This window comes from Stigmatopora nigra, chromosome 18 (genome assembly GCF_051989575.1).
Source record: "Stigmatopora nigra isolate UIUO_SnigA chromosome 18, RoL_Snig_1.1, whole genome shotgun sequence".
Classification (NCBI taxonomy): Eukaryota; Metazoa; Chordata; class Actinopteri; order Syngnathiformes; family Syngnathidae; genus Stigmatopora; species Stigmatopora nigra.
The window spans coordinates 2,627,661-2,765,776 of NC_135525.1; the positions used below are offsets into that span (position 1 = coordinate 2,627,661).

At 39.6% G+C, this 138,116-nt stretch overlaps 4 protein-coding genes across 10 annotated transcripts in view; 1 reads left to right on the forward strand and 3 right to left on the reverse strand.

The window, feature by feature from the left end:
- Positions 1 to 8,735: 8,735 nt before the first annotated feature.
- On the reverse strand, positions 8,736 to 15,012 carry cyp26a1 (cytochrome P450, family 26, subfamily A, polypeptide 1). The gene is made up of 7 exons (XM_077738937.1): positions 14,522 to 15,012; positions 12,362 to 12,586; positions 10,264 to 10,545; positions 9,999 to 10,148; positions 9,784 to 9,918; positions 9,557 to 9,703; positions 8,736 to 9,462 (listed from the first exon to the last, which is right to left on the reverse strand). The coding sequence occupies exons 1-7, from the start codon at positions 14,708 to 14,710 to the stop codon at positions 9,124 to 9,126; spliced, it is 1,467 nt and encodes a 488-aa protein (XP_077595063.1). The 5' UTR covers positions 14,711 to 15,012; the 3' UTR covers positions 8,736 to 9,123.
- Positions 15,013 to 32,526: 17,514 nt separating this feature from the next.
- Positions 32,527 to 94,488, reverse strand: exoc6 (exocyst complex component 6). 7 transcript variants are annotated; one of them, XM_077738415.1, is made up of 24 exons: positions 94,367 to 94,488; positions 89,320 to 89,491; positions 86,047 to 86,094; positions 85,771 to 85,861; positions 84,414 to 84,459; positions 81,908 to 81,961; positions 80,809 to 80,959; positions 80,582 to 80,734; positions 77,752 to 77,820; positions 77,517 to 77,600; positions 74,380 to 74,426; positions 69,733 to 69,853; positions 68,153 to 68,224; positions 67,975 to 68,072; positions 65,994 to 66,099; positions 65,376 to 65,482; positions 65,156 to 65,267; positions 64,941 to 65,075; positions 62,915 to 63,094; positions 59,902 to 59,931; positions 54,656 to 54,797; positions 52,356 to 52,429; positions 41,904 to 42,016; positions 32,527 to 41,165 (listed from the first exon to the last, which is right to left on the reverse strand). In XM_077738415.1, the coding sequence occupies exons 1-24, from the start codon at positions 94,462 to 94,464 to the stop codon at positions 41,039 to 41,041; spliced, it is 2,430 nt and encodes an 809-aa protein (XP_077594541.1). In that variant the 5' UTR covers positions 94,465 to 94,488; the 3' UTR covers positions 32,527 to 41,038. The 7 variants fall into 7 exon arrangements, with proteins under 7 accessions (XP_077594541.1, XP_077594540.1, XP_077594543.1 ...); XM_077738414.1 differs by having other exon boundaries at positions 65,376 to 65,485; XM_077738417.1 differs by lacking the exon at positions 59,902 to 59,931.
- Positions 60,567 to 62,542, forward strand: LOC144211944 (uncharacterized). The gene is made up of 2 exons (XM_077739524.1): positions 60,567 to 60,678; positions 61,355 to 62,542. The coding sequence occupies exons 1-2, from the start codon at positions 60,567 to 60,569 to the stop codon at positions 61,555 to 61,557; spliced, it is 315 nt and encodes a 104-aa protein (XP_077595650.1). The 3' UTR covers positions 61,558 to 62,542.
- A 35,526-nt stretch (positions 94,489 to 130,014) lies between the features above and the next one.
- hhex (hematopoietically expressed homeobox) overlaps positions 130,015 to 138,116 on the reverse strand; it is a 16,472-nt gene continuing 8,370 nt past the window's right edge. Inside the window, exons 2-4 of the mRNA XM_077738897.1 lie at positions 133,027 to 133,205; positions 132,861 to 132,911; positions 130,015 to 132,780 (exon numbers count right to left, since the gene is read on the reverse strand). Coding sequence (XP_077595023.1) covers positions 132,502 to 132,780; positions 132,861 to 132,911; positions 133,027 to 133,205 — 509 coding nt within the window. The 3' untranslated portion in view covers positions 130,015 to 132,501. The remainder of the gene's footprint in view (positions 132,781 to 132,860; positions 132,912 to 133,026; positions 133,206 to 138,116) is intronic.

Here is a 138,116-nt window from a genome sequence, read left to right on the forward strand (position 1 = left end):
CCTCGCTGACTCTGAAAGCAGTAACAAAGAGGATTTCTCTAGTAAGGACAGACAGAACTATCATTGTTCCATCAAACTCTCAGTACAATGTGTTGTAAATGTGTAAACCCTGCGAGTTCAAACTTTGTCAACAACATTAGGAAAGTTTTAATTCCTTTTTTTCAAAGGTTGTCCTGAAGTGTTTCATTTTTATTGCAAAATCCTAAGAAATTAATAAGATTTTTTAGGCCCTCAAACACAGTAAATGTTGTATAATTGTTAGGGCTGGACGTGTGTGTGGGTGTTTATCCCATTTCAAGGCATTTCCAGACGGGTAGAGCAATGTTAGGTGCCATCAATCATCGTCACCTCCTTAAGCCAGTTGGAGCTATCTCTCAGTTTTAGTCTGTATCTCGCTGCATTATCTGACCATTGAATTTGGTGATCACTGTCCATATCATCTCGCCTTCGTCACCCGTCTTGTACCTCGGCCTTGTACCACAAAGCCAGCCACAAAGGCCTCCAAAACTCCATACCTGGCTACTATCTTATGGCTTATCCTGATAAACTATTTCCATCAACATGATAGCCTATTTTGGAGCCCTCAGCCTACGCCCATAAATGTAGATATTTCTGAGTAGTCAAATCTCTTTACTTACTCTATTTTTGTTCTATTAAATACCATGTTAATTCACTGCAATTATAACATTTCTGATTTATAAAGGACATCACCGAATTCTGAGTGTGTTTAGTATACACAATATTACCATAAATTACATGTATGTGCTATATTACTGAAAGTATTTGCTCCCCTTCTTTATATCAATTATGAACTTAACGGTCCTATCAGAGAGAAGGAAATATTCCTCTTTGATTGACTCGAAAAGAAAATTGTGTTGTAGTAATCAGTTTACCAAAGTTGCATAAATAAATGTAAAGCTTAGTGTATGTATCTATATATCTATATATATATATATATATATATATATATATATATATATATATATATATATATATATATATATATATATATATATATATATATATATATATATATATATATATATATATATATATATATATATATATATATATATATATATATATATATATATATATATATATATATATATATATATATATATATATATATATATATATATATATATATATATATATAGGCACAAAAATGTGGCAACAAGGCTGGTTTATCAGCATTTCAAGTGACGCTCGTCAACCGACTTCCTCTACTTCTTACAACTTACAATTGATGCTGCTTCTATATGCACCCCACTCCCGATTCAAAATTAGTGGTGAGTTACAAGCGCTTGCCTGGTCAGAAACAGCTCGCTAACACATTTTGGGAACGGCTATCTCCCACATCTATGCCAGTGGGTGCTTGAGAAGAACCACCAGCCTCAAAAACATTGAAGTCAGCACTATACCAAAGCTGTTTTGCTGGTAACTCTAGAAGTAACACTGTTTTATTGACATGATTGTTGGCAATGGCTCATTCGGCAACATGGTGGCGAGTGGTTAGTGTGACACACTTTAAATACCCCAAAATATGTGCAAAAAAGTGCAAGCGTTAGTTATTTTCATTTAATCAGTGCCTGGGTTCGTGCATTAGATGTTATCACTTACACAGTTGTGAGGGCCTGCTAGGAATGTTTGGCAGTCTCCCCTGTCAGCTGGAGTTCTAACCCCCACCTCTGGCAGAACTTATGCCATTTTATGGTGACTATGATGGACATTGTGTCTGATTTGACTATGTTCTACAATTCCATTGCTGAAGCGGTCACCTGAAGACTGTTTGGAAACATAACATATTGCATGTTTCTGCTTAATTGAACTGCCTCATGGTCAAAAAAGCGAAGAGCAATTTTTGCCAAGTTCCTTCTTGAATGCAAACCTTTTCTTTAATTTATCTACTTCTGTAATACCTAAAGTATTGGTTTTGCATTTCCAATCAAAATGTTCTCTTGTGAAATGTATTCCTACCCAAACAAACATTAATTAAATCATGGCGATACTGACCAAAAATAGATTTTTTTAACAGTACTTTTAAAAATACATATGGGAAAAAAAATGCTTAAAATATAAAATAATGCTCTCAGGTAGATTTGAATGATTAATATAAATAAAAGTACATTTACGGCACATATTTACACAAACAAATTAGCTACAAAGGGTTTCATCCATATAAAGTACTGGATCATAAAACCTCTCTGTGGCATACTAAATGTTTTCCAGCATTAAAAACCATTCAGATTTATCGTTCTATACTAAACTGTTAAAAAATAAATTGATACATTTTTTAAAATAAGTATGAGCCAGTTTTTATCGGGGCGGCCTGGTGGGTGAGTGGTTAGCGTGCTGGCCTTCCATTGGGGGAACTCAGTTTAAATCCAGGTTGAGCCACCTGTTTGGAGGTTGCTTGTTCTGTACGGGCTTGCGTGGGTTTTATTCAGGAATTCTAATTTCCTCCCACATTCCAAAGACATGCTTGGTAGGCTGATTTGACACTCTAAATTGCCCCTAGGTATGAGTGTGAGAGTGAATGGTCTTTCTCCTCGTTCCCTACAATTGGCTGCGTGTCCCCCGCTTCTGGCCTGAAGTCAGCTGAGATAAGCTCCAACAACTCTTACGATCCTAGTGAGGATAGAGCCGTTGTATGTTTTAGGAATGTGGGAGGAAAACCGGAATGCCCGGAGAAAACACACGTAGGACCGGGCAAAACATGCAAGCTCCACACAGGTGGACTGACCTGGATTTAAACTCAGGTCCCCCACTGGGAGGCCGACGCATAAACCACTCATCCGCCGGGCCGCTGTGTAAAATATCATATTAAATCAATCGAAGGCCCTTGAATCACAATACATTGGTTCCAGACTTTGTAGTGTTGGCAAAACTGGTATATTTAACCAAAGACTCAATATTATATTCTCATTACTTAATGTTTACCTGTGTTGAGACTGACAAAGCATCATTCCCATTGAAACAAAAAACCTTTTAAATGATTCCCGTTATTTTAAATATTTTATAAATCTCCATGTTCATCTACAATTACTGAAATTGTAATCAGACCAATTTGCTAAATTGTCCGCACACAAACAGCTAATTTCATTTTTGGTTTTTAACTAGAACTGTTAAAAAAAAGACTGTAAGAAATTGTGTTAGGATCCAAATAAACAAAAACGTTTTTCATAACATATTATTGATACTTATCCCAAACATAGAGTTATCCCAGTTTATTATTGCAAGACTTGGTAACTGGTGACCTGGTAAATTTAAACAGGATTTTAGGCAGTATACTCCATATTATTTCTTTAGTACATCCAATTGAATAATTTTAGAAATTAAACAAAAAACAAACAGTATACCTCCACCCACACCCGAAAGAAATAACCTGCACCATACCATGTTATTCAGAGATGAGTAGACTCAAAGGTATTCTCATGTCATAAATGCCTGAGATTAGATTTAATGTTTTAGAAGGGGACTTTAGATACATGCCTGAGCACATACATTATATTTTCTGTTCTTTAGACGAACATCTTTGAATAATAAAGTGTGACCAGGTTTGTATTTATCTGGGAACATTTTGTTTGTCTTTTATTTCATTTGCGTCTATTGTCCAACCACCCATAGTAACTTAGTTGTTCAGCAGAATTTTTTTTCACAATGATTTGTGTTGGACCATGTCCAGGCCTCTTGACCTATTTCAAAGAAAGATACTCCTAATGCTCTTTCACTTTAAGTTGTAAATTAAAGACAATAGTCACAAATTTTGACTAAACTGGTCATGCCCTGCAAATATTTGTGTTCACCGAGCAAAAGGGAACAATGGAAAGAAACTGGTGTTCTTAAGAAAGAAAATTAGAGGCAAAGTTCAGAAAAGTTCACTTGCATCGTTTAAGGCCCGAATCACTGATGATAGGATAGCAGGACATAAAGGTGTCAGGTGCAATTTACAGTCACAATTTTGGCATTAGGCTGAAACTCGTATCCAAATGACTTACAAAAGTACAAGAGTTCAACATTTGCGTATCCAATAATTGCAAGAAGGACCGTAATAAACATAGGCCATGGACAAGAGGACAATGCTAGGTAGTCATGGAGTGGAAGGAGGGGAGGTGTTAATTTAGAATGGCATCGTAAAGAAAAGAAAAACTTGAGAATAAGCCCAAAGCACATTATCCAGTGAGGATGCCTATGGTGGGCCTGGGTATGTGGCCAGCTAACAGAAACAAGGTTTACTTTTGAAAGGATATCAAACACAACCAAAACAAATATCTAATTCATTAAGCATCACAGTTTAGTTTTTGATGGCATTCTAAGTAAAATATTTATGCTCTGGTAAAATGCATTTTGTATTGGTACTGAAATACATGAATCTCAACTTGGACATGACTAGCAGCTATCACACTGCATTTGCTCATTTATTGTTGAGAGAAAAAAAAAAAAAACAATGGAGAGTTTTTATTCATTATTTAACTCAAATGTGAGTTAATTAGGCAGATGTTTGAGTAAAAAAGCATTGTGGAAAAACACATTTTTAAAATAATGTATATTAATACAGAATTTTTAAAAATACTAGAAAAAAACCCTGTCCTGCTTGATTTAACCCTTTCAGGCTTTCTTTGTGTGTTTTTGTCTTTTTTTCCTATTATTTTATAACATGGGGAAATATGTTTAACAGGCACATTAATTCATTAATTCAATTAAATCATAATTCTATAGTTATTATTACACTATGAGCTATTATATTACTATAGTAGGCCAAAAACACACAGCAGTCTCTATCGGTGCCAGATAAAAACAGGGAGCTGGTTCAAAGGCCCCACTTTTGATTCTAGCTGATAGCAGCGGTCTATGTGAACATTTATAGCTTTGAGGACGCCAAGTGATTGAGCATGCAGGCTTGATATTAGGAGGTGTGAGGGTTAATATGCACAACAGAAGATTTTGTGCGGTTAAAAAAGTGGAAATATGTACAAAAAAATTTAATTGAAAGATAAATTGTGTTGCATAATTTTTTGGTCATGCATGCTGCATGGTTCTCTTCTGTTAACTTAGTGCCACAAGCGACATTACCTATTGCGAACTTAAAATGTCCCCAGAGTTCCGACTAGATATAGTTAGCCTCACTTCAACACGGTTTGGGCTCTGTTACTACTCGTCTTGAGAGAGGTGAGATACTCCTACAATCAAGATTTGCCCACGGTGACAGGTGCTGAGTGGTTGTGGACATACTCATTGTCCTCCAGCTAGATGCCTGTACATTGGGGTTCACTCAGGTGGACAAGAGAGTAGCCCTCCTTCACTTCACCCGGTGGGAGGACATGTCCTGACTGTTGTTTGTACTTAAACACAAGACAGCAGTTCAAATTACCCGCCATCCAGTTTTTGGGGGGATTGTTGGAGAGAGTGTCTGTCATGGTCGCAATACCAGAACCGGTTGCTGGAGACTGCTACTAGTAGATGCTGTGGAGCAAAAGAAATCGTCCCGCGAGGCTTTTTTTTTTACCTGTAAGCCTCTGGAAGAAACTGATGGGTGGTCCCTGGTGGTCAATGAGGCAAAAACTGGAGCATGGGATGAGTGTTTTGAGGTCTTGGAGAACAACTTCCAAGGGGCTTTAAAGAAATCTTCGGGGGAATTTAGTCTCCAATCAGCGTAACATGTATGTTTTGTAGAATGTGGGAAACTGGAGTACCCAGAGGAAACCCATGCAGTCCCAGGAAGAACATGAAAACTACACAGGTGGACGCGGCCTGGATTTTAACCCAGAACCCCGGAGCTGTGAGGCCGACGCGACTCGCACGACCGGTTCGCCGACTTAGTTTGTGACCACTTATTCAATGTTGGTTACTACTTTTTTATTTATTACTTATATATTATTTATGTTTGTTTGTTGTTATTTATATATATTCTGACTACTTATGTTGATTATTTATTTATTCTTTATTACTCATTTAGAAATTATTTATTTATTGTTATTGTTTATTTATGTCTGTCTGTTTGTTGTTGTAATTTGTGCACTTTGTGGTAAAGCTTTAAATCTCATCATGTACTTATATACTTGTAGCATTAATTTCAATTCAATTAAATCACACCATGAATATAACCCACTCCGTTCGGCGGGAACCTGCCCAATCTGTCAACATTGCCACACCTATGCATGCACAAAATCATTCATGTGCTCTTCATATGATAAATAAAGATGGCAGTGCACTGTGAGAATACCACATGCGCAGATTTTGACATGTCATTGCTCCACGTCCGCCCAACTCAGCTGGTAGTCCTCCAGGTCCATGTTGCCACAGGTTATAGCACAGTAAGCTATTCAATGTGAATGTCAGTCGGGCCATTATTTATATGGATAATCTTGATATTTTCCTAGCTTTGAGACACTTGAAAAGTGGGTCTCATACCACAATTTGCTGAAACCAGTGCATTCATTACAATCTGGCGCCTACTTGAAATGATAAAAGTTGTGATAATATTAAGACATAAAAGCAATTAGTATGGAAGCTTATTGCATTCACCTTTAAAAAAAAAAAAAAGCTCTTGCCGTTTCTGGCCGCCAGCAGAAAAAAAATCAAAAAACGAGAAAACAGCACTTATCGAAATACTTGGAAGTCTCGCGCGGATTGTGTTTCTCAAATTCTAGACTAGAGGAGACTTGCACACGCATACACTTCCATTCATTGCAATCAAGATGGGGCTAAGTCACATCAATGAGTATGTGTACATGCGAGTCGTTCAGAAGGGGTCCTCTGCAGAGTCCCTCTTCCACGCAAGCCAGAACACAGACCAAGCTGCAGTAAAGCATTGTAGGGACTTAAGCTAAGCCAGCAGGGCTGCGGCACCCCCATGGAAAACCAGAGAGAGAAGGGGAACACCTCACAGGAGGCCCAAGGATCAACCGTTGGGAAGTTGACGGTGCATGGAATTGATTACAATTTATCGGCAGAGGAACCCCCCGGTCCGCCAAACTGATGGTGGGACAAGACATCCACAAGACTGTCAACCAGACCAACAAGACGAGGGGCTGCTCACACCACGAGGATCACCAGCAGCTGAGCAGACCTTGTGCCCCACTGGTGGTAGACAAGGTGCACATCGGAACCATCCCATGCCCTCCCTGCAGGCATGGGAAGCACTCCTTCCTGTGCACTGCATCAGCTCTAGCACAAGGGTGTGGGTGGCTCGGTACAGCACACACCGTAACAAGGTCAGAGAGGGACCACAACGGACCTCCCCAAAATGACCTTGATGACCAGGCGAGCCATCATGTGTGGGCACATTACAATAAAGAAAAGTTGCAACGATATCAGCTGTCCTAGTGCCTGCTTCAGGGCCCTCTGCCCACAAACATAACAAGCCCGATTTAAGCAGTAAGCCAGAGTGGCCTTCACAAATTGTGAAAAATCACTAGAAGACAGGGAGAGTCCACAGGAGAGCACCCTGAACTGTCAGCTGTGATCCTTGGAAGCAAAGTAGGAAAAAACCCTGTGTCGCAGACTGTGCGGGATTGGATAATCCGGAAGCCTAAAAAAACAACAACAACAGGGCTATGGATCAACAGGCTTGACTGCTATGATGGTCAGGCAAGAGAATGAGAATAAAAAAAATTCAGAGTCGTGGACATTCTTGGTTCAGTGATAGTAGACACCCTGGCCAAATGGACATCACAGGCCAGTGCTTGAACCAAGGCGTGCCCCTGTTGGGACAAGATGGAGACCACCTGGGGCACGAAACCAGAGCACTGAGCTGCTGGCGGCAGAAACAGCCAGCAGCCAACCTGGTGGATTGGAAATGTCCTTGCGACTGCTCAGGAAACAAGTGGGCTGGTGGATAAAAGGCAACACCCAACCATTGCAAAGACTTAGTCAAGGGTGAGGGGACGGCAAGCAAGCCACATCTGTTGACAGACTTCAGCCGTTTCAGCGCCGTCATCACCAGGGCAATAGCATGCAACCGCATCACAGACGCCCATTTTCAACACCACCCATAGGACAGAATCCCAAAAAAGGTGAGCTACGTAGTTACCGAGCCATTTGGCACACACACCAGGGCCAAACACCTAACAAGGTTGGCAGCGAGTCAATATAGACTGCAATACTGACTCCCCAAGGGACGCGACAAGGGACCCAATGGCAAACTCGCCACTAGGCATGTGGCCCACGCCGACAACCACTGGTGCCAAAAGGAGGGGCTCCCAGGCATACCAAGCGGAAAGTCCAATTACGGACCGGCCAACACGCTGAGCAACACCAACAGCATGGAATTTAGCAGGGGAACTGACTGATGAGCACTGTAACGAGGTTATGCACCCCAGCCCCGATGGTGCAGAAGCCAGACTTAACCCTTTGTCGTAGAACTAGAGCAGTCCAGAAGCTTCATACTGATCCTGATTATTTGATTCAGATGTGTTAGTGGGGGCAGACATGAAAAACAGACTGGATAGGGGCTCTCGAGGACTGAAGTTGGCCACACTTGGTGTATATGAATGCTATATATAGTGCGGTGTTTAAATCAAAAGTAAACTGGACAGTTTTGATTTTCTTATGGCACTGGTGTAATCAGTTGTTTCTGAGAAATGTAAGACAAGGTGCAGCATTGAGTATGGCCTGAAATTTGTGACACATTCTTAATGCATTCGTTGAGAACCTTGTAACAGCGCAAACGGCCGAAAAAAATGTTTTTGCCTTAAACAGTATGGCTATTTCATTAGGAATATCGCAGAAAGTATCCACAAAATGTTTTTATTAAATAAAAAACAATACAATATAGGTTCATTTAAATAAGTTGTTAAGATACAAAAGTTACATAAACTCTACATACAGTATATGTACACACGTCTAAAAATTCACCACTGAGCTGATAAAAGTATTTCGATATTTGAATAGTGCCTCTTGTTAATTTTGATCATTTTTAAAAAAAAAGATATATACAAATTTACCATTTCATATTATAAAATGCTTTCCAGTTATTTACAATATGTATAAAGGCATATGCAAAAAAAAAGTTCCTGATGAGGTTTCATGGAACACCTGAGTGTTTCAAATTAGGTTTTAGGTGAAAAGAATGCTTTGTGACTTTTCTAAACTTTAAACTACATTGTGTCAAAAAACATCTTAATTTTTAACATAGTGGGTAAACTTAGTCGGCAGATTGTCCACAGGATAAACAGTAGGCCCTGTTTTCATCAATGGTGGCCCATTTAACAGAGTACAGTGACACTTTGTGACCACTTCCACCAGAAATATCTTGAGTAGGACCTTGGCGAACTCCTTCCCGACACACATCCTTGACCCTCCGCCAAACGGAATGTACTGGAACCTTGAGGAGTCTGCCGAGGCTTTTGTAAAGAAGCGCTCTGGCTGGAAGTCCTCTTTGTTGGGAAAAATATCTGCCACATCGTGGGTGTCACAGATGCTGTAGATGACATTCCAGCCCTTGGGAATTTGATATCCCTAAAAAGGGAAGGACAAGCGCTGAGACTCAGATACTAACTCCACAGAGTTAGAGTAGTAGGCTTGAATCAACACACAGTGATTTTGAACTTACATTCAGTTCAAATGTTTTCAATGCCACCCTGAAGCCTCCTGGAACAGGAGGGTTAATCCTGAGGGTCTCTTTAATCACACAACCGGTATATTTTAACTTTTCCAAAGATTCAATGTTCAAACTTTGGAGTTGCATTCCTTGTTCCTCCTGAACACAAAGGGGATGGCAGCACTGTGAGAATTAGAATTAGACACGATAACAAATTACGAATGTGTTTGTAACATCACCTTATCCATCACTTCCTGTCTCAGTTTTTCCACCACTTCAGGGTTCAAGCCCATGAACATAATGAGAGAGGTAGCTGTGCTGGCTGTGGTTTCATGCCCTCCAAAAAGTAATTCTGTTGCAGACTCCTTTATAGCCTTAAAAAGAAATATGATATGGTTAATACGCTAATTCTTTAAATTCAAACAAACTGTCTCTCGTGCTGTGCCAGTGTTACCTGCATGCTAAATTTCTCTCCATTCTTACTACAGCTGTCTATGAGTTGCTGCAAAGCATCTCCATTTTTCGACTCTTTCTGTGAGTCCTGGATCTTCTTCTTGATGTTCTCTTCTATCTTAGAATGAATGAAGTTTCTAGCTTTAAGACCCTGCAAAACAATGGGACACAAGACAGAATAAGAGTTTGCGGAGAAGATCAAGCATGCAACAATGACATATCCCCCAGCTAGCTATATTCTGTATGATCAAAGAAGAACATTTTACCCTGTACAGTCCACTGAATGGAAAATCAATGGGCAGAGAAAAGAGATTCTTGATCATCTCCTCGAATGCCTCAACCAGCTGCTGCTCATCGGTCTTTATCTTGTCTGGCTCAAAGCCCAGAAGGATTCTCATAGCGATACGGAACATCAGACGCTTCATTTCAGGGTAGACCAGCACACATGAATCCCTCGATAACCAGTCTTCGACCGCAGCTCGAATCTCTTCCTGGATGACTGGGATGTAGAGCTCCAATGCCTCCCTGGAGAATGCCCGCATTATGGCCTACAGAAGATTCATAATTTTGAGTTAATTTTTGTTTCCATTAAACTCTTCATCAGTTGTTTTCAATGACTAAAAATAGTCAGTTGCCCTATTAACAATTTTTGCGTCATATTTGTCCTCTTTCAGAAACTCTATTAAAACAAAAAATATAGTTCTCTCATGCATTTTCAAACAATTTTGAGTTCCAGTGAGCTACTAGGGTAGCGCTAAAGAGCCACATGCAGCTCCATATTCTAGGGTTGCCGACCCTCGCCCTTCACCAGGGGTTTGAAACTCATTGTTTGTTACGGGCCACTTCGTAGTTTCAATTTCATTTGGCGGGCCGTTATGTCTGCCAACTAGGCTGCCAAAATTAATTCATTAACAAATTGACAGCTTCATTTTGATCTTGATAGATCATTTAAATAAAATAATAAATAAAATCTGCTCTTTGGGGCTCTTAATAGCAAATATTCTCTTTTAGTGGATTTTTTTTTACATGTATTTACATTTTTTTAATCAGAAGAGAGAGCTAATGTTAAATCAAAAGTATGTTTTAAACTTTTGTTTTTTCTTTAATAATGAAACAAGTAAATATTGCGTTTTTGAAAATCTGTTTATTAACAGTGAAAAATTAAAAAAAGAGAAAGCATTTTAGATATAATTAGATTTTTTTTTTAATATCAGGAGTAAAAGAACTGGATCAAAAGCCCTACTTAGTATTTAGTTTGTTACAGATCTAAAACAGACTTTAAAATATGTTTTTTGAACATAACCAAAGAGAAAAAAAATACTGTTTTAGGATTAAAAAATGTTAAATTATTGACTTGAAAAGGTGAAAATCTTCAGTTGAATTTGATCATGAAACAGAGTAAGCACTCATGAGTTATCTTCTCGGGTCGCACAAAATGATGTTGGCCCCCAGGCGCCATTTTGACACCTGTTCCCTACACCATCAGCTGGCTATAGATAGTTTTAATAAAATATAATATATTTTAGAAAAGTGAAAACTTAAAATAATTATAGCTCTGTTAAAATTACCTCAAGAATTGATTACTTTGTGTTTGTTTGTTTTGTTTTATGAATATTTTGTGAAAAGCTGCCATTTACACCATTAATTCATTAATTTTCCGTTTCGTGTATCCTAACAAGTGTTGTGGAGGCTCTAGAGCCTATTACAGCCAACTGTGGGTGTAGATGGGGAACACCCTGATTTGGTTGCCAACCAATTGCATGGCACGAGTAGACAAACCACTCACGCTCACCCTTATATCTAGGGACATTTGAGTGTTCAACAAGCCTAGAATGCCCGTTCTAGGTGAACCCACAATCTCAGAACAGTGAGAGAAACAAGCTAACCACCTGGTCTACTGCAGTACAGTGTTCCCTCGCTACTTTGCGGTTCAGCTACTGCGGACTCAGAGCTTCGCGGATTGTTTTTGGAAAAAAAAATACAAATATTACATTGAAACAACATATTTTAGTTTTTTTTGTCATAACATGAATTTCATTCTCTCTACCCGTATTCTATATGGTGTACTGTATACAGGGGGGTAATTTTTTTTTTTAAAAAAGAATTAAAAAATGTAAAAATATATATATTTTTTTTGTTTTTTGGAATTCAATTCAAATTAAGCATTTTTGAAGGGGAATCCCTACTTCGCGGAAATTCACTTATCGCGGGTGGTCCCGGTCCCCATTAACCGCGATAACCGAGGGAACACTGTATTTTGCAATTTTCCTTCATCAATTCATTTCCAATTTGGAAAATGCACATTTTTTCTTCTTTATCAAATGAATCAAACAAATTTAGATTTTTAATAAGATAAAACCATACCTTTTTCTTAGTTTTGTGCTGGATTCCGTGCACGTTAGACAGTGTGTACGAGCCTAGGATAGTGCGCACGGATGCTGGCCATTGGACGGCCACGAGCCGGTGTTCACCCAGGAGAATCTGCCTTACATTGTCGCCCCCGGTCACTCGCACGGTGGGATTCCCGAATAGATGAGTTCGGTAGATGTATCCGTACTTCTGTCGTTTCATGCGCAGAAACTTTCGTCTCTGGACATCACCATGGACAAAATTTTTTTTTTAAAAAAGTTAAATAATAGAAAATGCAATTCCTGAAAAAAATGTGTGTAGCTTTATTAGTACTGGTGGGTAAATATTTGAGGGCTATATCCTCTTATTTTTGGTCATAACTTCTTGATAATTTGTCGGTATTTCAAGCAATTCTTTTGTCAAAATTAATGACAGACAATGGTCATTTTTTATGGGGCGAAAGTTGAAGATTAAGTTGGATATACAGTCTACAGTTAAGCATTTTTGAAGGGGAATCCCTACATCACGGAAATTCACTTATCGCGGGTGGTCCCGGTCCACATTAACCGCGATAACCGAGGGAACACTGTATACACTTTTGGGGGGTATGCAATGAAAGCTTCTCCACATTGCACGAGTATTCCAGTTATTTTGTTTTTTATTCGAAAATTACATTTCTGGAAATTTCCATAGGGGATGTTTTGCTCTAAGGGTCACATCTTATTGACCCATACCAATGCCAATGTTATTAGTCAAAGGGGCAAATGAAAGATCATTCACAGGTTAAATGAATTGGATGTCCATCATCATCAAGCAATGAGTTAATTTTAGGTCACCTATTAATTTTAGAGTAGCTTCAAAACACTATTAATCCAGAGTATTTTGGGCTCACTTCGCTGCAAAACCATGTTTTCAGTGCCATTGACGAAGCTAGAGGTCAAATAAATCCATTTGGACTAGGAGACGGCGAATGAACATGGATTAGATTAACAGGCAGTCTTTTCAGTTCTAGTGAATTGGATGTGTAATGTTTCTCAATAGCGGACAATTAATGATTATTAAAATATAATATCCCTTGTTAACCTTTGAAAACTTGCAGGTACCTTTCTGTTGATTATGGGTTCATTTTCGGTACCTCCTGGGGTTATTTCCCTGTTCACTTTGGAACATTTTGTGTTGATTTAAGGGCATTTCTATGTGCTTTCCTGTAAATATTTGGGGCTTTTATTGTAGGTTACTTCCTGTTAATATTGGCTATTTTTCCAATTTGAAGTTTATGAGGCTTTTGGAAAAAACAGGGATGTTTTGTAAAATGTAGCCGGAATCATAGGAATCCAACAACAAAGCATTTTGAATTTGATTGTTCTTCAGTGAAAATGTATGCGATTGTGACAAATATTTGGATAATGTTGATTTGGATTTTTTAAATGCAAGGGAATATAAAAAATAAATAAAATTATAATAATAAAATATATACGTATAATACACATATATAAACACACCTACACACACTGTTGTTTTTACATAATATATTTATATGTAAAAAAAAATATATATATATACATTTTTTTTTACATATAATATATATTATGTAAAAACAACAATAACAATCGAGCGGCCTGGCGGATGAGTGGTTAGCACGTCAGCCTTACAGCTCTGGTGTCCTGGATGCAAATCCAGGTCAGTCCACCTGTGTGGAGTTTCCATGTTCTCCCTAGGCCAGTATGGGTTTCCTCCGGGTACTCCGGTATCCTCCCACATTCCAAAACCATGCATGGCAGGCTGATCAGACGCTCTAATTTGCCCTGTCTAATTTGGGTGAAAGTCTGCATGGTTGTCCGTCTCCTCGTGGCGATCGCCTGGTCACCGATTCAAGGTGTCCCCTGCCTCTAGCCCGGAGTCCGCTGGGATAGGCTCCGGCACCCCCCACGGCCCCAATGAGGATAAAGCAGTTCAGAAAACGAATAAATGAATAATAATCGCAAACCCGCGTGGGCAAAAATCTAAAGAAAGTCTGCGTTGCGTGTTTTTAAATTAGAATGGTGAGAACCGGTATAAGTTTGTCTGTGTAGCTTGGCATACATGCAAAAAAAATCCAGAGATAGCGAGCTTTTCACAGTGATATACAACACAATTAAACTACACCTCGTATAGACGTAATGTTCTATCGCTTACCTGCAAAATGAGCTGCAGCGTCTCTCCAAAGAAAGGCAAACCCATGGAACCGGGAGGCAAAGGGCTGGCGCAGCTCGGATCTCTGCCCAGGGTCATGTAAACTTCCCATAGCTTGACAGCCACTAAAAAGAGCAGAATTGGGAGCACGATGGTGCACAGCAAGGTAGCCAGCAGCGTGCTCAGAGCCATGTCCGCGGTGAGCTCAGCTGAACGTCGGTCTCTCAAGTGAGGCTCCCAACTGCTCCTTTGGCGTCTTTTATAGGCGAACCGGAAAGTTGGAGCTGCCTGTCACCTTCTCCTCCCGCAGATAAATTAGTTCACTCAAAGTTCATCTTTAATTGTGGGTGTCGTTGGGCGCCGCCCACTGCCTGTCCTGGCTGGCTGGCTTTGCTTGGCCATTTGTTCCGAGGGCCAGCTCACATCTTTTAATCCTTACCTCCTGTTGCACTCAGACAATCCTTGGCAGATTTCACTGAGAAAAGGTGATGAGTCTCTGCGAGACAAAAGAAGCGCGTCCCCAAGACGCCTTTGTTGGAAATAAGGCGCGTAGTTTACACCCTCATTAGTTTGGCTTTAAGCCCTGCTCGTAGGATCAGCGATCATGCCTGCGGGGAGAGTTGCATTCAAGAGCAAAGTACATTTTCAGCTGCTTCACAAAATTGAAAAGATGCAAGCTAAAGGTTAAAGAATGTCTTAATCCTTCGCCGTGGGTGTCATTCACAGCCAAGATCGTTTTTTTTTGTTTGGAAGGGGGGTATTTTACTTTTAATTATACTATCATTTAACTACTATTATCATCACAATCCGTATTGCGAGTATTGTGCAATATTTTTGCTCCAAGAGATTACTGACGTGGCATTTTCAAAAGCCAATTTTGATTTGTTTTTATTTTATTCTATTTTTTAAAATCAATCACCGGCCAATGTCTAAAACTAACTTTTTAAGCTGATATTTGAGACTGTTATCCTTTTTGTTAAAGCACGTTAATTATGAAAAATCAAATTAAACACTTTTTATGTAAATGCATTTATTTGAAGTAAAACTGCCTGTCTTTAATTAGGATAGAGCCCGACCGACCCAAACAACGCAGAAATGAACGGTTAGATTTATATCCTGCTTCGTACTTCCTTTTCCAACACTCGCCACTAGATGGTGCAAAAGTACAATTAACAAAGATCATCTCCGTGAACGGTTTTCCTATTACAATATCGAATACTGTCATCGACCGATCTTGAAGAAAATCTATATCGACCCGATATGTCAGCCAACAAAATACATGTTGATATTTATAAGAAACATCATCAACCAAACAGTGAATATAACAGTTATCCTATTATATTGTGTATATATTGGCTGATTACCAATCTTCAACCTATAATATGGACATTGCATTTTTATTAGGTCAACCCGATGTTGCAATTTTGTCAGCGGTTGTTGAAAAAAAAGACCAATTATTAATGAAAAGTTAATCTTCCGACAAGTTTTCATATACAACAATCTCTTTGGAAATTATAAAACATTATAAAAAATAATAAACATCCAATCCATTTGGATTGCTCATGCTAAACAACGTTGCTCGAGCATGCCAACTTTATTCATATTCTAAATCTCAGTTTACCATAAACAAAAAGTAAATAAGTAAACTCACAGACTAGATCGACCGTCGAGGAAAAATCTTGCAACTTTGACGTCTGTCATGAATTTGTCTTATTTCTATTTTTGTCATGACTCTTTTGAGATTTGTAATGAGTCTTGTTTTTGCGCTGGTGGTAAACAATAATTGTTTTGTCCCACTATCACGTCTTTTACAAATAATTTGAATGATTGAATCTTGTTAAAGAGTAATCAGAAATATTCAACAAGCATTCATTTTTTGAACCGCTTATCCTCACAAGGATCATGGGAGACATCCTGTATTGTTTGACTGGACGTTTGGTCGCCGGTCTTTTACTCCGTCTGGGCCAGCAGCTTTCCTGGTGGTCACAGACTGCATTACCAGTCTCACTTCTTGTTCCCGGAACTTAAGTGTATTGCTGCAGGGTGGTGGTGGTGGTGGGGGTGTTGAGACTGGGTCTGATTTGTCAGTCTCAAAGCGGGCAAAGAAACGGTTCAGTTCCTCCGCTAGTGAGGCATCTGTGTTAACAGACATATTAATGTTATTGTAGTTGGTAATATGTTGTATTCCCTGCCACATCTTCTTTGGGTTATTTTCGGTGAAGTGCTCCTCAATTTTCTTAGTATATGCTGCCGTGGGCTTTTTAATGCCTCTTTTCAGCTCTGCTCTGGCAGCTCTATATTTTATCCTGTCCCCTGATATGAAGTCAGTGTTGCGGCATTTGATGAGTGCCTGTGTCTCATTGGTCATCCAGGGTTTTGGTTACGAAAAACCTGTATCCGTTTATTTATAGTGACGTTGTCAATGCAGTTTTTGATGTAGGAAAGTACAGTCCTGGAGGTTGTCGTGTTCGAAAACTTCCCAGTTGGTGTGGGAAAAACAGTCCTGCAGCTGAGAAAGAGCGTCCTCGAGCCAAGTTCTTATTATCTTTATTTGTGGCCTCGATAGCCTCCGGAGTGGAGTGCATGCGGGGGTGAGAGATATGCAGAGGTGATCTGATCCAGCTAGGTGAAAATGAGAAGTGGCTTCATAAGCATGTTTGATGTCAGAATAGACATGGTCAAGAGTTTTCTCTTCTCTAGTATTACATTTTACGTATTGAATAAATTTAGGTAGAACAGTCTTTAAACACGCTTTGTTGAAGTCACCAGCGACAATAAAGACTCCATCGGGGTGGACAAGCTGTTGTTTGTTTACAGCCGTTAGCAGGAGGTTAAGTGCCGCGTTAACGTTTGCATTCGGAGGTATATAGATGGCCGTTACTATGACGACCGTTAGCTCTCTCAGTAAATAATAGGGCCTACATCGTATTGCCAATAGCTCTAAATCCGGGGAACAGTGAGTGTCAATGATCTTACTGTCACAACACCATTCATTGCGTATAAACATGGAAAGTCCTCCCCCTTTTTGCCTGTTAATTCTTTATAACGTTAGTACCGAAAAAGCATTCGGCTAGCTAGCGATACGGCAGCGTTGGGAATATGAGGGTGTAGCCACGTTTCCGTGATGAGAATAACAACTGGGACATAAAACTCCTTCCTGAGACAAATGACTGTTGGACATTCCCGTAGTGTTTATAACTGCGTAGAAATGTTGGATGATGATGGATATTCCAGAATCAGTAGGCACAGTATTTATTCAATGTATGAAAACTTTTGATATGTGAAATCAGAAGGAACATTCCTTCCCTATTTACCATAGAGCCTTTTTATGAGTAATATGTGACGATTTCATGATTTTTTCAAATAAACATTTATACTGAACAGTATGAGCTGGACCTCATTCCAATTGAGTAACACTGCAATTATTTAAACATGGCCTGCGGGCCAAGTGAGGCCCATGATGTAACTTATTCGCTGCCATTGAAACACCCTGAATCGGTGGCTAGCCCACATCCCTGAGATGTATATTCATAAACTTATTAGTACATACATCTTAGTGCTGAACAATATTTCATGTGAAACGAATGAAAGTGAAATATTTTTTGACACACTTCAGTAAAACACTATCTTTTGAAGATAATATTTTAAAAAAATATAAAATGTTATATAGTTATACCTCCACCTACGAATGCCTATGAGTATGACATTTTCAGGTTACGAAAGTTCTTTACCTGCAAATGAGTGCCTTTAAATACAAAAATGTAAAGGCATTTCCTTATATGTTATTTTATTTTGAAATTCTCATGGATGCATTGATTCTCACTTTAGAATCTTTCTTCACTCTACTGGGCTCTCATTGGCTGTCTCAAAACAACCACTATACATGTTTCAAGATTTTCTCTCATGTAGTTTTGACCTCCGTTCGTTGTCACGGAGTTCTGCTGATGTTTTTTGTTGAGTTTTTCCAAGTGTGGATAAAAAGCAGCTGCTGTTTGTATCATCATGCCTCCCAACTAAATTACCAGTGCGAATGAAAAGAAGTGGTCAGCGAGGAGGAGAATGACGACTTGGTCGAGGGGCCTAAAAACAAACTCTAGAGTTAATGGAACACTTGACATACAGTAGGAAAAAATGAGAAGGTACACGAGAAGGAAGCAGCGAGCATATCAATGGCAAAAATCAAAAAAACGCAGGAGAAATTTCATGAACTTTCTGTCTTCGTAGAAAAAAAAACTCCAGAGTGAAAAATCCAGAAAGTGTTCCCGAGTGGTGTGATCGCCCACTATGACGACGGTTGCCTGTTGCATTATAAAAACATTATTAAAAGTCGTCAAAGGCAATCGTCTTTGGATAGTTTTTTTTTTCAAAATGTCCGTCAACCAGCCTGGTAGACGGGCAAGTGAAATCCAACCATATAAGAACGAGTAGCGAGTAATGAAATGGGTGAAAAATTTAATTCCTTAGAAATCATAAAAAAATAATGTTTGTTGTTGATTAATGTTTTTAATGTTGTTGTTTGAATTCATGTGGATGTGTGCTATCTCTGTGTCTACCGTTAGCTTCCTCTTGCTCCCCTGCATTTTAACACAGACAGATATTTTACGCTTGTTATTCATTTTAAGAAATTAATAAATTATTTTCCTATAATTTTCTCTGGGCGGCCTGGTCGATGAGTGGTTAGTGGGAGACCTGAGTTCACATTCAGATCAGTCCACCTGTGGGAGTGTGAGCAGGACTGGTTGTTTGTCTCCTTGTGCACTGTGATTGGCTGGCCACCGATTCGTCGTGCCCCCTGTCTCTGGCCCGGACGGAGTCAGCTAGTATAGGCTCCAGCACCCCCCGTGACTCTAGTGAGGATAAAGCAGTTGATGAGATAATTTTCTCTCGTTTCCTCAGATCTTTCATACAAAATTGGGACACTTTGACCAATTTTAAAGGGTTTAGTTTAGTTGGTAGTTGTGAGAGGACCGTGGGATGAATTCGAGAATTTACATATAAAATACTGCTCTACTTACAAAAATACTGTTTTGCATACCTTACGCAACTCTTTGGGGTATTTGAAAGAGAAATTTGTTCCGAATATAACATTGAAATTAAGATTAAAATTACCTGGAAGGCTGTTTTGCTCCATTTCTGCTATTCTACTTTAACAGCAAATTTCCTAATATCCAAGAGGTCTTTAACCTGTTCTAACACTAAACACCATCATCTCTCTTCCTCTCACCCTGTCATAAAAAAATATTTCTGTGTTTGTGCACGGGTGTGTGTGAGAGGCGGGGTGTGGGTCAACCTTGGGTCAATGGATACAGACGGAGGGATTCACCAGTGCAAAGTTGCACACTCATGCGCGCAAGATTATTCCTCGGGCGACAACGCTACTTCGAAGTAAACAATGGCGCAGGCACTCTGGATTTGGAGACGTTTTTTGTCTGCACCTAGTCCAGGAGTTGAAAGAGCCTTATTGGATAAAAAAAAACAAATATGTCTAGTGGTGCAAAAAAATGAAACCTTTGTAATAAGGGCAACACATGCTGTATGTATCTATATTCGCCTATCAAAATAAAAACGTTGGCTACGAATTCATGATTCATGCATACAGCATTCATGATTAAATGTTGATTTGGATTGGATAACTTTATTCATGCCGTATTCGGGAAATTTCTTTGTCACAGTAGCAAGTGGGTGAGGATGCAGAAATAGGAATGGCATTTTAGACATAAAAAGATAGTTAATAATAAAGTTAATTAATAAATGCATGAATAAATATATAATTAAGTAAGTGTGTTGCAGAAATGGCGCACGGTCTAAAGAACACATTGAGATTAATCTATGAATTAAGGTTCTCAACAAATCATTTTGAATATATATTTCCTAAAATATTGGGAAATTATTTATAATTAAAATAAATGTAAAAGGTATATATTTCTGCATATCTCAAACTCAAAAGAGTAAACAACTACTACAAGTTCAAATATGGTGCTGCTGCTTAAAAAAATATTCCTGAATACTCTTCCCATGTGGTCTGTTGAGGAGTCCTCCGAAAGTCGATGACCATTTCCTTTGTCTTACTGGTGTTGATGTAGAGGTGGATCTCCCTACACCAGTCAACAAAGGCTGTGATGATTCCACTGTACTCCAAGTCTTTCCTGTCGGTCACTCGTCCAACAATAGCGGTGTCGTCAGAGAACTTCTGGAGGTGACAGGTGTCTGCATTATATTTGAAGTTCGATGTGTAGAGGGAGAAGAGGAGTGGGGAAAGCACTGTGCCTTGTGGGGCCCCGTGTTACATCAGACGTACAGTCCTGTAGTCTCCCATATTGTGGTCTGTCAGTGAGGAAGTCGATTATCCATGCGGCAAGGTGGTTCCTTACTCTAGCCTCTTACAGTTTCACTCTCAGTAGGACCGACTGAATGGTGTTGAACGTACTGGAGAGGTAAAAAAAAACATAATTCTCACCGTGCTCCCTGTGTTCCCAGGTGTGAAAGAGACCTGTGCATCAGGTAGGTGGTAGCATCTTCCACACCAATGCCTGGACGATAGGCGAACTGCAGAGGGTCCAGCTCTGCATTCATCAGGGGGCTAAGGTGATTGAGGCTGATCCTCTCCAATGTCTTGATCAGGTGAGAGGTTAATGCTACCGGCCTGAAGTGGTTTGGCTCCCTAGGGTTCGCAGTCTTTGGGACTGGGACCGCACAGGAGGTTTTCCACAAGGTGGGGACCTTCTGCAGACTGAGGCTGAGGTTGAAAATATGTAGAAACAATTTGCCAAGCTGACCCGCACGCTCTCTCTGTAGTCTGGAGCTGAGGCCGTCTGGACCGGTAGATTTCCTTGCCTAGATCTTCTTTAGCTGTTTTATCACTTGATCGACAGTGATGCAGAGACCGGTGGAGGGGGGAGGAAGAGAAGTACGTGACTGCTCTGTTGTACGATGCCACCTCAAGTTTAACTTCGTTCCAATATTAATGAATTAAGTTCGATTGCTTTCATGAAATTAACGAAATGCAATAAAGAAATCTGATTTTTGATGTCATTTATATTTTGATTATTCGACAAAAAAAAAATGGAACATGCTTAAGGCGGCTCTTCACCACCTGTGAATGGTAGTGGTGACGTTTATATAGATGCAATCCACTTTTAAAATGAATATTTGCGCTATTCTGATTTCTCCAAAAGCAATACAATCACACTTTTCAATTTTTTTTCAACTGTGTACTTCGCTGGAATTGTAGTATGCCTTACCTGGAAATGTCTTTCCACATGAATATTTTTGTTATTTGAGTCTTTTGGCGGGAAAACACACCTTATGGAGAAGCATTACCAATTTCGTCATACGCAGCTGGGTATGATGGCAATTAGCCTTTTGTCATCATAGGTAGCTGGGTATGATGACAATGAGGCTGTCGAGTCAATGATGTTATTATTATTATTTAACTACTTCTTGCTATAAAGTAAACATTCAGACAATCCTTCGTCATTAGTAATGAATGCAAATAATTTGCTCCAAAAAATGTTTAAACCTCTATCAAGTTATTTTCTTTTTTCTTCTTGAGATCAATTGCCCCTCATACAGGCCCCATTTTTTTTTACAACAGCGATCTGCCTAGCATCATCTTGACATCTTGAAATGGAATCGCCATTTCATCCACACAAACAAAAATGACAAAGTAATATCTTGAGATATGAGCTTATGCGTTCCGGGACTGAGCTCGTATGTCAATTTACTTGACACACTTCCTGGTTGAACTGCTCATGTGACTTCCTTTTTGAATTTGTCTACGCGCAGCCAACACCCTTTAAGAATGTGAAATCATCAGCAGATGATTTCAGAAATAGCACGTGGAATGATTTTTCTTAAGATTTTCCCTTCACAGTAAAACATTTGTACTCTGTATTAAAACTATGAATATGGAGGTGAAATGTGTTAATCAGGGGGTGTCTTATACAAGAGATATTGAAAAATGTAACGATTTCAAGGCAAATTTAAGGGTACAGATTATATGCGAAGGTGGCTAATATGCGAGAAAAATACGGTATATGAATTCACGATGCACACTTTAATCATGGGTGCAACTTTGTTGCGGTATAATCGAGGCAGAGGGGTTAATGTATTCCACCGCGGGTTTCAAGTTGGAACTTCCTACTTCTCCATGCCTCAGAACATTGTGTTAGTTTCATTCAGTTCAGTTTTAAAAATTATCGAACCAGCCACGACTTGCTTTGAAGGGTTCAGTAGGTGTCGTTTCCAGATTCTTGCTTTGCTTACAAGTCCATATAGATTCCACTGTCTTTTTCGCAGATTATCGACTAAATTGCGCTATTTCCTGCTGACTGTTTATTTTTTAACCATATTAAACCGAGCCTGTCCACCTCGTTATGAATGTCACTGCACAGCTTGGAAATGGTGGTTAGCCCTTCGTTGCACTGGTTTGCTTTGGACTCATTGTTTTTCCCCTTAATTTTGCACTGATTAATGAAAAAATGCAACCTGTTCAGCAGGTGATCATAGATATCTTTACGCGAGGGAGATGTGGCAAGAGAGACACAGCGATCCTGTTCTCATAAGCAGCCTCTCGCATACTCAGCCACTTGGCAGCCGCATCAAGAACCGTCTCATATGCTCGTATCTCAAATTTGTCTCGTATCTCAAAGCAAAAATGTGTTCAGAATTTTCTCGTATGTTGGGATATTCGTATGACAAGGTATTGCTGTAGTACTTCTACCTGAACCCCGCCATCCCATGTTGCCCTTGAAAGGCACCACACCAGATGGCCTTCCTGTTATTCCTCCTCTTTTCATTACTCATTAATACAGCCAAGTGCTAAATTTAATCTCACGAACACCAAAAAAAACAATTTGAGAAAATAAAAATTAAAAATTAAAAAACAAATCACACACATGGATGCACAATGGAAAGGGTGATGCATTGTTTAGCACTTTGTACACACATATTATTTCTGCTGCAGACCAGACTTCATATGAACATATTTAGCCTACGTTCCTACCACAGGTTGATCCTGTATTCTTTCACCAATAGGCGACAAGTATCTGATATTTCCAGTCCAGGTGGGGAACACCCTGAATCAGTGGCCAGCCCATTGCAGGGCACAAGGAGACAGACAACCATTCACGCTCACAATAGTATCGATGGGCAATTATAAGTGTGCTATTTGTCGTAAATAAGTGAAATTTGTAACCACTGTTGGAAAACAAACAAACATTGGCTCTGGTCGCGTAAAATCCTCAAAGATGCCACTAAATCGTGACATCTGAAATCTACCATGAAGACATGAGATACAGGTTACTATGTACATGATGTCATGGCAGCATTCCCGGCACATTCAATGACATATGTTTATACAATATCAATGGCTAAACGCAAAATTGCCACCAACAAACAAACCTCAAATAGGAAAATGTGCTCCGAGGTATGAAAATAGCTTTAATTGCTTTTTTGAATTATAAACTTCACGATTGAGTTGTTAATGATTCTTATTGATCTTATTATTGTTATCATTTGAACTGTCTCAATTTGAAGGGATCAGACGTCACAGCACTCTGAAATGAAATTTGATGTGGTGTTTGTTGAAAATAATTTTTGTCCCATTGTTCAAAAGTATGTACAGCATAAAGATGAAACTGATTATACAAGCCTTTTTCACATGGCCCTGCTGCCAAAATTGCTAAATCAGAGAAGCAACCGTAGAGGTGGCATGAATTTGCCTGTCCCTCTCTGACAGCAGTCACTGAAGTGGCAAATTCACAGGTTGACTCAACCACTAATCCTCTACTACCGCTAGTGGACCAGCCATGCATTAATGCACACACAGGCTGTAACAATCACACTAATCAACTGCAGTGTGAGCAGGCATGTTTGTAACTTGTATCAACAACCCCCTCCCACTCCCAGCTCCTGTGCTGCTGACCTGCTTGTGACCCTGACATTTCAGTGAACTCTCAACCAAGTTCATCCTCTTCCCTCTGAGAAACAAACTCCTCAAATGTGCGATACAGCTGTATGACCTGCTCACTATTCTCAAATTCTTTGCAGATACAAAAAAAAGAAAAAAAATGGAATTAAAATCATATTTTACAATGATTTTTACAAATCTTTTCACCCAAACACAGTATTCCCGAAAAATGGATGTATAAGTTGAATTGTATTGAGTTTACAGCCAAAGGGAGCATTAGATGAAATCTAATAGTAATCTGCAAATGAAACATGTAATTATAATCTATTGCAGAAATACATAAACAAATAATATATATATTTTTATTTTATTTTATTGAAGAACTGAAATATTAATGAGGTGGCTTAGGCAGTTAGTGCGCTGGCATCACAGTTCTTGGGCCGTGGGTTTGATCCCAGGTCGGTCCTCACTGTGTTATCCTCAGGCTGCGTGGATTTTCTCCAGGTACTCCGGTTTCCTCCCACATTCCAAAAACAGGCAGAGTAGGCCGGTTGAACACTCTAAATTTCCCCCAGGTATGAGTGTGACTCTGAATGGTTGTGCATCTCCTAATGCCCTGCGATTGACTGGCTACCGATTCAGGGTGTCCCCCGCCTGATATAACAAGTGGATAAAATTATCATGATACATCTCAAGAGTGATGTGCCGTCAGGGCCTTCAAGGCCTTCTCTGCTGGCCTAAGAAATATCTGAATCATATATTTTGTCCATCAATACTTATTAAAGAATTCCAAATTGTCTGTTAGCTTCCTTTTGTTGCCCTGCTTCCAAAAGTGTTTTCATATTGAAGCATTTAACCAATCACATTTGAGCCATTATTTGTTGCCAGGGTCAGAAATCTGCGTCAAGGCCTTCACAATCAGTTCTGCAGGCTCCGCTGCATTAAAAAAGTGTTGATAAGACGGTTGCTTTAACCAATCAGAATTCGATTTGGTGACACCAAGGCTTTCTTGCAATTTTTTATGTGTCGCAGCTGTAGGTGCATTAAAGGTTTTATCGCCATAAAATACTTATTGAGGGTTGGATTGATTCACACACAGCACTACCGAAGGCCTAAGTGTGAAATGAACAGCCCGCCACTGCATCTCAATGAGGCACTAAGCTAAGGTGATCACCAGAGCTGTTTGGTAGTCATGGCAGGTTGAATGGAACCATTGGAAGGGCTAACTTGTTTAAAAAACACATTTACAGTGAAAAGTTTAAGCTATCAAAACCACTTGTGACTTAATCCGCGGAAGGGCCTGTACCTTGTAAAGTAGCCTAAGCGTTTCCCCTCCCGTCACAAATTACTTGCAACCACGGTTTTACTCTTTAGAGACAGCGCATTACCGCCATCAGCTGTTGAACCTGTCACCGGTGATATTTTCTTTTCTTTTTGTGTAGTTGACTTATGACAGGAGCAAAATTACATGTTTGTGGGTTTGTACATAACAGGTGTGAGGGTTTGTTCAGCTGCCACTTACCGCCAACAATGTTGATCTTTCAGTTTTCATCTATAGAATTTGAAACCATAAATATCTGAAATGTAAACCTGGACAATCAGGAAGTAAAAATTACAACAACCAGCGTCAAAAGGGACACTATTGTTTTGTGATTAAAAACACGTACAGTATTGACTATATTTATATCTAACCCAATTGTTCTTAACCATGTTGGAGCTACTGAACACCCCCATTTTCATATCCCTATTCACTGAACCCTACTTTAGTGTAAAATAAAATGATTTTCTTTCAAAATCAACATATATAAATTCCTTGCAGCACTGATTGGCCAAGCAATGTCACATGATCATCTGCAGCCAGTGATGGTCAAGCGGGGCATCTTATCGTGAATAGACATGATGAGTCGATGTTGGGTTGACCTCTGTGGCACAGGCTCCACTGAACCCCTGAGACCGACTCACTGAAACCCTAGGGTTCAATCAAACCCAGGTTAAAAACCACTGATTTAGATATAAATTAGTCTTTTCATATGCCTATAACTAAAATATAATAAATACACTTCTTGATAATTGTACTTGTGTACCTGTATTTTTGTATAGGTGCGAACACATGGTATACCATGTGTTGGGAAACTAATCATCTTTGCGTTTTTTTATATCGGGGCCATGTCTGGTCTACATTATCCGCAAAATTTGAGGGATTACTGGAATCTATCTTATTTAGTTATGTAAAGGTAAATTTTTTAATTGTATTTTGCTAATAACTATAACTCCTGCTCCTGGCAACAACAGCAAATTAAAACGTTTTTCTGATTTATTCACACATCTGACTTACCATTAATAATTCAAATACACAATTTGTGCATGATGTACAAGATAGTTGCTTGAGGTGCATATCAGAGGTACATTCCCAAGTTGTGGAGGTCAAGGGGAGTGTCATGCTGCTAGTTCAACATGAGGTCGCTTGCTGTTTTTCTACTTACTAACATTCACAATGAGATGTTTAAAATAAAATAGATGAACTCACTCATTTTGACGACCGTTTTTTTGCAGACCAAATCTCACTTGTATAAAAACATATAAGTGTAACTGTCTGCCTATTGTACTAAAGTGAATGTGAAACTCTTTACTATCTTGTTAACGCGTTTGATCTCTCTACTATAATATTTTTTACTTAAAATGAATGCGGAAGTAAATTGGAGGGTCTTTTGAAAAACAAGCAGAATTTGAACATGGCCATGATCTGTGTATCCAACCACAATGTATTATATGATCTGAAATACCAGTTGTCTTTGCTGCAGTTAGTTGAGTAATTTCAAACTTGGCACAAATATGTATATTCTCCATAAGTAAATAAAGAGTTAGCTTTCTTGATGATCTTTATAGAACAGTCCCAATCAGTGGCAGTCGCACTCTTCTAGTAGTTCTTCACACATTAAAGACAACCAATCACACCTACACTAACACATTAAATGGATATGCTTCCAGTGCGGAATTCAAGCAAGTGAACCAAGACAACATCAGGGAACACTGTACAATTAGTGCACTCTGTGTACTTCATGAGGTTGAGGAAAATTTGGATTTAGTTCTCTTTTGGTCCAACCCCTGACCAGAGACTGACTGTAATATACAATTAGTAAAATATAAGAAAGTTAAACTGCCATAGTAGGAGCATGGTAAAACTCAGAAGAAAACAAACATGCTTTTTTGTGTGTGAGTGTTGGCACGGTGGCTGCTAGGCACTCATAATGAAGCCCTCCGAATGCTTTTCGCCTCATTACATTTGCGGCGACAGGGATCCTCACATTCAGACATTGACCCGGGCCAAAGTTCACTTGCGGTTTCCCTGGTGTGTGCGTGTGTGTGTGTGTGAAGTAGGACATTGTATGACATACTCAAACATATAGATGTCGGAAAACATTAAAAGCACTGTCAAAACAAGTGATGAGTAAGTTAGAAAAGGGTGTTCTGAATTTAAAACCATTGACCACTTTCATAGTTCAGAATGGAGAAAGTCTGTAATTAAAAGGAAACTTGAAAGTACTCTTAACATTTGATTCCTTAGGATTTTTGCAGTTTTCTGATTGTGTCAACATAGTGAGCCTTTATCTACTCTTATCTTTAAAGGTAGAGCACAAACTGATGACAGTCCTGTTCTACACGGTAAAAAGAATCACCCTGCATAAAAAAATTTGGCATCTGTTAATGGAAATAGAAGAAAAAAATCAAGGGGAAAAATCACCTGCAATATATTGCAGTGTCATCCCCAACACTGAATGCCCTTTGATATGACATGGATAGAGAATGTATTTCTTAATAATTTACACGAGATACTGTACATAATTTAATGATTGGTGAAGCTGTTCTTGTGACGTCACATCCTGCAGGTATAATCGGGTAAAAGGTCTCATATTGTGACTTAATAAAACAATATCCCAAACTATATACCAAGCTAACCACGTGACCACTGGGTTGCCACCCCGACGCTCAAAAAGACAAAATAACAACCCTTCACACCTCATTCTCTCATGCCTTGCCGTGCCATTAAAATGACCTCCAACATGTCTGTGTGTGGGCAACAATGCCTCTTAGATACATAATGAATGGGTTTGTCCGTGGCAAACTGCACTGTTCCGCACGTGTGAAGAGGCCTTTAATGTGGTAATGTGATGAATGCTGCTTGGTGCTCTTCCCAAAAATTTTATGGACATCATGGTGTCAGGAAAAAAAAAAGAAACCTATCGTCTTTTTGGTCTGTGGAGGCCTACAGGCTACTAATGGATGGCTTTGGAGAAATTGTTAGCTATTTTCCTGTTCAGAAGGGTGTTGTGCTCCACAATCAACACGTATATAGTTCAGGTCCTCTGACATGTTTTTTTTAAGACCACAATTCATGATTAAATTGTTTAGCTAACCCTTTCAATTTTTTTTTTATTGTTTAGTTGACCCTATTAAAAATTCTGCAGAAATGGATTGTCCGGTTTGAACCGCGACATTGCAAAGCGCGCATGAGAAATACATTGCAGGACATAATACGTTAAGTTCTTTTGGTGTTGCTGTGATCCACCAATACTTTGCGGCTTCAACATTTGCATCTTCAGTGCACCACGTTTTTTTTGTATCAAGTGTTTAAAAAAAGTTCCTAAAAATGTAAAAAGTCTCACTGAAACTCGCAAGTGGAAGACACTTCCGGGTCTTCCGGTTGCCACGAAGAAAATGGCGGAAGACAAGGGACTGTCACTCAACTCAGCACCGAGAACAAAAAATGGTGGGCAGCGGTCGGTGGATGTAATTTTTATCCGAAGCCTTTATGAGGTTGGATTATTTTTAGAAGTGCGAGCCCCAGGCGACCTTACGGTGAACGTAACTATTATATTCTATTTGGAAATAGAGCTTGCTGTGGAGTGGACCGCAGAGTCTCGGTGAAAGTTGATTTTTTTTTTTCAGAAATGTGAGCCCAGGGCGACCTTATGGCTGACGATGTCAATCTAAACTGAAAACACATCTCGCTCGATGGGAGCCTCGGGGTCGCGGGGCAAATGGTGGAGTTTCACAATATTGTTTCAAAGTTTTTTTAAAAATTGTCACTGTACATGGCATAGTGACATTGTGACTAGATGTGTTTCTGGTTGGCAATCTTGTTAATTGGCTCTCTTGTCTTAGAAAACTACTTTCCACCTGACTCAACAATCTCGTGACTTGAACTGACTTAGCTTGAGAAAAGTGCAATTTCACAAAAAACAAAGATCTCTTATGATGAGAGACACAATGCTGGGTGCCTGGTGGCCGGGTATGCACCCATGGGGCCCGGCCAGGCGCAGCTCGAAGAGACTACCGGGGGTCTCCTTCCCATGGACTCACCACCTTTTTTTGACCCCTTGGAAGGCGTGCTGGAGAGTGCTATTTCCGTTGACTCTCGTTCTCCTGGGTGAGGCCAATGCTTAAGTAAGTAATGACAGAGACCTGAAGGGAGTCCAATGTTCCCTCGGTTATCGCGGTTAATGGGGACCGGGACCACCCACGATAAGTGAATTTCCGCGAAGTAGGGATTCCCCTTCAAAAATGCTTAATTTGAATTTAATCCCCCCCCCCCTCCCCCCCCCCAAAAATATATTTTTTTAAATAAAAAAAAAAGTTTACCCCCTGTATACAGTACACCATATAGAATACGGGTAGAGTGAAATTCATGTTATAACAAAAATTGTAATTGTATCATTAGACTCGAGGCCACATGTCTTGAACACTCGGTTGAGGAGAGGGGTGAAGCTGTCAACTGATCACCACACTGTGGCGAGTTGGCTCCGATGGTGGGGGAAGCTGCTGGACAACTAGCTTTAAAAACCTAATGAATGCACCAACCATTGCCTGATCAAGGTGTCTCTTAGCCATGTCAGTTGTAGCTTGCTCTCTGCATCTCTTACTACACAGCTCAAGATATTTAGCTGCTTTTCTCTGTACCCGATTTATACGTTCCATTTCGGACACCTCATTTGCTTCCCCCAAACCTGACGATTTCCAACCAATCGTACCTCCATATTCTGCAGGGAGATTGTCATCATCACCATTATCTGGGGTAATAAAGACAATGAAGAACTCTCACTTCCCAATCTGTTGTCTCTGTTGGGATCCCCTGCCTCTGATTCCTAACAGTTTAATGAATCCTGCTGACAACATTCAGATCTCTCCTGCATGGCTCACTGAATACCATCAGGCAATCGAGGATCTTTAAGAAAAGTTTGCTGATATTGAGGAGACCCTGCTATCCAGGCAGGACTTGCACTGTTTCTGCTTGTCGACCAGGCCACCGGGCAGGATGATGGGCTGAATGCAGAAGGCAGTTCTAGGAAGCATTGGCAGTTTAATATGCGCAGCTCTCACTTCCTTGGGCAATTCGGCCAGCCGGCCAGAGGTCCATTAAGATAGAGTTGCTTAGAAAGAAGTCTCCGAACCAGAGCCAATACAACTGGCAAGAACCCAGCTCAGCCTAGAACAGGGTTGTCCAAACAATTTCACAAAGGGCCGCAGTGGGCGCTGGTTTTTGTTCGATTCGAACTGTTTCACCATTAAGACTTCATCTGAAACAAGCCGCACCCGACTGCAATCCACTAATTGCTGTTTTATTGGTTAAAATGTATCACCAAGAAAAATGAGAACGGAGATTCAACCCCATAGCTATTCGTAATTGCCCAGTACGGCCTGGAAAACAGGTGGGCTCAGCAGCAGAGGATCTGCTCAAGAGCCATGTGTCCATCACTTCCTCCCACTAACTTCAACTACCTGCCACTGTTTCCTGGCAAGAACAATCGTGTACCATCACCGTAGACTGTGATTTGGATGAAAATGTTATCAACGATGAACTGGCACGCCAGCTAAGGTTTGGAACACAACCCCTCTCTATGCCACAACAAGCCACAAGATTAGACAGCCAAGTACTCTTCCGAGTGACACATCAGAGCGAAGGCATTGATCGCCTCCTTTCAGGCAATCACAAAGACGTCTGCCCTTTTTCCTGTATTTAAGAGTTCTCGCACCCCTGTAGTGCTTGAATTGCCATGGTTGCTGGCACAGAACGCCTAGATCGCTGGATCTCTTATTGTCATGCTCATTGTCTCAAGTCGGCTGTGCGTCTGTCCTTTTATTAATGGCCACGAGAGGTAAATTTACATCGTTTCTTTTTGTGAGGCTGAAAATAGTCTGCTTGCCAATGGTGATTGTCTTCACCATGATTATTTTATTTATTTCATATTGCACAGCAACTTTTGGTTTGAAGGCAAATTTACAATAATAAAGATGCCTGTCAACATTTCAGCAGGCTTTCTTATTCATTACATTTCATAGTGTTTGGAGGGAGATGTCTTATCATCTTGTCTGCTACCCACCACGTCAGTTGTATCTCTCTCTGTGCGTCTCTGATTCCACATCTCATGACACTTTGCTTCTTTTTCCAGAACCTGATTTGTGTGCTCCCTGTCGGCCTTCCCCACAAGCCGGACAATCACCAATCAATCGGGATGTTCGTCATCTCATCCACTATCTGTAGATTCCTGAGTAAAATAAAGAACTCTCATTTCCTTTTTTGAGTTGCGATTTTCTATGGCAGTACTGTGACGAGGCGAGAATCACCTCCCTGTCGCAGCGAAACCACTCGCGACAAATAGAGCATGTGGGAAAAGGTTCTATTTCTGTTCCCTGCCACTACAAACAATAAGCAAAATGGCGGCTGATGGGGACAAATCACCTGCTGGAACATTGGCCAACCCAAATATCTTGCCCACGTTCCACACTTTAATAGTTCAATGCTTTCTGAATGAATGTATGTAGTGTAAAAACAGTTTTTGTCACTGGCATAATCAGGCATCAAATTTGTGTCAATCGAAGAATTTGTAGAGTGGGTGCTTTGATCTCCCCATTTGAGCCAATATGCCTTCGTGTATAAACACTTGGCTGGAGCACTGACTCTATATCCTATTGACTACCGGCGAAAACAATGCTGTCCAATCACAGTTGTTTTGAAATTCTCCAATCTATATGAAGCAATTGGAAGAAATTAGACAGAAAGACTGAAAACATGTTTTCACCCCTCCAAATGAGCCAACAGTCCAAGTTCCACTTTTATTTCTGGTCATCATTTGGATCAGGAAAAAGAAGGATTATCAATAATATATACAATGGAACCATGTTCATGGCGAGCAAAAGTATTAGAACAGAAAGACATGTTATATACTGGTAATAGCGTGAACAAGACATGCATTCTTAGGTTTCATCAGTATGATTTTTGAAAGAGGTCTTTTGAATAGTCTTTACAATAATTATTGTCAATATCGTTTACACTGTTGTTGTCAAGGTTGACCCTAGCAATGATTCATCAGTGTATCATTCGTTCAATTTTAAATTTCATTCATTCATCATCCATACTGAGCAACCTCGCAAGGGTTGCAGGGATTGTTGGTTGCCTATCCCAGCCAGGTTAGGGGTGAAAAGCTGACTACACTGGTCGCCATTCAGCTGTAGGACACACAGAGAGATAGATAGATGACCATTCGCATTCCAAATAATACTGCCACCAGTGGGAATCGAATCCACGCCTGCCCGCACCAAAGTCAGGCAAGTGAACCTCTACACCAGGGGTGTGAAACTCATTTTTTTTGTGGGCCACGTTGTAGTTTCGATTTCATCCAGAGGGCCAGCTAGTCTGCCAAAATTAGATGATTTTAGATCATTTTTGGACATTCAAATTTGTACAAATCGTCTGCAATTATTGATTTAATGAAAAAAATCGAGCAAACAGGAAACGTTCCCTATGCATCTATAATCTTCATTTGAATTTGATCATAAAACAGAAAGTTGGTACTCATCATTAACTTTCTTGGGCCACAGCGGCGGGACAAATTTGGCTCGTGGGCCACCACTTTGATATCTTTGATATCTGTGCTCTACAACATCAAGTGGCCAATTTTCAATTTCAAATACAAGACGTAATGATAGAGACATGCTAGAGACAGCTGTCAGCATTTTTCATTTCACATGATGAAAATGAATCAAGAAAAATTGCTATGCTGTTAATTTTCTCCTTACTGAAAAATTACATTTGATATTACAACATTTTTGTGCCATGTCGTTAGTTCCTTTATATAGCTTCTCCCAGTATTATAGTTGCTTGTGTTTTATTCACTGGCAACTCTCAGCCGTGGATATACCTATAGCTAATTATAAATGCAGATTTCATTAGCAAAATCCCAAATATGAATTTTAGAAATTTTTCAACATTCTATGATTTGAGTAACGAAAGGCATAGGGTTAGCGCGTTGGCTTCACAGTGGAGGACCTGGTTTCAAATCCAGGTTGGTCCACCTGTGTGGAGTTTGCATGTTCTCCCCGGGCCTGTCTGGCTCTTCTCGGGGTACTCCGGTTTCTACCCACATTCCAAAGACATGCATGGTAGGCAATGATTGGACACTCTAAATCAGTGTATCCCAACCTTTTTTGAGCCGAGGCACACTTTTTGCATTGAAAAAAATCTCAAGGGACACCACCATCTGAAAATCTTTGTCGCCTATATTTATAATAGTTATTCTCATCGAAGTTTTACCAGCAGAAATCGCATCCAAAATTATTCCAAAATCTAATTTTTCACAATGACCTAATGTCACGGAAATTTGGCCTGTGGACCCTGAACAACTTCCGGTTTGATTGATGCAAATAACCAAGTAAAGTTATTGATCGCATCATTTTATGATTTTTCTCTAAATATTACTTAAATCTCCTAATATTCCGCAAAAAAAATTGTGCTCACACAGACTTTACGTCGGCAAAAGTTGATGCGCTAGAAACCAGACAACTTCCATTTCGACTTAAGAGAAAAATAAGCAACAAAATTTCTGTTTCACAACTTGAATCAAATAATAGTATAATCTACAATTTAACGTTCATATTTTGATTTGAACATTGTAATAGTTAAATTTTAATCTCCTTATATTCATATTAACTTTTCTCTCTGAATATCACATTGTATGACTTCTTGCAATTTCCCACGGCACACCTGACCATTGCTCACGGCACACCAGTCTGCCGCGGCACAGTGGTTGGGAAACACTGCTCTAAATTGCCCCTAGGTATGAGTGTAAGCAGGAATGGTTGTCTCCTTGTACCCTGCGATTGGCTGGCTACCAATTCAGGGTGTCCCCCGCCTCTGGCCCGAAGTCGGCTGGGAAAGACTACAGCACCCCCCACGACCCGAGTGAAGATAAAGCGGTTTAGAAAATGAGATGAGGTGGCATAGGACACCCTTGACAACAATGTACATTAGTTACCATTGTTCACATTGAAAGTGTATTATTAATATAATTTAGCTATCTGATTGGAAGACAGCCAAAGTGTTGATCGTTTGAGTGTCATTGATAGGAGGACTAATTATTCCAATAGTTTAAGGAGTGTACAAACAAATCATTGTAAATGCAAAACAGTAATGAAAAAAGAAGCTAATTTGACAGTAAAAAAATTACATCTGAATAATGCAAGATACATGGCATTACAAAAATGGTAATGTATTATCAAAAGAGTGGATTCAGCATTAGTCTGCCAGTAATCCCGTCAAGAAGTAATTATTGCTATTCTTTTTGAATAGACCTTTAAAATCATTATCTTAGCCTTAAGAACAAAAATAGAGAATTCAAATTGTAAAATCTAAAAATTCTTGACCGGTTAAATATACAAAGTATACATTCATAATAAAATTACATCACCGCAGAATAAAACTGAATTTTTGTACATCAGAAGACAACTTTATAGAACAAAAAGGTATTCAACTTCCCATGTACCTATATTTATAGGTGTACAATTTGTATAATTTTCAAACAGAAATGATTCAAATTATCAATGAAAACAACCATCTCGAGACAGAATCCTCAAAAAAATGGTAATAAATATGGTGGTTTTGAATCATACTGCAGTACTCCTGCCCATTAACACATGATAAAATGACCAATATATTACTCATCAAACTTTGGCAAATACAGTAATGCCTTGAGATACGTGATTAATGCATTCATGGACCGAGCGCGTATGTCAACATACTCATTCCTCAAATCAAATTTGCCCATTTAAAATAACTAAGTACAAATTAATTCATTCCCACCCTCTGAAAAAAACAAAAAATAGGATATTATAATAAAAATATCGTATTTTCCGCGCAATAAAGCGCACCTACGAGCCTTCAATTTTTTTCATAAGCTGACCATGCGCCCTATTACCCAGTGCGTCTTTTACATGGATCAATATTGAGCTACAACAGGTCTCACAACTACAGTAAGCAGCCAAGACGGGGAGATTGCGCCGGACAATATACGCCACTATCTGCTAGAGGATCGTAAATGCCTGGGCTGTTATATCAGTCTCAGTTGTGGTCTGAGTTTCCAGGAAAGCAGGAATTGCTGACCTGATTAATGACGACTTTCATGAGACGGAACTGGGCGTGTTGGATGCCACATTTGCCCAGCTGTTCAACATGAGTTATTATGCTATTGCCGAGTCACGAAACACCTAATACTTTACCTTGGAGAAAATAATAAAATAGTTGTTTATTGATGCTGGGAGTGAATGGAGCTGATTTGTAATCTGTTAATAACCTTTGGCTGACCTATCAGACTGTATTGCTGACATCCCCTTTAGCGCAGCACCGTCAAATGGATGGATAATAATGTAACCCCAGCCTGTACTGTAATTTTATAATACAGTCATACCTTTACTTACGAATGCCTCTAGGTACTAAATTTTTTATATGCAAAAGAGTTTCTCGAGATACGAAACAGACCCAAGTTTCGACGCCCCCCCCCCAAAAAAAACTAAATGTAGTTATCTAATTTTTTTTTTTAAAATAAACTAAATAATAGCAGTAGTAGTTATTACCTTATCCATTATTTTATTTTGAAAATATTGTCTCGGGTGCATTGATTCTCACTTTAGACCATCGGTACCCTCTACTGGGCTCTTTCACCGGCAATGGCAATGAAAGCATATATTTCAATTTGCTGTTTCACAACAGCCACTATACATGTTTTAAGATTCTCTCTTACATACCTGTCCACCTCGGATAAAGGCTACCCGGTTAAAAAACATAAAAATGCAACGCGGCACATATTTTCACACACAAACAGGCACGCACGCACACCCACACACCCACGAACAAACGCACGCACACACACACACACACACACACACACAGGGCACCCTTAAAAGTTGAACATTTTTGTAGTACTACAAAGTGGACGGCTTTCGGCCCTGGTAGAAAAGGCTCTTGCCACCATCTGGCAAACAAATACGAGTATTACGTCTCCCATATAACGGCCGTGGCGGGAACTATTTCAGCAGTGCAGCGCAAATTTCCAAAGGGATTTTTGGTCATTAGATTCATTTTAAGACATTAAGAAATAATTTCCTCATAATTTTCTCTCATTTTTGTGTTTCCTAACGTCTTTCATAAAAAAATGGGGCACATTGACCAATTTTAAAAAGTTTAGTTGGTAGTTGTGTGAGAACCGTGGAACAAATTAGAGATTTTACATATAAAGTACACCTACTTACGAAATGTTCATGTCACGCAAAAGGCTCTGGAACCAATCAATTTTGTAAGTAGATGTATGACTGTATATCATTCATTGAAGGTGCGCTTTATCGTGCGGAGAATATGGTATGTTTTTAATTGTTCTAAATCACCACCTAGCTCACAAAGTAACAAATACCTATCTAGTGGTTATGATCGGCAATAAAATGTGACATCATTGAGTACAGTATTGTATGGAGTTATTCTATCTGAGACAGATGGTAGCGGCTAACAGCGGAGGAGACGACACGTTTGGTTTGCTACACTTCTATGACACAACGTAACATAACATAAAATTAACCTTAATTGAACTTCACTTACTATACACACTTAAAAATGGATGTAATCTTATTGTGCCAAAACCAAGGCAAAGGTATTTTGCTGCTTGCCCGTGCCTCACAAACGTGTGTATCCCTCGTTCGTTTTTTAAAAGTTATCGAACCAGCCATGACGTTGAAGGTTTCGGCTGGTGTTGAGCATCGTATGTCAAGGTATCACTGTATTATGCTGATTGTGCATATTGAGAAAATCCATTCAATTTCCACAGAAATTTTTCATACATCAGCAGATCACATTCAATTGTATAGACAACAATTTTAAGACGGGTTAAAATAAATGAAACCCATCGGAAGTGCGTTGGTAGTTATTACTGTTTTGAGTACAGGCTAAAGGTCTGCCAAGTCCCCTCTCATGTTGTTGGTGTGTAAATGATCATTTTGAGTTATTCCCTGGTGTTTCATGTGCGAAATAAAATTAAATTTGGTAGATGTATTCTAGGGGTGTATACGCATTGATCCTTGGAGCCCAAATTTATTATTTTTGTTCTTTGCCTTAATTAATTTTGGATCAATTATTGCCAGTAGAAAAGGAGTTAGCCAGTAGAGGGAAAGCACCCTCTTTCAATAACAATGTTCAATTTTGATTTCTTAAAGCAGTTAGGGCACTGACCAGGTGGCAATTTAAGCTTCAATGTAATTTTGCACAAAGACTCTTTAACAGGCGGCAGGTGGAGGTTTGATTCAAACCACACTGCGCACATCAAATTAAGCATTTTTCCTTCAACAGTTACAGTGCTGTCAATGTATTTTCACGATATTCTTGTTAAGATATTGCAGGTGCATTACACTGAAGTGAGTTTTCTGTGATTTTATTATTGTTATTCTTTTTTTTTACACAACCTTCCTAGATTTATTCATCATCAGTGATTTTAGTTAAATATGGACAGTGCATCAGTTGTCCCGATTAAGAAGCCAGTGATTCTTTGGAATCCTGGCAACCTATTTGAGAAAATTACATTAAAAAAAAATCCTGGCAGTTGATGTAAAATAAAAAAAAGATTGAGTGTAACGTAAATCAAGCAAGCCATAGGATAAACAAGCAATAGGATAGATAAGGCTAATTTTCACTTTTATGAACATCAGTGTCTCAAGACATTATTATTTGTTTTTGTAAAGAGAAATGACATTCTTCCAATTACATTTTTTAATAGTGCATGAAAAGAAAAATAAACAAATCAATTCCTAATTAAATAAAATTACAGAATAAATATCTTAAATTTTGCAATTAAATTTTTTTAAAAGATAATAAAAATAATAATAGAAATTTTCCAGACGACGTCCACGACGGCTAAAGATAGAGGCGGGGAACGCAAGACGACGGCAAAAGAAACCATTGCCTAGCACAATTGCATTTATCTTTTATTATGATTATCTATTTTATTTCAAGTAGGAGGCCGAGACTGAAATGACTGTAGAAGTTTTGAAGAAAATGTGTTATGACAGCAACTTTACTCGTGTCCCAAATCTCGAAAAAAGAAAATGCAAACATGTAACGACCTGAGCGGCTTTCACACTAAATTGACAAAGTCACAGTGCTTTGTTTGTCGTCTAAAAAGCAAATTGCATTTATTTTTCATTGTTGCACAAGAAATACACGACTTTTCTCATTTCAATTAGAAAGGAGAGATCAAAATGGCTGTACTTATTTCAATGGAAACGTATGAGAACAACTTTTCAAGCGTCCCAAGGCTCAGAAAACCTCATTGAGACGCATGAGACCGTGTGTGTCAAAAGATTGGGAGTGACACACCGAACTGGGTGGGTCATATTAACGGTGTAATTGTTTTGGAGTCTCTGTAATCTGGCCACATTTAGGTGCAGTGTGCCACTGGCTCATGGTTTCCATACTTGAGCATTGATGGTCCCCTATGTGCATGAAGTTTAAAACGTTATGGGTGGGGCTAGAAGTAGCGGAGATGAAGATGCTGCTGTTCTACTTAGAAGTGACCAGACTGGGTGGGATTAAAAATGAGAAATTAAGAAAGCCAGTGAAGGCGTTTTAGAGACAAGGTAAGAGAGGCCAGACTTCAATGGTTTGGACATCGCGGCAAAATGGAAAACTTTCATTTGCTTTGGGCGACAAACTGAAACTGTATTAGTAGATACATACACAGGATGACACTGACACACACACACACATACACGCAAAAAAACCTTTGAACAATCCAATAAAATCAATTGTGATGGGAGAAATGTTTTATATTCATGAAGAATAAAAACTAGAATTTTAATTTGTTTAAAATTAGGTCCTTCAGACTTCGTCTTCCTGGACGAATGCATTCTTAAAATCTGCTGTTGTTATTCCACATTGACCACTGCAACATCTCAGATGGGATACTGTAAATTTAATCCAATATTCACTAAGGGTAGTTTACGTACTCAAGGTTGCCGTCTTGCAGTTGTTTCACTTTCTCATTTCTGCCAATACGCACTTCAGAAATTATTTTAATTTTTTAGTTCACGCTGTATACTTTTAAAACAACTTTGAAAATGCACCAATTTCTTCCCACCATTTTAACTCATTGGCTGCCATTAATAGCGCTGGCAATTCAATCCATTTGAAATGTGAGGGCGAGCAGCAAATGAACAGAAGCTTATTACATCCACCCTCCAGGTTTCACTAAAAAAATATTTTGAAAAGTTTTAATTTAGTTTGTCAGAGTCATATAATTGGACTTCTATACAGATCAATGGCACAGAAACAGGTAATATAAAGACAATTTCAACTTTCAACATTTTGTAAGTAGATGTATGACTGTATATTATTCATCCTTTTAAAAAAAAAAAAATCTTTACTCCTTTTTCAAAGTTGTTAGGACTCCTGTATTTTTAGATTTTTCTGAAAGTGGCCCCCGGAAGAAAAAGCTTGGATGCTATTATAGTTAGTGACTCCCTGTGACTGACTCGAGACCTTTCTAGTTTCTGAAAGTTCCAAAAGAAAATGCTGAATTGCTGGTACAGCATACATTTTTGTTTCAGCAATTTTAAGTGTTAATACAAGAGGTAAGACTTTCCCTGCTCTTTGATTTTGACTGCACAAATTTTTGCACTCTAGTTTGCATCCAGGCGTCCCGGCACCTGAGTGGAAAGCGCATCGGACTCACAACTCTGGGGACCTGGGTTAAATCCAGGTCAGTCCACCTATGTGGAGTTTGCATGGTAAACTGATTGGACACTCTGAATTTGGATTGAGTTTGAATGGTTTTCCGTCTTTTTGTGCCCTGCGATCAGTTGGCCACCGATTCAGGGTGTCCCCCGCCTCTGGCTCGGAGTCAGCTGGGTTAGGCTCCAGCAGCCCCACTAATCTAATGAGGATAAAGCGGTTCAGAAAACGAATGAATGGATAGTTTGCATCTGCCTTTCAGACTCGCTTTTGACAGATAGCAAGTCTATTTCTTAATGAAACTGCAAATTCACATTTTTGGCGAAGACAATTCTCAGGTCGCTTGGTTTGGAGATAAGATCCCATAACTGATGCAAAAACCTTTAGGTTTGGGATACCTTATGTAAGGGACCCCTTTAGTTGGTCCTAATGTATTTGTTAAAGTAAATGGTTGGCTATTCTTGGAAGTAGGTGATTTCATTCATCAGTTGAAAATGTTGGTCATAATGGATGCTTGCAGTTTTAGTGTGCGTGCATGTGTGATTGTATGAGTGACACATACAACATGATCTTAGGAGGACATGCCATTGACCAGGCTTCTTAGCTGCTTGACTACAGTCTCTATAAGCTTCTGTTTGTCTCTGTCGTTCTTCCTGAACTGAGAGAAGATATTGTTTTTCTTATTGTTGTCCTTCATCCTTGAGACAAAGAGCAATATAAAGAGGCAGTTATTTTACAGTTGAAAAAGTGCTGTGTCTTAAAAAAAAAAAAACTACGGAACAACTATTTAAAAATGATTGTGTCCCAATTTTACAACTTAACAAGATTAGATTAATTATAGTATTTATTAACAATATATATATATATATATATATATATATATATATATATATATATATATATATATATATATATATATATATATATATATATATATATATATATATATATATATATATATATATATATATATATATATATATATATTGTTAATAAATACTATAATTAATATAATCTTGTAAAGTTGTAAATTTGGGACACAATCATTTTTAAATAGTTATATTTATATAACAATATATATATATATATATATATATATATATATATATATATATATATATATATATATATATATATATATATATATATATATATATATATATATATATATATATATATATATATATATATATATATATATATATATATATATATATTGTTAATAAATACTATAATTAATATAATCTTGTAAAGTTGTAAATTTGGGACACAATCATTTTTAAATAGTTGTTCCGTAGTTTTTTTTTTAAGACCTTGGATGAATGAGACAATTTACATATAAAATATTGCTCTATTTACTAAAAATCTAAGTTACAAAACAAGTTCTGGAACCAATTATTTTCATAGTAGTAGAGGTACACAAGCACTTCACTTACTTCTCAAGTAAAGTCAGAGCGGTGGCTGGGTTAACTCTAAGGTACTTGGAGGTTGGCTGACCGTAGTCTGCGAGGTAAGTTGACCAGTCCCACACCATAAACAGGTCCAAGAGCTGCAAGCCAAACAATAACACAAAAATATACAATGTAACGGTTCCTAGAGATTGATTACAAAATGGTGGTGCTAGCCATTGAATATGGCAATTGTCTTGACAGTGTCATGTCCTTGTACAAATGTATATTTCTAAACAAAAGAAACAGCAGTCACAAGTCCCTATGACTAAGTTCTTGCCTTTACCGAAAACCTCTCACACAAGCTCCTCCTGAAGATTCCATCGATGATTAATGCTTCATGAATCTGACGGAGAGGACTTGGATTTAAGCTTCCTGTCAGCGTTTTAGCACTATTATTGTGCATTTGCATGTAACGAAGCATACGCTTGGCCTTGCTACGAAAGAATGCTTTGATCACCCTTAGTTTTACTATTAATATTATAATTACTGACATAAATAATATTAATATCATAAATATTATTAATATTACCATTCATATTATCAACCTCTTCGGCCCGGCGGTTTAAGTGGTTAGCACGTCAGCCTCACAGCTCTGTTCTCCCCGGGTCTGTGTGGGTTTTCTCCGGGTACTCCGGTTTCTTCCCATATCCCAAAAACATGCATGGTAGACTGATTGGACACTAAATATCCCCTAAGTATGAGTTTGAGAGTGACTGGTTGTCCGTCCGAATGAATGAATGAATATATATACCATTTTTATTTTGATATAACATGCAACATTTCGTACCAAAAACTGAACCAAACTTTGGATGCGCGCTATACCCAAATGTCGGTGAAACAGTGCCCTCCGCTTGTCTTTGTCCGAGAGTAGGGCGCAAGAGCCCGTTCTATTGGCCGGTCCTCACACTTAGAAAAAAGAACTCAAGAAGAATGAGATCATTTGTTTGGTCCATCTGATGATGATAAATCAGACTTTGAAAAATGTTAAATATTATCATGATGGATTAGACGTTATGGATTTAAAATTGTAAATTCCATTAGAGAATTGTGTTCATATTGGTAGTAGTTTGTTTTACCAGATCCGTACTAAATGTTGTGAGTAAATGTTTTGTCAGCATTTGTCAGTTACCAGTACTGGTGCAATCCTTGGTGTGAGCTGAGTGGAAAAAGAAAATTCTATACCAATATTTAATCACAAAAATGGGTGTGCATTATACACGTGTGCACGTCATACTCGAATAAATATGGTATATACATTAATACCTTAAGATTCAACCTTAATCCGGGACAGAGCTCGTATGTCGGTTTACTCGTATCTCATCAACGTTTCCCATAGAAATGTCCAAAATACAAATTAATTCACTCCCACCCGCTGTAAAAACACAAAAAAAAAATCAGAAGAAAAGTGGGAACTTGTACTGCAGTTTTTTAGCATTTAAAATGACCGAGCTCCCAAATGACCCCTGGTTAACCTGATGGACTTCACCCCCTTCCCTTATGCACCGACACAGTGTATGCTAATGTAATGGGGTAAAACAGCTGGGTGTTTAGCTCATGTTGAAAAAGCATTGAAAGAGTAGCTTAGGATAATGTGATTATTCAGCTGACTTAGTGAAATTTTGCTACAATGCTTTTAGTCTCACCTTGAGCTTTATGATACGTCAGTTTATAAAGGAGGCATCAAATTATACTACCTTTCGATATGCTTATTGTTCCAACAGTCCCTTCTGAGTTACCCTTGTTGAAACCCTACAGCTAGTTGAATTGAATTGTCATTATACAAGTATCGTATACAATTCATTCATTCATACATTCATTTTCCATACTGCGCATCCTCGAAAGGGTTTTGGGTTGGTGGAGCCTAACCCAGCTCACTTAGGGCAAAAGGCAAACCATACCCTAGACTGGTCGCCAGTCAGCCATCTGGCACAAAGAGAGACAAACGACCATCCGCACTCACAAACACACCGCACAGAAGTCGGGCGAGTTAGTCTCTACAACAAGAGGCGGTTATAGCATACCTTTCAAGCTCTGCCGATAACTGCCCTTATAAATGATTATGATTCCCCCAATTAACCTCCAAAAAAAAAACGTACAAAAACCGTACGACGCATGTTTACTCACGGTAACTCGTTTCTTTCTAGGTGGCTCCTCCATGCTCGCTTCCACGATATTTACTCTACGTATATCTACACATGCACATGTCATCCTTTATCGATATTGTCGTACGCACCGCTAAAAAAATACATACGATTAAGGATAATTTTTACTGGTATACCGTGACAATAGTAACAATTGATGACAGACAGTAGCGTTGTTGGCTACCAGCCTACGAGACTATCTGGATTTTAGCCAAAAGTCTTGTTGAGATCGGTTTTCATAAATATTGGCGATTTATTTTATTTTTTCCCCGTACAAAAGTCGGTGTACGGCGTGCATGATTTGAAATGGTACAAAAACGTATAAAATACGTATAAAACGTACAAGTTGACAGGTATGTTATAGTGTACAATGTTCAAGTATAATTTTCAGTCTTACTTAGAAGTGAAATTTGTCTAGAACAGGGGTGGGCAAACTTTTCGGCCCGGGGGCCACATTAACTTTAAAAATTTGACAGATGACCAGGTCAGCAGAACATACAATACATATAAAAAAACAGCATTCGTTAACAGTACATATGAAACATAAACAGAAAAGGACTGAAGTATTAACATACTCATCATTAAAGTGAAAAGTATAAAGTACAAAGTAAAGTAAAAAGGAATGTATTAAGAAATATTCTAATGTAATTTAAAAAAAGATAGAGGGTCTGTAAAACATGAAAAACAAATGAGTGGACAGAGCTACTGCCACTGGCTTCCGCGTGACGGCGCCATCTTGAAAAAAAAAAATTTAGACAACGTCAGCGGCCCGGATTAAAACGCCTCCAGGCAGGATGTGGCTCGCGGGCCGTAGTTTGCACATGTCTGGGCTAGAACCTGGCATAAAATATGGAATTTAAAATTAAATTCTGTAAACTCCTTGTGAGGTCTTCAATGTTCTTAGTATAAATTTGCAATTTCACTCAGAATTGTAATTAGTTTAGATTCTAGACTAATTACAATCTGAGTAAAATTGTTCTACACTCTAGAACAGACAAACTACGGCCCGCGGGCCGGAAGTGGCCCGCGGGCCGTAGTTTTGTCTGGCCACATCCAGCCCACTAGGCCTTTTAATCCGCCCCATCGACGTTGTCCAAATAATGTTTTTTTTCCCCCCAAGATGGTGTGTCACGCGGAAGCCAGTGGCAGTAGCTCTCTCCACTCATTTGATTTTCATGTTTTACAGACCCTCTATCTTTTTTTAAATTACATTTGAATATTTCTTAATACATTCCTTTTTACTTTACTTTGTACTTTATACTTTTTACTTAAATGAAGAATGATGAGTATGTTAATACTTTAGTCCTTTTTTCTGTTTATGTTTCATATGTACTGTTAACGGATGTAGTTTTTTATATCTACCGCATCCAGGGCCATCTGTCAAATTTTTAAAGTCAATGTGGCCCCCGGGCCGAAACGTTTGGCCACCCCTGCTCTAGAACATTTCATAAACACGGAGCAACATTAAGCAGAAAATGTCCTTCAATTTGATTGGTTAGATAACAGAAGACGAACTCCAAAATAAAATAAATGTTCATGAAATGTCAAAATTTGTGCCTAAACTCAAAAGCGGAGGGAAGGGACCACCCACTTAACTCAAAAAGCAAGACGAAGAAGAAGAGAGCGAGCTCATTCCAGCTTTCTTTTGGATTAATGACAACATGGTCAGAGATATCAAATTTGGCAATCGTCTTGTCAGTGTCATGTTCGTTTACAAATTATTGTACAAAAAAAAGAAACAGCCTTAACAACTCCCCATCATCATGTTCCTTGTGCGCCAAAAAACTCCTGCAGAAGCTCCGACAAGCTAGGACGCCTCCTGAAGATTCCATCGATGATCCAATGTCTCTTAAATCTGACAAGAGGCACTATTTCACTTGGAATGAAGCTCTTGATAACCTATGCAGTAAATCTTAATTTTTATCATCTTCACTTCACCATCGTACTGCACAGGTCTTTCATCTATTTTTTTTTAATTAAAATCCAGTGGAGAGGAGTTATTTGCAGCTAACAGTAATTCACTCTCTCTACCTTCACGTTTTAATTTGATTTTTTTTTTCAAACCGACGATCAAAAAACCAAAAGAATTTTAATGGCACAAAAGTGTTTTGGAGACAATCAAATATGACCTAAAAGTGCACGATTAGGCTGCTTGAGATGAAAAATTCATGGGGATTTTTTTTTGTGAGATGAGAGCCATTCTTTCAATTCTTTATTTTTCTCTGACCTCTATTTTCACTGTCTCTACCTTCTCAAAGCTCATTCTGAGTAACTAAAATGTTAAATAAAACTTGATTATATTGCATATAATTGTAAAGGCAGAATATCGAATTGGTATTGCATGGAACAAATCTACTCCCTCATAATGTTGAAGCAATCATCCCTCCTGCAGGACCAGGCACGGACAGATTAAAAACAAACAAAAATCTACTGTAGTGTGGAATTCAATTACCCACGTGGATTTCAAGTGAAGGGCGATACTTTATCAATTTAAGTTTTCCATGGAACCTTTCAAAAGCGTAACTTTGTTGTTTTCATGGAAACATTCTACAGAAGGTTTTATTACCTTCTTTGAAACACTTTCAATGACTACAAATTCATCACATAAAAAAATAACCTCACATTTTACTTTATTACATTTAAGAAAAGTTATTTCCTACTTTGACGAAAACAATTATAATTATCTCCCTGAAGTTAAATGTGTCTTTTGAAAATGATCAGAAATTAGATAAAGGGAAAGTAAATGGATGTCCTAAGAACAACCGCCGCCAGTGGATTCATACTTACCCTTTACCTAAGGCTAAGATTAACATGTCAATCAAGAAGTCTTTTTATAAAAGGGAGCACAGACTCATCCATCAATCAACACATTTTCCTCTACTTATCCATGTCTATTTGACGTGGATAACAACCTAAGCTAAAAAGCCAAGACTACTCTCTCCGAGGCCACTTTCCAACTTCAGGTCATACAGAGGTTTAAGAATAAAGGAAGCAGTACTAATATCCTCTTCTCACACAGCCCCAAGTTGAGGTCAGAAGTGCCGAATCTCCACTACACACAAAGTTGATGGTACTCTGATTCACTGTCCTGATAGCCCGATGGTAGACAGAAATTTCCTTGACTAGAGGTGGTAGCTTGACTAACTAGAACTCTTAAAATAAAGATATTTGCAACAGTAAGCATCCATTTAGCTTGGTCTGCAGGTGAATAGCATCTCGTTATAAAGCATCACAGTCCCTTTAACAATTTTAGAATTATATTTAGACTCAGGAAAAAGAGGGAAAGCCATGAATGCCACACCGAAAATCTTAAAGCCTAAAGCCATAGTTGGTCGTATTAACAGTAGAGGTACAAAAACATATCTCTTTAAAAGGTGATTATTCTGCGATATCAGGGCTGCCAACTTCCATCAACCCCATTACAGGGGTGCTCGGACGTTTGGTCGCCGGTCTTTTGGTCGCCGGTCAAATGGTGACCGAGAGTTTACTTTTGAAACCAGCTCTCAAAATTATATTCATGAGAGAGAGTTTTATATCTAAGAGAGAGAGTTTTATATCTAAGAGAGAGTTTAATATCTGAGTACTGTTCATTATCTAAGTACATTTGACCGGGGACCAAAAGGGACCAAAAGAACGGCGATCAAAAGACCGGCGACCAAACGTCCGGTCACGCATAACAGGAGTACCCTTGTCCTATTTCCGGAATTTTTCCAGGGGGCAAGGCAATTCACGCAAAATCTATATAGAATGTAAAAAAAATGCAAACTGTTGAAAAATTAAAGCATAATGAAAACAAGTTTATCTTTGTGTTTCGGTCCTTCTACGTGTGTTTTACAACAGTAGAGGTACAAAAACATATCTCTTTAAAAGGTGATTATTCTGTGATATCAGAGCTACCAACTTCCATCAACCCCATTACAGGGGTGCTCGGACGTTTGGTCGCCGGTCTTTTGGTCGCCGGTCAAATGGTGACCGAGAGTTTACTTTTGAAACCAGCACTCAAAATTATATTCATGAGAGAGAGTTTTATATCTAAGAGAGAGAGTTTTATATCTAAGAGAGAGAGTTTAATATCTGAGTACTGTTCATTATCTAAGTACATTTGACCGGGGACCAAAAGGGACCAAAAGAACGGCGATCAAAAGACCGGCGACCAAACGTCCGGTCACGCATAACAGGAGTACCCTTGTCCTATTTCCGGAATTTTTCCAGGGGGCAAGGCAATTCACGCAAAATCTATATAGAATGTAAAAAAAATGCAAACTGTTGAAAAATTAAAGCATAATGAAAACAAGTTTATCTTTGTGTTTCGGTCCTTCTACGTGTGTTTTACAGTTAGTAATTCCACCATGTGTCACGCTGAAGTTGCACGTGCATGTTTCGACAAATACGAACCAATAAAGTTCTGTGAGTGTCTGGGTTTCTTATTAGACGTTTAATCCAGATTGGCACAATTTTACTCACATAGGGCACACTTAAAAGTCTAAAATTTTACCCAAAGTGGACGGGTGCCCAATCAGTCAGTACGGCTTTTGCATGCACTAAATTCAAGATTCGTCGTCAACTTTCAGTTTCGTGCATGTCATGTTTTTATGCGCATTTAAGAAGTTCCCTCAATTCAGTCATCATTATGTCAAACAAAAGCGTTTTACAACCCTGTAAATACGGTAAATTAAGGATGGCCTGGTGGGTGAGTGGATAGTGCGTCGGCCTCACAGTTAGGGACCTGGGTTCAAATCCAGGTCGGTCCACCTGTGTGGAGTTTGCATTTTCACCCCGGGTCTGCACGGAATTTCTCTGGGTACTCCGGTTTCCTCCCATATTCCAAATACATGCATGGTAGCTTAATTGGACACTCCAAATTGCCCCTAGGAATGATTGTGAGCGTGAATGGTTGTTTGTCTCCTTGTGCCCTGCGATTGGCTCGTCACCAATTCAGGGTGGCCCCGAAGTCAGCTGGAATAGGATCCAGCACCCCCTGTGACCCTAGTGAGGATAAAGCGGTTCAGAAAATGAGATGAGACGTATAAATTGACAGGTATGCCTCACAATATGATTGGGTCTGCCAAGGTGCCTGCGCTTAGCCATCAATCAACAAATCTTGCTGCACACCCCTATCGGAAGGAGGACTAACTTGTTTTTTTTATCTGTTCCCTGTCATGCACCATGGGCGAAGGATCAGTCACCAGCACACGCTATTGAGCCTCATCCCGAGGTCCGGTTCCAGAAAAGGAAGCCAGTGACCCGCTTCCAGGCAAGGGACAAAATGCACAGACCCTTTTTTTGTATAATAACCAACATTGAGGGAAATTACACTGTGACTGAGGACAAATAAACAGATTCACTAATGACCAGAGATATTATTGGGTCGGGTCATGTCCCTTGAAAGTTTTATAGAAAACTAGAGGATAATATTCTGACTAATATTTCTGACCAAAACATTTTTTTTCAAAAAAAATGTTGTTAATGAACAAAATATTAGTAAGTGTTTTGATTGTATTTGAAAAAATGGGACACTTTTCAATGAAGTTATTAGTATGTGTATAACAAGTTCAAAATGAACTACTGGGTAACTCACAACCTACAAAAAACAAAATAAATCTACGATTAAGTAAAGTAATTACATTAATCCCTCGATTATTAGTTCAGTTCACCAGCGATTCTTTTGTTATTAATTATCAAAAATGTGTTTTTAATGTTAAAATCCACACTGAAACTCAAACAGAAGCCACTCTTGCTACTAGGCATAAAAAAAAGATAATAGTGGTGACCCTACTTCGCAATTTTTCGATTATTGCGGCCATGTCTGGTCTATATTAACCGCGATATTTGAATGATTACTGTAGTAAGTAATAAGCTATGAGGCAAAAATTTGAAAATCAAAGATCGATGCGTGTATGTGGATAAAATGTATACACCAAATTTAATTCTGATCAGTCCACAAGTAACAGAGGAGTAGTAATTAATAAGTGTCTTCCCCAAGAAGAAATATAACTAGTAAGATTTTGAGGAAAAATAACAAATCTCAGAAGTAACCTATTTTTCTTGTTTTGCTTTTACATAATTTCTGTACTTCATGGTATGAAAGTATTCACCTCTACCTCTGTTGCACAGTCTATATTTGACACTAAGAGTTCTGAAAAGATAAAGGTTCAGCATTAAATAATCCCTTTTGTGGGTTTGAGTAGCTATAAACTATAGTTTTGGAGGTTGGCCCTTTTTAAGTGACAATGCGAATAGTACATAAAGCCAACTTGTGTTTAGAAAGGTTTTGACCTGAACTGATTGAACAGTTAAGCCTGAACCCCAGGCCCAGATTAATAGGTCAACTTCAACAGAAGTTAATGAGACCTAGGAACACTTTACATACCACTGATGTTTACAAAAAAGATAGTTTGAGGAATCATGTCTGTGAAGTGGGAAGGTGTTTTAGGTAGGTGAAAAAAAGGGGCAGTGAAAAGTTTCAAAGTTTACACAAAGACACACCATTGGTATAGAAAAACAAAAGCAAAATGGAAAAACAAAAGCAAAATGTATTTATCATCTCTAACACAATAACTAAATATGAAATGTAGTAACAATGTGTTATGTGTTCTCTGATTCACCCAGTGTGCATAGTAAAGGTGAGCCGAAAAATAGGTCACCAAAAATATTCATAAAAAAGTAACTGAAGTTGTGCTTTCATTTACACTATATTTAACAGTCATCAAAAAAGGTCTGAAAAGCAATATGGTGACGTAAAGAAACCCCCTCTTGTCTGAATTGGACAAATCACTTTGAAACAGAGCTATTCAAATTTGATGAAGACAGTTTCGTACGTGGTTCTAAATTTATTTGGGTTAGGTTTTATGCAATGTGACTGTGATCTGAATTGTCCAGCGAACCAAAGTTGGAATCCATGCGACAATCATCTTAATGCAAAAGGTCAAAGAGCAGGAGATGTTACTGTAGATGAATGAGACAGTGAAGTATGACAGCAAATACCCATTTGAAGGATTACTGTAGTAAGTAATAAGCTTTGAGGCAAAAAAATAAAGCCTCATTCCAAAACCAGTCAAGCCTGACTTCAGGCTTTCTGATTAAAGGCTGGCTTGACTGAAGGAATAAAGATGAATACTAAATAGTCATGCAGCTAAATGTAATGGGACAAAAGCTTCGAAGTAGCAATAAACTATCTATATTTAGGCTTATTGTGCTGTCTTTTCTTCTCACGCATGATTTTAGATTAAATATGTCACTTTAAAATACGGTTCAGAAAACTGCCGTCCATGCCCAAACAGAAAAAAAAAAGATTGGTACATCAAGACCTGTGGTCTAATGGCAACAAACTATTTTGGTCACAAGTGATCATATTTCAACATCTACAGGGCGCACCTAAAAGTCTAAAATTTACTCTAAAATGGTCGATGCGCCCAATCGGTCGGTGCGTCTTGTCTGTGCACTAAATCAAACTTTTGTATGGCCTGGACCGCTTGAGTGAATGGTTTTATGTCTTGCCGGCACGCGATTAACCCAGTGGACGTTCACCCTAAAAATAGCCTCCCCGCGCATTCCAAGCATTACGGTAAATCCATTCAAAACATCCCAAGGGAGTGGTAAGGCATTTGACTTCAGTGTGCTCGCAGCGCTTTTAACCCTAACCCTCAAAAACACTCTCATTACTCAAAGAAACAGCATATTAGAGCTATACAGAGGAAATGCGTGACATGAATGGCAACAGAATGGGTTGGGGACACTTGGAAAGTGGAATGAAGCCATGGATCGAACACAATTTAACAGCTTTGCTAACGGATGGCCAACACAGTTGTTTGGGCAGGCAGCATCGCACGGGTTATGTGACGATTTGGAATGAATTGTCGATGCCAATATAACAGTGAGGAGAATCAAAGACTTCGGAGTGATGCATGTCGCAAGTTGCAATGGATTGTGGATTACTGGGCTGAAGTGTCGGCCAGCACTGTTGTTCGAGCTTTTGCCAAAGCTGGAATCAAGTTTCCATAACTTTGACTGACAGACGAGCCTAGGATGTTAAACACTGAACTCTTGATGTGCGAGCATACCTTTTACCTCAATAAAGCATTATCAAATTTAGTTTTGCTCGTGCCGTCTGTTGGGTATATTCTGTAATACTATTATATATGTGTGTATTTAATCATTTTTCTATTAAATGATTCTTCAAATTGTCCGAAGAGAACTCGGGGTCAGAGAAAAAGCCCTGACTTCCGACTCTGGAAGAATGCCTCTCGATAATGAGGTTGTCATGCAAACCAGTATTTGGCTATGTAGCCGATTTTACCTGTCTTAAGTCGATAAAAGCCAGTTGCAGTGTGTCTCCTTGAAAGCCTGGGACTGGCTCAGAGCTTGCAAACACTGAGAAAAACAAAGAGACAATTAAAGGGAAGTTAAATAACCACAGCAATAATAAGTAACCAACTGTGTTACACACTGCCAAAGGAATTAGAGTTGTTAAAGCACATGCTTAAGTTTACCTGACCAAGGTGGGGGTTAAAACGTTTTCTGACACTGACGTTGCTTTAAATTGAATTGAATGCCTTTATTGTCATTACACAACTATAATAAGATTTAAAACTTCACCTTGAAGGGCACAAATAAACAATTAATAAATAAGTACTTGTCGTGTTTTTGGGGGGTTTTGGTGGTTGGGTGTGTTTCCTTGTGTGTCCTGTCCGCATAATTGTATAAGAGTCGCACCTGCTGTTTTCTCGTTCTCCTTTCTCTTGTATGACCCTGGTGTTTGATACTATCATGAACCCCAGTCTGTGTATTTAAATGCTGTGTGCATTGCCTGGGAGTATTTTTTTGTGATTTTTTTAGTTTTATGTTTGTAAGGGTTTTTCTGTTGTTTTTTCTTTAATCTCTTAAAATTCTGCATAAGCACTCCCTTTTAGTTGTCTGCGTCCTGCTCCTGGGTCCAACGTTGCTCTGCAGCCAAGGCAAATAATATCATAATATTCACACCTATGATGGACCCAAATGAAAGCTCCTGGATTACCTTTCTTTTTCAAAGTGGTATGTGCTGGTGTCGGCCCATTTTGGACTCGTTACCCCAAACAGTTGGTCGGCAAACCCCTACTGGGATTTGTGCTTGGCCATTTACCGTGGGCCTCCGCGTGTAGGTCTGCAGGCCCAGGAAGGGGTCATATCCATCCCGTCACCACACCCCATGACACAGAGGTGGGCGGCGTGCAGGCCACTAGCTGGGCCATGCGGTTTGCTTGGAGACGGTGGCGTGCACTGCAGCAGAGCAGGAGGAGCGGGGATTGTCGACGGCTGAGCTCCTGTCAGCCGCCTCCCTGTCTCAGACTGCCGGACATTGACGGCAGAAGAATTTGTCACCCTATTTGCTGAGAGGCGGTGGCATGCAGTGGGGAGGAGGAGTGGGGAGATTTTCGACGGCTCAGCTCCCAAGACGGATCCTGCCAGCTGCCCTCCAAGTGCCAAATCTCATTAGCCTCTGTCAAATTCCTGTTCCTGCTAGCTGTTCTCAAATGCCAGTGTCTCCTAGCCACTTTCAAGAGCCAGTTCCTGCTAACCGCTCTCAGGTGCCAGTTCCTGCTAGCCGCTCTCTCCTGAAGGCAGAGGCCGTGAAGGCGTCGGCTCTGGCGGCAGGGGCTCTTACGGCGGTGGCCGTGATGGCGAACGCCCTGAACAGGTGGACCTGAACCGGTGGGGGCCCTGAAGGCGTGGTACTTGACAAGATCATTGAATGTAAAAACATTCTAGCATCCCAAAATGCAAACTTTAAAAATTAGACGATAAGAGGAAGAGTGAAGGTTAAGCATTTGGAGACAGGGTCCAAGAGATCCACCCCCCTGAAACAGTACACTGGAGCTTCAGGAACATGAAGTGAGACGGGCACTGCGGACTGTGAACACCAGGAAGGCCACTGTTGCACTTACGCCTGTGATCATGAAGTGCTTTGAAAAGCTGGTCGCCGGCCATATTAGGGATACAATCCCTCCCTCAGTTGACCCTCACCAGTTTGCCTATAGAGCAAATAAGTACCACATAGGTAATTTGAGGTGGAGATTTATATTAGAATACTTAGCACTAGGTGCATTTGTATAGGATCAATTGAACAGGCATTCTCCTCATTTAAAATCTCTCATTTCATCTCATTTTTAAACCGCTTTATCCTCACTAGGGTGATGGAGAGTGGAGCCTATTCCAGCTGGCTTTGGGCCAGAGGTGGGTGGGCAGCCTAAATTGGTGGCCAGCCAATCACAGGGCACAAGGAGACAAACAACCAATCACGATCACACTCATACTCAGGGGCAATTTAGAGTGTCCAACCAGCCTAATATGCATGTCTTTGGAATATGGGAGGAAACCGGAGTACCCGGAGAAAACCCACGCCAGGGAGAACACCGGCGGACTGTCCAAAATTTGAACCCAGCGCCCCCACTGTGAAGCCGACGCGCTAACCATTCAGGCGCCGGGCCGCCCTATTTAATATCTAAATGAAATGTTAATCTACGGTGAAGTGAACTATAGAATACTTATGTTAGATCGTTATTGAAACATAACATCCAAGAAAACAATGCTTCAAAACATGGAGTGTTTTCCTCTACTCACATTCACACTGAATGACATCTAGGTTGAATTGCTGAATCGCACCCATGCTGATCTGCTTCAGATCTGTGTCCACCAGCATCTGCATCAGGGATGTGGACAAATGCTTGCAGGCTGACATACAAGCTGTCTGGGCTACTTTACCCTATAAGTAATGGAGAGAGGGAGAAGATGAGGCATTGACAAAGAAAAACAGGGATTGTGTTTGACAGGAGAACAGGAGGCAGTAAACAATGAAAAGTGTAGTCATTGAAACAGTGAACATGGATAAATAGAGATATTGAAGAAATTACAAAATGCGTGATGAGGACAAATGCACACAACACATGTTTCAACAAGTCAGACAAATACATTGATTAAAAATGATTAAAAGCATAGAGCATACTATATGCAATCAAAGCCAACAGCCATGAATCATTTATGGGGTTATCGTTAGGTGGGAGAATGTGGTTTGAGATTTCTCTCTTAGTTCTCAATGGGAGAGGCCCAAGTGGTTATGTTTGCATGGATATTATAGGGAGGGACAGGTTCCAATCAATATTTTGGATAGTGATATAGTACTATCAAAATATTTAGCATTTAATTTTATACAGTGATGGACCAAAACTGTGGTTGCTGAAAAGCTTTGGCCATAAAGTGACTAAAAATGTGTTTTTGTTCCTCAAGACTATTTTCACCGTATTAAAAATCCCAAAACCGGGGGTTCTGTGGTTAAAGTAAAAAAAACTTGCTAGCAAGTACTTTTATAGGAGTAAACTGAAGTGGTGAATGGGGATAAGTTGAATTTGTGCAGCCATTTACATTTGAAGTGTGTGAATGCAAACGTTGATGGTGCCTAAATGATTCCTTCAAAGTCACTGGTCAACAACAAAATTCTACACCATGGAAAACAAGCATGATTCAGGTGTGCTGATCCTAAAACTGAAGCCCGATTTGTTTTATCACACCTAAAAATTGAGATATCTGCATTGTGTTCCCCTTACTTCCATTTCAATCTGGGTCTACTTTAAAATTCAGTCGCAATGAGTTCTATTATTGATAAACAATTGAAATTATTACTTAAATCAAGGAACTGCAACATTATTCTCATCATGGAAACGTGGTTACACCCACAAATCCCCGACGCCACAGTGGGGAAAAGCAAAGGAGGGGGACTTGGCATGTTCACACACAATGAATGGTGTTTCGACAGTAGGATCATTAACACTCCCTGCTCCCCGGATTTAGAGCTATTGGGGATACGGTGCAGGCCCTTCTACCTACCCACGGAGCTAACGGTTATCCTAGTAATGGCGATCTATATTCCACCATATGCTAATGTTAGCACGGCACTTAACCTCCTGCTAACGGCTGTAAACAATCAGAAGCTTGACCACCCTGATGGACTCTTTGTTGTCACTAGTAACTTCAACAAAGCGTGTTTAAAGACTGTTCTGCCTAAGTTTATCCAGTATGTGAAGTGTAACACCAGAGGAGAAAAAAACTCTAGACCTAACCCATGCATACACTCCACTCCGGAGGCTAGCAAGTCCACAAATAAAGATAATAAAAACTTGGCCCGAGTACGCCCTATCTCAGCTGCAGGACTGTTTTTTCTGCACCAACGGGGAACTTTTTGAACACCACAACCTCCAGGACTACACGGACACTGTACATTCCTACATCAAAAACTGCACGGACAACGTCAATGTTAATAAACGAATACAGGTTTTTCCTAACCATAAACCCTGGATGACCAATGAGACACAGGCACTCATCAAATGCCGTAACACCGCATTCAGGGAACAATACAGCAATGCCAGAGAAGCACTTCACAGGAAATAACCCAAAGAAGATGTGGCAGGGAATACGACATATTACCAATTACAATGACAATAATGTGTCTGTTAATGCAGATGCCTCACCAGCTGAGTAACTGAGCCGTTTCTTTGCCCGCAAATCAGATCCAGTCTCAACACCCCCACCACCACCCTGCAGCAGTACACTGAAGCTTCAGGAACATGAAGTGAGACTGGTAATGCGGTCTGTGAACACGAGGAAGGCTGCTGGCCCCGACGGAGTAACAGGAAGGTGCTCAAAGCCTATGCTGACCAGTTGGCTAGTGTTTTCACACAAAAAATCAATTGTTCTCTGCAACAACCCATCATTCCGCTCTGCCTGGAATCTGCCACCATTATCCCTGTCCCTAAAAAGCCAACCATTGACAGCCTGAATGACTATAGGCCTGTTGCACTCACGTCTATAATCATGAAGTGTTTTGAAACGTTAGGGTTAGGGTTATCATATCAGGAATACAATCCCTCCCTCAGTTGACCCTCACCAGTTTGCTTATAGAGCAAAGAGGTCCACTGAGGAGGCTATCGCCATTGCTCTAAATACAGCACTGAGTCACCTGGAGCACCACGGGAATTACGTGAGGATGCTTTTCATTGACTGTAGGTCAGCCTTCAACACTATAATACTGGCTGCCAAACTCTCCCACCTTGGACTATCCTCTTCGATCTGCTCCTGGATAAAGAACTTCTTAACCAACCGACCTCAAACCGTTAGACTTGGTACCCACCTCTCTTCCTCCATTAACTGAACACTGACGCCCCTCATGGCTGTGTACTGAGTCCTCTTCTGTACTCCCTGTGCCAGTGGCGGACTGTCAAGGCCTTCAGGGCCTTCAAGGCCTTCTATGCTGGCCTAAGAAAAATCTGAATCATATCTTATATTTTGTCCATCAATACTTATTAAAGAATTCCAAATTGCCTGTTAGCTTCCTTTCATTGCTTTCCCCCTGCTTGCACTGCTTCCAGATGCGCGTTTTCATATTGAAGCATTTAACCAATCACATTTCAGCCATCATTTGTGGCCACGGTCAGATATCTGCCTCAAGGCCTTCACAATCAGTTCTGCAGGCCCTGCTGCATTAAATAAGCGTCAATAAGACTGTTGCTTTAACCAATTAGAGTTCGGTTTGGTGACACCAAGGCCATTTTGCAGGCGGAGGGATACGTCATCGCTTTGACCAACAATGATTGGCTAGTAGGCGGACCAAAGCCACAGTGAGCCAGCAGGAGATCGCAAACTCCACCCACAATGGCAGACAGAGGAAAACAAATGGATTTGGTTGCAGATTTGCTCACAAAGCTATTCTCCAGAAGGACTTTTCCGGAAAAAACTGACATCATTAAGAAAGGGCGGTCAACTCCAAAGTTAGCAAGCCTGTTACAGCCGGGAAAAGGGTGTGTCCGCCACTTTCAGTGCGCTATCTATGAGAGCTACCAAGCCGTATTTGGAGCAAGCTGCAAATGAAATATATTGTTGTTTATTTTCATAACGGACTATGACAGAAATATGACAGGACAGGCTCGACCTTCATCATTAGCTTGGATAGCGATAGAAAAGAAGAAAGGGAGAAAGGAGGATGGATATTGTGTACAGTTAAAAAGGATTTTTGTATCTAATCAATAAATGCTGCTAGGAAGTGGATTTTACCCCATTTTTGTGCATTGATTTATGGATTATTTTTTATGTGTCGCAGCTGTAGCTGCAGTCGAGGTGTTATAGCCATAAAATAGTTTTTGAGGGTTGGATTGATTCGTTGAAGGCCCTACAAGAAAATGCACACACCGCCACTTCCCTGTACACATACGACAGTACACCAACCCTCCAGTCTAACTCCATCATCAAATTTGCTAATGACACTGTGGTCGGACTCATCCCAGGAGGGGATGAGCCAGACTACAGAGATGAGCTCAACAAACTGTCTTTGTGGTGCTCGGTTTCACAATCTCACACTGAACACCACGAAAACTAAAGAAATAATGCTGGACTTTCACAAATACAGCACAGATCTGGCCCCACTCCTCATAAATGGAGTATGTGTAGGGTCCAGTCCTTTAAATTCCTGGGGGTCCATGTCACGGATGAACTCTCCTGGTCTATCTATGGTCTCCATTTCCCCAGGGTACTCAGGAGGAAAAACTTGAACACTAAGCTTTTGGTAACATTCTATAGAGCCACTATGTAGAGCATCATGGCATACTGCATTATAGTAGGGTATGCTGGAAGCACGGCAGCAGAAAGAATGGCCATGCAGAGAGTGATTAAAACTGCCCAGAAGATCGTCGGCTGCACTCTGCCCTCACTGGATGACATCGCCAGCCCTTGTTACCTCAGCAGAGTCGGGAACATTGTCAGGGACCCATTCCACCCTGGTCACAACCTATTCCAGTTGCTGCCCTCTGGCAGACGCTACAGGTCTCACAAAGTACGGACAAATAGCCCTAAGGACAGTTGTTTCCCACATCCATCAGGACTCTGAACTTGTGGTAGCATGACACACAATCCTTTCTGTGTAATAACTTCGGGGTGAGATAACATGAAAGACATTGGATGGTGATCTGCCTCCTACTGGCTAAGTGAGGCCAACGTGTCTGAAATTATCACTTATATTGGGCCTTTTGCCAGGGAAGCGCACCTTATGGAGAAGAACTACCAATTTTGTCATACGCATCTGGGTATAATGACAATTAGGCTTTTGATGACAATGATGATGACAAAGCTTATGTCCGATTATGATTATTATTATTCTATTATTGTTACATCTCCTGTTCCACCAAAACATTTGGACTCATCAAAAGGCGCACAGATGCCTCCTTCCAGCTTTTCTAATGAACTATGGCATTCGAAAGCATCCTAACCAATAGTGTGTCACGAAGTGCTATAAAAACTATTATCTCAAATCACAAAATTCACCAATGGGTGGGGAAAACCACCTCACATAACGTTAAGAAGTAAACGCTGTCACTACAGAGCGCAATGCAATCTTTAGAACTTATTCTGTCGTCATGAATTGTTTGCACTTTTGCCATATCCTAGGCGCTAAAATATCCTGATATTCGGACCAGACTGAGGAACAGCCTTTTCCCCAACACATAAGTACTCATATTCTGCTAATCAAATACCCACCCATATCTTCCACATTCTTGTATTACCGTCCACACTTTCCCATCCACGTCTTATAAGCATTCAACATACTCACCATAACTCCCTTCTGTACACAGTATTTTATCTTTCCGTATAGTCCATTCGTAGAATTTTATTTCAGCTGTAAATTTTAAATGTATATACCGTAATTAAAATGTATTAATCTTCTGATTATATACTCAACTCTACGACAAGTACTGGTGAATGTTTGATGAAAATAAAGTATAATCTGCATCTGTAGTAGAGCGCAAAAGTCAAGTAGCAATACTCACCGACATCGATGCATGGTCATTGTTGTTATTCTGAGCAGACCACAAACCAACCCAAAATGGACAAAGGGTGAAGGGGAAAAGGGAAAGGACAGGAAAAGAAATGTGGCAAGAATAAATAGGCAGGAGGAGGAACATTTCAAGTAGTGCAATATTTTTTAACAAACCAAACCAGATTAATCAGGGAATAAAAAAAGGGACACATTATAAATAGTGATACAGTCTTCGCTCGACTTTCGCGGATAATGATGTAATGAATAGACACATGACCACAATAATTGAAAAAACGCAAAGTAAGATCTCCCCTATTATTTCTACCATACATGTTTTTGCGTCTTTACAATATCAAGAAGTGTATAAATAGTGTTCCAAAATATTTGGCCCCATTTCGTAGAGCAATGATTTTGACAATTTTCGTTGGAATTACCTCCAATTTTCACAGCTTCTGTAGAAACGTTTCAAGTTTTTGTGTATAGTGTTCGGCTTTTCTATGTTTTCAAGTTAAGAAATGCCGTTACCTTAAAAAAAGGCATTTTGCATGTTAGAATATTTTCGGAATCACTCACTGAAGACAGTACAGCGTGCCTTCTTCACAAATTTTGCATAGAAGGCACCAACTACAAAACAAAATAGGACTTGGCAACAAAAATTTCAAGAAAAGGGCTGGAATGTTCTACACTTTCCACACTTTTCTAACACTCTTCCATGGAAAACGCAGGAAGGCTTCCCGAACCTGCTCCACTGTCTCTCCTGAGGTTGATGGCCGTCCTGGCGATTTAGGTATGCATAAGCAGCTCTTTTCTCGATTTATTTTCATTTTAGATACTTGTGGAAAATACTGCGATGCACAGAAGCCGCAAACTTTAAGCCGCGAAGTGGCGAGGGATGACTGTAATCATGTAAGGGGAAGGCTTGGTTATCCACAGTAGGAATGGGTATTGTAAAAGAATAAATAAGCAAGATTGGATCAAGGCACAACATTGTATGTTTTAGGAGAAATGCTTATTTTAAGGGAAGAACAAATGTAATGTAATTTCCAAAACAAAGTATAGATTAACCAAGAAATATCTGCAATACTAAAAAAAAAGGCAGTTAGTTAGAAATGACATGCAAGTGTTAGTGGTTGGTTTTGTCATGTATTTTCCCCTTTAGTTGGTGATCTGTCCCTGTGATTGCCAATTGAGTTCACCTGTCGTTTCCTCGCCCCTGGTATATCTCCTGCTTGCTGCCTCGTGTGACCCGGGTGTTTCTGATTGTCTCATCAACCCATGACTGTCTATTTAAACCCAGTGTGTTTGTTAGTCCTATTCGGATCGTCTGCGTTTGTTATTCCCGTCTCTATGTCCTGTGAGCCTCGTTTCCTCAAGTCCTCTCTCTCAGGTTTATTTTGAAGTATCTTTGTAGAACCTTGCCAAGTATTAGTAGTTCTGTTAGTGCACTCTATTCCCTGCCCTAGATCCCCGCTTGCCAGTGCCTGTTCAAGGTCCTCAATCTCAAGCGTCAAAGCCGGAGCCCAACTCTCAAACACCTTTGCCGGAGGCACGCTCTCAAGTGCCTGTTCCGGAGCGTCGCTCTCAAGCGCCTGTGTCGGTGCCCTGCTCTAATGCGCCCGTGCTGGCACCACGCTTGAAAATGCCTGTGCCGGTGCCCCGTTCTTGAGCGCCCAGCCCAGCGCCCTGTTCTTAAGCGCTGGTCTTGCTACATGGCGGCACCTGGGACGACTGGGGCCCAGGCGCCTGCAACTCATCCTGGTTACAGGGAGAGGTGGCCTGCAACCCATGATTCTTCCAGGGCGAGGGAGCCCGCGACCCACCATTCGTTCAAAGTCAGGCGGCTTGTGACTGCTTTCAAGGGCGAGGCGAACCTGCGACCCATCATACTTGCAGGGTAAGCTGGCCAGCGACCAAATCATGCTTTCAGGAGACGGTTAAGGGCGAGGTGATTGGAGAATTGCCAGCGACCAATGACATTGCCGTCACCCCTCGAAAGATCATTCTGGGCAAGGCGACCTGCGGGATTGCCGTTGTCCCTCCAGAGACCGTTCAGGGTGACTCGATCTGTGACAACACTGTGGTCGCTCCAGAGACTGCTCAGGGAAATGCGCTCGGCCGCTTCCCCATGGATCCGCCCTGACGATCGCCAGACCGGTCAACCCGGCGCTTTCTCTTGGGCTGACTTGGACAGCCGCCAGGCTGGCCAGTTTCCCGCTCCCGCGTGGGACCAACCGGACGACCAGCGGACCCACTAGCCCGCCGCTTCTTCATGGGCTGGACCAGCCAGCCCGCTGCTCCCTCGTGGGCCAGACTGGTCGACCTCCAGACTTACCAGACCAGTCCCGACATGCACCAGACTATGTTTCGGGGCCCCGTCTGAAATCCATCCCTCAGGTGGGGGGTTATAGGTATTGGTCAAGTTTTTTTTCCCCTGATTGACCTCTCCCTGTGATTGCCGATTGAGTTCACCTGTCGTTTCCCAGCCCCTGGTGTATCTCCTGCTTGCTGCTTCTTGTGTGACCCGTGTGTTTCTGATTGTCTCGTCAACCCAGGTCTGTTTATTTATAGCCTGTGTGTTTGTCAGTCTTGGTCGGATTGTCTGCTTTTGTTATGCTCGTCTCCATGTACCGTTATCCTTGTTTTCCCACGTCCTACCCGTCAGGTTTGATTTTGAAGTCTGTAATTTTGTGAGAACCTACACACATTTTATTAAAGTTTGTTGGTACACTCTATTCCCTGTCCTTGCCTGCTTCCCCGCAAATAACACAAGAGTATCAGGTGAGGAAGTTTTCCCATGCATGCAGTGAGACATTCACTCCTTTATGACATTCATATTGTTTAGCACCACAAAACAAATTACCTGTTAAAATATAAAACCGTTGAAAATAGGGGCACTTACAGCAAAATAATTTACCTTTGCAAGAAAAAAAAATCAAATGAGTTAATTAAACTTTCTAAATATAATGGCAGTGCAGTAAGAACAAATATGCTAAAGTTAAAGAATGAAAGGAGGGCCAACTAACCGGGAGGTGTGTGAAGACTTGAAATGTGGATCGGAGGAAATTTATCAGATCCATGAGATAACCTGAGGCCCGACCTTCTGATTCAGCCATGCTCCATTCATAATCTGCCAGCTGAATGAACTCATCAATTTTCTGATTTAGTTTTGTATAGATTTCACTTTCTGCAGCATGCCGGGCATCCTAGAAAACATTTTTGTGCGTAAGTTATAGAAAATGTAGAAAGTGTTAATATGAAAGAAATCGCAAAAAAAACGAAATTAGTTGGGTAATTGGTTTCAGAAGTGGTTTCATAACTTGGCTTTTTCATAAGTAGGGGCATATTTTACATTCTATTACTTTTTTAATAGTACCCCCTAAACCAGGGGTGCTCACATTTTTTGCTCCAAGTAGAATGAGCCAACCTACCGCGATCTACCTTATTCAAGGAGCCAATCTCCCGAGGGCCTGGGGTAAATTGGCCCTAAAACAAAAAAGCCAAAACAAGATATTTGATTGGAAAACATTTTTATTCGTTCTAATTCGCCATCGATTAACAAAGTAACAAATAACTACTGGTTTAATAGTACTCATATTATTGAGCAAGCTCCTCCGCCATTTTGCACAGACTAACGGGGAAACTAAAAAAGATGCAACGTTCCGTCTAGTGCTCATCGAGACATTACATGAGTGAGTTTCGGGGAGAGAGACAGTGCCCATGATATTCTTATGAGCAGTCTTTCGCGTTCGTTATATATCTCAAGATAAATATTTGCTAGAAATTTTACTCGTATCTCAAATTGCTCATATGTTGAGGAACCCCTATGTCGAGGTATTACTGTATTTTGGCCTATTTCTCCATGCAGATCTCCTCCACAGAAGTGATGTTTTGGGGCTGTTGTTGCGCAACACAGACTTTAGACCCCCTTCACAGATTTTCTATGGGGTTGAGATCTGGAGACTGGCTAGGCCACTCAAGGACCTTGAAATACTTCTTACGTAGCGACTCTTTGTTGCCCTGGCTGTGTGTTTGGGATCATTGGCATGCTGAAAGACCCAGCCACGTCTCATCTTCAATGTCCTTGGTGATGGAAGGAGATTTTCACTCAAAATCTGTCGATACATGGCCCCTTTCATTTTTTCCTTTACACCTGGTAGTCCTGGTTCTTTTTCAGAAAAACAGCCCCACCCTCATGCTTCATAGTGGCTATGGTGTTCTTCAGATGCAATTCAGTATTCTTCCTCCTCCAAACACGAGAACCTAAAAGTTCTATTTTGGTTTCATCTGACCATAACACATTCTCCCAGGCCTCTTCTGAATCATCCAAATGCTCTCTGGCAAACCGCAGACGGGCATGCATATGTACTGGCTTCAGCAGGGGAATACATCTGGAAGTGCAGGATTAGAGTCTCTGGTGGCGCATTGTGTTACTGATAGTAGCCTTTGTTACTGTGGTCCCAGCTCTCTGTAGGTCATTCACTAGGTCCCCCCGTGTGGTTCTGGGATTTTTGCTCACCGTTCTGGTCATCATTTTGACGCAACGGAGTGAGATCTTGCATGGAGCCCCAGAATGAGGGATATTATCAGTGGTCTGGTATGTCTTGTATTTTCTAATAATTGCTCGCACATTTGATTTATTTACACAGAACATTTTACCTATTGCAGATTCAGTATTCCAAGAATTTATATATGAAATACTACTCTACTGACAAAAAAAATCCAAGTTACGAAACAAGTTATGGAACGAATTCATTTGGTGAATAGAGGTGCAAATGTAATAATCTAGGACAGGGGTGGCCAAACCGGTCCTCCACGGCCGCTATGGGTGCAGATTTTTGTTCTAAACAATTCAGCACATACACTTTAACCAATGAGATTTCTGGAGAAAACAAGAAGCACCTGACTGCAATCCACTTATTGCACGTGTAGAACACCAGTTTGTTGGAAAAATCTTCTTTATGGGTTGGAATGAAAACCTGCACCAACTGTGGCCCTTCGTGAAATAATTTGCACACCCATAATCTAGGAGAACTTTTAACCAGGCCTTACCTTAAAAGTGGACAAGCCATACAGTCTTGTAGTGTGCACTGTTTCAGGGGACACGTTGGTGATATTTGTTATAAATTCCTCAAGGTACCTGCAGCCCTGCTCTAAGTGTGTGGTGTTGATGATAATCTGCACCAACTGTAATGAGAAAGCAAAACCCACATCCAGTCAACATGAAGGCAGTAATGTGATTTTCTTTCCTAATGTTTTGTTTGTACCTCAGTCAGCCCAATATATGGCTTCTTGATGAGGTTTTGCAGACAACAGCTAAGAGTTCTTGTTAGGAGCAGGTTAGTTGATTTCCGCAACATATCATCAATCTCTGTTGAACTGAATAAAAAGTGGAAGTGAAAATGCTTGTTATTAAAAAAGGCTAAGGAATAGTAAAATGTCGACTTTGTAATTGTGGTGAGGTTATTCATTAAAGTTGAGACATACCTTCTGTGAAGTGATTCTGAGAACTTCAGGCTGGCATAAATAAACTCTTTTACTTGCATATATATCTGTGGCACAGACTGGGACATTGGCAGCTTTTTGGGAAAATCCTGCTATACAATACACAAAAAATACAATATACAACAAGATAACTTTAAAAAGATCAAATAAGATGGATCTGTTTTGAGCACTTCTAAAATCGTTTAAAAATCCCTAAAAATCTTTCATGATTAGCCATGCTTCAATCATCCAAAAGCTTCTGCAGAATATATATGTACATACATCTTTGGCACTGTGACTGGTACGACGGCAGCTTCTCAAATCAAGTTATCATATTATATAATTGGTTTATTGATTGATTTTAATTCATTCATTGATTCCTCTTGCGTAATATAAATATCCTCACAAGGTTCATTGGCTATGAGTATGGATTGAAGTCTTCAATTCAAATATTTTATTTCTGCCTCTACAGGAGAAGCTAGTAGGATGGGACATTTTGATTTGGGGAAAAAACACTCATTTCATTACTGTAGTCATTTTTGTCTTTTGGCTTTTTAACTTGATTCTTCTTGTATTATTGTATAAGTACATCAACCCAATCAATCATTACTATATGTTTACCTTTTCTATCTCTGCATCGTGAAAAGGGAAGCGACTGACCACCAATTTATATTCGTCCTCGGTTTCCACTGGTATGGGGCTGTAGTTATCCAATTCAAAGATCTCCCTGCAAAAATAAAATATTTGTCATTTTTCTACACAATAACGTATATCATTCACTTAGTCAATACTTATTCAATTAGCTAGAGCTATTTAAAAAAAATTCTCTGAGTCAACTCATACTTAAAGTAATGGCAAATGATTTTGATGTGCAACCATAATGCCATCTCGCATGTGTGTCCACTGTCATACAGTAGGCAGAAAATTAGGTGTGGGGGACACCATGAATTTATTGGTTGCAAGCCAATTACAACTGCAAAAGGGGACAGAACACCATTTATGGTCACGCGCATAGCTAGGGAAATTTAGAGCGTCCAACCAGCTTACAACGCATATTTTTTACCTTTTGGTAGGGGTGGAATCCACGATTTTAGAACTGTGAGTCAGACGTGCTAACAACTCACCCACGGAGCCGACCAAACAACAACAAAATTGTGCTCACACACTTTACGTAGGCAAAAGTTTATGCTCTAGAAACCAAACAACTTCCATTTCATGTTCAAGAAAAATAAGCAACAAACCGGAGCCCCGGAGTTTGTGAAAAACTCCCGAAATAGTGGGGTAGATGGCAACCCTGCATAGGGTCCGGTCCCTATATGAACGGTGTCAGAGTCTGGTCCACGTAACCGGCAGTAAGTCGGATCCGTCTCCAGTGGGGATTGGACACTGCAAGGGCTGCCCTATGTCACCGATTCTGTTCATAACTTTTATGGACAGAATATCTAGGCGCAGCCGTGGAGTTGAGTGGGTACAGTTTGGTGGCCTCGGTATTTCATCCCTGCTTTTTGCAGCTGATATGGCTGTTGGCTTCATTAGTCCGTGATCTCCAGCTCTCGCTGGAATGATTCGCAGCCAAGTGTGAAGCGGTCGGAATGAGAATCAGCACCTCCAAATCTGAGACCATGGTCCGCAGAAGGAAAAAGGTGGCGTGCCCTCTCTGGGTCAGGGACCAGGTCCTTCCCCAGGTGGAGTTTAAGCATCTTGGGGTGTTGTCCACGAGTGAGAGAAGAATAGAGCGGGAGATCCGACAGGTAGGTCAGTGCTCCGTCTGCATTGATGCGGACTCTTCATCAGTCTGTCGTGGTTAAGGAGCTTAGCCAAAAAGCAAGGCTCTCTATTTACCGATCGATCTATGTTCCCACCCATGGTCATGAGCATGACCGAAAGTATAAGATCCCGGATACAAGCGGCAAGAATGAGTTTCCTCCGCAGGATGTCTGAACTCTCCCTTAGAGATAAGGTGAGAAACTCAGTAATCCGGGAGGGGTATGGAGTAGAGCCGCTGCTCCCCGACGACCGAGAGGAGCCAGATGAGTTGGTCCGGACATCTGATCAGGAAGCCCCCTGGACGCCACCCTAAGGAGATGTTCAGGGCACGTCCCACTGGGAGGAGGCCACGGGGACAACCTCAGACACGCTGGTGAGACTATGTCTATTGGCTAGCCCAGGAACGCCTTTACGTTCTCCGGGAAGCGCTGGATGAAGGGGCCAGGGGAGAGGGATGTCTAGGATTCCCTTCTGAAGCTACTGCCCCCGCAACCAGACTTCGGATAAGCGGGAGAAGATAGATGACATGAGATGGAAAGTCTGCAACATCCCCAAACATTTGCACACACCATTATTTTGTTTTGTTACTTTGAAAGTGTGATTTTTTTTACATATTTGTAAGAATCTCTAATCTTTTATTTAAATGCGATTTTGAGTTTTTCTTGGAGAAGATTATCATGCAAATTAAGACTTTTTCTTTTTTTTACCCAGGACATCCCAGCTACAGACAAAGATCCACACTATATCGTAGGCTTACATGTTTAGTGTAGCTTCCCTAGATCAATCAATACACACCGCCAACAAACATCTTTGGACAGATAAAAAAAAAATCCACCTGAATAACAGGGCCCACTTCTTCAGTAGAGTTTCATTGTACTGGTCTCGGATGTCAAACAGCAGGTCAAATAGCCGATTCACGGAGAAACCAAAACCCTTCAGGATCAAATGCAAAAAAATAAGCAAACAAACAAACAAAAAACACAATGAATGAGTTAGGCGGGAAACAAAACAACCTGTAGCGTGTCTGCAAATATGACAATTAAGTTCTTCAGCTCCAGGACCAGATCTGGATCCTCGCAGTAAGACTGGGAAGGAAAAAAAGAAATGTTAATGTTTTGAATGTTCTCAATGATTTGAAAGATGCAACAAACATTGCTTTAAAATTAACATGTTATTAACATTTGGATATCAGGCTTATATCAACTGGAGTAAAATTGTATTTGAGATTTATGGATCTACTTCACTTTGCATTATTGTGTCTACCATTGTAAATAGGAGCTACAAAATTTACTGTCAATAAATCCCTGACTTAATTCCTATACTTGAATCTATGCACACCTAATTTAGAAAATAAACCCCACAATATAAAATAAACTAAAATGCTCACAAAATAAACAAAAATTAAAAAAAAAATAGATGGTCTGTAAAATTCCACACTTTTTCTACTAGTTAAGAAATTTATGATCTTTTAAGTAGCAGATTTTAACTCTCTGACCCTGATCCAAGAACGTTGTCGAACCTGAAAGTGAAATTCACCCAGGAGGAGTAACAAAGCCTAAGAAGTTTTTACTAAGACATTATCGATAGCAGGGCTCGGGAACATCTTTGATGGAAAGAGCCATAAGAATTGTTTTAAATGTTAATTCTTGAGAGCCATGCTCGGAATTTTAAAGTCAACATATATTGTAAATGTGTGCCTTTTTTAGTCACTGAATTTTTTTGACAACATTGTTACGTTGTTGCAATCAATGAGTATCGATCCATGCAAAAGAGTGTAATGAAAAAAAAAAGATTATAAGGCGCTTGGGGTAGTGTCAATGCCATAATACCAAAGTAACGCTCCTATTCCTGTGCTTTCTCACCAGCAGTTTCCATAGTTTACCTCACGGATTAGTAGAGAGCCATATGCACCCATCAAAAGAGCCATATGTGGCTCCAGACCCATAGGTTCCCTACCCCTGATCTATAGCGTCGAATCAGCAGTGTAGGTAGTGCAATATCTTCAAGTAGTTTGTTTGATTTGATGAAATATTGCTCAGTCTGGGGATCAATAGTGTTGCATCATATTGACCTGACAGTGTCACTTAATCGACAGATTAGCTACTTTTTTTTCTTGGGGTCTTACCATGCAATAATTGTAAATGTGGAGCTCTCTGTGTGTATTCACAGAAAAATGGTTGGCAGTAGGGGGGTGACCTGGGGCTTTTGTCAAACTTACCCCACACTGTGCAACTCATTCTCTGGCCGGTTATGACCAGTTAGCATAATCCTCCTAGTAATTTACAAGTGACTGGATCATTGTAGTGAAGAATATGCCATCTTGATTTGGTGTTATTGTAACAATCTGTCTCTCATTAAAGTTGTAATGACCTCCTCATTGACATTGTGTTTTGACCTTTCTTGTGAGAGGGACATCTTTAGCATGTTTGTGGGTGTGCTGATGTCTGCAGTGTTTTTATTTGCGAGCAGCAGAAAATGACCAGTGAAAAACAAGCTTGTTCAAAGAAAAATAAATATAAAGCGGGCTATCATTGCTATTGATTGATAATTCTATTTGGATTCACTATCAACCCGTGTACATCTGAAGGCCTACAGAGTGTGTGCGAAGCACAGCGATGATCTTTGACAGGGCCATATTCCATAGTTCGTCAGCGAAAGCTCTGGTCACCAACCCTTGAGTTGCATGAAGAATGTGGTCTTCTACAAGAAAGAACCTGATGTGGACAGAAAAAGGTAATGCTGAGTAGTCAAAAAATGATCAAAATGACATTTCTCTGTCTGTCTGGCTGCAAATAAGTATCGGAAGATCTGAGAAAACCTATGTTAACATTTGGTACAGTAATCTTTGTTTGCAATTACAGAGGTCAAGCGTTTTCTGTAGTTTTTCACCAGGTTTGTACAAAATGCATAAGTGACACCGATATTCTCTAGATCAGTCAGGTTTCTGGGCTGTCTCTAAGAAACACAGCTTGAGCATGATTTTCTAGTGGATTTAGGTCTGGAGACTGGCTGGAACATACATGGGCAAACTACGGTCCTCTAAGCTTTTTAATCCGGTCCGCCGACGTTGTCCAAATAATATTTTTTTTCCCAAGACGGCGTCCTCATGCGGAAGGCAGTAGCTGTCACTCTTATTTGATTTTCGTGTTTTACAGCCCCTCTATCATTTTTAAATTGCATTTTAATATTTCTTAATACATTCCTTTTTACTTTACTTTGTACTTTATACTTTTTACTTTAATGATGAATGTTAATACTTTAGTCCTTTTTTTCTGTTTATGTTTCATATGTACTGTTAACGGATGCAGTTTTATATATGTATCGTATCATGTGCTGACCCGACCCATCTGTCAAATTTTTAAAGTCAATGTGGCCCCCGGGCCGAAAAGTTTGCCCACCCCTGGGCTAGAAACTTGATATTCTTCTTATGGTGCTACTCCTTGGTTTTCCTGGCTGTGTCCTTCGGGTCATTGTCATGTTGAAAGACAGCCACTGCCCATCTTCAATGCTCTGACTGATGGAGAATGTTGTTCCACAAAATCTCAAAATACCTGGGTTTCCCTAATAAAGTTCAGTTGTCCTGTACCGTGTGCACAAAAGACCCCCAAAACATGATGATACCACCTCCAAGTTTCACAATAGGGATGGTGTTGGTAGTATGCACTCATCATTCTTCTTGTTCCATAACGGTAAGTGGAATTATGATGACAACAGAAACTTCTCCCATGACTCCTCTTTATCATTCAAATAGGCATTGGCAAACTTAAGACAGAGCTTGAAAAGAACTGGTATATGCAGGGAATTCATTCGTGCCATGTACGATTTCAAACTATTATGTCTTAGAGCATTACCAACAGTCACATTGGAAACAGTGGCCCGAGCTTTTCTCAGGTCATTGATCAAGTCCTCTCTGGTAATTCTGGGCTGATTCCTCACCTTTCGTATTGAGACCCCAATGATAGGTGATAGATTGCATGGAGCTGCACTACAATTGAGATTGACTGTCATGTTTAGCTTTTTCCATTTTCTAATTTTTATTTAACCTTTATTTAACCAGATAGAACTTTTTAAGATCAAGATGTGTTTCGCAAGGGTAACCTGGCTACATTCACGCTCACACTCATACCTAAGGGCAATTCATAGTGTTCAAACAGCCTACAAGGCATGTTTTTGGAAAGTGAGAGGAAGGAATACCCAGAGAAAACCCACACAAGCCCGTGGGGGAAATGTCTCCACACAGTATAAACAACTTGGGTTTGAAATCAGGACCCCAGAACTGTGAGGACGATATGTTAACCACTCATCTGCCAGGCCGCCCATGATGATTGCTCCAACAGTAGACCTTTTATCACCAAGCTGCTGAGCAATTTCTTTGTAGACTTTTCCAGCCTTGTCGAGGTGTACAATGTCTCTGGTGTCTTTGGAAAGCTCTTATGTCTTGGCCTTGTTTTTAGTTTGTAGCAAACGACCTCAAACATTAAAGAAGGAAATTGGTCGTCGGCTATGATCTTGCATATTGACAAGTATACGTTCCTTAAAACATATTGTCCCTTTATTAAATAAATCAAACTGAAACATTCACCTAAATCACCACTAAACCAAATTAAGTCTTAATTTTCGGTATCTGCACCGTAAGAAAAGTGAAATAGTGCTGACTGTGCAGATGTGAAAACACTCTTAAAAGGCTCAGCAGATGCCCTCTACAAAATTTCCTAAGCCTTCATATAAGTAGCTGGATTTTTGCCTCGCTCAAATGAATAGATTTGGTTCTCCTTCAGTGTTCAATTCTAACTCTTTTTCTGATGGATTACATATTCCAGAATATTCATGAATACACACATTTTAGATTGACGTAGTGCAAAAAAATGTTAGGGAGATTCTGTAAGAGCACCCACCAAACAGGCCTAACCCAAACCCAACACCACTTCATTGCCCTGACCACACAACCCCAGAATCTGTCTCCACGCTCACGCCAAGCCCCACAAGGATTAAGGAGGAGGACAGTCATATATATTGTCATTCATCCATACTGATGGATATATTTGCATAACTGCATGTGTGGTGACTCATACATGACTTCTATGTATGATATGAAATGTCATGTATATTTATTAAACAAATACTAGTGCGGGTGACAGGCAAAAGGGGCTACAATATTTATGAATACTTATATATTCCTCCTCCTGCCACGCCTGTAGGACAATCTCATGAAAAGATTTCAATAGCAGGGATGAACAATAGACCTGTCTGTACACTATTTTCCAGTGGGGGGCCGTCAGGGCCTTCAAGGCCTTTTCTGCGGCCCTAAGAAATATCTTAATTATATATTATATTTTGTCCATCAATACATATTAGATAATTCCAAATTGTCTGCTAGCTTCCTCTCATTGCTTTCCCCCCTGGTTGCATTGCTTGCAGATGTGTATTCATATTCAAGCATTTAACCAATCACATTTCAGCCATTATTTGTTGCCAGGGTAAGAAATCTGCCTCAAGGCCTTCACAGTCAGTTCTGCAGGCTCTGCTGCATTAAAATAGCACCAATAAGACTGTTACTTTAACCAATCAGATTTTGAGTTGGCAACACCCCAATGCCTTGTTGAAGGCGTAAGGATACGTCATAGCCTTCTCGCAGGCGTAGGGATACGTCATCGCTTTCACTATCGTGATTGGCCAGAGCTACCAAACTGTATCTGGAGCTAGCTGCTCAAGCAAATATATTGTTGTGTTGATTTAAAGCCATTCTCAAGATGGACTATTCCAGAAATACGACAGGACAGGCTCGACTTTCAGCATTAGCTTCAATGTCGATAGAAAACAAGGAAGGAAGTAAGGAGGATGGATATTGTGTTCAGTAAAAAAGGATTTTTGGTGAGTGAAATATGGCCATATTCCTAAATAATGTCTCAATTGTGGGCCCGGTTCTGATATGTGAAAAGCTCCAGTGTTTATTCACTAAAGGCTGCGAGGAAGTGGATTTTACCCCATTTTAGTGCAATTTTTGCCATTTCGCCATTGACGTCCATTGCCGTCTTTTACGGGGGAAATCACCCCCTGGCTTGGTTGTAATGTCCGAAAATCTCCAATATTTTTTATTTAATCAAAAAATGCTACTAGGAAGTGGATTTTACCCCATTTTAGTGCAATTTTTGTCGTTCATCGCTGTCTTTTTCCCAGGAAAATGATGCTCCGGGCCCGAGTCTGACGTCTACAAACCTCCAACCTCAATAAATGCTATTTTCGGCTGGATTTAACCCCATTTTCGGGTAATATTTGCCGGTACGCCATTGACGTTTATCGCTGTCTTTTCTCGGGAAAATCACCCCTGCTGGTAATGTCTGAAAAGCCCCAGTATTTGTATTTAATCATTAAATGCTGCTAAGAAATGGATTTTACACCATTTTTGTGCATTGATTTATTGATAATTGTTGATCTGTCGCAGCTGTAGCTGCAGTCAAGGTTTTGTAGCCATAAAATAGTTTTTGAGGGTCGGATTGATTTGTTGAAGGTGCTACAAGAAAATGCTCGGACAACCACTGCTCTTTTCATATTTCTTTTAAAAGAAAAGAGTACAATTGACACATCGGGTATCGGCAAATTGTTCCCCTTATCAATGATTGCAATTCCCCTTTATAAGCAATAAAAACACTGTACGAATGCAACACGGGACATATTTACTCACATAGGGTGCACTTAAAAATTTAAAATATTCTCCAAAAAAGAGGTGCCCAATCAGTATGCGATAAATTCATGATTCTGTAGATGTCACTGAATGATGCTGACAGCTGGACTGTGTGGGTACATTGATTGCTGACGTTGAAAAGGCGGGCGTGTGAAAGGGGAATGTGCAAACGCATATCATGCTTAAATCAAGACTATTAGCAGTCAACAATGACGTTATGGTTTGCTACCAATGACCCAAACGATCCGGATTAGAGCGGAAATGGGTAAAACGAGATTGTTTTTGCTAAAATGTGTTTAAAAAAATCTCGTACAAAAGTTGTATTTATTAGAGCTGAAATGGGTACAACGGGATCGGTTTTGCAAAAATGTACTTTAAAAAAATCGCGTACAAAAGTTGTTATACGGCGTAAACAATTTGAAATGATCAAAGCATGTATAATATACGGGAAAAACATGTATATTGACATGTATTGGTACCTCTGATTAAAAGCTTGCATAGAAATAGAAATGTTAAAATTTCAAAGTAAATATCAGAAGAGAAAGAAAGACAACTTACCCCACAATTTGATTAAAGTATCTTCTATAGCCCTCCACGGTTTCATGCTAGACACAAAGACACATTTTATAAAAATATATGGTAAATATGGGTAACAAAAACATACTATTATTGGTACCAACTAGGCCTGGGCGATATGACAAAAATTGTTATTAATATTATAAAATGTAACAATTATTATATTGTCATTCAAATTTGAAACTTTTGATAGAATGCATCTTTATTTTTATAAAACTGCCTACAAAAAAGTTGCTGTGCAACAAGAAAGAAAGAAAATAATCAAGTAAAGACATCATTGGGAAGCAGACTATTTTCAGCTTAACAGAAAAAGACGATGTAAATTTACTTCACGTGGGCATTTTTTTTAAATTAAAATTTCAATGAACTTAATCTATTTTAACACAACTTGACAAGATTTAGATCTTTGCAAAATGTTCTAAACATTGGCAGAAAATGGGGTAACTCCTTCAAATCAAGTAAGAAAATAATTACAAGCCATACTCTAATAAGAACGGTGGGTTAAAATGGGTTCAGCAAATTTTCGATAAGGCTGCTCTTTGTGCGCAGGTGTTTAGTAGGCATTTTAAAAAAGAAATAAATTCCTTCTGTATCTTATATTTTTTTTAGAAGAGCCCATGTCAGAAGTTCTCTCATTAGGTTCTCATGACATCTTGCTCTTTGTTAGCCGATAACCTCGTCTGGGACATGCTTTATACAGGGAGTGCAGAATTATTGGGTAAATTAGTATTTTAATGACATTATACTCTTTATGGACGTCTATCTCCAAGCTGTATAGGCTTGAAAGCCCAGTACCAATTAAGCCTATCAGCGGATGTGTATTTCTATAAAGAGAAGGCGTGTGGTCTAACGACAACACCATAAAAACGGTCTCATTTCATCTCATCTCATCTTCTTGCGCTTATCTGAAGTCGGGTCACAGGGGCAGCAGCTTCAGCAAGGAAGTCCAGACTTCCCTCTCCCCAGCCAATTCATCGAGGTCTCCGGGAGAACCCCAAGGCGTTTTACACAGCGTGTCCGAGGACGGCCCAGCGGCCACCTTCCAGTGGGACGTGCCCGGAAGACCTCCTTAGAGAGGGATCCTCAATCCAAGGAAAGACCTGCTTCCTCATTGGAATGCGTGTTTTCAAAGTATTCTGCCCACCGATTCACAACATCCCAAGGCGAGGTCAGCAGCGCCCCATCCCCACTATACATTGTGTTGATGGTGCATTGCCTCCCCCTCCTGAGACGTCGGATGATGGATCAAAATTTTCTGGAAGCGACCCAGAAGTTGTTCTCCATGGCCTCACCAAACTCCTCCCATGACTGGATTTTTGCCTAGGAGACGACCAGCGCCACGTGCCGCTTGGCCAAAAAAATAGTGAGATATCTTGTAGCGTGATCATCGAACAAAGTCGCAAGAAGCATGTGAAAAAAACAAGGCACAAAATAACTACCCGTGAATTCAGAAAAGTCAAGCGCACACATGCCATCAGTCTTGCCACAGCTGCAAAATCTCTGGACTGCCTAAAAGCACGCAGTGTGCAATATTCAGAGACATGGCCAAAGTAGGAAAGGTTGTATCACGACCATGACTGTACAAGACGCGCTGAAACTTCAGGACTGGGCCAAGAAATATCTCATGACTGATATTTTTAAGGTTTTATGGACTGATGAAATGAGACTGAGTCTTGACGGGACTGTGGCTGGATCCGAAAAGGGCAGAGCGCTCCAGTCCGACTTAGACGGAGATGGGGTAATGGTAGGAGCTGGCATCATCGAGGACGAAGTCGTGGGGCCTTTTCGGGTTGAACCTACGTACAGGGCGGGAGTCAAATGGGAAGTGAATGTGCTTCCCCTCTAGAGATGCACGTATGATTTGGCGAGAGCTTAGTGTGCTGCGAAAAGTACATGTTTTCTCGTGTGAACTCAGACACCTCGCTTCCGACGAATAAAAAAAAAGAACCAGCAGTATGAGAAATTTTAGTCCTAGACACGGCCGTGAAGCTGGCATGACGAGAGGACAACAACACACTAACCCTAACCTCCCGCCCTCCAACTAATGAGGAATTTGTGGAATTGATCCCATCGAGGAGTGAGGGCAGTGTGCACAGAAAGTCCATGCCGAGCCACTTCCAGTATTGTATGAATTTGCCGTTGAAAATGCCTCTTAAATGTTCTGGGTCATCTATTGCATCATAATTGAATCGACTGAGCGTTACATCAAGAAGGAAGAAGCGAACAATTGATAACCACGAGGAATAAAATCATCGTTATGATGGAGAAAGCCCTATAGATGATTAGAACCGAAGCCAAGAATCTTTTCCGATAGCTAAGCTCTTGGCAAAGACAATGAAGATATCTCGTTCCAGTGCAGCGAGTGTGTCTCCTCGGCAGACTTGGAGGCAGCAAAGCGCCATGTCGAGGAAAAGTTCCCTCACATAATTCGAGAGACGTTTTTGACACGGATGACACTGGCCTTTTTTTTTAGCTCAAGGACATTCTTATTCAAAGAGGAACTGAACGTGCTGATATACCTCGTGATCCTGCATCTCATAATCGCTCATTTTGTGTGTTATAGTCATTCCGCTTATTGCTCTATGTGTGCCGCTCTATTGCTAATCCATTAATGATAAGCTGTTCTTCACCATATTCTTCATCTACTGAAGCTGGATGTGGAACTTGAGTTCATGTCGCATCAGCGTGCCCGTAATCTGTGGTGTTCGGGTAGTGTAGTTAGAGTTTAGATTTATCGATTTTTATTGAAAGTTTTATTATTATTGTTGACCAAATGTATTTGATCGATAATTATCATTATCGCCCAGATCCAGTACCTACATAAATATATACAATGAACATAATAGTAAGTAAGTAGTAAAAATAAGAATTACATAATTCTGATCTTTTATTTTAATTTACTGTATAGTATTTCAAATTGATTGAAATACCATCAATCACTTCTAAAATTCTATAAAATCTATACCTCCCGCCAGCACTCCCTCCCTCCCTCCATTTCTCCCTCCCATCCTCCCGCTTAGCAGTATCTGTATGGGAGATGAAAGGTTTTGAATTTACTTGATAAAGTTCCAATGCCTATTTGTGTAGTTACACATCACTGACTTCTGAGTGTTACTCACCATGTTAGCCTGTGGCTGCAGAACTAGCCTAGCCTGCTTTTTCCTTTGCTTCCTGTAGTAATTTTCAAATGTTTCTCGGTCTCCCTGTTTCACACAAATATAAAGGATTTCCATAACATTCTGAATAATCACAATGCAAAAACAGCTAAGTTGGCCTCCATTAAAAAAATTATTCCAAAAACATTATTAAGATTTGTTTCAAACCAGAAATGAAAATTGCAATTGAGTAACATACCAGCACAGCATAAATGTGTAAACACCTGTAAACAGGTGAGAAGTCCACAAGATCCTGAGCTGTAAGCACCTATTAAGGCACAGGAATAAATAAGTAAACTTTCAGATTTTAAAAAAAGTGTAATTTTTATTATTCAAGGCTGCAGTCCTGAAAGTTGATGCACAGGTAAGCCCGTAATTATGTGTATTGATATCAAAATCGTGAAACCAGCTACAATCCTGTCTTGTGGTCCTAGGCGGTGGTATCGTGACATACCTTTAAGCCAAGTTAAAAAAAAATAATGTGGCACGTACAATTGTGTATTTAATGGCTTTCAGAACTTGTTTTGTAACTTGAAATATTCACAGTGGCGGGACATGCATTTCACACCTCGGCCTTCAGTAGTGCTAATTCTGAATCACCTCAACCCTCTATATATATTATACAGTTGTGGTCAAAAGTTTACATATACTTGTGAAGAACATAATGTCATGGCTGTCTTGAGTTATTCCTACAACTCTGTTTTTTCTCTGGTGTAGTGATTGGAACAGATACTTCTTTGTCACAAAAAAACATTCATGAAGTTTGGTCCGTTTATGACTTTGTTATGGGTGAACAGAAAAAAAGTGATCAAATCTTCTGGGTCAAAAATATACATACAGCAGCGCTAATATTTGGTAAGATGTCCCTTGGCCATTTGCACTTCAAATAGGCGCTTTTGGTAGCCATCCACAAGCTTCTGGTTGAATCTTTGACCACTCCTCTTGACAGAATTGGTGCAGTTCAGTTACATTTGATGGCTTTCTGACATGGACTTGTTTCTTCAGCATTGTCCAAAAATTCTCAACGGGGTTTAAGTCAGGAATTTGGGAAGGCCATTCGAAAACCTTAATTTTAGCTTGATTTAGCCAATCCATTATCATTTTTGATGTGTGTTTGGCTCATTGTCCTGTTGGAACACCCAACTGCGCCTAAGACCCAATCTTCGGGCTGATGACTTAAGGTTATCTTGAGGAATTTGACGGTAATCATCCTTCTTCATTATCCCATTTACTCTCTGTAAAGCACCAGTTCCATTGGTAGCAAAACACCCCCTCAGCATAATACTAGCACCACCGTGCTTGACGGTAGGTGTGGTGTATTTGGGGTTAAAGGCCTCAACTTTTTCTTCTCCAAACATATTGCTGGGCATTGTGGCCAAACTGCTCGATTTTTGTTTCATCTGACAACAGAACTTTTCTCCAGAAGGTCTTATCTTTCTTTGTACATGTGATGGAGCAAGGGATTCCTTCTTGCACGAGATGCAAAACACGCTTGACTGTGAACACTGACATCTGTGTTCCAGATATTTCTAATTCTTGGCAGATCTGCTTTTTGGTGATTCTCAGTTGAATCTTCAACCTCTTGACCAATTTTCTCTCAGCAGCAGGTGATAGTTTGCATTTTCTTCCTGATCGTGGCATTGACAAAACAGTGCCATGCACTTTATACTTACAAACAAGTGTTTGCACGGTTGCTCTTGGGACTTGCAGCTGCTTTGAAATGGCTTGAAGTGACTTTCCTGACCTGTACAAGTCAAGGATTTGCTTTTTCAGATCCATGCTGAGCTTCTTTGACTTTTCCACTGTAGCATTTGTGGGCGTTTGCATCCAATGAGCCCTGTTTAAATGGCCTCAGAGAAGTCACTAGCTGTAGTCACTCACAAGAAGTTAAGAGGCCATGCTATGAAGCTCATTTCACTGACAACTTTCTAAGTCACCAAAATTGCAAATTTGTGTTGCTGTATGTATATTTTTGACCCAGCGGATTTGATCACATTTTCTGTTAACCCATAATAAAGTCATAAAAGAACCAAACTTCATGAATGTTTTTTGTGACAAAGAAGTATCTGTTCCAATCACTCTATCAGAGAAAAATCAGTTGTAGAAATGACTGGAAACTCAAGAGAGCCATGATATTATGTTCCTCACACGTGTGTAAACTTTTGACTACAACTGTATATTTTATATACATTCATACACACACAACCAACCCACCCATCCAAAAAAACTTTTGAGTGTCTACATCGTAATCCAAGTTCATTTAAATTTGTTTGTTATGTTACGAGCGTGTTGCCGTGCAAAAAGTCTTTAACTTTTGATCTTGGTAATGTATATTTGAACGGTCATTTGCATATCAAAGGGTTTGTAACTGGAATATTTCGTATGTCCAAGCATTCATATGTAGCGGTACCACTGTTATTGATTAAAGGTTTATACACCATTTTCCTTGAATTGAACACTGCTGCAGCAGCCAAGCGGTTAGCTTGTCGGCCTCACAATTCTGGGATCAGGGTTTCGATTGGTGGTCAGTCCTCATTGTGTGGAGATTGCATGTTCTCGGTCTCGCGTGGGTTTTCTCCGGGTACTCCAATTTTCTCCCACATCCCAAAAACATGCATGTAGGCTGGTTGAACACTAAATTGGCTCCATGTATGAGTGAGTATGAAATATGTCCAGTCTCCTTGTGCCCTACAATTAACTGGCCTACATGAAGGGTGTCCCCCAGCTGGGGATAGGCTTCAGCACCCCACCACCATTGTGAGGATAAGCGGTACAGAAAATTAGCGAATGAATACTGCTGAATGAATTTCTGCTCATCACGTTTTCCCCTCTTTTTCAAAACATTCCGAACATTCAATTTGCCTCGCACTTTTCGGCCACGTTATAGTATTGCCTGCAAGTGCGCCCTCCAACCTTTTCCATGACCAGCCGGCACTGATTGTACTCTGAATAATATAATCGGGTCAATCTATAATTTATTTGTAGAATCCTGTACCTAGTATGTCGTAAATAGGGCACCGTTTTATTACCTCTTCATCAGCATCTTCATCTTCTGCATCATCTTCCATCATGAGACTAGTCTGTGTATGTGTTTGCCCATTGACAGAGTACAAAGGCCTAGTGTAGTGGCCCACATTGGCCTGCTTTGCTATTGCACTGTTAAAGGTTCTGTGTTGTTGCGCCTGGAGTGGACACAAAAATATAATTGACACAACTGATTCAGGGACTATGAGGTATGATTAACAAATCAATGAACCTGTCTCATTGCGGCGTCTCCAACTTTATCTGAGTGTTTTCTTATGCTCTCAAGGAAGTCCTTTAACTCAGACATGGAGATCTCCTTAATATCCTCCCTGAGTCTAGGCAGGTTTTCAGCCATGATCTGACAAAACCTATATTGGCTTACCCTGTAGGAAACACAATATAACTTTAGAAAATACAATACAGTTAATCCTTTGTATTAACAGAACAGGAAATAAAGGACTCTGGAGTTCATGTAAAGCATCTACCGGAAATATAGGTGTCTGTCTGAAATTCAAAATGTGTGCATAACAAACAAAGAGACGTCCTGAAAAGGACGGGTGCACAATCAGTTACCAGCACTTGGGGAACAGCGCTTTATTTACATGAGCAGTTGTGTACTTCTATCTGATACAATGATTTTGTTACTCTCATGATACAGTTGGCTAGCTGGTGGTTGTGGGCTAAGCGCTTCGGCCTCACAGTTCTGTGATCAATATTTCCGACCTTTCTGTGTAGGGTGTACATGTTTGCTCTGGACTTGTGTGGGTTTTCTCAGAAAAATCAGATTTTGGCCCACTCTCCCAGCACTGACGGTAGGCTGTTTGAAAAATCTAAATTGCTCCTACGTATGAGTATGTGCGCAAATGGTCGTCCATCTCTTTGTACCCTGCGATTGGCTAGCCAACAATTAAGAGTGTCACCTGCCTGGTATTTCGCATCAGTGTCCCAGTTCTCCCTTCTCCGACTATTGGCCCCTTCAACAACTCCCCCTGAAATTTCCTTCACCAGGAGAGAATATTCAGCCTCCGTCGCCCTCAGTTTACCTACCTCACTACCTCGAGTCGAACCCAGATTTTTCGGACTTTGAGGACAGACCGGAGATGATAGACTTAATAAACTAAGACTCGGACACAGACAGTGATTCCTCCACCCAATTTGGACTTCGGTTCTCCCCCACGGGCCGACCTGGATGACCCCCGGACCGGCCGCCCACACGCTGCTCCATGGGCCAAACTGACGACCCTTAGACTGGCCAGGCCCCCCGATGTTGTGGATTCTTTCATCCAAGAACCTTTGTAGTATCGGGGAGGGGTATATTGTAAATATCTTACCGGGGAATATAGACCTTCTCCAATTGTTCCATGGTTTTCAGTGCACCGTAGTATCTGTGGAGAAAAACAGTAACTGGTAAAGTGGAAAATTTGGCAAATCTCTTTTCCAAAGATGTATCTGAAATAAAATACAGTGGTACCTCGACATACGAGTGACCCAACATACGTGAAATTTGAGATACGAGTAAAATTTCGGGCAAATATTTATCTTGAGATACGAGAAAATTTTTGATATACGAGCAGACAGCGGAGGCCAGAGGCTGCTCATAAGAACATTATGGGCACTGTCTTTCTTCCCGCAACTCCCTCGTGTAATGCCTCTCTGGTCCCAACTCCCTCTTGTGATGAATCTGCGAGCACTGGGCGGAACGTTGCATTTCTTCAGTGCTTCTTTTTTCCCATTAGTCATTGCGAATGGCGAGGCGATCGCTAATACGAGTTATATATACTACTCGTTGGCAAGTGGTTGTGCGTAAACCTTATTGTAAGGACAATTGTGTGCATAATTTTCTGTATATTTTGAAGGGAATACAAAAGCAAACTACCATCAATAGGTTGCATCTGAAACTCAGGGTGGAGGCGCTGCAAACAGAGCCAACCCAGCCGGGAGTGTGTGTCTGCATCGTAATCCAAGTTCATTTAAATTTGTTATTTTACTAGCACGTTGCCATGCGAAAAGTCTCCCGCCTGTACATGAGCATTTTTAAACAGAGGGAACTGGAACAGGATTTTAAAAAAAATGTGTATCAATGTATTACTAATGATTTCCCGTTGACTCTGGCCCCAGCTATCTTGCCTCGAGATTATTCACCAGATTCTCCTGTGTAATTCTAGAATGATCTCTAACTTTTCTTATTATCATCAAGACCCCACAAGGTGATATTTTTAAAAGAGCAACCAGCAAAGATATTTTTAATTTAATTATGGAAATAACCGTTCCACTTCTAGTAATTAGCATATCTCTCTTGAATGAACATAATCAATGACTTAGCCACAACATATGGGACAGGAGTGAAACGAGAACATATTCTGACTAATCAAGCTTCACAAACTGAGGTGGGTAGAACCAATTAAGCAAAAAAAACTAAGAAACACTACAAAGGAGAAAAAATTGCAGTTTTGGCACAAATCAACGGGGTTCATCCTCAGGTCGGTGTACTGAACTCTCATCATTAGGCTGATAGGCAGGCTGTGAGGGATCTAATTGGTCGTTCAGTGAGTGTAAAATGTGTTGTACACACATGAATAGAAGAAAGCTTCATAAACTGTACAGTGAAACGGTCTGTCAGAGTGCAGCACACCAGGAGGGAGATAAAACAAAGGCAAGAAGTGGCAGGCCTGTGACCTGCCCAGCAATTACATTCAGTTCAGTTAGTGATATGTATTTGACCAATAAATGGTCTTCTAAATTGAAATTAACAGTAAAAAAAAAGCCATGTCATTAGTCCTGAAATTAGAACTCCTCTCGAAAAACATAAGTAAATCTCACAGCATGGTCTAATTGATTAAGATTGGCAGTGGGCCTTGACAGGACTGCAACGAGGGGGCCTTGTTACAAACGAGGGCACACTGAGGGTCAATTGTCTTGTGATTGAATGGCCTGTTCCTTCGGTACACAGTAAAGAACAAAAAAGTGTAATTTTATTTCATCATTGATGTTTATAGGGTAAAAAACTGAAGATTACTTGTGAATGGCAATAGATTTCATAAGTAAAGATTACTTGTGGAATGTTATCACTTTATATAAAAATGACAACAGTTGGTAATGAACAACATAGAAATGTCCCGTCATTCTCGTAGAGGCATGCGAGATTTGCAGTCTGAAAGTTGGGAAAGAGGGAATTAAGAATAATTTCTTATTTCAATTAGATATTATTTCTTGTTGCCATGCTATTTGCATAACATCGCCTTGGTGAGTAAAAGAAGTTGCTAAATGAATGTATTGTGTTACTTGTCCCTATCAAATTGAAATTAGTAAATTTGTATCAAAGTGCTAATCAAAAATCCTTTTGAAAAAACAGTTGCAAATAGGAAGTAGGGGTGTGTATTGCATTATACCCGGCTTTGCTTTAGCATGAAAAAAAATCAATTCTTCTACTCTGACCTTAAAATAACAATAAAAAATAAGAATAACAAAATAATTGATAACAGTTACTCCAAAAAAAAAATGTCCAAGGAAAATCAATCAATGGAGTAAAAGAATTTGGATACCTAGAAAATCACTCTTGATGCTCAACTAGCCTTCAAACGACAGATAAAAAAAAAAAACAAGCTAAATAAAATTACATTCCATTTGTCCAATTTTAGGTTCAAGGACCGGTTTGCCCACCCCTGGTTTATCTTGTACCTACACAAGGAACTAAAGATGTAAATTAGCCAGTGGCTACAATCTTACATATTTTCATATTCATGTAAATTCATGTAGATGTTCATTAACATAAATATAAATATGTTCATTAATATGTGCGGTCCCTTGTTAAAATAAATCAATCAATAAAATGAGTACCTTTTGGACTCCAGTTGCTCCTTTAGTTTGCTGTACTTTTCCAGCACTGTGACAAAGAACAATAGAAGCAGAGAGAAATATGCATTAGCAACATGTTATTAGGATTATAACGAGTGTTGTTCAAGTTACTTTTGAAAAGTCAAGTTATAGTTATCATTACTTCTCTGAAACAGTAATCAAATTATGTTACTTGTTACTCAACTATGAAAGCAACTGTTACTTTCAAAATTCGAACAAAAAATTAAATAACATTAAAAAATATATATTTGGCTGGCCACCAATTGTGTCCCCTGCCTGGTGCCTATAGTTGGGTGAGATGTATTCCAGCATTTCCAGTAATGTTTGTATTTGCACTTTGAAAAGCCTCCACTCTCAGTGTGTTCCCCACTGCGATTGCAGCGTACCTCTGTTTAAACAGAGTTTTGTATGTCTGTTAGTAAGTCATACTATTAAGATGCGCCCTACTCTTTCAAAGTGTCCCTGATTGGCTTACACTGACATCTTGCCCTATTTTATTCAATCAATAACCCGTCATGTGCTTTGTTCACGTTAGAGTGGACTCTAAAGGGTTGTTCCAGAACCCAACGCTGCCAACTGAGACACTCCGGGGTGATAGAGAAGCGGAGACGCCCGTAAATAACAGAATGATTCACGTGCTCTTGAGCATTGCCTATAAGCTGAGTGATTGGGACCAATGAAGGTTCGTGTTTGCTCATAGTATGTCTCATGTCCATTCATGAGTACAGATAAATATGTTTCAGTTGGATCACGTAGGTTATGGGGTAACCCTTGAACAGTAACTGTAGGGCCATTGTAGACTGAAAAGTGTAAGGCGTTATGTAAGAAGTTACAGTAAAAAAGTAATAATTGCTGTTACTTCCAACTCTGATCATAACTAATACATAATACAGAATTTGTGCAAGATTGAATACAGCCCTACATACCCCAGGCAAATAAGAGCATTCATCCAACAAATGGAGTCTCGATGAAAATTCAATGGGTTGAATAGTAAAAAAAGAAAAAGATGGACAATGGCCTCAGAGGCAAAAAGTGATGAGAAAAGGACAGCCCTGAGATCTGAAATGATAAACTATTTATTTAAAAAGATGATGAAACATACAAAAATAGATAGGAAAGTGGAGTAAAAAAACATGTCAGTGCTAAAAAAAAGGTTTAAAACCAAGAACAAGATTTATATTTATTTAGATTTTTACGTAATCATTTAAACATTCGTTGGAAATTCCATTTGACTTCTGGTGGGCTGTTTAGAGAACAAACCTACTCCTAATGGGGTCACTGAAGAGATTACCTGCTGCAGTAGGTACTATGTTGGTGCCCCCTTGTTATAATATTCTACCTGGAATGCAAAGCTGGAGTTTCTCCACAGTTGTGGCCATGTTCCTTTGCTGTATCCGACAACGAATCACCTCCACGGTTTGAGCTGTCACCTGGGGATTATGAAAGAAAACATAACATTAACCACATTTAAAAAGCCTGTTGAACGGAAATTATTCGCATTTTCTTTCTCTCCTACAAACCACAATTCCAAAGAAGCTGAGATGTTTGTAAAGTTCAAGAAATGATGCAATGATTTCTGATTCTTTTTCAATGTTCTCTCTTCAACATTTCTTACCTCCTTCCCAGCTTCTTGTAGACGTTGATTAGTATCTGTCACTTGGCCCTTGAAAAAACACATCATGTTAAATTTGAAACTGAGAAAAAACAAACTATCATATTTTTCGTACACCAAGTTGCATCAGGCAACAAATACACAATGTAAAAGTGTATAGGTAGCATTTTTGGGAGGGTAATTTTTTACTTCATAAACTACTATCAGAAACCAAGTACACATGTTAAAGTAACAATAGTAAATGGAGAATAACAGTCTAAATTGGAATGTGTTAAATGTTTCAGATAACTATAGCCTAAAAACACAGCATAACAGACTGTTGGTAGTCATAGAGAGAGGGGGGAAAAATTAGACTTTAGTATTAGTCACAAGCCTACCCAAACTATGAAAAACTGTAAATCCAGAAAATACATAACTTTTTAAAGTACACATTATATGTCTAAAATGTAGTCCAACCTAATTGATGAAAAGAAAAATTGTGATTTTTTTTGTTAGGTATAGGTTCCATTGGGTGGTTAGTTTAGCTTGTTGTGTTATTGGCTTTTTCCTTTTGTGACTTGTCCTAGTGATTACCCATTGATTTCAACTGTTGTTCATAGGTCCATATCACTTGTGCTATCTTGTATTTGCTCCCTTTTTCATGCACTCTCATTTCTCTCTCCATCCTTCTTCCCACAGCTGCTCAACCTTGTAATCAGCTCATTGTCCATGAAGGGCCAAGGACAAAGGCAGGCAAATTCAGATTAACCAGGCAGCAGGAACCTGAACCCATCAACGCTTCACTGGGCCTTTCATGGAGTTTAATGGCTTGTGACAGGCTCTTTCTCACAGATTCAGTGACAAACTTCTCGATTCTAGATGGGGATTTTTGAACTATCTGCTCCTGTCACACGGCTCAGAGCCATGACCCAATTGACCAGTCGGCTTTTTATGCAATCCTTTCAACTTTAAAGTTTCTAAGAGGAGCAAACTACATAACACCTAATTCTTTATTATCTACTGCAGAGCAAACAAAGCAAAAAATTCCACAAATGTTTGAAGCAGAAAAATAAAACACTGCAAAAACACGTGTTCAATATATGTGATTTCACTCCAGTGAGCACACAATAGGTTTACGTTAATATACCTCTCTTCAATTATAAGGTATTTGTCAAGCCCAGACCAGACTGGTGGCTGGTTGTGCCTGCCACCCAATCACAGCCCCAGCCCTAATGACTTAAGCGCTTCCAGGTGTGATTCATCAACATAACCACGTCGCTGGATCGTCTTAATCAGATTACTGTTACGACTAACGACTCACCTATGCTACTCACTTTTGTGCATCTGCCCATCTCTTGGAGGCTTGCAATAAAAAGTTCCAAATCCAGACTTACTGCCTTTGCCTGCTTTGGGGTCCTCCGTCCCCGATCATAACAGCTATCATGTTATATTATTAATATATTTAAGTTTAACTCTACCCTTTACCTTACCCTTTTCCGCATTTATTATAAGATTTTACAATTTAATTGGTGAAAAAAATGCTTAAGGGTGAAAATATATATTTTGAAAATGCAATAACCTGGTTGTATCGTACAATGTCATTGTACTGCTTTGTTCTGACACATTGGTCTTTTTTATTACCACACAATCTTACTCTATGATTCCAAAGAATGAAACACTACACCTTCGAATGGCTTTGGGTAAAACCTTCGTCACTTTACTTAAAGGATGTAGTGGTCACTGTCTTCGTGGACGACATGGCATGCAACAAACTATGTATGGGCTAGAGCAGAGGCCGAAGGGCCGGGACAAAAGTTTGAAATCTACTGTGTTTCTAAATTTTATTTGTACATTGAAATATGTAAATTACATTGTTTAAAGAAGCTAGTAAGCAAATGTGCAATTGTAGACAATTAGAAATTATTATTATTATTATAACAAAAGCATTTTTTTAAAAAGGGAACATTTGTAATTTTTGGTTTATTTTGGCCATTTCTAGGGTCAGGATTTGAACGTATTCATCTTTGAGACTTTCACTGATTGGTGTCAAAATTGGATGGTGTGTTCATGAAACTTGGGAGAACTAAAGTTATCAAAACAGTGCGTTTTTACCAGAGGGCGTGGCCTCCAGGGGGAGTCAAAGTTCCGTACTTTAGTCAGTAGGGTACCATTTTATTTACTTCGTGCGCACAAAATCGGCACAGCAAGCCCAAAAAGTAGATCTGAAATCGTACGGAACGCAAGGTATGAATATAAATATGGTGATTAATATGTGCTGTCCCTTATCAAATACCGTATATTCACGACTATAAAGGCGCACACATAAAAGCCTTAAATTTTCTCCAAAATAGACAGGGCGCCTTATAATCCAGTGCGCTTTATATATAATACTAATACTAAAATTGTTATCACGATAAAATAAAATGAATCAGTCAATGGGACAATTATGGTAAGCAGCCGCCGACTCTACTATTTTCCCATAGATAAAGTACTGCGCAGTGACTGCTGAGAATTAAGAGTTCTTCATACACCCAGTTCTTCAATACACCCAGTATGACGGCGAGCACACTAATTTGGTGCTCGCCGTCATTTCGGCTGTATTTACAAAAGAAATCAGTGGTTGTGTGCTATCCCTATGTTGCATACCGTTAGCTTCTTCTTGTTCCCCTGCGTTTCAAAACGGATAGATTGTGTATGCTTGTTATTCATTTTAAGATATTAATTAATCATTTTATTGTAATATTCTGTCCCTTTTTGTATTCTCACATCTTCCATACAAAATTGGGACACTGACCAATTTTAAATGGTTTAGTTGGTAGTTGTGTAAGAAGTTACGAAACCAATTAATTTTTTTCAGTAGAGGTATGGCTGCATTCTAAAGTGGCATATTATGAGCCACAAAATCCTATTTGAAATCTGTGAAAGCAGTTAACACAAGTAAAGTCGAAAAAGCACCATTCAACCTAACACAAATGGAGTTACCTCACAATTAGAGGGTCAAAATACCAGCTGAGAGGCTTAGTACACAAATCTCAATGTACTAAATTGGAAAAATGATTTGATTACTGTGATTGCCTTAAAAGGCAACAATATATAAATTGTTTGGTTTCGTGACATGTTTTTATAGTGGACTTGACATAGTTTTCACATTGATTTTCCATATTCACAGTGGTATGTACAAGGGCCGCTTTATGACAGCAGGTAAGGGACATCCTGAATTGGTCGCCAGCAAATTGCAGGGCACAATGTGGCGGGCAACCATTCATTTGCCTGCATGTGCTCTCTCACTCTCATTACCATGAGTTTTTCTGCATCCATGCGGACTTTGAGGAGTTCTGTTATGGCATCCACAAATCCTTGGTGGTGGAAATTACACATCTTCTCAATTTCACGGTCATGATTCCTTATCCGGGCATCCAGCTTTTCCATGAAGCGCATGTGGGCATTTGGCTGGTCATCGTAAATTGATCTGGCAGAAAAAGTTAAGAATTAGGAGAAACATGGCTAAAAGAGCAAATGTGACCATTATAAGATGGAGATGCCCTAATTTTGAAATTATTGACCCAAGCCAAAAACTGGAAATGGAGAAACCGAGGCCAAAGACTGAAATATATTATATTACCCAAATAATATATCAATGTTTTAAAGACTCAAAACCTTAAATGTGAGTTCACTTGAAACTGGACTTGGGACTGGAGTCTTACAAAAACTATAACTTCTTTCAAACTCTGCTATTAATTTATTAAATGGATATATACTTGGCTGGAATGTTTTGCGCACTTTATAAAACTTTAAAATTTCCATTGTTGCAAGAGGTGTGGAGTGGAGTCTTGATCTCGAATTCAAAGATTGAATAATAAAGAGAAATAAAGGAACATTGGATTTGATAACTATATTCATCCCATATTCGGGAAAATTCATTGTGACAGTAGCAAAAGGGTGAGAATGCAGATGCAGGAAATGTATAGTTATAAGTTAGACAGTACAGTCACAAAGGCCGCAGGACAACCAGTTAAAAGCACCAAGTACAAAGCAAATAAAAGTAAATGAGATCATTAAGACAGAAAAGCAGAAAAAACACAAACCGAGCAAGAGTGGACGGAGCTACCGCCACCGACTGCCACTTGAATGCCTCCATCTTGGTTGCGGTAGCAAAAAGTCTTCCACAAGATGGGGAACTTCTGCAGACTGTGTGAGAGAATATGCAGAATCACTCTTCCAAGCTTATTCGCACAGTTCCTCAGTATTCTGGAGCTGAAGACAACAGTAGCAGTGTAGAACCCCTCGACTCCGTTTCCGGCCTGGTAAGCACCGACAGCTCTTCTATCTTATCCCATGATGGAATGGTTGGTCAGAAGCGTTGCTTCTTCTCCCGGCACTTTTTTCCAGCTCCGAATTTCCAGCGGCATTGAGGTGTTGCTCCTTCTGCTGCGTATTGTAACAGCTAGTCCCATGTGTGTGGATTATGGATAACTTTATTCATCCCGTATTCGCGAAATTTCATCGTGGCAGTAGCAAGAAGGTGATAAGACAGAACAGCAAAGCAAAAGCACAAAGTACAAAGAAAATCAAAGTAAATGGAATCATCGAATCATTAAGACATAAAAGCAGCAAAATCACAAAACGAGCAAGAGTGGACGAAGCTACTGCCGCCAGCGGCTGCCTCTTGAAAGGCGCCATCTTGGTTGCGGGAGCTAAAACGGATCCAGACTCAAAAAGACGTAAAGTTGGACAAAAACTGGCACCACACACAGGAAGTCTTCCACAAGATAAGGAACTTCGGCAGACTGTGACCGAGGTAGAAAATATGCATTCACTCTTCCAAGCTTATCCGCACAGTTCCTCAGTAGTCTGAAGCTGAAGACAACAGTAGCAAGTAGAGCCCCTCGACTCAGTTGCTGATACACGCCGACAGCACTTCCATCTTATCCCAGGATGCAATGGTTGGTCAGAAGCGTTGCCTCTTCTCCTGGCCCCTTTGTCCAGCTCCGAATCTACGACGATACCGAGGTGTTGCCACTTCTGCTGCGTATTGTAACAGCTAGTCCCATGTGTGTGACAGCGTAGGTATGGCTGAATGGTTCCAAAAAAGAAGTAGCAGAAAGAAGCCAGGCTAACAGAGCAAGGAAAGTTGTAAAAACATTAAAGTAAAAAGTATAAAGTACAAAGTAAAGTAAAAAAAAAGAATGTATTAAGAAATATTAAAATGTAATTTAAAAAAAAGAAAGAAGGGCTGTAAAACACAAAAAACATAAGAGTGGACAGAGCTACTGCCCCATAGAAAGACAGGAACTGGTATTAATTCATTAATTCATTTTCTGAACTACTTTATTCTCACAAAGATAACGGGAGTGCTGGAGCCTATCCCAGGTATGAGGCGGCAGAGACACATGAATCGGTGGGCAGCCGATCGCAGAGCACAAGGAGACAGACAATCAGTAAAGCTCACACTTATAACTCAGGGCATTGTAGAGTATCCAACCAGCCTACTTTGCATGTCCAGAGTAGCCAGAGGAAGCCCACGCAGGCCCAAACATGCAAACTCCACAGAGGTGGACCAACCTGGCTAACCACTCAGACACTGGGCTCACCACAGCAAATGTGCATACATATGTAGATTTAAATACTGCATTAATTATATAGTGTATGCTTGGTACAGTTCCAGTAAGAAACATGAAGTGGCCAACTTGAAATGTTTTTGTCACTGTCCACCGCTTCCGATATTAGTACATGTAATGGTTAAACAAGGAGAGCAGGTACTTGCATAATAAGGCCCATGTGACGCACATTGTGACAAATTTCAAAACCTTTGCGGAACAAATTCACCCGTGAATGCGACTCAAATCAAATAAGAATAACTACAGAGATAACACACATCCATCAGGGCAAATTGACATTTTGACCTACACATGAAACAGTTTAAAAATTGGTAAATTTGTGCTATTTAAAAATGACCCAAAACACCATTTCACTTGAAACTGGACTCGAGACTTCAGGCTTAAAAAACAATGACTTCTTCCCGCCTCTTCTTGCTGTTTTTCACTGACTGGCTTTTGCCTTATACCCTGCATCAGTTGCCTTAGCGATTCAGGTTTTATGCTTTCTCTGATGGTAAATTCTAATCAGTAGTTTTATGTCAGATCTTCCCAGCCCAGAGAGGCCTCTCATGCATTCAGGCACTGACAGTTTACCCTGTTTTTTTTTAATCACATTTGTAAACGAATGGCTTCTGGTTTTTTAAATGTAAATTAACAAAGTTTATCTACAGTAATAAAACAACAAAATTGCAATAACTGCATTAACCATCAGCATTCGCTTTCCAGATCTCTTGCGCCATATAGCGGTCTAAATGGATACGTCTAGACCCCGATTTTCAGATGAATGACACTTTTTCAGTCTTATTCGGGCCAATTCAGTAATAGAGTCAGAATGGGAATGAAAGCTTGTTTCCAAGAAAAAGCTTGCAGAATATAGCATACTAATTAAATGTCTTGCTCAATTTTTCAGTGTAAAAACTTACAAGGAATGTTATACTTTTAAAGGAAGCATAATGAATTGTGTCTAGTTAACTCACACTTTTTACCAACCGAGCTCCGCTTTGGCCAGAAGTTGAACTGACGGGAAAGAAGGCCCTTTTGCCTTACTGAAACAACAAAACCAATCTTCAAAAGTTTGGTAGAGGGATCACACACCATGTACCATCCCACTCACCCCACCGTTGAACCCAGCACCAACAGTGGGGCCCATAACCGGGGCAGCCATCACTATGGAAGATGCCGTGCCACGCGTCTGCTCTAGTCATGGGTGGGCGAGATTGATAGGATAGAGGGGACAAATGCAGAACTAAAGGGCTACACTCTGTTTGAACGAAGTTACTGATTAGTGCTTGGACAAGAGACAAACAGCAAATAGCAGATATTGTAAACATTTTAAAATACATTCCAGAAAGAAAAATACTCTTTAAAGTATTCTAAATTAGATTTTAAGGAAGGTCCTCTGTACATTCCACATAAACAATACTAGTTTATCTAATTGAGAAAGTGTCCAAAACATTCAAATATAAGTTAACTGCATTTAAAATGGAGATACGTATGAAAAAAAGTAATAATAATAGGAAGAAACCAAATAAGGATGACTATGGCGCCAACTACAAACTTCAGGAAAGAAGTGACATTCATTGTTTAAAATCATTATACCTCCATCTAGTGACGGTTAAATGAAAGGCTACACTAAGAGAAAGGTATGACTGGCCTCAACACTATTTGAAATATATGAGAAAACTGAAACCAGTCTGAGGCCCTTCTGGTTTATACTCCTTTAAAACAATGTTCCATTCTGTGAAAGAGAGTTTTCTGTCAAGTGTGTTGTCAGCTAATAAAGTACTGTATGAGACGTTGTAAGTTGCTTGTTCATCAATTTAACTTAAGTGTTGTTATGCCTTCGACCAGTAATGTATGCAGTAAAAGGGGGGCCCGGTGGGGCGAGAGGTTAGCGCGTCGGCCTCACAGCTCTGGGGTCCTGGGGTCACGTCCACCTATGTGGAGTTTGCATCTTCTCCCCGTGCCTGTGTGGGTTTCCTCCAGGCTCCGGTTTCCCTCCCACATTCCAAAAACATGCATGGTAGGATGATTGAAGACTGTAAATCGCCCAAAGTATGAGTGCGAGTGTGAATGGTTGGTTGCCCGTCTCCTTGTGCAATGCGATCGGCTAGCCACCCATTTTGGGGTGTCCCCGCCTCTGGCATAGAGACCGCTGGGATTGGCTCCAGCACCCCACGCGACCCAAATGAGGACAAATCAGCTCAGAAAATTAGATGAGTACCAATACACTGAAGTAAACTCATTTAACTTGCAAAAAAGTATCTTATGCTGGTGCCTAGCAATAATACTAGCACCAAAACACATCAAATCCTGCATTACCTTGCTGAAATTGTTGTGAACAGATGCTTTCATATGCCCGATTTTTTACTAATCTATTAAGGTAATTTTTAGAAGTGTTAGTTAAGAACAGTAGTGTGATTACAAACTCAAAAGCCACAGCTACAATTCCGGTTTACATTTTGACAGGTCTACAGTCAATATCAAATTGTGCAAATGTCTACGCAGTTCATCTTTACTTATACCACAAACATAACAAAACAAAATAATGGTCAAAATGAACCTGTTAGCAAATACATCCGCAAGTTCCTGGTTGTTAAGAACATGGTTAAAATTGCTAACATTAGCTTACTGCTGTGTAGGATAGCTAAACGATGTAACGGACAAAAGACACATACTGAAGGTAGAAGACACATTTTCTGACACTGAGAGTTGAATCGGTTGTGTCAGAACACAGATGTTCTTACCGAAGCGTGGGACCGACGCAAGCCGTATCCGTACTCTCTATTTCCTGGAGAATACGCTCATGTTCCGTTATACACTCCAGAGTTTCATTCTCCGCCATGATTATGTGTGCATTATAGCTGTCTATCGCTGCAGCGGTGGGAGCGTAAGGGGAACTATTAGCCACTAGAGGGCGCGCCAGCTCCATGATTAATTCGGGTGCAGCACCCACTAAACAGAGATAATACATTGAACTGTTTAGTTGTCAACCAACACATCTTGAAATAATCTTTTTTTTTGTAAAGGGAAGCTTAACCCTGTCATTCAGCATTTTTTAATTCATTTAACTCATTGGTGGCCATTGACAACGTCAGAATTTCAATTCATTTTGACTGGGAGAGACAAATAAAATTTGGATAATTCACTCCAAAACATGAAGAATCAATCGCAGTCTTCCCAGGGTAAAGTGGACATCTATAGTCGTTAATGGCATATAATTAGTAGATTAAAATTCAAATAAATTCAACCTTATAGTCTTACTTGTGGCCATAAGTATTTTACAGTTTTTATTCATTTTAGTTTGATTAACATCTTTTTTTAATTAACAATGTATTAATTTTAAATATATCATTTGATAAAAAATAATATGAAAAAAATTGCTTAATAATTTCAAAATATATACGCTACTATTAGGCTTCCCAGTTATGCGAGTGGTTAGCGCGTCGACCTCACAGCTCTGAGGCCCAGGATTCAAGTCCAGGTCAGTACACCTGTGTGGAGTTTGCATGTTCTCCCTGGCCTGCGTGGGTTTACTCCGGGTACTCCGGTTTCCTCCCACATTCCAAAAACATGTATGGTAGGCTGATTGGAGACTCCCTCTTGTCATGAATATCACTGCGCAGCTTGAAAACGACCATCTAGCGCTGGGTTACACAAGGGAAGGAAAACCAGAAAAGACACAGCAGGTGAAGCTCATACAATCACGTGGACAGTACACATACGGTCAGATGATTCTGAAGACCCCGGGGTCTCCTCTGCTAATTATATTCATCAGTGTTGAGTAACATGCATAACAGAAGTCTAAACAGTACTTAGTGTTTCATAATAATTTGTCTCAGTTCTCAAAACTATTCGTCTGTCGAATCTTCCCGAGAGAGTGTTGTTGCGGACCATCTCGAGGAGCCACATTTCCCAAAACAAGTCGACAGTTCCCAAGAGCTTGTTGTTGAACCATCGTCTCGAGAAGTCCAGGTGTGAAGGACAAGTGACCTCCAAAGGTGTTTTGGTCAACTTTGGAGCGAGCACTTCTTTTGCAAGAGATGTATTAAAACTCCATTGTATTAATATCACCTTTATAAAAATGATGAACCTAACACTCCAAATAAGCAAAGCGTTCTTCATTGCAAGCACATATATAATATTGATAACTCGTTGATATATGTAATGTTTAACATCCAAAATAAGCAAAGCGTTCTTCATTGCAAGCACATATATAATATTGATAACTCTAACATTCCTAATAAGCGTTAATATGTGTAATGTTTAATATCATTGCAAGCACATATATAATAATGATAACCCTAACACAAACCCAACCAGCAAACCACAACAAAACATGACTCTCAGTTTTTGGGTTGAGGGTTCGATCCCAATTGGGTACTCGCTGTGTGGAGTTTGCATGTTCTCTCTGGGCTTTTGTGTGTGTTTTTCTTATATATATATATATATATATATATATATATATATATATATATATATATATATATATATATATATATATATATATATATATATATATATATATATATATATATATATATATATATATATATATATATATATATATATATATATATATATATATATATATATATATATATATATATATATATATATATATATATATATATATATATATATATATATATATATATATATATATATATATATATATATATATATATATATATATATATATATATATATATATATATATATATATATATATATATATATATATATATATATATATATATATATATATATATATATATATATATATATATATATATATATATATATATATATATATATATATATATATAATATATATATATATATTAAGCAAGTTATGCAATAAGCATTTTGAATTGTGATTTGCCAACATGAGGCTCCCAGTGAGAGAGAATGCGAGAGAGTCTGAGAGAGAGAGAGAGCGCAAGAGAGAGAATGAGAGAGAGGGAGCCTGTTTTGGAGAAAAATAGACTTTTGTGGAACTGTTTAGAGTGCATTTGTGAAGGTAGGAGGCCCAGACCTGCTTACATAACCAATTTCTATTTCCGTCTATTCTTCTTGGAATGGATTGGCCAATTTGAAGTAGGGCTGTAGTGTGTCTTGACAAAATCCCTTACTATGAGTTTCCTTATTACTTCACCAAAAGCAAGAAGTGAAGTCAGTCAACACACACATCCACATGCACACACAGCGCCAGGATCGGAAATGTGACTGACTTGCAAGAATGGACACAAAAGTTAAACAATGGATGAGATGGATTGACCACTCGGACACATTTTAAGCTGTTGATAGGTGGAAGGAAACCGCTTATACAGCCCTTTGTACAGCAAAATGTTACATAGATTAGCTCCACTTTTAGAATTTGAGTAGGAAGAAAATCAACATTTTCTCACATATAATCCACATTTGTAACACATTAGGACTGAATCAAGGTTACGGCTTGTAAGTGCACAAGACTTTGCAGCGTTGCTATACTCTTTTTTACCAGTAGATGTCAGCAAATTAACATTAACCTCTGTTGGTTATTTTCTGTTTTGCAGTAAGAAAACAACCATTACCACATAAATTGCTAACTTCTCTATGATATTAACCCTATTAATGTGCCTTAAATTCATAGACTCTAAGAAACACCACGTGTGATGATTTTTCTTAACATTTTCATTTCAAAGTAACACTTTTACTTTTTATTGGAACCATCAATATGGAGGTGAAAATTGTGAATCAGGGGGCATTTTATATGCGTGAAATTATAAAATTCATCGATTTTAAGGAAATTATAATGGTGTGGCTTATACGTGGGGTGGCCTATATGTGAGAAAATACGGTATGTAATTATTTCGGGTTTTAAAACTTTGGTTGAAAAAAGTAAGTTAGGACCAATGGCATTTACTTGTCGGCTTATTAGTGTGTCTGCTTCAGAGTTCTCTAGATGTGGGTCAAATCCCTTCATGTGTGCAGTTTGCATGTTTTCCACGTTCTTACCTAAATTTTGTATTTTACAGTCCCCCCCCCCCCCCCCCCCACATTCCTAAAAACACTATGCTTAGCTAATTACGCACTTCTAATAATTTTAATAACAGTGAGTGGAAATCATTGTTTGTGTTGTTGGTGTCTGTCACTGTCTGGTGTTATGGTCTCCATACCTCTTGCTCAAAGAACAGGAAGAGTTGATATGCTCGAGAACACAAAACAATCCTCGTTAAGATAAGTGGAATAGAAAATAAATGGATAAGGTGCAAAGGAAAAGTGCATGTTACCTTATGTTGTGTTCTGAACTGAACTGAATATTGACAAAATACCTTACTTTGGAACTTAAGCTACTTGATGCATTAGATTTAAAGGCCCACTATCATGTGGAGCATGTGGGGGAGTAACTCAGGCCAATGAAAACATGGAAGGAAGTGGAGCAGCTGGTAAATGATCTACTCTATTGTTGTAATCTGAATTTTATTCTCAAGCTTGCTGTGACCAAATGAAAAATTGCACATGGCCATTGACTTGGCTTGGTTTTTGGCCTAAACTACAGTAAAATACCGTGTTCCCTCGGTTATCGCGGTTAATGGGGACCGGGACCACCCGCGATAGCTGAACCGCGAAGTAGCGAGGGAACACTGTATACCAGTATTAAATGGTTGGTATGTGATAGGACTTGCTGGTCAACCGACCCCAGAACGCGAAGCTGGGTCGCCACCTCTCATCCACGCGCACGCTCAACACCGGGTCGCCCCAAGGCTGTTTGCTGAGTCCACTAGTCTACTCGCCCTACACCTACGACTGCAGACTCACGCACCTTGAGAACATCATTGTGAAATTTGCATCAGATAATGAATTTTTTTTTGCCATTTTTACTTTAGGCTTGTCTCTTTTTGCCTCGCATCCCCCTTCACTTTTAGTCAGAGTTTTTAAAAGGAACCTATCTAGGGTTTTGTCTCCCCCACAAAAATGACGCGCACAAATGACCTCACAATAGAATAACACACGACGACTTGCCAACTTGTCCGTTCGCCCCTCTCGTACACCACTCATATTTTTGGATTATTTCGTGCTTAAAAAAGATTGCCATCATACACCTTTTCTTCGCACTACTCTTCATTGCACTGTCTGCTTTGGACCCATTGTTTTCTTTTAATTCTGCACTGACTAACGCAAAAGAACAATGCAACGCTCTGGTCAGTGCTCGTAGATATTTTTACTCGAGGGAGATGCGGGGAGACGGACTGTTATCATAAGCAGCATTTCCCGACCGGTTATTCCGTTTTCTTCAACATTCCAAAAACATGTATGGTAGGCTGATTGGACACTCTAAATTTCCCCTATGTATGAGTGTGAGCGTGGATAGGTGTCCGCCTCCTCTTGCCCTGCGATCGGCTGGCCACCGATTCAGGGTGTCCCCCTCCTTTGGCCTGAAGTCAGCTGGGCGAGGCTTCAGCACCTCCCGCAACCCTACTCAGGATAAAGCAGTTCAGAACACTGTCTGAAACCTGTGTGCGTGCATGTGGTTACAATCTTACATATTTAAATTTATATGTTCATTAACATGTGCAGTCCCATATTAAAGAAATCAAACTCAAACTCAAAACAAGAAATTTGTGAGAATTGACAGTTCTGTCTCTCGCAATGTATGTAAACTATTTTTTATTCAGAAAGTGGAATACTTGAAATGCTTTTGTTTTGTCGGGAATGGGTTTCAACTTTGTAGGCAGGAAGGCTTCCAAGTACTGTAATCATTTTTGGATGTTAAGGTCAATTGAACCATAAGCTGCACACAACAGATTTTTGAAAAGAAAACTCTATTTGATCACATTTGAGCTGCACTGGACTAAACATAACATATGTCTTCATTGTATCACAGGATATTTTCACCAAAAGACTAAAAGTGCACTAGCCTGTAACAGTTTATTAATAAACTACACAGGATTGTAAGCCCCAGGGTTCAAACTGAGGAGAAAATGTAGCAGTCAATAGTCCACAAAGTATGGCCATTTTCTTACTGTGTTGCATGTGCACGTGTTGCTTTGAAAAATAAAATCACTCCAAGAGCTCTCTTCTGACCATGTGTTGTTCCTTTCCATGCCTGCCAGTTTCCTGCCTGCCTTCCTCAGTCACTTCAGACCATGGTTTCTGCCATACAGCTGCTGACCTTTATTGTAAGTCACACTCCAAACAAATAGGACTGAAGGACATCCTGGACTTAAAGAAAGTCCATTACTCATGGGGATTTCTTTCAAGAAGAATAAGGGTCAAATAGACAACATTTTATGGCAACAATAATGATACTACTCAGTTGCTTACCGTATTTTCACGACTATAAGGCGCACTTAAAAGTATTAAATTTTCTCCAAAATAGACAGTGCTCCTTATAATCCAGTGCGCCTTATATATAAAAAAAACCTAAAACCAAAAACGAAAAACCACCACAGTCGGATATTTAAAAAACACAAACGCCTGAACCTGAACTGAAACAATACTGTTAAATATGCAGATGCCATCTTAGTTTCCAAAATCTTGCATCATATAGCTCCTCCCCCACTGCAAGATTTCATACAAAAAAAATCCAAAACATCAACAATGGCTGGCTCTAGAGGTGACTGTGTAGTGGTCCTTCATACCTGGAAGTCAATAGCAATTACTGTATTATTTTCACAACTATAAGGCGCACTTAAGTCTTAAATTTTCTCCAAAATAGACAGTGCGCCTTATAATACAGTGCGCCTTATATATGGAAAAGATGTCATTCATTGAGGGTGCGCCTTATAATGCGGTGCGCCTTAATATCTCAACACTAATGAATTATTTTACTTGAGTTTTTTTGTTGAGCGCACTCATAAGACAAAAGACTTTTAAGAATTTGTCTCACCTCTCTGTCACTGCATCTTTATCTTGATGCTTGCCAAGAGACTGGGGATTCAGGTTTATGCTGTGTTAATGCTAGAATACTTGATATGGGCAACAACCTCGGCACATAGTCTGGAGAATATCTCCAGTTTGTCCCTTCAAAATATCACCGTTTTTCTTCATATGTGTAATTCAAGATCTTTAAAGATGCTGTAAGATTATAATGATAATTTTCATTAAAAAAAATAAGTTTGTTTGAAAATAAGTGCTGAAAACATTAGTGTAAGTTCTGAATCTCTGAGTTTGGACTGATTTTTGAAGTTTTTTGTTTTTGGCTGGTTTAAAATGCATTTTGTTGTCGAAGCCCAGTGATTGCTTTACTGCCCGCTGTTAAGGCTGGGTCTTTAGCAATAATCTTCAAACAGAGGAAGCATCAGGCAACATAGTAGTTTTTGACTCCCGGCCGATGGTGGTTATCTGGAGGAGACTCCTCTGAACGCTTCTCAAAATGGCCACTGCCCGCTGGTTCCATTGTTCTTCTCTAGGCCCCACCCTTCCTAAGAAGGGGGGAAGCGGGCGGACAGAGCCCATGTCCGTCTGGAAGTCTCCTGCAAATACGACATCTCATCGCTCGGCAAACCATTTAATAGAGGTATACATATAATACATGAACAGGAAAAGGAGGTGGTCACAACAAAAGGTGTAGTGCACGTTTTAACCAATAGGTGTAAATAAAATTCTATTCTAGTAACTTAAAATTCATAAGAGTGCAGAAGGGTGCATGATTAAATATAAGAATACAATTCATATTTAACATTTCCCCCCTGAAGTAACTTTGAAAGAATTTTCATTGACATGAATCTGCCTGAAAGAGCTTAGCGAGGGGCCTCGCATTGACCACTACTTCCTCAGAGGTAGGACAAATAAGTCGAGTGAAGCCCAGTGGCGGGACACTCACCACAGTTCACAGGGTATCAGAACCCCAGACGAAGCTCAACCAAGCGCGGATCCACCAACGGACATGAGTCCACCGACACAGACCTTGTCCATCTTCTTGAAGGCCTGAAAGGGAGCTATGGATCGGAGGGATTTGGGGTGTGACCGCGTGGTTCCACCTTGCGCCACACACCTGGGGCTGATCATCCTGTGGTGGGCCAACCTCTGCAGAGGGTGTCTTGTTATAAGTGGCTGAAACACCCAATGACGTGTGGGGCAAACAACTGATGATGTGGCGTGCAGGTGGCACCACGTGATCCTAGCCAAATCCCACCCCATGTAAAACGTTATCTCCAATCTCTGTCAATTGATGTGCTGAATATTAGGGATATTTAACACCTAGTCCTATAAAGAAATCTGATGTCTGGTGTCAAAACCAGTGACCGCTGCGAAAGGGCAGCTGACAACCTGGGAAAGACCTGGTGACGGCCTGAAGAGACTGCTGGCAGGAGGGAATAGACCCCAACGGGGCTGGCATGGGTTAGCTACCCTTGCTGGCAGGAGCCTTTCACTACACACTGTCTTGGATCCACCCAATTATTGCTTTGAAAATTTCTAAAGGAAAAACACCCCTGGAGTCTGCGAGAGCGGGGGCGGAAGATGACTCATCAGCGGACCACACGGTAACGAACCTTGCAACGGAAACGACAACGAATCAAATGACCAGCACAACAGTTGACGGAGTAACAGCACTGGCAGGACACAAGCTACAAAGCTGCATCTGTTTGTTTGTTTTGTTTTTGCACTACAAGCGCCTGAGGATTGCCCTCAGATAGCGCTAGAGCTGCCACTGGAACGCGGATTATTTCATCCGGGGGGTAGTCGGAGGTGAGGGGCAGTCAAATGTCTCCGGCTGGATGAAAAACGTAGGGTGCCACGGTCCTTGTTGGCAGCTCTGAGTGGTATTTGTTGGAATTCGCAGGCCGCAGCGAGCGGCCTCTCAGGAGACACCACGTGAAGGTTTCCAACTTTGTCTCCCTGCATCTGTGGCTGGGAAAAGGTTACATCAGAGAAGGGTCTCAAGATCCACCAGGGCAGGAAAAAGTGCCTGAAAGAGCTTAGCGAGGGGCCTCGCATTGACCACTACTTCCTCAGAGGTAGGACAAATAAGTCGAGTGAAGCCCAGTGGCGGGACACTCACCACAGTTCACAGGGTATCAGAACCCCAGACGAAGCTCAACCAAGCGCGGATCCACCAACGGACATGAGTCCACCGACACAGACCTTGTCCATCTTCTTGAAGGCCTGAAAGGGAGCTATGGATCGGAGGGATTTGGGGTGTGACCGCGTGGTTCCACCTTGCGCCACACACCTGGGGCTGATCATCCTGTGGTGGGCCAACCTCTGCAGAGGGCGTCTTGTTATAAGTGGCTGAAACACCCAATGACGTGTGGGGCAAACAACTGATGATGTGGCGTGCAGGTGGCACCACGTGATCCTAGCCAAATCCCACCCCATGTAAGACGTTATCTCCAATCTCTGTCAATTGATGTGCTGAATATTAGGGATATTTAACACCTAGTCCTATAAAGAAATCTGTATCCCTCCCCTGCCGGTTCTAGAATATGAATATCATTAACAGTCACTCAACAGAAAGGAAAGTGCATTTTGTGGAGAAGCACTACCAATTTTGTAATACGCAGCTGGGTATGACGAAATACGCAGCTTTTGTCAAGTCAATGATGATGACAAGCCTATGTCTGATGTAAAAATACCCTATAGGCCGTAGGGCCTTGACAGTTTGGTTAATGAACACTCATGTAACAATTCAATGTCTTCACACGGAGCATAACTTTATCCAATCCAAGTTAGGAAAGTAGTGACAGTATGATTTTCTGGAGGGGTGTACCACAACTTATGGTCACCAGGAACATCACTGCCCCAGATTGAATAACATAGTTTGAATTGCACTGCTTCTGCACTGATTTTGATCTCTTATTTGTTACTGTTATGGTCACTCCCCTTCAAAGGAATGGATCTTAGACCATCTGCATCACTGCAGATTTAAGTGTGATGCCAAGACCCAGTGAATTCAGGATGTCAGGATAGCTGTGGAAATGGGCATACGGCTATACACATAACAACTTTCATTAACAACAATCCGTTTTTTCTGAAATTATACCACACATCTTCTTCATAGTAGTTCTCCGGATTGTTCTTTTCAAACCACTTACTCTCATCTGTGATAGGAGTATGTCACCATTTTGTTTTCCAGCTTGAGTCTCTGTGGGCAGGGCAATCTTTGCTGCTGTGGAGGTTGGTGAGTTGCGCCACAAATGGGTCTTCCCATCATGGAGAGAACTAGGACTTCCTTTTTATGACTAGGATCATGTTCTTTGGACAAGTTTCTCCAAACATTTTACCATCCATTCTGCGATTAGATCTGCCCCGCCCTTAGTCTCTTGTCATGGTTCACCTTCCCATAGAGGAAGTTGAGTCCGACTTCCATGAACCATCTCAAAAGGTGTTAATCCCAAGCTAGTTGGTACTATCTTCATATGTTTTGACCAGTGTAAGGCATTCTGGCCATAGCTTATATATCTCTTTCATGGTTTTCTTAAGCCTTGATTTTATTGTACCATTTGTTTGCTCTACCAGTCCCTCGCTCTGTAGATGGTAAGAGCAGTGGTTTCAGACTTATTCTCAGGTGTTTATTTCAAATAGGTAGGTACCTTTTGGACGTTGCCCTTGTTTGGGCCTGAGGTTGCCTTGCACATTATGTCTGTAACAAACTACTTCCTACAATTTTTTAGTAGGTATTTAGGACTCTAGGACATGGAACACACGCTGTACCATGTCCATCATCCCCTCTGTTGAGACATGGTTCCTTCCATGGCTCAATCTTGGAATAAATACTTTGGTAGGCATAGTAGGCCTTTGGCTGCGAATAGGCTGTCTGCAGACTTCTGCTCCTTCATGTATCCATGCATCTTTTCTTTTCTGTTTTGCAATGTTTTGCATATCAATTAATACTATTTTTTTAGATGGACTCAGTTTTGTTGTTGTGTATACTGTTCAGTAAGTGTTTGCGCTGCTGCTTTAGCTGCTTTATTCTGTCGTTGTCTTCAGCGCATGCTTAACATTTTCATACAACTATTTGGTTGGGCTTAATACCCCAATGAACAAAAACCACAACAATCTTAATTATTCCATCACTATTTTTTGTGAAAATTTGAATGCTTTATAGAGGTTTTTAAATAGAGGTAGGCGGAGATAAACTTTAGGCAGGAATACATGAACCGGAAAAGGAGGTGGTCACAACAAAAGGTGTAGTGCACGTTTTGACCAATAGGTGTAAATAAAATTCTATTCTAGTAACTTTAAATTCATAAGAGTGCAGAAGGTTGCAAGATTAAATATAAGAATACAATTCATATTTCACACCTGCCCTACCACTATATAAGTCTTTTTTTATTTTATCAAGGAAAAATATCACAATGCCTTTGATAGTTACATTTCCTGGATTCCATAGTTCCTTACATTTAAATCTTGATCTCTGTGACGCGTGCGCATTAAGCACTCTTCCATGGGCGGCTTGACATCTTCCCGAGCAGGGGTGGGCAAACCGGTCCTCGAGGGCCGCTGTGTGTACAGGTTTTTGTTCCAACCGATCCAACCTTTTCTCAGCGCGGACTGGTAAAGCTCTTTCTATTTTCTCGCAGACCGCCTAATGGGGAGGGTGACACCTGAAGACAAAGTTTGTGTGGTGGTGGGGTCTGTGCACAAATGACCACCACGACGGCAAAAAAGTGGGAACCGTTGGTATATGCATCCCAGAGGTATTCAGTACAGTAATACCTTGACATACGACTGTACCAACATATGGGAAATTTGAGATTTGAGGAAAATTCAGAGGACATTTTTACTTACAAAACAAATTTAAGATAGGAGCATACAAGATGGTTCCCAATGGGGCCGTCAGGGTGGCCAAATATGCGAGAGGCTGCTTATGAGAACACCATTGCTCTGTCTTTTTCACCGCATCTCCCTTGCCTAAAAATATCTACGACCAATGGGCCGTAAAACTTTTTATTCCCGGAGATAGCGTGACGGTCGATTAACTGCAAAAAAGCTAGTGGAATCTACTTGGACTTGAGAGCAAAGCAAAGTCGGAAAAAGGGGACTCTTCTGTATCCTTCAAAGTGAGGTTCGATAATTTCAAAAAAACAAACTCGAAAGCCGCGGTGGAATACATTAGCATCTTTGCCTTGGTTATCGCAGAAGGTTTAAATTTAGTGTAACGTTAGAAAAACTTATTTTTAAGTGTGTGTGTGTGTGTATAGTAATCTAAATTCATTTAAGTAAAATTTAAAGAATATGTAATGGTGTGCCGTCAAGGCCTTCAATGCCATCTCTGCTGGCCTAAGAAATATCTGAATTACAGACTGATGTTAATTATATTTTGTCCATGAATACTTATTAAATAATTGCAAATTGTCTGTTAGCTTCCTTTCATTGCTATTCCCCCTGGTTGCACTGCTACCAGGTGTGTATTTTCATATTGAAGCATTTAACCAATTACATTTCAACAGGTATTTGTTGCTATGGTCAAAAATCTGCCTCAAGGCCTTCACAAGCAGTTCTGCAGGCTCTGCTGCATTAAACAAGCGTCGATAAGGCTGTTGCTTTAACCAATCCGAATTCGAACTGGTGACCACAAGGCCTTCTCGCAGGTGTAGGGATACATCATCGCCTTCTCGTATGCGTACAGATGCGTCATCACTTTCACCAACTATGATTGGCTAGTGATAGAGTGGACTAGACAGAGCTATCAAACTGTATCTGGTACGTGCTGCACAAGCAAATGTATAAATGTGTTGATTTAATAGTGGTTTAGTCAACCCGCAATGGCGGAGAAGAAATTGATTTGTTTGCAGATTTACCGTCAAAGCCATTTTCCAGACAGACTTTTCAAGAAAAAAAGCTGGCCATCATTAAGAAAGGTAAAACAACTCCAAACCAAGCAATCTTGTCACAACCGGGAACGAACATTTTCAGCACTAAATCAAATAAAAACGTGCTAGAGATACGACAGAACAGGCTCGACTTTCAACATTAGCTTTGATAGTGATGGAAAAGAAGGAGGAAAGAAAGGAGGATGGATATTTTGTACAGTTAAAAAGGATTTTTGGTGAGTAAAATATGACTATATTTCTAAATAATATTTCAATTGTATGAGGTTATTATTGATGATTTTTTATGTGTTGCAGCTGTTGTTGTTGTTGTTGCACTACAAGCGCCTGAGGATTACCCTCAGACAGCGCTAGAGCTGCCACTGGAACGCGGATTATTTCATCCGGGGGGTAGTCGGAGGTGAGGGGGAGTCAAATATCTCCGGCTGGATGAAAACGTAGGGTGCCACGTTCCTTGTTGGCAGCTCTGAGTGGTATTTGTTGGAATTAGCAGGCCGCGGCGAGCGGCCTCTCAGGAGACACCACGTGAAGGTTTCCAACTGTAGCTGCAGTAGAGGTTTTATAGCCATAAAATAATTGTTGAGAGTTGGATTGATTCCGATAGCTGAAGACGCCACTAGAAAATTCACGGACCGCCACTGAGTATGTGTTATGTTACGAGCGCGTTGCCATCCCTCAAGTCTCTCTCTTGTCCTTTCTGTCTCTCTCATCCACAGTAAGCCAATACCGTCTGTTTGTACTGAATGATGTTACATTTTATTATTGAAGATCATAATCACTAGATATGTATTTGTTACTTTGTGAGTAGGTAATGTTTTAGAACTTACAAGCTCGGTCCCGGGACACATTAAGCTCCTATCTCAAGGTATTACTGTATGTCACATAGGAATAAAGAGTTAGACTCAAATACACGAGGGATCGGCAACCCAAAATGTTGATAGCGCCATATTGGACAAAATAAAACAAACATGTATTAAGCCCCCTCCAAAAATTAAAATCTTTTGTAAGCCTTATAATGAATGAAACACATCCTGTATGTATCTACTATATTAGCCTACTCTCAAAATGACTATGTTGGCTGCAAATACATAATTTATAATAATACATTTATTTTCCTGACAGTGCATTCTGTAGAAAATGATGCACCATGTGACTGTTGTGTTGTACGATGCTGCGTCAAGTTTAATGTCTTTACAATATTAACCATTATGTTTTATTGCTTTTATTGATGCCTCCTCGTGGTCTAGAGGTTCACTCGTCTGACTTCGGTGTGAGCAGTCGTGGGCTTGATTCCTGCCTCAGAGGATATGATTGTGAGTGTGGATGGTTGTTAGTCTTTGTATGTGGCCTATGGCCAACTTGCGACCAGTCTAGGGTGTATAGTTTGCCTTTTGTCCAAAGTCAGCTGGGTTAAGCTTTAGCAACACCTTCAACCCTTCGAGGTGGGCAGGCGGCCGAGCGAGCGGGCGAGCGGGCGGGTGTTCGGGTGGTCGATCGAACGAGTTAGTGAGTGAATGATTGAATGAATGCTTTCATTTTGGATACAGACATATATACTTAGGCAGTGCAATGGGCTTGACTTTTAGATTTTTTTTAATCTACATGTAAAAGACACGATGGTGCATTTTATCATTATAATCTTTTAACTATTAAAGTGTCCCCACCCCATAGAGACTCCCAAATATTGCCTACATTCAGCTACTAGGATAATGGTCAGCATTGCTCAAGGCTTGAAAATGCTTTATGATAAGTGTGTATGAAAACAGATGTTGTCAGCAAAACGAAAAACTCTTGGGTTTTCGAGTGTCTATTTTTTTCAGCTACATTTACTCAGGAAAAAAAAACACAAAACCTTAGAGAATGGGAGACATCACTATTCAGACATGAAGCTCTCAGCACTGTTTACTGACTCCAGGAAGTGGGAAGGCTAGGATTAAGAACGAGAAGGAATTTTAGCGTTCATATACTCCAATTGCTTGAACAGGCTCCAATTCTCATCCTGCGGTCTGTTTGCTTTGTGCAGCCTTCAAACTCTGAAAATGAACTTTAGTCAAATTGACTGGAGAATTGCTCTTAAATACGACAGTAAGGTTTTTTGATGATTAAGCACAATTTGGCAATTATACTGACATTAATTTATACATATTGAAATTAACAAATAAAAATGAACCAAGTGTAAAAAAAGAATGTCTGTCGATATACAGACAGATGTTTTTATTATCTAATTTTTTGAACCGCTTTATGATCAACAGGGTCGCCGGGGTGCTGGAGCCTGTCTTAGCTGATATCAGGCCAGAGGCAGGGGAGACCCTGGATCAGTGGCCAGCCGATTGCAGGGCACAGGGAGACGGACAACCATGCACTCTAAGACTCATACCTGGGGGCAATTTAGAGTGTCCAATCTGCCTACCATGCATGTCCTTTGGAAGGTGGTAGGAAACCAGAGTACCCATAGAAAACGCACGCAGGCCCAGGGAGAACATGCAAACTCCACTGAACTTGAACCCAGCTCCCCCACTGTGAGGCCGACATGCTAATCACTCAGCCGCTGGCCCGCCTGTATATCTCAATATTAAGTAAAATATAGTGGGCAAATAAGTTGTTAGTGCGTCGGCCTCACACTTCAGGGGTCCTGGTTTCGATCTAAGGTCGTTCTTCCTGAATAGAGTTTGTATGTTTTCCTTGGGTACTCTGGTTTCCTCCCACATTCCAAAAACTTGCATGGGAGGCTGGTTGACCCCTCTGAATCATACCTAAGGTATGAGTGTGAGCATGAACAGTTTGTTGTCTCCCCGTGCCCTGCAATTGGCTGGCCACAAATTCAAGGTGTCCCCTGCCTGGCGCCCGAAGTCACCTGGAATAGGGTCCAGCACTCTCGCAACACTTGTGAGAATAAGCGGTTCAGAAAATTAATGAATAAAATAATGATTGTACTCTTGTAATTCCGATCAGGGACTATGTTCTTTAGGGTGTCGGCTATCCATATGGCCAACGCAGGCTCCCATATTTTATTCTTATTATTGGATTGGATTGGAGTGGAAAATTTTATTCATCCCATATTCCGATAATTAGGGAAATTTCGTTTTGAGGAATAGCCGCCCTCTTTGCCGTTGATAGATCTGAAAATACAACTTGAGGAGGAGGTTACGAATGAGTGAGAGAAATTTAAATAGGAAATAGGTTTATTACCAGACTGCTGTTGGGGAGAATGCTCAAACAGCTGTGAACCACTCACGGTCTGTCGTCCTCGCAATCCTCTCTGAATAAAGAGTGGGTCAGTCTTTACATAGGAAGACAGGGTAATATTTCTAAGACAGTGACGTAGGACAGAGTTTATGTAAACAAAACTTTGCGCCGGAGAGTCGCTCTCGCTGCGTCCGACCCTCTCATCCAGTGGCGCTGGAGAGTCGCTCTTGCTGCGGCCAACCCCTTCGTCCATGGGCCCCGGAGAGTCGCTCCTGCAGCGGCCGACCCCCTCGTCCAGGGGCGCTGGAGAGTCGCTCTCGCCACGGCCCACCCCCTCATCCAAGGGCGCCGGAGAGTCGCTCTTGCCGCTGCCGACCCCCTCGTCCTGGGGCGCCGGAGAGTCACTCTTGCTTCTAGGGCAAGAGCTGGGCGGGCAAGAGCTGGGCGGGCAGGAGCTGGGCGGGCAGGAGCTGGGCGGGCAGGAGCTGGGCGGGCAGGAGCTGGGCGGGCAGGAGCTGGGCGGGCAGGAGCTGGGCGGGCAGGAGCTGGGCGGGCAGGAGCTGGGCGGGCAGGAGCTGGGCGGGCAGGAGCTGGGCGGGCAGGAGCTGGGCGGGCAGGAGCTGGGCGGGCAGGAGCTGGGCGGGCAGGAGCTGGGCGGGCAGGAGCTGGGCGGGCAGGAGCTGGGCGGGCAGGAGCTGGGCGGGCAGGAGCTGGGCGGGCAGGAGCTGGGCGGGCAGGAGCTGGGCGGGCAGGAGCTGGGCGGGCAGGAGCTGGGCGTGCAGGAGCTGGGCGTGCAGGAGCTGGGCGGGCAGGAGCTGGGCGGGCAGGAGCTGGGCGGGCAGGAGCTGGACGGGCAGGAGCTGGGCGGGCAGGAGCTGGGCGGGCAGGAGCTGGGCTGGCAGGAGCTGGGCGGGCAGGAGCTTGGCCGGCAGGAACTTGGCAGGCAGGAACTTGGCAGACAGGAACTTGGCAGACAGGAACTTGGCAGACAGGAACTTGGCAGACAGGAACTTGGCAGACAGGAACTTGGCAGACAGGAACTTGGCAGACAGGAACTTGGCAGACAGGAACTTGGCAGACAGGAATTAGGCGGACCAGCCGGCACCGGAAGCCTGGTTTGTGGCTTTGGCATAGGTGCGACTAGCGGCCAGGCTGGCAAGAGGAGTATTTTGCGTGGCGTTGGCACGGGAATACAGGACGCTTGGATGGGCGAGGTCGAGCGAGGAGCTTGGACGGGCGAGGTCGAGCAAGGAACTTGGTCAGGTGAGGTCGAGTGAGGAGCTTGAATGGGCGAGGTCGAACGAGGAGCTTGGTCATGGGCTCAAGCGTGGCTTCCTGCTGGGTCCATTTGGTCGGATCGTTCTCTTATGATCACGCCGAGACGTCGTGCCGCGATCGGGGGAGGTTAGTGAGTTGCGATGAAGCAGGATAGAACGAGACGGGCTGTTCTCATGACGGTAGCGTTTAATGACTCAAACAACACAGCAACACAACAACAAAGGCTTGAATATCCCAAAATGTAACAGAACCGGATTATGGGGAATAATACCTTGTAGCGATGTATGCTGTGACATGGTGTGTCACACAGGAAGTTACCTATGCGCAGACGATCCGACAATGACTACCCCTCCATGGTACTTAAACACCCACATCAGGAAGTAATCAAGGATTTTTTGTAGCTGCTCTGACTTGTCATATCTCATTTAATAAGTAATTTTGATTGCAAGGTACAATGTTTTACTTTCCTTTTGAGAAACGATGCCCCACTCGGGCTAACATGTCTGCTGGGTAGTTAGAGGTTAAGAAGCTCTCTCACTAAACGGCTCTAAGGCATTGAAAGGCGAACTCAATCATTCATCCCCATACAATTTATGATGGATACCAAGTTCCAGCATACTATTGCAAAGTGATCATACAGGTGAAGATATGTTCAGGAAGCTTAAATACTTTCAATCAATTGTAACATTTTATCACGCATTTATTCAACACATCCTTGTATTATATGATCATTACTGAACATTCTGGTAGTTTGACCTATATTTGATTTTGGTACTTTAGTTAAACAGAAGTTACTCACAAGTTAAGGAATTCAGTATTTTAGCAGGATTAAATAGCAATTCAAAGTACTTTTTCTCCATGAGCAGGTTAGTCGTACATCTTATCTTATTTGCTCCCAACCTGAGACATTTTTGCTCTATCCAACATCCCCTTTTGTCTTCAGCCTACATTCCTTAATCTATTAATGGCCTTTCCTGTCTTTATGGCCATCACTGTTTTCACAGTCCTAAGCCGGAAACAAAATAATATACCACTGCATTGTTTTAGCACAGTTGCTTCGTGTCTGGAAACATCAGTACAGCAATAGTTTCCTGAAACTGCTTTAATAAGCTAAGGCCATCGCAGAAAAATAACTGTTTGTATGTGTTAATGCTTTAGAGCAGGGGTCGGTAACCCTTGGTTCTGGTGCTGCATATGCCTATTTAGTGCTGCCCTAGTGGCTACCTGGAGCTTTTTCAAAAATGTTTTAAACTCAGGGAGAGAAATATATGTATGTTTGATTTTAATATGGTTCCTGTAGGAGGACAAACATCATACAAACATTCCTAAAGTTTTCCAGGGTTGTAATAATGTGTACAATAAATATTTAATTTCAACATTTTTGTCAAAAATTTGCTTCATATCCTCCTACGACACACGTTTCTATCAGCTAGGTGGGATGCCAGGCAATTGGCTGTTGTAAACAAAGCAGTGTTTTGTGATGGGCCATGGATCCAAAGGGGAAAGGAGAAAAATACCTGCAAAACAAAGGATTCAACATTACTTACCAAATCAATTGTCCACTGTGTAGTGAGAAGTTGTCAAATAACAAACAGTGTCACGTGGAAAAAAATTGCCAGGTAAGACATGTTCCATTGGCAGTCAAGTACCCAGTTAAGGAGAGAAAAAAGTGGGATTACATTACTCCTGGAAAATTAAGGATCGCAAAAATAGATGTATAAGTGCAATGCATTCCTAAACTCCACTACTGCTGCAAGTTCTGTTGCAACCAGGGAAATAATAGAAAACGTTCACAGATCAAGAAGGGGCATGTCAGGCATTTTAGTTGTTAGTTTGTTGTTGTTTCGTTGAATATCAAAATAAAATTGGTACATTATATATATATATATATGTATATATATATATATATATATATATATATATATATATATATATATATATATATATATATATATATATATATATATATATATATATATATATATATATATATATATATATATATATATATATATATATATATATATATATATATATATATATATATATATATATATATATATATATATATATATATATATATATATATATATATATATATATATATATATATATATATATATATATATATATATATATATATATATATATATATATATATATATATATATATATATATATATATATATGTATATATGTATATATATATATATATATATATATATATATATATATATATATATATATATATATATATATATATATATATATATATATATATATATATATATATATATATATATATATATATATATATATATATATATATATATATATATATGTATATATATATATATATATGTCTTGACACACCTCTCTGGACATCGAGGACAGTGCCTCTGAATTAGCAGACTTGGGTGGTAGTACCCCTTTTAATAAATGGGGACCAGAGGATGTGTTCCAAATATAGGGGAATTACACTTCTTAGCCTCCCCGGGAAGGTATATCCCAGGGTACTGGAGAGGAGGGTCCACCGGGAGGAGCAGTGTGGTTTTCGTCTCCAACTCTCACTGGAACAACTTGCAACCAAGACTGAAGCAGTCGGGGTGAGAATCAGCGCCTCCAAATCTGAGAACATGGTCCTGAATCAAAAAAGATGGCACGCCCTCTCCGGTTGAGAGATGAGGTCCTTCCCCAAGTGGAGGAGTTTAAATATGTTGGTGTCTTGTTCACATGTAAGGCGGAGGTCGACAAGCGGATCAGTGCAGCATCTGCAGTAATGCAGACTCTGCATCGGCTACATCGTTGTAAAGAAGGAGCTGACTCTCCTGTAGAGATAAGGTGAGAAGCTCGATCATCTGAGAGGGGATTGGAGTAAACCCACTGCTCCTCCGGATCGAGAGGAGTCAGATGAGTTGGCCGGTCATCTGATACGGATAACTCCTGGATGCCTCCCTGGTGAGGTGTTCTGGGCACGTTTGCAAATTTAAACAAAATTATTTAAATTCAGATTCAGTTTAACATTTTGAGGTTACATTTTGGATAGCACAAATGTCAGCCAATAATTTATACTGGGTACATTCACACAGATGTACTAAGATACAGTGTATGCATCAGCAACCCAGCAAATTCCTCCTCGAAACGGCTTTTTGCCAATTCCACAGTTTACTGTGAGAAGATAGCAAGAAAAAAAAGGTCAACATCCCACAACACACTGTTTCTGTAAAATAAGGTAGCAGTGACCAACATGAAGATGTGTCACTTAGCACACTTGTGTATTGATCTGCTGCTTGTTGCTTTATGACATGGATGTGCTGTTTCCCTCTTTGCAGGCCATTGATTTTGACTGCTTGTGTACACAGCAGTCCCCTTGCTATAGTGCACTAGCTAACAGCAAAATTGGAAAGATTAGAAGTTTGTATGAATGTTTGTGTTTGTCGCTTTAATGTGGATCAATGTTAGATATCTCTCAACCATGCAAAACTTGACGAGATAGGTCTAATATGATCGATTCACGTTTATTAACTCTAAACCCAAGCATTAAGTATTTAACCGCAAATTAGACTTGATTTAACTATACAGATATATTACTTATCCTTTGTACCAGTCAATAATGTGGCAAGGACCATTCACTTCATTCAGGAAGGGAGGGAGGACAGGAAAGACCTGTCCATCTTTAAAAGTCCATCTCCATTCCATGTATTATCGTAAATCAGACGCACATGTTTGAGGTAGTTAACAGCATAAAGACACCCCATACAATCAATAAGTCTCAAACATGTATTATGGCCAAACCAAAGAGTTATTGAAAAACACCATGGATAAAAATGTACTCCTCCTCTAAAGCTGGAAAGAGCTGCGGATAAATTTCCAAGCAGCTTGATTAAAAAACGAGGTCCACTAATGATTAATCGTTAGAAAACAGAAGATGCTAAACATTCATGGGGTCTCAATGATCCTAAGAAAGGTGAGTAATCAACCCAGAAATATACGAGAGGACTTGGTCACTGCCCTTAATATAGCTAAGCTTCTGTTTCCAATTTGACTGTTGGTGACGGCATGGTTTGAAATCATGCATGGCTCAAAAGGTTCCCCTGCTTAAACCAGCATATGTCATGGTCCATCTTTAGTTTGCCAGTGACCATTTGGATGATACAAAGGAGTCATGGGAAAACGTTTTGTTGTCAGATGAGACCAAAATAAAAACGTTTTGGTGTAAATCTACTAACCGTGTTTGGAAGAACAATGAGTACTAACCCTCGAAGACCATCTCAACTGTGAAGCATTGGGGTGGTAGCATCATTCTTTGGGGTGTTTTTTGTTGTTGTTGTTTTTGTACATGGGACAGGACAATTGCATTGTATTAGGGAGGGGATAACCAGAGCCATATATTGTGAGATTATTGGCAACGACCTTCTTCCCTCAGTCTGGACATTGAAGTTGGGTCATGGTTGAATCTTCCAACAGGACAATGACCCAAAGCACACAGCCAGGAAAACCAAGGAGTGGATCCGTATGAAGCATATCAAGGTTATGGTGTGGTCTAGCCAGTCTCGAAGACCTAACTGATCATTAGAAGAACTGTGTGGGCCAAAATCCCTCCTGCAGTTTGTGCAAATTGGGTGAACTAATAAAGGAAACGTGTGAACTCTGCAATTCCAAAAAAAGGCTACTGTATCAAATATTAAAATTGTTTTTTTTAAGGTGTTCAAATACTTATTGAACTGACTGTATATACAGTGCAGTAACCACTCGAATATCGCAGATAATGTAGACCATGGCTGTGCGAAACAAAAAAACATGAATTAAGATGTAAGATGTATATTAATTAAATATTACAGATATCGGCATTTCAAAAGATTAATGAATGTATATCTTAATATAATTTTAAATGCTTAAAAATGTAACTATTATAAATACTGTACTCTCAGTGAAAATAGTTCCTCTCTGCTTGATATAAATTTAAAAAACAGGTAAATGGGTGTTTTAGTCCAAGTCCTGTGTGTTCTTGCGGCCATGGGTCCATTGTCCATGATAATCACGGGGTTACTATACTTGCCTGACTAAACATGTCAGGTAACAAAATTACTTTAAAAAACACCATTGTCATCTGAATCTGTCAAAATGAATTTCTAATATTGACATATTACATAAAGTTGTGGTCAAACATTTACATATGCTTGTTTTGGCTTTCTAGTTATTTCTACAATTACTAATGATTTCTACTGATTTCATGTGAAATGTGAACTTTTCCCGCGATACCCGCGATAAGTGAATTTCCGCGAAATAGGGATTCCCCTTCAAAGTGCTTCATTTGAATTTAATTCAAAAACTTTTTTTTAAATTATTTTTTAATTTTTTTTTTTTAAATTTTTTTTACCCCCCTGTGTGCAGTACACCATATAGAATACGGGTAGAGAGAGTGAAATTCATGTTATAACAAAAAAAACTAAAATATGTTGTTTCAATGTAATATGTTTTTTTTTTTCCAAAAAAAATCCGTGAAGGTCTGAGTCCGCGATAGCTGAACCGCGAAGTAGCGAGGGAACACTGTATCTCCATGTTCATGTCTCCATCTCGACAAAAATATTCATGTATGTAACTATTATACAGTGACATAGATTGTTAATGCAATTGTTAAGAAATTGTGACTGTACTTATGGTAAGTCGTGAATTATCGGGGGTTTTTAATTTAATAAAACATGAGGACGGTCAAACTTTTTTTGATAAAGCGGCACCCTCACACCACCATCATTATGTTAGTTTTCTTGATGGGTGTATTGGACAGAGAGAAATTATTGAATACTGTCCACATTCAACAGTCCTCACAATAGGGACACCTAAAAGACGAAGACTATGCACTGAAACCTGCAACAGCCTTTCAATTGAGAGTAACCATTGAAGGTGAATGTGAGGGAATTGTTTCATGATGTGTGCCATTCACGTCGTTGGCAGTTTCTGGACTTTGAGTCAATTTGAGAACAGGCGGTAACAAAACAATAGAATAATATGTCAATTCTCTTACATATTCAAAAATTTGTGAATAATAATTATAAACTTGTCACTTCGTTTTCACATTCTCAATTATTTTTACTTTATTACACGCAAATAGCTATTTTGTGAATTATAACCAACAACTGGAATTTTGTAAAAATTTTCAACAACAAAAATACATTGAAGACCAATCAGCCTTTATTTTTCTAAACATATATGGTTTTATGGACTTAATTTTTATTTCAATGGTATTACAATAAATTATTAATGAGCTCACCAGCTAAGTCAATATATAACCATATATATTATTGTTATTTTGCCAAAATGCCGTTCTATAGTATATTAAAACCACCTTATTTTTGCGAAGTGTGTACAACATCAACCCACAGGATTTATTAACATTAAGTGTGCATCGTTAGAGGATTTTGTTTGAACAGCTAATTGTGCAAATGGACTTCAACTAAATTGGAACGTGAAGCAGAAAATCCGGTACTCCTTTAACTAGCATGTGAATACTTTTAAACCTCCCTATCTTCCATTTGGATATGACCTAATTGAAAAGTAAATAGCACACATGATTGCATTCGTGAGTAGTCAGTGACATCTCCTTAGCTGCTGCAGGAATTGGTTATCAGCTACTGAGTACTCTTGCAGTCATTCATCTTCCATGCCGCCCATCCTCGAAAGGTTTGCAGGGGTTACTGGAGCCTAACCCAGCTGACATCGGGCGAAAGGCAGACTACACCCTAGACTGGTCGCCAGTCAGCCGTAGGGCACACAGAGACAAACTACCATCCGTACTCTCAATCATACCGCAACCAGCAAGTATCAAGACCGTGCCTGCCCACACCGAAGTCAAGCGAGTAAACCTCTACACTACGAGGCAGCCGCAATTTTGCAAACCCTCTGAGGTTTTCCATTGTTTTAAATGACCTTATATGTATTGCTATACCTAATTATTGGGAATTGGAGACCAATTTTCAGTTGAATAGTAGGTTAAGCAAAGGTCAATTACGAGTAGTGATTCCAGAGATATGTTCTCAAATTGCATCAATAAGACTTTGTTCCTGTGTTATCTTTGATAATGATTAAGAAAGATTCTGATCAATAAGCCACATCTATTTATTTGGAGAAAATTCAAAGCCCATTTCAGACATACAGTGAAATCCAGTAGTTTTTATTTATCAGGTTGTGCTTATTTCTGTTGACATTTTTCTTAAATGTGCTGCATCGCGACCTAGTCAAATGTCAGAAATGTTCCCTATCAACGTTATCTCTGAATGTGGGAGGTTATGTTCTGTGCCAAGGATCAGGCTGATGAGTGTCCCGTGATCCCCTGATCCAGTTAGATTGTGATATTGAAAGTGGCTAAAGTATTTTTTCTTACACCAGAGAGAATTTGATAGAAGAGATAGAGGGCAGCAGAGACACATCAACCATAATGGTTACCTCAATTCCTTTTATGATGATGCCCGGTAATATTTCGGTATTTAACACTGAAATCATTTTTTTAGTTTTATTAGATTTCATTAGATTTCATTAGGTGGACCAGTGGATGAATGGTTAGCAAGCAAGCCTCAAAACTCTGGGGTCCTGGGCTCAAATTCAGGTCACGTCATCTTGGTACTCCGGTTTACTCCCGCATTCCAAAAACATGCAGGGCAGGCATATTGGACACTCTAAATTGCCCCTAGGTATGAGTGTAAGCATGAATGGTTGTCCGTCTCCTCGTGCCCTGCAATCAGCTGGCCACCAGTTCAGGGTGTCCCCTTCCTCTAGCCCGAAGTCACCTGGGATAGGCTCAGCACAACCCGGAACCCTAGTGAGGATAAGGCGGTTCAGAAAATGAAAGAATGAAAAGATTTTCTTATATCTGGAAGTAGCCAAGCCAGATAAGTAGCACAACATTCATCTGTCAAAATGCCAAGACTAGGAATAGAACAGTGGATTGTGCACGAGGTAATATGTCTGTTAACACTACGAATTAGTATTTTTACCATGATTTCAGAATGTATTTCTTCTTGATATTCAATGTTGAAATCGAAACAATTGCCAACCAATGATGCAGTGGTTCTTTAACCTGACTTCGATCCGGGCAGTGTGTTTGATTCCTCTCCGGTGGCAGTATGATTGTGATTGCGATTGGTTGTCTATGTCTGGCCTACAATTAACAGGTAAACATTTTAAGGTGTAGTCCACCTTTTACCCAAAGTCTGTTGAGATAGACTACAGAACCCTGCAACTGTGACAAGGATAAGTGGTCTTGAAAATGAATAAAATAATTTGTAATATTGACATATGGCATAAAATTGTGGTCAAATGTCTACATACACTTGTTTTGGCTTTCTAGTTATCTCTACAATTACTAATGAATGACCTAATATGAAATGTGGACTTTTCAAGTATATCTATGATGTCTCGACAAAAAGATTTTATCATGGAACTATTGAACAGGAACAACATAGAATTGTGATGTAATTGCCAAGAAATTGTCACTGTATTTGTGTTCAGTCCTGTATTTAACTCAATTTGGATCAAGCCCCTAATGGAAGGTTAATGGTTGGATGCTCGTCTGTGACTCAGTGTCCTTGACAGAACACTCATTTGTCATCATTACAAGTCAACAGAAAGCTTCCCGGGCCAATGCACCAACCTTTGGCATACAAGACGTTATTTGTTCAGTTTCGACACAAATCAGCTCACGACCAATTTAACTTCTCGTTCCTCTGCCCAGAGAGGTAAAAACAAGAATGATGATCTCATGATGCCGAACTAGTGTCCTGGATAAAGGCATGCTGTGACACCAAAATCTATATGTAGTTTCATTTGTAAAATAGATATTTTGTGTATATATATATATATATATATATATATATATATATATATATATATATATATATATATATATATATATATATATATATATATATATATATATATATATATATATATATATATATATATATATATATATATATATATATATATATATATATATATATATATATATATATATATATATATATATATATATATATATATATATATATATATACGTGTGCCATCAGAGCCTTCAAGGCCTTCTCTGCTGGCCTAAGAAATATCTGAATCATAGACTGTTGTTAGTTATATTTTGTCCATGAATACTTATTAAATAATTCCAAATTGTCTGTTTGCTTCCTTTCATTGCTTTTTCATCTGGTATCACTGCTTCCAGATGTGTGTTTTCATATTGAAGCATTAAACCAATCACATTTCAGCCATTATTTTTGCCAGGGTCAGAAATCTACCTCAAGGCCTTCACAATCAGTTCTGCAGGCTATGTTGCATTAAACAAGTATTAGTCTATAAAACTAATAAACAGGTGCTGGTGTCCTGTATCGGTCAGTACTTAAACTCTGAGTGTATGATTGTATTGTGTGTGTGGTAATAACCAAAGGAAAGCAATAGGATGGGAATTGGAAATTGCTGCACTGTTCCAGTACATGGTTGGTATAGTCAGAATGGGTGATATATATGTAATGACTACAAAATGGGTAAATCCAACTGTGAATCAGCTATTGATAAAATCCCGGAAAAAATGTGTATGGATTGTAAATTTGTCAAAAAGCAGGTCATCCATTAGAATTTATTCATTTAATCATCTACAATACTGCCCATCCTCAAAAGAGTTGCGTTGGTTGCTGGAGCCAAACCCAGCTGTTCTTGGGCGAAAGGTAAAGTGCCCTCTAGACTGGTCGCCAGTCAATCGTAGGACACACAGAGAGACAAACGACCAGCCGCACACTCAATCATACCGCCACCAGCAGGAATCAAGCCCAAGCCATAAAAATAAAATTTAAAACATTAGAAGGGAATAATTGATTGGTGCACTTATTCTAATGTACAGTAGGTATTCACTGATTCCACATAAGTACAACAAATAAAGTGTTCTTGCTTTGTGGTGTTTATTTTTCATTCCTTAATCAAGTAGGTACTGCTAAAAAATATTTAGAGAAAAAGAACAATATTATAGCGGAAGTGATTTTTAATTGAATTTCCTCTTTCTTTCATCTGTACATACAACTGTTATTTGTCTCTCTTGTCAGGTTGTCCTCTCTACCCCAGTCTCAGTGGCTACTGGCGACAAGATTATCGATGTAAACTCTGTTTTCTCTCATTAATTTATCACCTTGGTGGCGGAGGGAAGATAATGGCTTTCATTTGGGCAAGGTCAACAATCAACGAATTCCTCAGTCGTTTAAATATAACCACACATTAACTTGTTCCCTCCAATACACACACTCACACTGCTTATTGCTTGTCACTGAGCTTTGCAAATACTGTTCTCTAGTTATATGAGTGTTTTGTCTTGTTAAAGAGATAATATAAGGTAGCTCATCGCTAGTCAGAAAATTGACCAAACCATGTAATGGTTGGATATTACCACAGTCAGATGAAGTGCACTTTTACCAGATAAAATGTAAAATTTAACGCTTAAATTAAGAAGACAAAACCATTCTATTTAAAAAAAAACAATGTTAATAGATTTCTCATCTCTCATCTCATTTTCTGAAATGCACTATCCTCATTAGAGTCGTTGGGGTGGTGAAGCCTATCCCAGCACTAGAGGTGGGGGACACCTTGAATCGGTGGTCAGCCCATCACAGGGCACAAGGAGACGGACAATCATGCACACTCGAACCTAGGGCAAATTTAGATTGCCCAATCAGCCTACCATGCATGTTTTTGGAAAGTGGGAAGTAACCAGAGTACCCAGAGGGCATTAATACTGTGTTTTGAGCCTTTTGGTTTATTTTAAATAGAAAAGGACTACGGCTTGTGGCTCAGTAAAGTCCAATATACCCAATTTAGTAAAGTGATAGTGGGACCTTGATTATGTTCCACATTTCCGTAAGACTCTCTGGCTACTTTCTTTTATAGTACAGTGGTACCTTGACATATGTGTGCCCTGACATTCGAGCAATATGAGATACGCGTAAAATTTTGGGCAAATTTTGATATACGAGCATACAGCGGACGCGAGAGACTGCTCATAAGAACATCAAGGACACTGTCTTTCTGGTCAAAACTCCCCTCGTATAATACGAGCGTTGCATTTTTCAGTGTTTTTTTGTTAAACAGTGCGAATGGCAGAGCAGTCGCGAGGATTTCATACTACGAGAGGAGTAAATACTACTTCTCGTTGCCAGGTGGTCGTGCATAATCCTATTGTGAGGACATTTATGTGCATCATTTTTGGAATATTTTGAAGGGAATACAAAAGCAAACAACCTTCGATAGGGTGCATCTGAAAGTCAGGGTGGAGGCGGGGCAAATAGAGCCAACACGGGAGAAGAAAGGTATAAAAATTTAAAACAAAATTAGAAATAGGTTTAGTGTAATGTTATATTAAATTCATTTTTGAGTATGTCTGCATCATAATCCAAGTTCATTTAAATTTGTTCATGTTATGTTATGAGCGCATTGCCGTGCAAAAAGTCAAACTCGCACCCAACTCTCTCTCTCTGTCCGTCTCTCTCTCCCCTCCGTGAAATCAGTCTTATTTTAGTACAATTAAACCACTAGTTATTTGTTACTTTGTTAATAGATGGCGAATTAGATCAAATACAAATATTTTTCCATTCCAATATCCTGTTCTGGGTGTTTTTTCAGAGGGTTGGAAAAAAATTAATTTGTTTTAGTTCATTTCTATGGAAAACGTTCATTTGAGTTACGAGTCAATCGCCATGCGAGCTCAGTCCCGGAGCGAATTAAACTCGTATCCTGAGGTACCACTGTAGTTGAAAACCTTTTTTTTTTTTGACCAAAGAAACTTAAACAACATTGAAAACTCACCAAATGATGTGGTGAAAATATTATATTTTCAGTTGTAACCTGGAATATCCTCATCTGATAAAATTTTTAGCCCACCAAGTCAAGTGCCAACTTCCTGGAAATCCTGGCTTTTATTTAAATTTTCTCCAGTTTTACAAATGGAAAGAAAAAAAAAATTCAATGTACTAAAGAAGATTCTTTTCGTAATGTTGCACTTGATATCCCTGTCTTTTTTTCCTTTAAGCCATGTGGCAATGTTTGTTATACAGAATTCTCATTTTAGGAAGCATTTTTAAAATACAGTACCGTATTTTCACGACTATAAGGCGCACCGCATTATAAGGCGCACCCTCAATGAATGACATTTTTTCCATATATAAGGCGCACTGTATTATAAGGCGCACTGTATTATAAGGCGCACTGTATTATAAGGTGCACTGTATTATAAGGCGCACTGTATTATAAGGCACACTGTCTATTTTGGAGAAAATTTAAGACTTTTAAGTGCTCCTTATAGTCGTTAAAATATGCTAATTGCTATTGACTTCCAGGTATGAAGCACTCGCTACACAGTCACCTCTAGAGCCACCCATTGTTGATGTTTTGGATTTTTTTGTATAAAACATTGCAGTGGGGGAGGGGCTATATGATGGAAGATGTTGTAAACTAAGATGGCATCTGCATATTTAACAGTATTGTTTCAGTTCAGGCGTTTATGTTTTTTTAATATCCGACAGTGGTGGTTTTTGGTTTTTGGTTTTCAGTTTTTTCCATATATATGGCGCACTGTCTATTTTGGAGAAAATGTAAGACTTTTAAGTGCGCCTTATAGTCGTGAAAATACGGTACTTAAAAAAATATATTTTGAAGTTAACTTTGCAGTCACAGGAAGCCAAGATAAGCATAGCAAAGGCTCAGTAATGCTACATTTTTTTTTCCTCACTGGCAGTTGGATTTGACGTTTTTTCTTAAAAGGTGAGCTGTGTTGGAGTATGAATGAATTCTAAACTGTTGAATGCCTTTTTTTCTACGGCCAGTGGAGACATTATTAACATTTACAGTCAAATTATGAATGTAGTTCTTATTATCCATTGATATGTATTGTGTATTGGTTCTAAGGGGTTGACAAGGCATTTACGTAAATCGCCATCCCACAGATCCGCCAGTGTTACCACATGTCGCAAAGCAGACAAAGAACCATTCACTCTTTTAATCTCAAGTTCAAAACCTGAACCTTAGAATTGTGTGCCGAACTGGGTTACCACTGGGTGACATGTGGTGACTTCATGTTAGAAAAATATCTTGGAAATGACAAAAATATCTAACACACCTTGAACTTAATCTCATTTTACAGTGCGGTACTGTCCAGAAATATTCTGTGTCTGTGGATGTATGTGTATACAGACTATCTATTGAACATTTCACCCGTCTACTGTGTGTGTTAATCCTCCTTTTGTTGACATTACCCTGAGAAATTTGTGAAGCGTTACACAATTCAGTGGCCCAGATCAATGCCCATACTGTTGGTTTTGGAAGAGTCACACATATGAAAGGCCATTAAACTGAGCCAAATGTATTGTGTAAATGCAATTTTGACCTCGAAACTACCACACATAATTGCAAATAGCTAATTTAATTCCCCAAAGAAACTCACTCTCTAGTCAGACTACACTTTTTTCTATAATTATATTTGTCTGCTAAAAAAAGATAATACAATGACCAAATATTATGTGATGGATCAGTTAGTCTGCTATCTGTCCCTGGTCTTCTGAGAGTTCACTGAATTATTAACTTAACCTGCCTACTGAAAAAAAAATCCGACTTGCAGTGTTTGCATGAGGGCCTCAATGATAAGATATTTGAAGTTGACCACTGACATCAATAGTTTAATAATATGTGAGTGTGTTTGATTTCTTAATGACATACAGGTATTTTTTAAAGCTTTTTCATGTTCATAAATGGATTTATATACTTATATAGTATATTTATATACAATATCTTTGTCTCAGAAGGACCTTTCAGATTAATGAATTCAGTCCATTAATGAAATCCTCATTTCACTCCATGTTGAAACCACAACATTCACAATGTAATATTTTATACATTAAATTTACTTTATTCCTTCAGTGCAATCTAAAAAAAAGCATGACATCATGGCTAGGTTGCGCACTGCATGGGAAAGCTGCTGAGCCAGACAAAGTACGCACTAGTCGAAGCCAGATAGATTGCAGGTCATTTGCCTGATAATGTTCTGATGTATAATGCCTAAAAGCAGCGAGAAAATTGAAAAACAGTGACAGATTATGTACGTACAGTATTTATAGATTGTATGTGACTATTTTTAAGTCCATCAGCCATAGGTATCAGTGTTTGTTTAAACATTATTTTCTCCATTATCAGACGTCTAGGAAATTAATGGTTAGGATTCTCAAATTGTTTGAGCAACTGTCTTTCACATTAATTTTCTGAGTTTTTGGTTTAGTCTTTTTTTTTTCTTGGGGGCACGGTGTAAAAGTGCTTAGCATGTCCGTCCCTAAGATAGAGGATTAAATACACAGGTAATAGTTCAGCCAGTGGATGAGTGGTTAACATGTCAAGCTTGCACTTCTGTTCTGAAGGGTTCAATCCCAGTTTCCCTCATGCCTGGTTGGCTAGTCGAACTCTCTAAATTGCCTCTATATCCGGGTTGGTTGTTAGTCTCATTGTGCCCTGCGATTGGCCGGCGACCAATTGAAGGTGTCCCATAGTTGGTTGGATAGGCTCCACCACCAGCCACGACCCTTGTAAATGTACTTTGGTTATATATATTTAATCTTTTAATCATGTATTTGAATACAAATATCAGTACTTTTCTATTGCTTAATTGGTCATTGCAGATTTAATTGGAGTATAATTCATCATAATCGTATTTCTGGCATACGTTTTTAGTCGATATAGTGCTGAAAATGTTCATTCCCAGTTGTGAGAGGTTTGCTTTGGAGTTCTCCGACCTTTCTTAATGCTGTCCGGCATATTTTTCTTGAAAAGTCCGTTTGAAAATGGCTTCGACCGTAAATCTGAAAACAAATCAATTTCTTCTCACAATAACAATATATTTGCTTGTGCAGCTCGCTCCAGATACAGTTTGGTAGCTCTGGCTAGTCCACTCTATCACTAGCCAATCATAGTTGGTGAAAGCGATGATGTATCCCTACGCCTGCGACAAGGAAATGACGTATCCCTGCGCCTGGAAGGCAAGGGAAACACTTATTTGGTAGCTAGCCAATAGCACAGTATTGTAAAAAATCCCTTCCAATAAATAGCGCAATCAAGAGACATTTCAAAGATCCCTGTTGTAAAGAAAAACGTTCCAGTGTTAAAAGGCATCCGAATTGTGAGAAAAATATAGACCACAGTCAATTGAGAGAGGGGTGGGGGCGATGGTAACTTCCAGGAAAGTCAAGTTTCGCACTGTCTGCTGAAATTGCAGGTCTTTTCCTCCAAAGTTGTCCTCTCATCTTGTCTCTGTGAAATTGCAGCTAAGTTTTCCTTGCGTGAGTGCTACTCTCATCCTGGCTTGAGGTGTTCACTCAAGAATACAAGTGAAGAAGGGTTACATGTTGGTTATACTTAACACTATATAACTATGACCTCAAAATAGCCATTTTTAAATACTTCTAACCTTTACTAATGAATGCCTCTAGGTTTGAAATTTTCAGGTTCCGAAAGCTTTCTACAAAGCTGCCAACCTCCGTCAACCCCATTTTAGGAGTACCCATGTCCCATTTCCGGAGTGTTTCCATTGAATGCGATTTATGCAAAATCCCTATAAAATGTAAAAAAAAAAATAAGTGTAGGAAAATCAAAATCAAACTTTACAGTAATTGAAATATTGTGCTTATTGAAAAAGTACAGCATAAGGAAAATAAGTTCATCTTTGTGTTTGGGTCCTTCTACGAGCATTTTACCATGACCGGACGTTTCTTCGACGGACGTTTGGTCGACGGACACTTGGTCCCCGGACGATTCGTCGAACGCACGTTTGGTTGCCAGATTCGCTTGCTCTCAAAAATATAATCGTGAAAGAGTTTACTGTTGAAAGCAATCAACCAGGTAATCTCTCGCTCTCAAAATTATAATGAGAAAGAGAACTGTCCGTCGACCAAACGTCCACTCGACGAAATGTCCGGGGACCAAGTGTCCGTCGACCAAACGTCCGTCAACCAAACGTCCATCGACCAAACGTCCGTTGACCAAACGTCTGTCGACCAAACGTCTGTCGACCAAACGTCCGTCGACCAAACGTCCATCAACCAAACGTCCGTCGACCAAACGTCCGTCGACCAAACGTCCATCAACCAAACGTCCGGGTACCGCATTTTACAGTCAGTAATTACATTTCTCCCGTTGAAGTCGCACTTGCATGTTCTGCAAGACGCATATGTCGGTCCTTTTATAGACGGCTTCAACATGGGATATTTCGTATGTGTGGGTTTCTTATTAGAAGTTTCTTTCAAATTGCCATCCATTTTGCCCTTAATCCTAGCAGGCATATTAATAAGTTTTACCAGTGCTGTGTGGTATTTTTACTTCCTTTAGAACAATCCCAGAAATGATAGGATTTGTTTCAAAACAAAAGACTGGTGGGTTAGTCAGCCTTAATAAGACTTTCTTCCTTTGTGAAAATAAAAAATGAAAACGAAAATGTTAAAGTGAAGTTACCAATGCAATCGATTCGAATCGATTACAACGCTGAAGTCGCACAAGATGAATCATTTGTCAGCACGTGTTACTTGGATGATTCACAATGCACTCGTGTTACCAAATTCTTCCGGTTTAGAGTGCACTTGAATCAAAATGACGGAAGCCGTAGTGATGGTATGAATTTTGAGGGATTTAAATTGGAAATTTGATACTTATCTGAAATGGTTGTTTCCAAAAAATGTAAGTGAAAATTTTGGGGCATTTCCGGAGTTTAGGGGGGTTGTCCGAAGTCCCGGAGTTGGCGTTGCATTTCCGGAAGGAACTCCTGATATCCCGGGGTGATTGGCAGCCTTGTTTCTATATGCAAATGTAAGCCCAGAGATACAAGTCACGAAATCCCCCAAAAAGTTAATGCATTTTCTTATCCGGTATTTTATTTTGGAATGGTCACGGAAGCATTGATTGTTACTTTAGAACCTCACTACATTCTACTGGGCACTCACAACAACCACAATGTTTCAAGATTTTCTCTTATGTACTTTTGACCGCCGTTCGTCGGGGGACGAGGAGGAAGTAGAGAGCAATACAGCAGCAAAAATCAAAGAAATGGTGAAGAAATTTTACGAAGTTTCTGTCTTCGTAGAAAAAAAACATCCATAAAAATTGTTCACGAGTCGTGAGATCGCCCACCCTGACAGCGTTTGTCTGTTGCATTATAGAAACATTAAACAGAAAACTTGTCAAACGCAATTGTCTTGGGAGTTTTTTTTAACGTCCGTCAGCATTACTGCAGAAGGGCAAGTTAAATCGAAACAGGTTGTAATCAGTACCCACCAATAAAATGGGTGAAAAATTAAATTCCAAAGAAATCATAAAATGTTGATGTTTGTTGTTGATTAATGTTGTGATAAATCATTTTCTTATCATTTTCTCTCATTTTGTGTGTCTGTCACATCTTTCATTCAAAATTGAGACTAATTTTAAAGGGTTTAGTTGGTAGTTGTGTGAAGACCGTGAGACGAATTAGAGAATTTACACATTAAGTACTGCTCTACGAAAAAAGTTACGAAAAAAGTCCTGAAAACTATTAATTCCATAAGTACAGGTCCGACTATATTCCATACAGTGCTTCACATTACCTGAAGTCAATTCCTGTTCATTTTGGATCGCCCATGCATTATCTTAACAGTGTATTACAGTGGGCCCTCGCTACTTTGCGGTTCCACCATCGCGGATTCAGAGCTTCACGTTTTTTTTTCAGGAAAAAATAAATAAATTAAAGATATTAAATTAAAATTATAAATTACATCATTTTACAAGATGTGGAAACAAAGTATTCAATTAGAATTAGTAATTGCATCATTTTGCAACATTTTAAAACACAAAGAAAGCACGTATGCGCAAAGCATCACAGGCATAAACGCAAGCTGATTGGCCAGCTGAATACTCACTGAATACTCTACTCCCCATTGGCCCATTCACTACAGTTGCCCAAGCCTCTCCCGATGCCCATTCTCAGTCCACGCTTATCTCGTGCTATACAGTACGCTTCTCGCCAAGCTAAAGCTAAGCGTAAAAGTTTTGTGAAGCCCTTCATGATGCCTCCCAAACGCTCTACTCTTGAAATGGATAATTATATGCATCAACATAACACCTGCATTCTGATGTGGAATAAAACACCTGAATGAACAGCATATTAGCTTGGTGGTGCTTTTGTGCACGTGTTATACGTTTCTTTTAAGCATTTTTGAAGGGGCACCCCTACTTCGTGGAAATTCACTTATCGCTGGTGGTCCCGGTCCTCATTAACCACGATAACCGAGGGATTACTGTATTTGCAATTGATTACACTCGTGTTTTGGTACTAAGTCGCCATTTTACAATACAAAAATGTATTAGTTGAACAAAAACCAAAAAAAAACAAAAAAAGGCTGTGGGTTAGGACCTACTGAATTCTCATATAGTATAGATGTGCTTCTATATATATGTATGTGTATGTGTATATATATATATATATATATATATATATATATATATATATATATATATATATATATATATATATATATATATATATATATATATATATATATATATATATATATATATATATATATATATATATATATATATATATATATATATATATATATATATATATATATATATATATATATATATATATATATATATATATATATATATATATATACATATCAGCAACACGGTTACTTATTTATATATTTATTAATGTATTTATTTATTGACTTACTATTAACTACCTATTTGTGTAAAATGGCTTTCCTATTCCTGCATCCTCACCCTCTTCCTACTGCAACAAAGAAATTTCCCGAATACGGGATGAATAAAGTTATCCAATCCAATCCAAAAAATGTCTGATTTTCAACACATGAACAGTTCATTAAGCATTCCACATTGTGCTTGTTTCTATATTGATTAACAAGATTTCCATTCAAAAGGACAGAACACATTTCTAATCTATTAATTTACATCATACAGTGACTATTAATATTATGTACTCAAAGTATAAACGAGAACATATGGAAAATCAGAGAGCAACCAAGGTTCAGGGATTCTTTTTTTACTGAGAAAACAGTACTTTTATTTTGGAAATTTTACATAAAAGCTGCAACAAAAATATTTTTGAACCTCTACATGCAAATTGACCTACTATCTTACAAAGTTCTTTGTTGAAACTTTGCTAATTAAGAATTTTCTTATTAAAACCAACATCCACAAACTCACAAAATTTGAATACAGTGAAAAGCTACAGTTTTATACACCGTTGACACGTGTAATTCCAAAACCTGAGAAGGGTGATGATGAGCCAATGACAAATCAGTCTAAGTCTTGCTCAGAAGAGTGCACACGTCTTATCTGACTGGATATTGTAATTGTCTAACTACTACCGTAGATGTTGAAAATTATATTTTTCAAAGGTGTGACTTGCGTCAGTTCTTCACATAACAAAACAAAATGAACATAATATATCCCATAATGTGAATAGTGTATCTGACTTGTTGATTTAATGTCATTGTTTCCCAACTAGTGTGCTGCAAGAAATTACTTGCCAACAAGTCATACATTGTAATATTTTGAAAGAAAGAAATTAATATTACGAGAACTGCTTTATCCTCATTAAGTTCGCGGTGGGTGCTGGATCCTATTCCAGCTGACTCCAGGCCTGAGGTGGGGGACAACCTGAATTGGTGGCCAGCCAATCACAGGGCACAAAGAGACAAACAACCATTCACGCTTACACTAATACCTAGAGGCAATTTAGAGTGTCCAATCAGCCTCGCGTGCAAGTTTTTGGAATGTGGGAGGAAATTGGAGTACCCGGAAGAAACCCGCGCAGGCCCAGGGAGAACATGCACACTCCACACAGGTGGACCAACCTGGATTTGAACCCAGGACCCCAAAGCTGTGAGGCCATCGCGTTAACCACTCACCCCACCGGGCCGCATATATCATGGGATTAAAATAAAAGTAAGACAAACAATGAATCCATGTTGTAATACAGTAATACCTTGACATACAGAGTGTCCCAACATACGAGAAATTTGAGATACAAGGACAATTCCCAGCAAATTTTTACCTTGAAATATGAGACAAATTTGACATACAAGCTTATGATGCAGCCGCTAAGTGGTCCTTTTCAAGCTGCACAGTGATATTCATGACAAGAGGGAGGAGCTTCTTTTAATATGGATAGAGGAGAAACCGTTAGTGGAATCTGCGAGGATTTGAAAGTAAAGCAAGCAGCTGAGAAATGGGATTATTTGACGCCAGCCGAAACCTTCAACGCGAGTTGTGGCTGGTTCGGTAACTTTAAAAAACAAACTGGGAATATGCACTCGTTTGTGAGGCCAGGTGTGAGCAGCCAGTTCCGAGTGGGAAGCCGCGGCAGAATACATGAACATCTCAAATGTAAGAACTTTCTACAATACTGTACACAACAATGTCACATTTTATTGCAGATCATAAACATTCGATAGGTATTTGTTACTTTGTGAGCATATGTGGTGAATTAGAACAATCAAAAACATGTTTCTATTGTAATATCTTTTATGTGTTTTTGTTAAATGGTGAAAATTTGCATTGAGTTATTTAATATGGGAAAAGTTGATTTGAGATACGAGTAAATTGACATGTGAGTTCAGTCCCGGAACGCATTAAGCTCATATCTCAAGGTATTATTGTATTACAAGATTAGAATTGTAATATTACAAGATTAAAGTCATTTCCTTACTTAATTTAAAGGTAACTTGCACTTGAAATTGTTTAACTTTTGACAAAGAAAAGTCTGTGACCACAAAACTACTTTTTGCCTAAAATTAATCTTTGGCGGAAAAGGCTATAAAATTACAAGAAGAAAATCCATACAATCATTATTTTTACATCATGTGAACCAGAATTAGTTCGAGATTTACTGAGTTCAACTTTTGGCGAGGTAAGGCCATGTGAAAAATCTGATATTGAAATTCTCTCTTTGTGTTTCGTTATTCCTGTTTCTAAAACCTTGATGAAAATGACGTTATATCATACCTGTCAACCTCTGCCCAATAACTGCCCTTGTAAATGATTATCATTCCTTGTACAAACCCCCAAAAAACGTACAAACACCGTACGACACATGTTTACTCGCGGTAACTCGTTTCTTACTATGTGGCTCCTCCATGCTTGCTTCCACGATATTTACTCTATATCTACGCATGCGCATGTCATCCTTTATCGATATTGCCGTACGCACTGCTAAAAAAATACATACGATTGAGGATAATTTTTGCTGGTATACCGTGACAATAGTAACGATGACAGTAGCGTCGTTGGCTACCAGCCTACGAGACTATCTGGATTTTAGCCAAAACGGTCTTGTTGAGATTGGTTTTCATAAATATTGGCGATTTTTTTTTTTAATTTCCCCGTACAAAAGTTGGTGTACGGCGTTCATGATTTGAAATGGTAAAAAAAACGTATAAAATACGTATAAAACGTACAAGTTGACAGGTATTTTATATTGTAAATATGGCTGACAGAATTTTAAGTTAGAAGATTGTGGGTGGTGAGATTTTTGCAATGCGAACAGTATGTCGCAGCACAAAAATCATTCGGGAAACATTGCATTTTGTCTTTTATTGTCAGTGCTGGTGTGTTTGTGTGAAATCATCCTCGTCCTCTATGTCCAGTTCTAGGTCTGTATCTTCTGAAAGACTCCATTCCGGTTCCCTGAAGGCCTGTTCAGGCGACGTGGAGCTAAGGCTACGCCTGGCTTCAACCTCATGAGAATTAGCCAAAGTCTGTCTTTGCTCTGGTTCAAGGTCTCCGGACTGTTCTAATGTCCCATCATCCCCTTTGTCGGCGGTCTTCACGGAGGCACTACTGACATCTCCCTCAGGTTTAGCTCCTTGTGGATTTTCCTAATCCATTAAAATATTGGAATATGCGATGAAGAATTGAAATGAAATACAATGAAGGACAATAGGGAGAAATAACCAACCTGTTTTAGTCGTCGCCACTTTGCTCGTCGATTTTGGAACCATGTTTTAACCTGAAAAATCCAATAGCATTTTTATCATTTGTAGTTTTGTCATTGTTAAAATATTTTATTAAGATCAATTCTCAGTAAATCATATTCTCTTTAATTCTACCTTAAGTGAACTTACCTGTCGTTCGCTTAGCTGCAACATTTTGGCCAATCTTTTCCTTTCCGGGGGTGAAAGGTATTTTTGGGTCTCAAATTTCTTCTCTAATTCGATGGTCTGGTCATTCGAGAATCGGACCTGACCTCCTTTTCGTTTATGTAAGGGCCGTTGGATAAAGGGGGTCCAGAGCAGTGGTTTACCTAGAAGGCACAGTGAGGGATTTATTTTTCTTTTCTTTTTCTATGATTCCACTTATTAAAACTTATAGAAATTATGCAGTTGGCTGGCCACCATAGCTGGCTAAAATAGTCTCCAGCACCCTTCTACAAACCAAGTGACGAAAAGCGGTTTGAAAAATTAATGAATAAATTATGCATAATTGAAATGGAAATGTCTTATAACCACAACTTTTATAAATACACTTATTGTCAGATGGGTGGACCAGCGGATGAGTGATTAGCACATCAATGTCACTTCGGTGTCAAAGTGGGGGATCTGGGTTCAAATCCAGGTCTTTCTTGTTCATTTTAGCAATGTTGTATATTTGTTTTAACATTTTCAAGAAAAATGGTCACTGCAGTGGACAGTTATTCAAAAGTTGATACTTAAGACCATTTAACCTTTTCTAGATTTTTAATACTGTAAAAAAAACTATTGTAAGTATTATAAAAAAGATTACAACTACCGTATTTTCACGACTATAAGGTGAACTTAAAAGTCTTAAATTTTCTCCAAAATGAAAAATAGTCCGCCTTATAATCCAGTGCGCCTATATATGGAAAAAACAAAACCAAAAATGAAAAACCACCACTGTCGGATATTAAAAAAACATAAACGCCTGAACTGAAACAATACTGTTAAATATGCAGATGCCATCTTAGTTTACAACATCTTCCATCATATAGCTCCTCCCCCACTGCAAGATTTTATACAAAAAAAATCCAAAACATCAACAGTGTGTGGCTCTAGAGGTGACTGTGTAGTGAGTCCTTCGTACCTGGAAGTCAATAGCAATTACCATATTTTTACGACTATAAGGCGCACTTAAAAGTCTTAAATTTTCTCCATAATAGACAGTGCGCCTTATAACACAGTGCGCCTTATAATACAGCGCGCCTTATAATACAGTGCACCTTATAATACAGTGCACCTTATAATACAGTGCGCCTTATAATACAGTGCGCCTTATAATACAGTGCGCCTTATATCTGGAAAAATGTCATTCATTGAGAGTGCGCCTTATAATGCGGTGCGCCTTATAGTCGTGAAAATACGGTTTTCTTTTTTAATTGGTTATCAGTGTTCTAATATTCATATTATTTTTACCATGATGTACACAAGTCATAACAGTTTGCACATCTGGTCTTCATTGAATCTTTTTAGCAGGAAAAATAAATCATAATTTGGGCATAAAACGGTTCCTTTATTTAGGTTCCATCCTCTTTACGCTTTTTATTTTGAATTATTTATATTTTCAACAACTGATATTTAATATTATTTTTAAAGGATTATTTTTGACCCAATATAATTTAAGTTAAAATATTTGTTTCCAAAATGGATCTTTAAATAGGTCGGCCTGACAGTTCTGGAGTCCTTGGTTTGAATCCCTGTCCGTCCACCTGTTTGGAGTTTGGAATGTTCTCTCCAGGCCTGCGTGGGTTTTCTCTAAAACTCTATATTCCTCCCACATTCCAAAAAACATGCATGGTAGGCGGATTGGACACTCTAAAATGCCCCTAGTTTAAAAATCTCGTTTTATCTCTTTATCCTCATTAGGGTTGCAGGGGGTGCTGGAGCCTAACCCAGCTGACCCCGGGGCAGAGGCGGGGGACACCCTGAATCGGTGATCAGCCGAACGCAGGGCACAAGGAGACGGACAACTATGGACACTCACACTAAGGGGCAATTTAGAGTGTCCAATCATCAATCCATGCATGTTTTTGGAATGTGGGAGGAAACCAGAGTACACTGGCCCAAGCGAGAACATGCAAACAATTTTACGAGGTGAGTGTATTTTAGTGTGCTTCATAGTGTTTTCCATTAACATTAAATTAACTGTCAAAAACAAAACCTTCAATGATTATTTGTAAATTTAAAAACTTCATTAGATTGATTTTAATTCAATATTTAATTAAGAACCCACGGGAACCCTGTCTCATCTCATCTCGTTTTCTGAACCGCTTTCTTACTAGGGTCGCAGGGGGTGCTGGAACCTATCCCAGCCAACTTCGGGCCAGAGGCGTTGAACACCCTGAATTAGTGGCCAGCTGATCGAGGAAAGAGACAACCATTCATGCTCACACTCTTACCTAGGGTCAATTTAGTATGCAATCCGCCTACCATGCATGTTTTCTGGAATGTGGGAGGAAACCATGAGTACCCAGAGAAACCCCACGCAGGAGAACATGCAAACTCCACACAGGTGGTCAAGGCCTGGATTTGAACACAGGACTCCAGAGCTGTGTGGCGACGCGCTACTCGTTCCACTAGGTTAAAAATATAAATTAAAAAGATTATTAAAATAGAGATCTCACTTTATATTATAATATTGTTGACTTTAGAATTTTATTATCGGTGGCAGTTTTACATTAGATTTTCAAATGGTTTTAATGCAAAAAGTGGTCCGTTTCTAAAAAAAATACTTTGGAAAACATTGATCGAGACCTATTTTAGGGTCGCGGGGGCTGCTGGAGCCTATCCCAGCTCACCTAAATTTAATTACTCTCTTCGGAGTGTACAATACGAATGCGCAATATCTATATGTATTCTGCAATATTTTAGAATTACCGGACGTGACTTTTTAAATGACTTATTTATGTTTTTACTGGGAAAAAAACGCACTTTGTGGAGTAGCAACACTAATTTCGTTTTATGCAGCTGTTGTATGATGACAAAAAAAAAGGATTTTAATTGATTTGATTGATTGATGGTTTCCAATTATATTGATTTGAGGTTTGAACACCAATTTTGTATTTGTTTGTCCGTGAACGCCCGGTCTTATGTGGTTACATTGTTTTGTTTGTCCTGTCAATGTCCGAATTTGCTCAGAAAGAAAAAAAAAAGGCAATGCAAAACTATTTGAAGTGTGTTAACTGGTTTCAAGTCTGGTTTCCCGTCCGATTAATGTTGAGGAACAAACAATAGTTGGTGCTTGCAGCTGTGTGCGCCGGTCTGCTACATACACGCTTTCTTTTTCGGGAAGGTCGTGACAAAGACTAAACTATGGCCAAATATCCGCTTCATGTGTTTCCTGCTTTGTGGTGTGATTATGGGCGCTGGCATGCAGCGATAGACACGTATGTCCTCTTCTTATTTACACAATCAAAATCCACTGGAATGGAGAAAGTAAAAGTGGTCACGGCTCAAAAAAGTTGGGAAACACTGCTTTAATTTCTAAAATATCGTTCATCTAACTCAAGGAATTAAAAAAAAAAATCGGGCCACATTATATTTATGGCCGTTATGTCTGCCAACAAGGGTGCCATAATTAATCCTTTTGAATTGGAAGCTTTATTGATCGTGGATAGATTGTTTAGGGACATAATAAATCATCCATATTTTTTTGCATGTTTTAAAGCTTATTTCCATGTTTTTATTAAAAAAAAAAAAAAGAGGGGGAATAATGTTGAATATTTTGGGTCTTTTTAATATTTTCTTTTTTTTTTACTAAACATTAAAAAGAGTAAATGTTGCATTTTGAGAGGACGAGCGGCCGCCCGCCCTTATTTATTTATTTGTCTAAAAAAAAAGAGAGAAAGAAATAGAGGAGGGTCGAGGGTTTGATCCCAGGTCTCTGGTTTCCTCCCACATCCAAAAATATGCTTACAATGCCCCGTGAGCGTGAATGGCAGTTTGTGTCTCACCTTAAACATAAAAAAGAAACCAAAAAATAAAATAACAATAAAGGCCTGGCCGGTTCTCAAATTAATTTATTTTTCGGTGTTATTTTTTCTTCTTCGTTTTTCAAAATTATTCATATTCTAGGGGTTGTTTTTTTCAATTATGTTTTTATCCGTTTTTCAAATGTATTCGTTTTCTCGGGTTAATTTTTAATGATTTTTACCTCTTTGTTTTTCGTTTTTGTTGTTCTTTTTTTGTATGTTTTTCCTCAGCCTGGCCGTCCAGAGATAAAGAAATAATTCAACAAACAAAAAAGTTGCAGTTATTGAGATAATAATATTGAGATTTTAAAAAACAACCACAGAAAATAAATTAATTTAAAAAACAAGAGGGGAGGAAAACATTAATTCATAAAACAACCCCAGATTATAAATTATTTGAAAAACGGCCGTTATTTAAAATGTATTCTTAAGGTGAATCCAGTAAGCTTATATACTGTCCTATATGTATGCAAAAAGGGAAAAAAAGGAAAAAGAAAAGTCAGGGTGAGGTTTTTACTTGCAATTTTTTTTCTTCTTGGGTGAAATCAGTTATGCTGATATTTAGTATGGTAAATGTTCAATTTAACCCCAGTGATAATATTAACTTCTAGAAGGAGAATTTAATATTTGAAAAGAAGTAGACACTCATTCACAAGTGACACTGTTTTGCAATAGGTGTATCCCTGTTTGCAATCATAAAGAAAGTCAGTCACATCCTCAGTGGTCCAGCAGAGGAAGTGTAACAATACGTGAAAAACGGATCCCGGGCTATCAGAGGCCGAGTGTTTCCTGAATATGTCTGTATTGAGGATGTCGATAAAATAATCAGCAGCGTGCAGCGGGCTCCCGAGGAAGCGGCTGGCCGGAGTGAGACAGGAAAACATTCAACAGCTTCTGAGCGCAGATTTACTTCTATCGACAAGCTCACGGCTTCCGCAAGGCAACGGAACGGGGCTCGGAGCTCATTCAGCACAACACCAAAATCACATGACCTCTTGTCACGCTCCACTTAAAAGGCCTTTATCGCTTACAATATCAGACAATTCCATTAAACAATTCTATCTGTGCGACCACATGTGTCCACTGGATCCGAATATAGGATAGAGGCAATTAAAACATTAGTTTCCTATGACACATTGTTAGTGAGGCTTGATTTGATCCTTTGGTGTTTCAGAACAATAGCAGCTCAGGAAAAACATCTAAAGTTAAAACCAAGACTCATCCCAAAGT

Bases quoted from the DNA above. Each gene is read 5' to 3' on its own strand.
- exoc6 (XM_077738414.1), bottom strand. From the start codon at position 94,464: ATGGCGGAGAATGAAACTCTGGAGTGTATAACGGAACATGAGCGTATT. The intron at 85,862-86,046 runs GTAAGAAATGTT...CATAATCCCCAG, and splicing joins TACAAGAAGCTGGGAAGGAG to GTGACAGCTCAAACCGTGGA. The intron at 42,017-52,355 runs GTAAAATCGGCT...TTTGGCTTGCAG, and splicing joins CTTTTATCGACTTAAGACAG to CTCTTGGACCTGTTTATGGT.
- LOC144211944 (XM_077739524.1), top strand. From the start codon at position 60,567: ATGTTCTACACTTTCCACACTTTTCTAACACTCTTCCATGGAAAACGC. The intron at 60,679-61,354 runs GTATGCATAAGC...TCCCTGCCCTAG, and splicing joins TGGCCGTCCTGGCGATTTAG to ATCCCCGCTTGCCAGTGCCT.
- cyp26a1 (XM_077738937.1), bottom strand. From the start codon at position 14,710: ATGGCTCTGAGCACGCTGCTGGCTACCTTGCTGTGCACCATCGTGCTC. The intron at 12,587-14,521 runs GTAAGCGATAGA...GGTGATGTCCAG, and splicing joins CGCTGCAGCTCATTTTGCAG to AGACGAAAGTTTCTGCGCAT. The intron at 9,919-9,998 runs GTAACACTGGCA...TTTCTTTTTAAG, and splicing joins GAGAGAAATTTAGCATGCAG to GCTATAAAGGAGTCTGCAAC.